At 36.7% G+C, this 101376-nt stretch overlaps 20 protein-coding genes and 1 non-coding gene across 41 annotated transcripts in view; 10 read left to right on the plus strand and 11 right to left on the minus strand.

Moving 5' to 3' along the window:
- LOC105160343 (ABC transporter B family member 19-like) overlaps positions 1-2900 on the plus strand; it is a 5552-nt gene extending 2652 nt beyond the window's left edge. Inside the window, exons 7-10 of the mRNA XM_020693209.1 lie at positions 1-28; positions 483-826; positions 907-1343; positions 1448-2900. The exon at positions 1-28 is cut by the window's left edge and continues 256 nt beyond it. Coding sequence (XP_020548868.1) covers positions 1-28; positions 483-826; positions 907-1343; positions 1448-2898 — 2260 coding nt within the window. The 3' untranslated portion in view covers positions 2899-2900. The remainder of the gene's footprint in view (positions 29-482; positions 827-906; positions 1344-1447) is intronic.
- Positions 3839-7529, minus strand: LOC105160244 (autophagy-related protein 13a). Its single transcript, XM_011077535.2, has 4 exons — positions 7373-7529; positions 5323-6871; positions 5042-5223; positions 3839-4424 (listed from the first exon to the last, which is right to left on the minus strand). Exons 2-4 carry the CDS (start codon positions 6649-6651, stop codon positions 4106-4108), a joined length of 1830 nt encoding a protein of 609 aa, XP_011075837.1. The 5' UTR covers positions 6652-6871; positions 7373-7529; the 3' UTR covers positions 3839-4105.
- On the plus strand, positions 8365-8977 carry LOC105160246 (protein RESPONSE TO LOW SULFUR 3-like). The gene has a single exon (XM_011077536.2). The coding sequence runs from the start codon at positions 8439-8441 to the stop codon at positions 8742-8744; it is 306 nt and encodes a 101-aa protein (XP_011075838.1). The 5' UTR covers positions 8365-8438; the 3' UTR covers positions 8745-8977.
- Positions 9157-12071, minus strand: LOC105160247 (mitochondrial import inner membrane translocase subunit TIM22). The gene is made up of 6 exons (XM_011077537.1): positions 11601-12071; positions 10968-11083; positions 10165-10291; positions 9661-9809; positions 9497-9559; positions 9157-9414 (listed from the first exon to the last, which is right to left on the minus strand). The coding sequence occupies exons 1-6, from the start codon at positions 11916-11918 to the stop codon at positions 9375-9377; spliced, it is 813 nt and encodes a 270-aa protein (XP_011075839.1). The 5' UTR covers positions 11919-12071; the 3' UTR covers positions 9157-9374.
- On the plus strand, positions 12393-16408 carry LOC105160248 (DNA-binding protein BIN4). 2 transcript variants are annotated; one of them, XM_011077540.2, is made up of 12 exons: positions 12393-12581; positions 13111-13405; positions 13543-13607; positions 13896-14148; positions 14285-14331; positions 14408-14461; positions 14913-15030; positions 15358-15404; positions 15521-15547; positions 15690-15765; positions 15888-16015; positions 16091-16408. In XM_011077540.2, exons 1-12 carry the CDS (start codon positions 12534-12536, stop codon positions 16187-16189), a joined length of 1257 nt encoding a protein of 418 aa, XP_011075842.1. In that variant the 5' UTR covers positions 12393-12533; the 3' UTR covers positions 16190-16408. The 2 variants fall into 2 exon arrangements, with proteins under 2 accessions (XP_011075842.1, XP_011075840.1); XM_011077538.2 differs by having other exon boundaries at positions 12394-12581; positions 13890-14148; positions 16091-16406.
- Positions 16317-18922, minus strand: LOC105160249 (thaumatin-like protein 1). Of its 2 annotated transcripts, XM_020693102.1 has the most exons (5): positions 18675-18922; positions 18526-18575; positions 17460-18225; positions 17098-17362; positions 16317-16972 (listed from the first exon to the last, which is right to left on the minus strand). In XM_020693102.1, the coding sequence occupies exons 3-5, from the start codon at positions 17932-17934 to the stop codon at positions 16819-16821; spliced, it is 894 nt and encodes a 297-aa protein (XP_020548761.1). In that variant the 5' UTR covers positions 17935-18225; positions 18526-18575; positions 18675-18922; the 3' UTR covers positions 16317-16818. The 2 variants fall into 2 exon arrangements, with proteins under 2 accessions (XP_020548761.1, XP_011075843.1); XM_011077541.2 differs by having other exon boundaries at positions 18526-18922.
- On the minus strand, positions 19742-21040 carry LOC105160250. Its single transcript, XM_020693103.1, has one exon. It carries the CDS (start codon positions 21000-21002, stop codon positions 20565-20567), a length of 438 nt encoding a protein of 145 aa, XP_020548762.1. The 5' UTR covers positions 21003-21040; the 3' UTR covers positions 19742-20564.
- LOC105160252 (probable ribonuclease P/MRP protein subunit POP5) lies at positions 22830-26611 on the plus strand. The gene is made up of 4 exons (XM_011077547.2): positions 22830-22957; positions 23322-23509; positions 23640-23777; positions 24367-26611. The coding sequence occupies exons 2-4, from the start codon at positions 23332-23334 to the stop codon at positions 24513-24515; spliced, it is 465 nt and encodes a 154-aa protein (XP_011075849.1). The 5' UTR covers positions 22830-22957; positions 23322-23331; the 3' UTR covers positions 24516-26611.
- On the minus strand, positions 25980-28137 carry LOC105160251 (F-box protein At5g07610-like). Of its 2 annotated transcripts, none has more exons than XM_011077546.2 (2): positions 28093-28137; positions 25980-27348 (listed from the first exon to the last, which is right to left on the minus strand). In XM_011077546.2, exon 2 carries the CDS (start codon positions 27297-27299, stop codon positions 26193-26195), a length of 1107 nt encoding a protein of 368 aa, XP_011075848.1. In that variant the 5' UTR covers positions 27300-27348; positions 28093-28137; the 3' UTR covers positions 25980-26192. The 2 variants fall into 2 exon arrangements, with proteins under 2 accessions (XP_011075848.1, XP_011075847.1); XM_011077545.2 differs by having other exon boundaries at positions 27993-28122.
- On the minus strand, positions 28587-34833 carry LOC105160253 (transcription factor TGA2.2). Of its 10 annotated transcripts, none has more exons than XM_020693590.1 (10): positions 34358-34477; positions 33785-33988; positions 33509-33703; positions 33218-33283; positions 33082-33141; positions 31864-31941; positions 31723-31774; positions 30211-30482; positions 29241-29486; positions 28587-29148 (listed from the first exon to the last, which is right to left on the minus strand). In XM_020693590.1, the coding sequence occupies exons 3-10, from the start codon at positions 33572-33574 to the stop codon at positions 29002-29004; spliced, it is 987 nt and encodes a 328-aa protein (XP_020549249.1). In that variant the 5' UTR covers positions 33575-33703; positions 33785-33988; positions 34358-34477; the 3' UTR covers positions 28587-29001. The 10 variants fall into 10 exon arrangements, with proteins under 10 accessions (XP_020549249.1, XP_020549248.1, XP_011075852.1 ...); XM_020693589.1 differs by lacking the exon at positions 34358-34477 and adding an exon at positions 34152-34349; XM_011077550.2 differs by lacking the exons at positions 33785-33988; positions 34358-34477 and adding an exon at positions 34643-34833 and having other exon boundaries at positions 33509-33698.
- On the minus strand, positions 35879-39573 carry LOC105160254 (putative pentatricopeptide repeat-containing protein At4g17915). 8 transcript variants are annotated; one of them, XR_002286975.1, is made up of 4 exons: positions 39262-39573; positions 36918-38897; positions 36706-36758; positions 35879-36391 (listed from the first exon to the last, which is right to left on the minus strand). XR_002286975.1 is itself a non-coding variant. In XM_020693398.1 (2 exons), exon 2 carries the CDS (start codon positions 38861-38863, stop codon positions 37493-37495), a length of 1371 nt encoding a protein of 456 aa, XP_020549057.1. In that variant the 5' UTR covers positions 38864-38897; positions 39262-39573; the 3' UTR covers positions 35879-37492. The 8 variants fall into 8 exon arrangements, 1 of the variants encoding a protein (XP_020549057.1); XR_002286974.1 differs by having other exon boundaries at positions 36706-36780; XR_002286976.1 differs by lacking the exon at positions 36706-36758 and having other exon boundaries at positions 37059-38897.
- Positions 40563-41910, plus strand: LOC105160255. The gene is made up of 2 exons (XM_011077564.2): positions 40563-40837; positions 41083-41910. Exons 1-2 carry the CDS (start codon positions 40676-40678, stop codon positions 41698-41700), a joined length of 780 nt encoding a protein of 259 aa, XP_011075866.1. The 5' UTR covers positions 40563-40675; the 3' UTR covers positions 41701-41910.
- Positions 43636-45153, plus strand: LOC105160257 (translation initiation factor IF-2). The gene is made up of 2 exons (XM_011077565.2): positions 43636-44615; positions 44714-45153. Exons 1-2 carry the CDS (start codon positions 44481-44483, stop codon positions 44909-44911), a joined length of 333 nt encoding a protein of 110 aa, XP_011075867.1. The 5' UTR covers positions 43636-44480; the 3' UTR covers positions 44912-45153.
- LOC105160259 (stomatin-like protein 2, mitochondrial) lies at positions 45387-50771 on the minus strand. 2 transcript variants are annotated; one of them, XM_011077568.2, is made up of 11 exons: positions 50486-50771; positions 49842-50054; positions 49033-49276; positions 48789-48938; positions 48147-48204; positions 47951-48043; positions 47058-47156; positions 46703-46794; positions 46366-46425; positions 45992-46274; positions 45387-45916 (listed from the first exon to the last, which is right to left on the minus strand). In XM_011077568.2, the coding sequence occupies exons 2-10, from the start codon at positions 50048-50050 to the stop codon at positions 46008-46010; spliced, it is 1272 nt and encodes a 423-aa protein (XP_011075870.1). In that variant the 5' UTR covers positions 50051-50054; positions 50486-50771; the 3' UTR covers positions 45387-45916; positions 45992-46007. The 2 variants fall into 2 exon arrangements, with proteins under 2 accessions (XP_011075870.1, XP_011075869.1); XM_011077567.2 differs by having other exon boundaries at positions 45387-46274.
- On the minus strand, positions 52792-55134 carry LOC105160260 (L-type lectin-domain containing receptor kinase VIII.2). Its single transcript, XM_011077569.2, has one exon. The coding sequence runs from the start codon at positions 54991-54993 to the stop codon at positions 53029-53031; it is 1965 nt and encodes a 654-aa protein (XP_011075871.1). The 5' UTR covers positions 54994-55134; the 3' UTR covers positions 52792-53028.
- On the minus strand, positions 56901-58925 carry LOC105160261 (60S ribosomal protein L9-1). The gene is made up of 3 exons (XM_011077570.2): positions 58482-58925; positions 57331-57453; positions 56901-57187 (listed from the first exon to the last, which is right to left on the minus strand). Exons 1-3 carry the CDS (start codon positions 58854-58856, stop codon positions 57101-57103), a joined length of 585 nt encoding a protein of 194 aa, XP_011075872.1. The 5' UTR covers positions 58857-58925; the 3' UTR covers positions 56901-57100.
- LOC105160263 (uncharacterized calcium-binding protein At1g02270) lies at positions 86197-90152 on the plus strand. The gene is made up of 10 exons (XM_011077573.2): positions 86197-86661; positions 86915-87019; positions 87113-87218; positions 87819-88039; positions 88127-88203; positions 88300-88408; positions 88490-88615; positions 88927-89037; positions 89128-89235; positions 89417-90152. Exons 1-10 carry the CDS (start codon positions 86515-86517, stop codon positions 89651-89653), a joined length of 1347 nt encoding a protein of 448 aa, XP_011075875.1. The 5' UTR covers positions 86197-86514; the 3' UTR covers positions 89654-90152.
- LOC105160262 (NAC domain-containing protein 62) lies at positions 91103-94959 on the plus strand. Its single transcript, XM_011077572.2, has 6 exons — positions 91103-91494; positions 92102-92382; positions 92982-93305; positions 93396-93764; positions 93890-94354; positions 94441-94959. Exons 1-6 carry the CDS (start codon positions 91329-91331, stop codon positions 94705-94707), a joined length of 1872 nt encoding a protein of 623 aa, XP_011075874.1. The 5' UTR covers positions 91103-91328; the 3' UTR covers positions 94708-94959.
- On the minus strand, positions 95606-95692 carry TRNAM-CAU. The gene is given in 2 exon segments: positions 95606-95641; positions 95655-95692. It is a non-coding gene; the product is annotated as a tRNA-Met (tRNA).
- LOC105160264 (IAA-amino acid hydrolase ILR1-like 5) lies at positions 95809-98642 on the plus strand. The gene is made up of 5 exons (XM_011077574.2): positions 95809-96260; positions 96477-96602; positions 97283-97597; positions 97858-97986; positions 98148-98642. Exons 1-5 carry the CDS (start codon positions 95913-95915, stop codon positions 98535-98537), a joined length of 1308 nt encoding a protein of 435 aa, XP_011075876.1. The 5' UTR covers positions 95809-95912; the 3' UTR covers positions 98538-98642.
- LOC105160344 (heavy metal-associated isoprenylated plant protein 9) overlaps positions 101112-101376 on the plus strand; it is a 1781-nt gene continuing 1516 nt past the window's right edge. Inside the window, exon 1 of the mRNA XM_020693154.1 lies at positions 101112-101243. The gene's annotated coding sequence lies outside the window, so the exon portion shown is untranslated. The remainder of the gene's footprint in view (positions 101244-101376) is intronic.

A 101376-nucleotide genomic window follows, 5' to 3' on the forward strand; every position in this document is an offset into this window, starting at 1 on the left:
CCAATTTCCAGAGCAATATTTGACTGAGGTCAGATAACAAACTTAAAATCTTTAAATGCCACTCTTTACATGATGAATCATTCCTCAACCTAGATCATGGAGAATAAAAAAACTAGAGACCCATCCACTATTGAATCAGATGAATAAAAAGAAATGATCTGAGTAAACCCCAGGAGGTGAAGATAACAGTGGCCAACAGCAAAATGATGCACTGATGACAAAGAATAGGAGACTGGAATGAGCTGATAGATAACTAAGCAAACGAATTTCAGGTATCATTAACAAAGGCAACTAAATCGATATTGTTCAACAAGGTCAAAGGGCCAAAAGCTTGCAGCACGTCATTTCCCCTTCCTAATATCTGCCACCATAGCATAGACATGCGAAGTTACTTGTTTATGTGTAGATAAATGTAATAATACACCATTAATTTCAAATTTGAAAATCTCATGTACGCTGAAGCAGCTTATTTATTGCATTAGGTAGGACAAAGGGGCGTCCAATTATCAGGTGGACAGAAACAGCGAATAGCAATAGCCCGCGCAATCCTAAAAAATCCTCCAATTCTTTTACTAGATGAAGCCACTAGTGCCCTCGATACAGAATCTGAAAAGGTAGTTCAAGCAGCCCTGGAGACAGCTATGCAAGAGCGGACAGTCATATTGATTGCACACAGATTATCCACCATTGTCAATGCAGATATGATTGCTGTTGTAGAAAATGGAATAGTTGCTGAGACAGGAACACACCAAGACTTGCTAACTAACAATAAATTTTACCATAACTTGTTTGAATTGCAGAATATCAGCCAAGAAAGCTATACAAGGTTCCTGCCAAACGAAAGTTACTTATAATTGTGTAATAATGATAGACTGGGAATAACATTTTTAACTGTACACATTGCAGAGTAGAGGATTCAATAGAAGAAGTAGCAAGTATACAGACAGAAATTTCATCTCAGTTCCTGGATCAACCTGATGAACCAAGAGAAGCAAGCAAAACTCCGCAAACAACTCTCGAGAAAGGGGAAATGAAAGAAAGCAATGAAGGATCTATATTCTTAAGAATCTGGTTTGGATTAAAAAAGAGAGAGGTTATAAAGATTGCCATTGGCTCTTCTGCAGCTGCTTTTGCAGGCATCTCTAAACCTTTTTTTGGCTTCTTTATCATAACAATAGGAGTGGCGTACTACAAAAATAATGCAAAGCACATAGTAGGAATGTACTCAATTATTTTTTCGTCAATAGGATTTCTGTCATTGTTCGCGCACACTTTGCAGCATTACTTCTTCGGAGTGGTTGGAGAGAACGCCATGACAAACCTCAGGCGAGCTTTATATGCTGGTATCATTTCTTTCCAATACTAGATCTCGTGTATCTACTCCCATGAGCATGAAAAACTTTCACACCTATCATCTACATTCTTACGGACCAATTTCATCTTGCAGCTATACTAAGAAACGAATTGGCTTGGTTCGAGAAGCCTGAAAACAGTGTGGGATCAATTACATCACGGGTTATCAATGAAACATCCACAGTCAAGACCATTATTTCTGACCGTATGTCTGTCATTGTTCAATGCATCTCCTCCATAGTGATTGCAACCATAGTCAGCATAAAAGTTAACTGGAGAATGGGGTTAGTTGCTTGGGCTGTGATGCCATGCCACTTCATCGGTGGGTTAATTCAAGCAAAGTCAGCAAAAGGATTTTCAAGTGGCAGTAGTGCTGCTTATTCAGAATTGGTTGCCCTTGCTTCTGAATCAACATCCAACATAAAAACAATTGCCTCATTCTGCCAGGAAGATCATGTCATTATGAAGGCAAAGGTTACTCTGAAGAAGCCACTGATGCAAAGCAGGAAACAAAGTGTAAAATACGGGATCATTCAAGGTGTATCCCTTTGCTTATGGAATATTGCTCATGCTGTTGCACTATGGTATACAACTATCCTTGTGGAGAGAGGACAGGCCAGCTTTGAGGATGGAATAAGGTCATACCAGATTTTCTCTCTGACAGTACCATCGATCACAGAACTATGGACACTAATACCTACCGTTTTCTCCGCCATCAGCATATTAACACCGGTGTTCCAAACTCTTGACAGGCAGACTGAGATTGAGCCAGACTCACCAAAGCAATCACCACATAAAAGCATTAAAGGTGAAATTGAATTTCGAAATGTGAATTTTTTTTTCCCCTCAAGACCAGAAGTGAGGGTACTTGACGACTTCAGCTTGAAAATTGAAGCTGGATCAAAGGTGGCTCTAGTTGGACCAAGTGGAGCAGGGAAGTCTAGTGTTTTAGCACTTTTACTCAGATTTTATGATGTGAATGAAGGAGAAGTAGTAATTGATGGGAAGGATATAAAAAGATACAATCTGAGAAAGCTGAGAACACAAATTGGGTTGGTGCAGCAGGAGCCCCTTCTATTCAGTTGCTCAATAAGAGATAATATATGCTATGGGAATGAAGGGGCTTCTGAAGCTGAAATCATACAGGCAGCAATGGATGCAAACATCCACCAAGTGATTAGCAATCTGCCTGGAGGATATGAGACCGCGGTAGGGGAAAAGGGATGCCAACTTTCAGGTGGACAGAAGCAAAGAATAGCAATTGCGAGGGTTCTACTTAAAAAGCCATCCATAATGCTTCTTGATGAAGCTACAAGTGCACTTGACGCTGAGTCTGAAAGAGCTATAATCTATGCTCTGGAATCACTCAAACTAAGAGCAACGCATGTCACAGTTGCGCACAGGATGTCAACAGTAATCAACTCAGACACCATATTTGTTATGGACAAGGGCAAGGTTGTGGAGATGGGTAGCCATGCAGCCCTATTAGCAGCTGATGGAGTTTACTCCCGACTTTCCAGGCTTCAGACTGTCTTAGAGAATTGATACATCTACATGTATAGTCAGCGTAAAGCCTCTTTTTCCTGTCTTCTGTCCTAGTTTAAATTACTTTCCCAGCGTAAAGCAACCACAAAATTCACACCAAAATTCATCACAATATTTTTCTTTTAATGTTAGCAAATCTCATAAATTTTGACTATTTTATATGAAGGAAACAAACATTATCATTATTAAATATAATTACATAAAATTTACATATAATTTCATCGAATCTCATGAAAATCTTTAGTCCTTTCCTTTTTTATTCTCCCCTCAGCCCTATTCACACGGGTATAATTTGTCTAATACGTCCTCTTTATTTTCAAATCAATGGGATTTCGTACATGTTTGTGGTATATATGAAGATATGCAAATAATCATGTAACAGTAATTCACTCATACAATCAATACATACCAAATATTTAGAGATAGTTATATTTACACTCCATGATTTATAATCTATTATATATCCCACTTATGTTTTTTTGTGTAATTATAAAAATTACTTATAGTAACCAAAAATCAAGATAGTCTGTATAATAATATCAATATTTTCTAGAAGGTGTATGAGTAATTTTTCATGAAATAGAAATAGTTTGTATAAATAATATTTTCGTTTTTTATAAGTATATGTATAATTTTCAAGTAATTTGTATAAATAGATCATAAATCATACTTTAATGTGTTATTATCCCAAATGTTTATTATATATTTGTGACAAAATAAAGTTTCTGTTTTTCCATTATGACAATAGATGTAAAATAATAAAAAATTTAAACAGTTCATGCAACCCCAATCAAAATACAAGACAAGCTTGAACAACAATTCATTCAACACTTATCTCAGGTAGCTGTGATGATCCTAAGAATTTTGTGACAGGAAATTACAGACCATCTCAAACACAACTAACATATGAAACAAGCCAAATTAAATGGTTAGAAAAAACTTTTGAAGACTGGTTAAACCAGGTATACCTTTGCTGATTGTCAATAACTATATGTACAAAAGTCCCACTGGTTCTGTCTCCTGCATGAAGCTGTCTATAAAGACACAACACACACTGTCTTGGAAACAATCAACCTCAACCACAAACCCGAACTTGTAATCACATTACTGATGATGCTAATGGAAATTGATCTATAAACGACAACTATCGACAACAAGCCTAACAAAGTTAACTTATCTAAAGAACAGATGTTACACTACAATGCAGTCAGGTCCATCCTTTTTCCTTGCCGACCAAACGAGCTGCACTCTTAGAGAGTAGTAGATCTTTCATTTCTTTGTAAACCTTGAGTTCTTCGAGGGCATCTGATGTTTTGCGAGGTTTAAAGAATTCGGAAGCTGCTCCAACTTCTCCCTCGAATTCGATCTTAGACGACTGAGACGTATAATAACCAGAATCTTGACGCAGACGAGGAGCCGTTTTTAGCATGTGAACGAGGATTCCGACAGCCGCATCCTGAGATTTCTTGGCTGTTGAGGATGCTTGTGAAGAAACTTCTGAACTCTTTGTTCCATCGGGGTTCAGACTGTATGGAAAACGGAAAGTGAATGCCACTGGAGAATTGGAATAAACATGAAATAAATATGCATATTCTATTACACTCACACATCACATGAGGTCAGTTCAGGCTTATGTGATCTCATGTTCGTTTAAAGAACTGGGAACTCCACTATGGAAAAATCAATAGAAAAGAAGATAGACATCGAAAAACTATTGCAGTGTCCGACAAAGAGAAAATCTTGAAGGCCTTGGTGAGATTGATGCTAAAAGCAACCAAGAAAAGGAGGAAATCCTAGAGACATCTTGTTTTAATGGTAAAAAATAGGACGAATTATTCTTTTAATATCTCAATAATAGTTGTCACTATTTTAGCATAAAATGAAACGAAATGATCATTTGGCTCTGAAGAATTCTGATAGCAGGATTAATCAAGCTTTAAAATAAAAGTATTACGAACATAATAGGTACATCATTCGTTTAACAGAAACTATACCAATGAGGATCCCTAAAAGTCAAAAACGATACTGGACTTCCCCTGTAAGAGAAATGTGAACTACAGAACAAGATGCCACATTTTCCAACAGCGTGTTAAATTTCTTTTCGAGCAATTCTTGGCACATTCGACAAGGTCAGCGGAATTACCTTGCTTGGCTATCAGGAGGATCCACATCATCCACAATAAATGGACAGGAGAAATCACAATCGCCAAAGTCATCCTGGAAAGACAATCTGCTGGAGCTCCTCGAGAATCCAACACGTGGCGAACTACTTGAGGACAGCAGACTTGAAAACCGCCCGGAATCCTCTTTTGCATCTCGAGCCACCTAAGGAATATAAACAGATGGAAATCAGAGAAGCAGTTACGAGCAGACCAATAAACAACAAGGAGTAGTGACTATGATATCAACTCTGAGAAAACCTACCTTTGAACTGACGTTTATTGGCCCAGAACTTGATTCTCCAGCTCTGAGAGAATCCAATCTCCTCATTGACCTAATCCCAGATGAGGATTCATGGGATGAAGGATCATACCTTGTGTTTCGAGGAGATAGAGGCGGAAGAGAATGCCTACTTGGATCAGACAAATTAGGAGAAAGGAACCTTGGACTTCTGCCCATCATTGGATGGGGAATACTCACGGGAGCAGTTTCTGAACGCAGACGGCTCTGAACAGTATTTCCACCAGAAAGGTATGTAGGGGGAGATGGAGAAGGAGAAGATGAGAACGGAGGGGAAAGTAAGTCATCAGACGTCGTCTTATGATGAGTTGGGAACCTTTGGTTTTGATTCCTATGGATGTATGTCTCAGTAGGTGAAGGTGAATACTCATATGGGGAACGATGTAAAGGTGGAGATACACTAAAGGGTTGGCTCTGTGGTGAAGAAACATCCTCATGCAGACCACCTGTCCAGCTGTGTGGTCGTTGAAATGGGGAGGAAGAATTTGATTGCCTTGCTCTTACTGGGACAGATGTCGGACGACTCTTCTCAGATGGCGTAGATGGAAATGCCCTCATAGGTTCAGTAAGAGGGCTACCGACGTAATCAGTAATTATCTGCGGAGGACACGATACAAGAACATCCAGATTAAAATCAGATAGATCTTCACGATAAATCACAGATACAGAAAGACGGCCTGGTTGGATGTCAATGGGAACAAAACTATATTTCTTCATTGATTCTTCCTCCGCTCTCGAGAATGGGGAACTAAATGAGCAGACTTTGTAGTTGATAACGAAATCACAGTTTTGCTTCAAGGAATATAGTTTACGGAATGCTTTATATGCTGGAAGGAGCCTCAACATTGCATGAACTGAGCGTAACAGTATGATCGATTTCCTATACATCTTCTTGTAAGTGGCTTCACCAATTTGAGGGGCCATTAACCTTTGACCCTCATACTGAACCATCCACCTCTCTACGACAGTCTCAGTAGATGCCTCCGTTCCCGACGCAGCAGGTGAAGTAAGCTCTGATGAAGGGTTTGGCGATTCTTGAACCAGTATAATATCAATTATCATCGGTTCCATCAAAGTTCTATTCCAAAAACTCAAGCTATCCATGGCAGAGGGCCGATCCCCTAGTACTAAATTAAACCATTTGTCAGTCTTCTTTATTTCCCCACCTCGACTAGATGGCCGGTTGGCTGGAACCCTTGAGTCCAGTATAATGTGCAAACTTTTCAGAAGAAACTGATTGAGTATTTGCTCAAACTTTCCATGTTCAGCCTGAGGATAACTGTGCAAATCCATATCTGTCTTTATTTGGACCAAATCTCAGCACCAGGATCCCACAGTTAATTATAGAATGCAAATTACAAAGCCAGCTATTTTCAAGATCAATAAATCAATCAACCGAAATTTCCAATGAAAAAAATTCCGGGATTGTCTTCAGTGTTTTTTCTTTCTTTTGCCTATAATTTTCCCATAATCAAACTCCCTAATGCATGCCTCCATATTTGTATATATACACCTGAAAATTGATCCCAGATAAATAAATAAATAAATAACATACGATTAAACAGGAGAAAATAAAACCCTTTGCTGGGCTAATCATTATTAGTGCTGCAGTGGAAATCTTGCATGATATAATTTTCCACTCATGCAGCAGAAAATACAACAGTCCACCAAAAAAGATTTAAAAAAAAAGAAAAAAGAAATCACCAAAATCAACAACTTTTTTCTTCTTCTTTTCCAGATTCAAGATTCAAAAAATGTGGCGTGTCAAGCAATTAACAAACCAAAAACATGAATAAATATAACCAGAACCGATCAAGAATCTTGATTCCGAAGAGCCCATTACTGTTTACAATCACAATTCCAAGTTGAAGAAATTGATTACACAGAAAAAAAAAAACAAAAAGAATAACAAAACTCCAATCAGTAAAAGTGACAGTATTTCAAGATTCAGCAATCAAAATGGTGTTTCTGGAATGAAGAACTGAAGTGATTTATTCGAATAAACACCACTTACTTGATAGAACATGATTCCTCGAAGAAACGGAGGCTTGAGATCAAATTGACAGAGAATTTAGAGAGAGAGAGAGAGAGAGAGAGAGATTGCGTAGACTGCTGGCAGTGAGAGAGAGAGAGAGAGAGACAAAAGGCTGTTTTTATGGTTTATAGTTTTAAACATTAAAGTATGGTTAATTAATCGAAAACAAATAATGAACATTTGTTTTTCCTTATTATGTGAATTGTGATGATGGGTTGTTTTTTAGTCTTGTTAACTACAGTTGCATTTTTCTTCTTCATTCTATAAATAATCATTTCACTTTCTACCAATATTAATAAATATTTAATAAAATTGAAAATTAATATAATCATACAAATTATGTTAATTACTTCACTAATCACATGCCGTGTACTAGTTTTGTGGACAGGTGTAGTAGTGTTTGCAAAATTGAGGAGTTGTTGCAAATTGGTACTCTCCGCTCCCTCTACTATTTTTAAAAGCTCAATCAACCGAAATTAAGACGTAGAAGCAAAATAAGGATGAATGTGTTATACTAATAATGATATATAGATAGACATGAAACACAAAAGTAAAACATACGTCATTAACCACTTTCCTCACTAAGGGATTGGGCTGGGCTTTGGTTCGATTATTTTATTCTCTTTTCTATTGAAGTGGGCTTTTTGTTCAATTATTTACTTTTGAATTATGGGCCACCTTCACAATGGGCCTTTTTGTAGAGGCCAGGACCAAAATTATTGTTATATTGTCTTGTTTTTAATGAAATTGTGCACTAACAAAGAAAGTGGTCCCTAACTCTTTGATTGGATATTAGAGTCCACATGCTAAAACTGGGACTACTCCTTCATTATTGTGTTTTATTGTTTGTTTGTGTGTGTGTGTTTTTCCTTTTGTATAATGAAAGATAGGGGGGGAATAAATGAAAACCTCACAAATAAAAAGAGAGCTGAGGCGGAGATACATTGAACCTGGACACATCCAATTTTTGGCCCTATAAAAACCCATGCATGCAATATTTTATGTCCATAGTTAAGACTGTGTGGCTAGTTGGGGTAGTTTTATAATGGCTCCCAGCATCACCATCCTGGCTCAAGGGAAAGTGAAGGGCGAGGAGGCGCTGCGCCGGAGGAACGAGGAGTTGGAGAGGGAGCTGAAGAAGAGCTTGGAGAGAGAGGAGAGAATGAGGGAGGAGTTAATGAGGGCGTCGCAGCGGCTGAGGGTGGCGGAGGAGGCGGAGGAGCGGCTTTGCTGCCAGCTTGGCGAGCTCGAGGCGGAGGCGCTGGCCCATGCCCGGGAATCCAGAGCTCGAATCCTGGAATTGATGGAACAACTCTCTGGTGTCAAAACCACTCCTCCAACCAACTTCTGATCTTTAACCATTTAGAATGTTGTGCCACTACCTCTTTTTCTTTTTTGTATCTTTTTGGAGAGGATTTCTGGAAGAGAGAAGGACACCCCAAATCAGTATTTTTCAAGTTTGGTGTCCCTACTATTATTTTTCTCAATTTGGCTTTAGACATAGGGAACAATGTGTAGAAAAGTTGTAATAGATTGAGAGGAATTTTACTCTAAATCAATCTCTTACAAATTTCCATGAAAAAAGTTGCTTCTCTTTTGAAGATGGCATCTAATTAACGAGGAAAGAGACAAAGGTATGCAAATCAATATCACTCGATTCCGGAGTCTCATGGATCATGTGGCCACTAATGCGCCAACCTGGAAATGCAACACCATCAGAAAGTTTCCTCATCAGACCACTTGCAAAAAATAAGACAATGTAATTCCCAAAATGGGCAGCTCCCAATAATTCTGCATTTAGTTATTCTGACTATCAAGATGGAAATAATTAAGAAACATCATAATATTTATCAAATCTTGAATCTAGTTGTAACATTCTACCACACAACAAAGCAATGAAACAAAATTGTCATCGTCTCTTTATGTCGAACATGTAAAGTATTTCCCATCGTCTTCCCAATACTGATTGCAGCGTAGTACTTCAACGGGAACCTCTCTGGTCATCTTTCAGCTCTGGGTCCCTGCTGACATTACAGAGAATCTGAAGTTTGAGATGTTCAAGAAATGAGCAACTTGGTTCGTAAGATTAAGAATGGGATTTACCTCTCTATGTGATCGAGAATGAGCAACCTCGGTCCAGGAGGAATTTTCACATCTCTGAGAGCACTGAAAATTGTGACAGAGAGGGAAGGAACAATTGGTAAGCAAAGGGCTTAACTTCATATTTATAGGCATTTTTAGTGATACCTCCATCATAGTACACTTACCTATCAGTTAGCAAAGGTAAAGTGCTGTCTGTCAACAAGCCTTTCTTAAAATTCCTCTCATAATTCTGCAGGCCAAGCTTGCTTAACATTGATCTTGTCTTGACATAATACACGTCCTCAGCTGGTGGTTTTGCAAACTTCTGTCCCAGCTGCATTGACCAATAACAAATGCTCTCAGGATAAGGGTACTAGAACTTCTAATACAGAAATCCATTATTAACGAGTCAAAATATCAAAGAAGAGTAGGATGAAAATTTTGTTCCGTCAATTTGCAATATATCTATCATGGATTGAAAATTCCAAGTCAACAAATGGGATTAATACCGTGGCAAACGCTACACTTTCAAACCAAGTGGTAGATTTAAAACAACCAAAAAGTAATCCATGCAGAAAAAGAAAATTGTCCATAGATTTAGGATCTTTGTGTCATAGTAGCTGTATGGAGGTTTCAGTAGGCTTTGTGAATGTATACGGGCAAATTTCCTGGAATCTAGGTCACATCACCTGGAAAATTCCACCTTGAACAAGCGCAAAGAAAAGGCCAGAGGTAACTGCATTTGCTGCCTGATTCGGCCCTCCCATACCACTTACTAATGAAAACATGGCCCCAGAACCGAAAGCTGCAACCATACTGAAGCACCAAAATCAAGCAATTAGCATTAACCGCAACAAATTTTTTCAATAATAGCTCCAGAAAAAATGGTAAAGTAGATTGCCATTTGCATTCCTTCTCTCTTCTGATGATGAAAGTGACTATCATTGATAGACAGTTAAAGGAATTATCACTGCTTTATAACATCATTGTTCATGCTAAAGAGTTCATTTAGTGAAATTTCAAAAGCTTCCATCAATCTCTATGAACAAAGTTCAAAGAAGGAAAATTTGTACCAAGACACCCTCTGCCATTTGTCAGGATAAATGTGCACAACAACTTAGGAATTGCTGAAGGCGATCGACAGGCATTCTAGAAGTGGTGAGAGGGGGCTAAAACACACAATAACAGGCTAACTATGAGTTGTTAATATAAATGTGCAGGTTAATGTCAAACAAAAACATAACTGACTAAGATCCTCCAGTGGGCAACATTTCTAATTTCAGGAAGAGAAGACTGTGAAAAGAAAACATGTTACTCAGCTGAAACATCTACTTTTTCAATTGACCAAACAGGGTCTAGAATTAGTGAAGTTAAACTGATTTAGAATGGCTCTAACCCAAAATCTCCATTAAATTTTGTCTCTCTTTTCCTGTTTCAGCCCCTATATGAACAGAGATGTAAAGATGGGCAACAAGTTTTGGCAAAGCCATACCTAGATTGAACGTCCTCCTTGCCTCTCAATCTTTTCATTACACAAGAAATACCAGCATTCACTCCCGTCATGACAGCGAAATTGCGTGCTTGTACCATGGGACCTCCTGCAAGAGCCTGTAATAAAGTCCGCAAATATTAAGCCTTCATTCCCTCATAAAAAATCCATCACCTATCAAGCAAAATACAAGAAGTTGAATTACTTGAATTCTCTAAAACGTGATCATTGTCATTATCTTTGGCTCAAACTCGTTTAATTGCTTCAGTTTTCCATCCATCCTCAACCAAGCATAATTAGCAAACTGCTCAACGTCAGATCTTTCTCAGATTTCAAAACACTAAGTAATTTATACATTCAGCCATGGGTGGGAAAAGTCAGTGTTCGAGTAATTCAATCCAGCCAAAGGACAAACCTGCCTCAAGGAACAACGGGATAAGCTAAATCCAGAAATTTAGTGTCAACAGGAGAAAGTGAAACAAGTAGCCTTGTAACATAGGCAGAAATCGCCAACACCGCCCACCACCAGAGCAAAAAAATCTCCAATCAATTAAAAGCACATATACAATCAAATACATCAACAGAGTACTAACCAAAGATAAAGAGTCCAGAAAATAGAAACAAAGTAGACCTGACCTGAGCTTGTTTCAGCGATGCCATAGCTTCCGGGTTGATGTTTGCCGCGCTCGGGGGCGGCGTGAGCAACGATGAAGCATCACCAGTAAGCGTCCCCATGAAAGCGCCAATAGCGGCGCCTTGGGCGGCGCTGGTGGTGGTAACGACGGCCGCCTCCACCGGCAACGACTGTTTGGCCAGCCACCCCCTGAACCTAATCTCCACCTCCTTCAACTTGGCCTGCACCAGCGCAACTGGGTTCTGCTGGGATTGGCCCATAAAACCGCCGGCCTCCTTGGGAATTTCCACCACCATTACTCCCTGTTTAGTTTCGCCCATGGTCTGCGATTAATTTGCTGATAGATCTCCCTCTACTCTTTGGTGGAATTAATGGGGAACGGAATTTGGTATGAGGAGGGGCTGGGTGTGGAGGTTTAGAGAGGAAGGAATTGGATAACAGTGTACAGTATAATATTATTCACAATTTTCATTTTCACCCCTAAAACCCATGAAAATCAGCTCCCACTATCCATTTTTAATACTTAAATATAATTTTTGTAATTAAAATAATTTCTATAAAATTCTAATTTTTTAATAAATGTAAATATTTATACATTAAAAGGTTATTTTCTAAATTTCAATTTTATGCATAATTTTGTATTAGAAAATGTGTATATATGATTGATGTTCTTAGTTGTTGTTGACATTTTTCTTTGTATTAGAAATATTTAAAAGTTGGCAATTTCAAAGTTTACAGGGATAGATATGTAAAAGTGCCAATTTTATTTAATTTCGTTTGCCTCCCCCATACTTTTCCCCTTTTACTTCTCCCGTCAAAAAGTGTGTTTCTCCTTTCTTTGCTCGTTGTTGTTAAACCCAGCAACTCCACTGGAGCAAGGTGCTATCCTTTTTCAGCATTAGGGTTTTCGTTTTTCTTACTCAGCTAGAGCTCAAATGAGCGATTCCAGAGAAGAATCTCCAGATTGGTTGCGCTCTTTCCATGTATTTTTCCCTCCTATTTACTGCAAGATATACCAGAATCAAGCAATTTAGTATTTTGAACTTGCAGTTAAATGCAATAGTTGGATCTTCTGTTCCTAATTTTATCAATCTACGCGGTCTCGTTTTTGTGCTGCATTAATTAGATTATTCAGCCATGCTAAACCGGATGATTGCATGTTTCCTCTTCTTATAATAATGTGTATGTGTGTATACGCGTGGCTAAGTTTTTCAATGATTACGAGAAACGTAACCCAGGTTATAAGCGTTCAACTAGAGTTGGGTGGTTTCATATTATGTTCTTCATTTATCAAATTAAGAAGCTCTTATGTTGAAACTTGAGCTTCCTCGGTATTGAATAATCTAATTAAACCGTGTTTTCTGAATGCCATGGATGTTTTCACAATGCTGAAGCTGCCTTTGCTTTTTGTCTGTACTGAGGTGTTAACATGTCCAGTTTCGATGGAATTTACATATCCTTATATATTTCTTGATTAATTTTTGGTGCTGATGGTAAGTATTGGTTTACTAGCCGCCAACTTTATCTGCCATAGAACTGTCATCTGGATCCGAATCACCATTGGATGGCAGTCCAGCAATTAGTGATGATGAGGATGACATCAACCTCAGTAAGTTGTTTAAGAAAGAAGCAAAGCAGGACTCAGATATTAACGATAAAGATTATATGACAGAAGCTGTGGTTAATAAGCCTGTCAAAGGGAAGTCGCCCAAGAAAAATGGCAAAGGGAAGTCGCCCAAGAAAAATGATAAAGTAAAGCCGACACCAGAGAGGAAGAGGCAAAGCAAGGATGAGAGTGAAAGAGAAGGTATCTTTTTAATTTACAGTTACATCTGTGTATTGATATCCTCTAAGATTATCATGTTTATCCCTGAAATCCAAGAATAGAACAATTGAGTCCAGAGGAATTCTTGAAAGGAATTATTCACCTTAATAATTATGCAGGAAAGAGGGCCAAAGGAAAAGACACCAATATGATAAGTGGAACTCAGAAGCTTGGAAAGTCTCATGTAAGAAGCTTTTTCTTTACATCTTTTTGTGCATTAATAGAAGTTGCTTAATTGTTCTGTAACTATGCTTAAGCTTGATCCTCATTACAACTTGAGAATTGGACATGTTATTGGGTTCATCTTCTTAAGTTGGTCATGATACATGATTCATTGTGATTGAGATAAACTTGATATTTGTACTTTGAAGTGTCATCATGTCTTATAAGTGGTTAAATATTTTATTTCCTCTCATTATGTCACGGGAATGTCATTGCTCATTGCTAATATGTGTTTCTTGGATAGGAACAGAGCCATTCCATTTGGTCATTGTCCTCGGATTCTGAGTCTTCACCGGATACACAGCCTGTCAACAATGATAAAGCGTCAAAGGGAGAGTTATCTGCAAATGAAGAAGATATTGCCATAAAAAACATAAGAGAAGTTGATAATATTCTCCTTGACCATGATGGAGAACCTCCAATGAACCGAGTCTTGAAAAAGCTGGAAAAAGAAGATGAGAAAACCTCAAAGAACAAGAATACTAACATCAGTATAAATGGAGGTAAGAAGCTTAAATTGTTGGGTCCTGATATTTCTGCAAACATCTGGAAAGGAAGATAGAACTTTCCTATGCATCTTCTGAGTCTTAAAAATATGTTGATCCTCTATTTAAATTCTTTTTCATCTTCATAATCCAGAGAATGATGTGAAGGAAGACAGCTCTAGGAAGCATCCTGGGCTACAGGTCAGAAGCTGTAATAGCCAAGTAAAGTTTATGAGAAGTCATGGTTAGGTAAAATACTGTTAATCTACTAATGCAGGGATCCTCTTCAAGGTTGCCATTGTTGCTTTCGGAGAAAGTTCAGCGTTCAAAGGTTAGCTAACTGTGATTTACTAACATGCTAATTTATGTGGGAATTGCCTTAATTTCCAGATTGCATTGTAATGCCTCCAGTTTTAAAATAAGATGGCCATGAATCATTCGAATGATTTTCCATCTGTGCCCATTTACTAGTTTCTGTCATAAATCAATATCATCTGTATAGGTTTGGATTACACGCGGAACACTATAATCTTTGCTGATATCTCAATCAATTGAGTACCATTGAGGACTAATGTTAGTATTGGTTCTAGTATTCAGAAGTTTGTGTACTGCTGCTTCATGTTTTCCTTTGTTTTTCCGAACTTCACAGTGTAACATGATCAATGAGAAATTAGAGTTCACATGTGTTGTAAGGTGTTTGTTAAGTGCCGTACTTCCAGTTCCTGCTTTAGTATTTTCCTGAGCAATAGATTGATGCTATGTGTGCCTCTATTGTTTTGCAGGCACTTGTCGAGTGTGAAGGTGATTCCATTGATTTGAGTGGTGATGTGGGTTCTGTTGGACGGATAGTAGTTTCAGATGATCCCTCCAAAAATCATGAGATGTTCTTGGATTTGAAAGGCATGTGCACTCTTCCCAATTCTTTCTGCTGTTTTTTTTTTTGTTATCTGTTTTATTTGCAATCTTAGTCAATTGACTCTTGATTGACAGGGACGTATACCTCTTAGGTAGACAATCTCAGTTTGGATTTTATCTTTGAATCAGCTTTCTCTGCAAAGAAACAAAAGCACAATTCTTGTCCAGCACTCTAATATATAAATTTAGCCTCACTAGTTTCCCATTTCAGAATCACAGAGCTTTTTTGTTAGGATATATTACCCTATTGGCTGGTTTGACAGGTTTTATTCAACTGTTTATCTGATCTGATCAATGCAATTTTTATTCCAGGAACCATATACAAAACTACCATAATTCCATCAAGGACATTCTGTGTGGTATTGCATCCATCATTGACTGCTTCCCACCACCTATCCCTCTTAAACTTTTCTTTGTGTATTAATGTTCCCATTCTTTTCCACTCTGACTCTTTTAACATATCTCTTGTCTTCAGGTAAGCTTTGGTCAATCAGAAGCAAAGGTTTGTACATGCCCCAAGAAATTAAAATCTGTTTGTTGTTACTTGTCTTCCTACCACGGATGGCTCAAATAAAATAAAAGTGTGGTTGAGTTGGTTCTGTTATATGTATAGTTAATTTGTCATTTTTATGATCCCTGATCAGATAGAGGCGATTATGAATGACTACATTCAGTTGAAACCACAATCTAATGTTTTTGAGGCTGAAACTATGGTTGAAGGTAAGGAATCAACTCAAGTCTCATTATAGTGCATATGCTGTTATTATATGATCTTCAGTTTAAGCTTTATTGCTGGAAAGATGCGTGCGCCATTCTTTAATTAATGTGTTCTGCATGACCAGGAACGTTGGATGGATTTCCATTTGATTCAGAAGATGAAAACGAAAAGTCGATTGCTCAAGCCGATCAACATGAGGCTGCTGAGGAGCAACCTGATGGAAAATCCAAAAGAAAACCTGACAAAACATTGGTATGTGTATCTTCCTTTATTACTCTATTGTGAACTTTTTGTTGTGGGTCTCTTGTGATTGAAGTCTTGACACAGGGTGCGGCAAGGAAAAAGGGAAAGTCTGCAAGTGGAAAGCCGCCCAAGAAAGTGAAAAAGAAGCCTCAAGTTTCTAAAAAAAGCAAAACCAAGAAATGAGAAACAAATTATCTACAACACTGATACTTCCGTTCTAGTTTCTGTTATTTTATTAATTTCCCTCGCTGCACCTATTTGTGCTGCTTACACAATGGTGACTTGCAACAGGAATATCAGTAGAGGCTGCTTAATTTGTATTTCTTGTAAAATTTAGCTTTAGGGAAACAGAAAAGTTTTGTGCTATTGACTCCTTTATGGAAATAAAAGTATAATTGCTACACCTTTTATATTGAAATGTTAGTTACATGAGAGCTTGACTAGTTTCTTTCATTATGCAACTATTCTGAGAATGAAATTTTTACGCAATTCCCTTGGGAAATTCATATTCTTATTGCTATGGGGATGCTTTCATATGTTACATCCTAGCTTTCAGATGTCTAGCAGAAGAATGACATGTTAAAGAATTCAATTATATTATTATATGAAGTTTTGAAAATACAGGTGATATATTCTTTCAATAGTTTCAATCACCCTTGCACTCCTTGCCCATACATTCTTATTGTGCAGCATGTTCTTGGGAGTAACGACAATTTTCCTTTCTCTTGTCTTGATAAATAGATTCCTCTGGTTGATTGCATTGTGATCTCTCTTGCTGTACCACTTTGCAAGAACAAGGGTGTTAAAATGTATCAGGTATGCCACAAATACAGAGTAAAGAGGAGAACAAAGATTGACACTGGAAAGGGTAATAGGATGGTTGAAGATGAAGCAGTTGCCGCTGTCTTCCCACTTCGGCTTTCTCCGACTTCTGGAGCCTGTAATCCACCATCTATTCTCCTCATCCTGCATAATGTAATTGATTTCATTAACTTCATAATTGTCATGAATTGGAATGCAGGAACTGTGATGACCTTGCACCATATTACCACAAGAAGAGAGAAGCAAGAGATTGAGATCTGAGACATTACCCACTATTGGGGCAAAATATTATATCATACTCAGAGGCCTTGCAAGTGAAAGTGCTGGTTCCATCATCAAATGCATAGCTATAAGCTCTTGGGCAGGCATTCTTGAAGATTCCTGAATAGAAAGATGGCCTACATGTTGTCGGGTTAGCAAACTCCCCACTGCAGCAATACTGATCTAGTCCGAACGCTTCACATGCACTCTTGCACGCCACAACTCCCCCTTCCCTTTCATCACTGCCTATCACCTGGAGCTCCTTAGGGCAACCTGTTTGTTTTCGGCACATATTATTATATATAACCACAAAAAAAAACTAACCAAGTTTCATTTTATAGTGCTAGAACCTAGATAATTTGTTTATTACCCATGTTGATATCTGCTACACAGCCAGTGGCGTTGCATTCACCGTAAACTCCTCTTGGTGCAGCAACTAGTGGCAGATTGTAGCCATCAACGATGCTAACATCGTAGAAATCTTTCTGGTCTCCAGTTCCAAGAGTTATCTCAAAGAGTGATGCTGGTGGTGTTGCACCAATGCCATCACATTGCAGCTTCCCACCACAGTCTCCAGTTACACATGAGCCAACGCCCATTGTGTTGAATGTGCATCCGGTCCTAGCCCAGATCCGACCAGACCATCCAGGAACCGTGGGAATTGTGATACTTTGGCCAGAATCCAATTGGAACCCTGTTGCTGGAAGTTGTGGTGTACCTGCACCAGCTAACGTTCCGGGCCATATTGCGAAAGGACAATTGTTGGTAATGATGAATGTGGAAGCAATGGAGTTGGTAGAGAAGGAAATGACAATCAAAGAAATGAAAAGCCTCCAAGATGCCATGGGTAGAGGGCAACAAGGCTGGCTTCATATTTGTACATTGCGGCGGAATTCAATTGGGGATGGAATTTCGACAACTCCAAAGTGCCAAGTTGCTTTGCAGAATTCATCAGCCGCAAGATCATGGATTAGGGTTTAGCATTTCTTTCATCTGGGATGGCCTCAATGAGAAGCAATTCCTTTCTTTGGCGGCTGCGTATACCGGTTGTCGATCAAAAGTGGGATTTGAGAGATTAAAATAACCCTTATTGCAGAATCGATGGCAACCCTTATCATCATCGTTCATCTCGAACTCTAGGGATTGAATCAATGACGTGAGGTGCATAAAGAATAATACCTAATGAAAAAGCCCACTTAAGATTCCTAGTAAAAGATTTATTGGAAACCGTTTTTTAAGGCAATGCAAATTTCAAAGAACTCAGGACACCTATCTTCTGCTTGTTTGCTATGTCTACATCTTGTGTGATTTTGGAGCCACGTATTTGTCTAAATAATATCTTGATTCATTCTGTTTGTTGGGTTCTACTTTTTTTGGGAAACAAATTTTTGTCTGTGGCCTTGTTAGTTAATTTAAACCTCAAGATGGGGAACAACCTGTGTGTAGTGTTTCGAAACAGGACGCTTCCAAGCCAACCCTCTCTCTCCTGGGAATTGAAACTAATTAATCTTTTAGATAGTGTAGAGGTTGGTTTCCACCAACTCCATCACCTTCAACGAACAAATTTTCTGTCCTGTTGACGCACCTTATTATCTTCAACAATTCAATAACATCGAACCATGAGGAAGACATTACAAATCACTCTCTGCATTAAATTCAGCCCATCCGCCAGTTGAAAAAGTAATAATGACCGTGGAAAGCCAGTCCACACTAAAAGCAATACAAAGAGAGCTACTAGAGAAAAGAATAAACATTTAATCAGTTACAGATAAAGATAGCGAGAACCAACAACTTCCCTAGTAGTTTTAATACTGCCAACAACCTGCAAGATTAAACAATGCTGCTTGCTTTAAAACTCATGTGAGGCCATAACGGTCAATGCAAAAATGCGCAAGTTGGAAGGAAACATTAATTCCAGCACATGCAGGGTAGAGTATAGAGTACAAGTCACAAACTTGAATGGGTTGTCAGAGTCAAACATGATACTGGATATCTACAATGTAATGGCACTTCATCAACAAAATAAGTACAAGTTGCAAACTGGTCTTGTCGCAGTTGTTCCGCTATGGACAATTAGGCTGTGAGTACAATCAACATCATCATTACTCAGTTCCAGAAGCTACACAACAATCTCTTACTTTAAATTGTCTGAATCAAAGAAACATCACAACAGATGACTTCAGAGAAAACATGAAGATCAGACACGGACAGCACCTATGTTCAAGCTCCCATTCACAGAAATATTAGAGCTAATGGGTGAGATTTAGGCAAACATATGCATAAGATCCCATTCATGGCTAAGCAAAGAGCAAAGCTGAAATGGAGAAAAAATCATTACGACTATGGAGAGCTGAAGGGTGTCTTAGCCATCAGGCAGAGATACACACTCAACCAGGAGAGATCCAGCAATACTTGTCACCAAAAACCTGGAATGTCAGAAGTCAGGCCTGGGGAGTGACTCAACTCTTACTGTCTGTTAAAGTCTCCAATGAACCAAAAACACTGGAAATATCAAGTCAATGGCATTGTGTGGCGCATGCCAGAGCTGCAACTGCTGGATGAGCTACTTTTTCCCTGCATGTAAAAAGACATGCTTTTAGAAGCTACCCCAAGATCCAGAACAAATTACCACTATTGAATTATCCATTAGTACAAGCAAATTATATTTGAAACTCTCCTGAATGGAATATGCTTCAGCTCCTGCAAAAATGAATAACTTTAGGAACACAGGTTAAAGAAATCTGAAAAGAACATAAAACTGAAAAGACATAAAGCAAAAATCAAACATAAAATTAAGTTCTTCCTCCTCAACCTGCAGGACAATAGAAAATCAAGCAAAGGTAAATCAGGATAGGCTGTCACGAAATAACAAGGTCATTGTTCCTCTGGAACCGATGAATGAAACATTCTTCTATCAAGTGAAAGTAAGCCTCTCAAAGAAAGAGTGATAATTTTATAGCTAAGATGTACATACAAATCAGAACAAGCCACTGAATGACATTTCATACACTTCCTTCAAATGAACCTGCAGGATGCCTTAGCTTTCATTAAGGTAATAAGGTTATAAAGAATAAATAACACTCAAGAGATTAGAAAGAAAAGAAACAAAAGCGAATAAAGTAGTCAAGGAGGAATCACAGTTAGCAGTACACTATCAAATTGAAAACCTCAGTGTCCTAATATAACGTTGTCTAGTCATACTTCAAGCTACGAAATGCAGCCAAATGCAACTTGAGCTTCACAATAAGTTCACAGGATATTCCATCATAAACTTCCTAGGAGTTATGAGTCTTATGACATTGCCAGAGCTACAACTCAAAGAAAGGAAAGTTAAACATAAAGTTGCCTACACAAGGGCTAGACACTCAGGTCCGCCACTGAGGTACTCAATGAGTTCTTCAGTCCTGAACATAGCCTAGGAAAAAGCAAAATCAAGGGAAAAAGGACAAAGACGTGTGAAATTAGAAGTTATAATCTAGCTCATATCCATGCCATCGCCAATCGGGCTGCAGATGGGACCAACAGCTGTAAATGACCTCTCAAATGGTGAAGGGTGATACTGAGCATCCCTTCTGCGCTTAAAAGCACAGCTCTCAGTTGGGCAATTCTCAGCGTCGAGCTTCCTCCGGACACCTTTCACAGCCTGTTGCTCAACTGGTGTTAGAGGGAAAATCTGTTCGCTCACTCTGCAGAGAGAGCTATGGTTATCATATAGAATTCTCTGGTTACAGTTTTTGTCACAAATGTGGGTAAGTCCAGTTAGCTTGCAGCGATACATGTTCCCACACACATGTTCGTTTTCACATTTCCAATCACACTTGTGAACAGGGTTAGGCCCATCTTGTCCAAGTATACTTGACAAATAAATAATATTGGTAGAGACAGCTACCACAGATTTACCAAATACCTCCATTCCTTCTGTATAACAAATGTTAACCCTTCAAAGAATCCCACACTCCCGACTTGTGGACTAGATGTTCTGCAGACCCAAAACAAGAGGAGTATTATTAAGTTTGAAGGGAGAAGCTCAGAGACTACTGTTCATTTTAGATGCGGAAGGAGTTGTCTTTGATGAAATGACGCAGCAATAGCTTACCAATATGAAGGTCGGATGGCAAATATATGATTTGAGTTTGAAAAATGAAAGTTTAAGCAGTGAGACAAGGGGCATTTTTTTCACGCTTCACCCCATTCATCATCCCCCTGGTTTCCACTTTGACAAGATCCTCTCTAAATGTCATGACTTATAAAGTACTAAAACATGGAACTTTGACGATGCTAAGTAAGATGCTTGAAGGCAGACCAGGCAGATTCCCATACGTGGGATCTCAGTATCAGCATGTGCAGACTACAAAACTGTCTTGGACCATTATCTCAAAGCAATACTGAATTTTGCTTACAAAATCAATAAATTAAAAATAAAGGAAATTATAGAACCATGTGAAGATAGCCCCCATGAAAAGTAACCATACATTTATAAAATTGGAGGGTGACACAAGGTACGAGCTTGAAGAATTTTCTATCTTATGTAGATGCATGAAAAGATATAAAAAGAAAATTTTATCAGTACATTTCTATAAATTTATTTAAGAAATCTTGATATAGCGACTAGTCATTCACAACAGATCTTCTGGTTTTATTCATGAATACTGCTCCACATGAAAAATAAAACCTATACAGATTTTGCTTGACATAAAAAAGAGAACTTTAATACAATAATTGAAAAATCCCGGCTGTGGCCTTCTCATATTACATACATGAACTTATATATATATAATGTGTGCGTGTAAAAGAAACCAATAACCTCGCTCTCACTCAATTACACTAATTTTCGGGTAAACTTCAATTTTCACTATTCACCCATAATACCCAAAAAAAAAAAAAAAAACGATAATCAGATCACCCATAAAAATCAAAGCTTTACAAAATAACAGCTACAAAGGTTCCGCGCAACAAACGGGAAACACTAACACATAACAGAAACATCCGTCTCTCCGGCAGCAACAGACAAACTAAAATTAATTACAGATACTCCAACAAATTGAAAGAAAAACAGAGTATTCAAATAAACAGAACTTACACAGTGGAAAAAGGAGAAAAACAGCAACCAACAGCTGCACCTTTCCCTCTCTCGCGCGCGCTCGCTCTAACGTACAAGCAAACTATGCAGTGAATAACAAAAGGGGCGAAAATTGAGAGAGAGGTGGGGGTATTTATAGAGGAAAGAGGCGATCCTATTCTTATGTGCTAGTCTGCTAGACCTCACAAACACTTAAAATAGCGACAAAATTGCACTTTCACCCCCCTCAACTGACACGTATTTTCATATTTTGCCCCTATAATATCACAGTTTACCTCTAATTTGTATCTGAATTGAAAGTCTTTCAAATTATTCTAATGCCTCAATTAACATACAATTTTTAATCATCTCTTATCTTTTATTATAGGCAATAAAATGAAAAATTGAACAAACCCAAGGGGCAAATTGCAATTTTTCATAATAGTAGCATGAATGACAATGAGCATTATAGTCCAAATAGAAGTGAAATTGGAGCATTACTGCATATAATAATTTCTTAGTTGAAAATTAATGTTGACTAAAAAGCTTCAGACATGAGCATGACAATTGTTTGTTCTGGTTCACCTAAAATGTTGTTATTGGGCCTATCTCCTCTACTATGGGCCAGTCTGAAACGGCCCAATTATTTCATGGGTGTTTTTGTCATTATATCTATCAGGACTTTTAGAGTCTAGACACACACAAATATTTGGTTAAACCCTCTGTGAAACAAACAAACGAGCTGCACCAGCGTTATCCATTCGCCTTCTCCGTCGCCGCTGTTTCTCTACGCCAGTCAGGATTCTTGGGTACCCTTCCTTAATCCTTGTCCCTTATATATTTTTTTGGGATTTTTCAGCTAAATTGATGATTTCGTTCTCAGCTCATTTAAGTTATGAATTCTATACGTTTTTTGGTTTCATTGTGTGGATTGTTCGGATACTTTTACGAAATCCGAGGATGAATGCCCATAAATGCAAGTGCCGTATGACAACTCGTTGAAGTAACGAGGTGTTTGATTTGATTTTTTGCTCGGGTTTCTGAGGATTTACGATGATGCAGTAACATTAAGATTTTGGTTGGTTGGGTCAATGTATCAGTTTCTGAATCATGTGTAGAATGAGATTTCTGTTGCTTCTTATGTGAAGTTAACATTCGGCCTAATGCATGAAGGTGAAACACCATGGTAGGCTTTAAGAATAGATACCTGGTGATGGAGGTTTTTGTGGATCCTAATAAAGATTTTTCGCTGGATGAACCCATTATAATCACCCAATTCAATTTATCTAAAGCCATCAAAGATAGCATTCTCACAAACTTTGGGGAATGTGGTCTAGCCTCATCTACAAATTCGTTTCAAGGTGAGATGGTTACATTATGAGCTTCTATCACGTTATCTGTCAGTTGTTGTTGCAATAATATATTGGCATGCAGCTTCATCATTCATCATCTCTATCCTTGATTTTTTTTTTTTTTTTTTTGGTTTTGCAGTAAAGTATGTGAACCCAATAACAAAAGTCTGCATATTTAGAACTTCAAGAGAGGAGTATCAAAAAGTATGGGCTGCAATTACCATGGTTAGGAGTATAGGAAACTGTCCTGTGGTTTTCAACCTTCTTGACCTTAGTGGTAAGTCATATAACTCCATTGGTTCTTTTTCTATGGTATACTGATCGGTTTGTTATAAGAGCTTTGAATCTAGGTTGTCCTTGTGCCGTAATTAAATTGCAAGTTCCACATACTATGATTATTGTGATAGCAACATGGTGTTCATGAGATATTAGGCCTCAGTCTTTTCTCATGTTTAATATGATGGTTAACCTGGCTAATAAAGTGGGGAAAAAGAACTTGCTGCATATCATATATCTCCTGTTAATTTCACGATCGGAGAGTTCAGACGTAACCACTTATCCTGAGTGTCAGAGGAGTAACTTCCTCAGACTTTTCTTTGAATGTTCATATGATTCAGATGGTCTTTGTAGCTAAAGAAGTTACTGGCTGAGACAAGATTTTAACTCCTAAAGTTGACAGGGAAAATACTTTTACTCATAAATCTTATAATTGGATTTCAAATAAACTGATTAGTATGTGATCCTGAAAATTAGATGACCAGCAACATGGTCTGAGAGGTACGTCCTAGGTGCATTCTGCTACATTTACCTGCATTATACGTTTTGGAAGAGAAGAATCTTATCTCATCTGATTTAATCTCTGTTAGGAAGTATCAAGGCCTGCAAACAAGCTGCTCTGAAGTGTGATGAGTCAAAGTTTGAACAGCACAAACTATTGGCTGGGGAACGCCTCCCAGCCGATGCCCACCAGCGCATGCAAAATTGCATCGAGAAGATCAAAGCGTTGGAGCACTAATACTAAGTGTACAGTTTGATGAATGGGAGGTTTAGCAATAGTACTTTTGCATTACATTATTTACTTTTCTTTGAACATTTTCTGGCCACATTTCTTTGGTATTACTCTATGTAGTGTTAATGTCCACCCTTTCGGTTGTGGTAATTGGGATTGATTTTGTACCCAAGAGGAAAGAGGCAAGGAATTTTTCGCTGCATATTGTTGCAGATGGAAAACATATATACTCGTGATATCCCTTAATGGATAATGATAAAACATGCTGTTATGCAATTACATTAATCAAACGGGAGCCAGACTTTCACCAAACTGATAAACATCTCGAGAATCAAATTGCAGGGCATCTACCTGGTAAAACGTTTGGCTTGTCAAATCAACAAGCTGCTCAAAACTCCTATCGAGAAACTTGTAAGCCGTTATTTTTCCGGGGACGTGGAAGACCAAATCTATAAGAAACTCAATATATGAAACATACCTCGGAACCATCAAAATCCGTCGTGGTACTTCAACAACCACTGCAAAGAATCCACTGAGAGTTTCCGCTGTTGATTTGTCTCCAAGTTCCAACATTATCATAAAATGGTGCCAATGTCCATTTGGCTCTTGGAGGTGGATATGACAAGCTGTGCCTTCACCACGCTCGGGGCAGGAAGTTTGGACATAAGGTAACCTTCCGATGATATTTTTATCAAGATCGAAGTACATATGGGTAAAAAGAAGGTTTTCCAAGTGAATCGCATTGTTCCAGTTTACTCCATGAGAGAACTGCGTTGTTATATAAGCTATAAATGCCTCTAAACAGAGTTTCCAAGATTGAGTCTTTGAGTTGTAAACCTCGATCTGACAATATTGTAAAGCACTTGAAGGACACCTCTCAGCACCCCCAACACAAACAATCTTGTAATGAGGTGATTTGAAGGATCAAACGCTAAGTTGAGCCCCAGAACATTGGTGTACTTTTGGTCATTATTAGTAAGATTGAATTTTTTGGATTGCTTAGTGGTGGAGTTGTAAACATAGTAATCCTTCTGGGGTTAATCAGATTGCAGCGACAGCAACCCATTGCAAGAACTCAAGATTTTGGGATTAGGTATAGTGAAATGACAAGGGATCATCTTTGCACCATCGAGGAGTGGATGAAAGTAAAAGAACTGTGAGGCACGCATGTGGAGAATGAGAGAGGGTTGGAGTTTGAGGTGGCATAGAGTGTGGAGACGAGAGAACTGAGGAGCGGAGATAAGGGAGAGCCAGTGTTTGCTTACCGATTTGAATGTCATCCTGCCTCTCACTGAGGAAGAGCGAGAACTCATTTTGCAAAGAATATCGTCCTAATTACCTAATGGAGTTTCACGAGAAGGTTATACAAACAAAGAAGGGGTGGCATCATTGCCACCAATGTGTTCCAAATAAATCAAAACAAGGTATATAAATATATTAAAGCTTACGCAACTGTCATGGAACACAACAAATAAGAAGTCTTACTGACCTTGGATTAGGTACAGCCAAAGAGTTGTCATTCCACAAGCTATTGTCATAATAAGAACAAGGATACAATATACTGCAAACAGCTTAGATGCTGATTATGGATTCCACTCAAGATTCATTCAGATAAGATAATGGTCTCCACCCAATTGAAATTTTGAGACAATCTCAAGAAGAATCAACCACCGAGAATAACAATCAAGCAGTAGCTAGAGTCCCAATGAATTGAAAAGTTGACTGAGACGCAAATTGAATACCACTCTCCTGGTAAAAGGGCTCCCCTTTGAAATTGATAAGCTCCTTGACACTCCTGTCTTGAAACTTGTAAGCCATAATCTTGCTCGGCTCATGAAGAACTAACGTGCTATCTTCTTCACTGTCTCTCCTAATGATACTCAGTACGGAAACTGGCCCAGTAGCTCTTTCAAGATGAATATGATACCTTAATGACCACTGAGAGTAACCATTTTGCAGTTCGAAGACCATTACCGATTTCTCTTCCCGAAAATGGGCAATATAATGCAGATAGCCATTGGATTCTACATAGTGGTCGATGAAATTCTCTCTTCTGGTGTCCTCTGGAAGCATAACCCCCGGATGTTCTCTAATAGTACTCTCATGAAGATCAAAAAAGATCCCACGCCAATGAATCCCGCCTTCCCAATATATCCCGTGATCAAAATGCACATATGGTGGAGCCAAAAATGGTTCTCCACAAAGCTTCCAAGTGCTAGTTTCCGACTCATAGACCTCAACCTGACAACGACGCCACCGACTCCGCCACAAACTAGATGATCTCCTCGTGGTAGCCCAAATGCAAATGATCTTGTAATGAAGTGATTTTAAAGGATCAAATGCCAAGTTGAGCCCCAAAACACATCTGTACTTGTTGTCCTGGCGGAGTAAAATCCTTCTGGAAAGCTTAGTTGTGGGATTATAAATATGGCAATCTTCCAGGGGATTCTTGTCATTACGGCATTGGAGCAAGAACAAACCATTTGAAAAGCTCCGGATTGTCGGCTCAAAAAGAGTAGGACAGAAATGATACGGTACCCATTTTTCAGGGTGGAAGTTGCATTGCAGGTAAAGATAGTCTGATGTCTCTGCAAGGCAGAGGAGGAGGGATGGTTCTGGTGTAGAATGTTGGTAGCGCCGGCAGTGGTGCAGAGTGTGTTGACGAGAAAAATGATGACTGGAGATTAAAGAAAGCCACCTTTTGCATACCAGTTTGAATCTGACCAGGGATTTTGCTGGCAGCCAGAGGAGGATCTCAGTCAACAAATCTTCACTGTCGGCGATCATCATCTGCAGAATTGTGGGATTATACTGCAGTGCAATCCTACACAGAAGATACCTGTAATTGATGATTTTAACACAAAGGGATCAGATTTAGAAAATCGATATACAGAGAACTTTTTAAAGCAATTGGCGATGACGAATATTCAACAAACAAAATGAACCAACAGAGAAAGAGAACATGGATATCAGTCAATATGGGCATATGGTCCACAAGAATTCACTTCACAGGCAGCCAGTCATGGTACTTAAATATAATTTCCTGAATATAACTGTATTAACTAAATGAATCAAGAAAAACGAGGAAATAAATTATGGAAAAATTTCTGCTTTGATATAGAAGTTGACAACAGAAACCCATAGATACGTTTGGTAATCCAGCTAATCAAGAATTGAAGTACAAGCATTCCCAAGTCAAAATATGTAGATTTCACATTTTAAGTTGTAGCTAAGGCCGTCGGTGAGTGAAATATTCTGATCATCAACAATAAAAGTCAGATGGATGCATAAGTAAAACTTGAAAGAATTAATGAAACATTGTAATCAACAACTGAAAATGCAAAAAAAGAAAAGAAGAAAGGCTCTATGTATCTGAATCAAAACTTAGAAACCACAAAAATGAACAAGTGCAGACACCAGAAAAAAGTCGCACACAGTAATAGATCTGAAACAGCAGAATTACGCATAAAGGATTGCACACACCCCAATTATGCGATAACATATGTCTAATAGCGAGCTGTATGAGATAACACAAGATAGCGATACAGATGAGGTGTAGGATGAATAAGTGTAGGCAGCATACAGGCGTCAGCGGCGAGAATCGACTCGGTAGATGCCGGTAGATGGGGCGCCCGCCAATAGCTAACAATTCAAAGACAAAAACAAAGAGAAAGAAAATGCAGCAGAGGTTGAATTGTAGTGAAATGAAGATGAATGGGTTGAAATGTATTGATTGATGATTGATATATGATTAGGAAGGGGCCGTCGGCGCCCATAGTTTGAGATATTCTGAAGAACAGCCGTCTCTTTTTCACTCTCTAACAATACAAAGTAGTTGTAATCAAAATGTAGTGTAAAGGTGAATTCCTCCTCAATAATTATCACGTTTCAATAAAAATCTATTTCTATCTTTTTTCTAAATTCACAGGAAATGAAATATGTCTGGATCTTGTGCTATATATAGTCGTCATATCTGGCGTTTGAATTCCATCTAAATCATAATTGTAATATGATCATTTATCTCATCATCATACAAACAAAATCCACTTAAAAATACGTAGATGGCATCAAAGCTGATTTAGACTGCAACAAAGTAGCAATTTTTTCTTCCTTTCTTTTGTCGGGAGTACAGTCAACCACTTGTTGTATTTTATATATAAATAATAAAAAAAAAAAAGAGTAAAACACTAGACTGTCAAACAATCACTTACAAAGTTACAATCTAAACTCAGAGCTATAAATTACACCAAACATGGGGGAACATTAATTATACAAGCAGTCAAGAGGAGAGGCGTATGTATATCTGCATTTGGATTGTTGGAACATATACTGCACTCAGATGCTACCATGAGTAGTTCCAGCCGCCAGTGTCTTAACTTTGCCGCCTCCATACTTTAATGCTAAACAACACAAACTCAGTTGAATATCTCATCATCGCTAAGACAAGATCCCACATACTAGAATTAAGAGAGAGAGAGAGAGAGAGATTATGTTATTCACGAGGGCGCGCAAGCCACAGCGAGCTAAGGGCTCGAAGACGAGAGAAGTAGTCGCTGATGGCAAGCAGAGCACGCGCTGATTGTCGGGTTGTTAGTATGCGGTGCATCTGTTGGAGAGTCTGCTGTCGCAAATTGTCAGCCTGAAAATCGACAAGTATTGTTGGGAAATTATCTTCACACATACAACAATCTATCCTATATCTTATGCATATCAAATCAAGCACTAGATTACCTGACGAATGAAGCCCTCAAGAGTTCCCAACTTTCCCATTGCCATTGCCATTTGACCCATATAGTTGGCCACATTTCCAGATGAACTCGATGGGCCAAGAGAACCAGCTAATGTCTCAGCCAAGGACTGTTGCAAAGCTTCCATTCCCTGCGACAACGCATCTTCTGCCTGTTGAGATGACTGTTGCAAGTTGTTGATGGCCAACAACTGCTGCTCCGTCAGTGGCTCTAACTGATTTATAAGGAGCTGCAACCAGTAATGTCCAAACATTAACCGAACATGACCCTCAGATAATGGCCAAAATAACAAGAAAGTACTCGAGCTTTATGGACTCGGAACATAGGAATGGCATTTCGTATGAAGCCATACAGGCAATTTATATCTGCCTGCATGAGAAGTTGTTTTCTTCCTTCGGGGTGGAAGGAAGGGTAAAAGAGAGAATTGTATGGAGTAACACATGGCAGAAAGGTAAAGAGGAAGAGTTTTGATCTTTAAGTGGGCCAGAACCCTTTATCTGGCTCACTTTGCTACCATAATACACTAACAAGAAAAGAATATAAACCGACTAGCTAATTTGCAATTCTTCTAGATTAAGATTAGTTTACTGTTTTTACCAAATGATATCTCTTGTTATTATCCTCTAACAACTCAGGCGTTGAAGGACAGAAGGAGTAAGGTATATTTCTTTGTTTGCTCTTCTATGACTTCCTCTTAGATCAAGTATGAGAAAAGATTCACACAGAAAGTTTTTGTCTCTCTATGAATAAGGAATACAGAAATCCCAAGAAAAAGTTATGGATGGGTAAAAACAAAAACACTGAAAAAATAATGGCTGCAGATCTGAACCAAAACAATAATACGCCTTGGCACTTAGAAAGGAACAAATCAACATGAATTCCTGTTTAATGAGGATCCTGGGAACGATGGAGTATAAATGTGGAGGAAAGTTCAAGTAATAGATGTGACTTACCTTAAGAAGTTCAGATGAGCGAAACCCACCAAGCCAGAGGAAGCATCTTTCGGCAGGCGTTTTCCACATGCCTGACAAAATGTGAAAGACGTCAGCCTTTGCAGCATCTCCTTTTATCCTAAATATGTCATCGTAATGTGCCACAATGCCCTCCACAATAATGCGAAGTTCACCATCGCCAGCATGTGAATTGACAGCACCTCTGAGCTCATTAATCCGCCGGTTGTGCTCCTCGAGCCACCGTGCATATTCAACATCAAAGGCCAAGGCACCTAGAAATATGGGATTTACCAGGGGATATTTTCATGGAAGTCAAGGCGCTGAAACAGAATTTTTGGTCAAAAGTACACTAAAGTCCAAGTTGCCCAAAAACGATCTTTTTAACTAATGGAAAAAAGCACCCTAATCGGCATATAAGGCACCACGTCTGCACTGGGAGCCACAGGCCAAGAACCAAACAAACGAAATCCAAAACCATTTAAAAGAGGGAAATGGTGCGTCAAACCAAGACAATTTTATTGAATACTTGCCTCCATATTCTTGTCAGTTTAATTCTCACCACGCAGTACAAATGCGCTCATATTACAGTGGGTGAGTCGAGCATAATTAACCATGACACTTCTTTTCATTTTTCCCCATTCAAATGCATTTCTTCAAAACCTCCTTGTAGCTGAGCTCTTCATGGAAAAGATAAAGTAGGGTAGAAGTAAGATCACCAGCATGCAAACCTCCGCTAGTGATTTTGGCTCACCAAGAAATGGCTGGAGGCTTCACAATCCACACCCTTCCATACTATAAAGTATGGAAGCTTGGATGTCATTTTTGCATTAAATTTCTTGTTAAAAAGCCACAGGTTTAGTTTCTTTCATGTCATTTAAATTGTATCTCCACCTCAATGGCTTATGTTTTACTTATTAAAACTAGTAGAACAATACTATGACGAACTGGTTGCTGGGGGTTCAGAGCACTTTGCCCCACTCACTATTTTAACCCATGAAATACTACAATCTCATCACATATTCTCAACCTTCCACTCCAATGAGAATCATGGATGCAGGATGAAGTCAGGTCATGTTCAAACATACAGCTAAGTAGAAGCAAATCCATAGAGCTTTTGTAGTCCACCAAAATTTTGGCATTCCATTACATTAAGCTAAAAAAAGAGGAGCAGAAACTTGAAATGTGCTGTTTGCAAATTCAATTTAGAGTCCAACCAGCACCCTTCAGTTTTGGCATTTGAATTACTTCACCTCCTCAAAGCCAGTAGCCTTTCCACATCCTAAGATCTAGCAATCTTAACCTTCCAACTCCAATCTCAATTCATTTTCTGCTTTTCTTTAATTATTACAGCAGATGTGTAGTCCCAACCATTTAAAATATAAATAGTTATGAATATATCTTCTTCAGCAATAAAAACCAATAACTGATGGTAAAAAGCACAAATCTACCACTATGGATAAAAAACTTACTATATGAGAACCAGAATCAGGTAGTTAAAGTAAGATATCATACCATTTCCTCCAATTGATTGAGATTGATCTCCTGAACTTGAAATAAATATTCCCTTCAGAAAAGAAAAATGCAGTCACTAAACAGACTTTAACAGGAAGTGCATATTTGTAAAATAGTGTTGATAAGAACACGGAGTAGAACCTGCTGTCTAGCTCGTTGGAGCTCTTGCTCAAGTTGTGTCAATTTCATTCTGCTGCTTTCTAGCTGTTGAACATAGGCCTAGACTCCAAATATAGGAGGAAAAAGTAAGATAACTATATTGTTGGTGCATGGAATACAACAATATATTAGAATGAGACTCCCGAGAATCATACTGGAACAAACAAATGTAACTAGAACTCATTCATGCACAAAGATCAACATAGGAAAATATAGACTTATGCATGCAGTAAAGGAGCACGTGTAACAAAGCAGTGGTAAAATCTAACATGTTGGCCTTTGTCCTTTATGATAAGAAGATTTTTTGCTATGCTCCCACCAATCTGCCAAATAAGGGCTCTGCCTTAATAAGTTTGTTGCTCAAACGAAACCGAGTTCTGTAATTAAGTTACATGGGCATGGGTTTTCCTCATGGTAAAGCTTATTGTTTTGGAAGCATTGAACCAATTAACAACTCATTTTGATAGTGCAAACCCACTCTGCCCCTAGAGTACAACCCATACATACTTTCCGATGTTCTTTCTCTAGCAAATCAGTATTGTAAACAATAATTATTTTTGGCCTGTGGCAGTACCAGCGGTAACAGTGGCAATGAGAGATGGGTTGTGGGTGCAACCCATGTTAGGGCTGAGGTGGTGGCAGTTGGGTTGGGAAATTTGGAGGTTGGCTTCACAGTCCTAGGCAGTCAAAAGAAAAAAAGTTCCGCTAAAGGCCGGTTGGTAGGTTGTAGAATCTTTTATGACGTAAAATAGTCATCTCATTTATGTTTTTGGATCTTATCCAATCAGTTAAATATGCAATACATTAACCCATATCTCCCAGTCCATCCTTCAGTCACTAACATATAAAACCAACAAATACCATGTGCTAGAAAAACAAACATCTACAGCTACACACCTTACAAACCAAAAGAGCAGTTCTCTTAGCTTCATATTACATATGAGACAACTAAAGATTTCTATAGATATTACTATAGAACTTAAGCAGGATAATTGGACCAACATTCATTATCAAAACTTAAATTATTATAGGAGTGAAAATCATCTCTATTTGGATAGAATATCCACTATTCTAATGCATATTAATTCAAATTGTGAAAACTACCTAGAGGTGCAACTAAATATCGGTGCACATCAACTAATTGTGAATATCACTTGACACACAAATGCTGATAACTAGTACATACAACGAGAAACATACTTTTTTTCTCAAGCGGCTTTTTCTGGCAGCTTCACGATTTTGAGCAAGCCTACGGAGAGTCTGCAGGAGGTTGTTTAAATCATACACCAGTATTAAAACAAAAAGTTCATTCATATGCAATTGAGAGTTAAATAACCTTTTGATCTCTGGACTTATCACTACCATCAGAAGCAACTATAGCCTGTAATTGATTGTTCTGAAACTGCAAATTGAACAGACGCCATCATTAAGTTAATCACCACATACAGGATTTTTATCTGCTTGAACAAAGTTAGCACTCGGCAAAATTGTGCAGAAAATAAAAAAGCAGGCATCTTGTGTCAAATCAAAATATGTGACCATGTGTACTGCATATTGTATCATATACATACACCCAAAAAATGAAAATAGAAAAGATTTCAGCATATTGCATCATTTTGATCCTTACCCTCAAATTCTTATCTTCCGTGTCTGCATCAGTAGAAGTATCTGTCCTTGGGCTGGCATCTGCCATTTTGGACGCTCCGGAATCTCCAAGGCTAATGCTTCAAACTATAACAATTACATGCATTTACTCTTCTAATAAAGGTGGCAATCATATTCCAGTGTCACCGAAAAAGGATCCAAACTGCGGAAAACTACTCTGCCAAAAAAGAAAAAAGGCATCCGATGACTGAATAAGCAATCTTTTCCAGAATGAACAGTTCTAGAGAAAATTACAGACATCATGGCGCAAGTGTGAGATGATGAAGCATTCTCCAAAAGCTTAAACTGAGTTCAAGTACAGCCCTCGTTGGCATCTAGTATTTGTTGATTGCTTTTGACGATGAACATTTATCCTTTATCAAGGCAAAATCAACTTTGAATACTTCAGCTGCTAAACCATACAATCCACCATCTTGTCAACCAAGAACCACCGAAACAAGTACTGGCAACCCGAAATTTCAACTTAGTCTCAAGTTAATTAAAAATTTTCTTGCATCTTTATATTATTCCACCACCGGCGGATGGAAACTTAAAAGATAACACTTGAAAGAATGAACACATACACACAGACACGTAAGAAACACGCCAAAAAAGAGAAGAATTACTAGATCTCACTCGACATTCACATTTCCATCACACAACTATCTTCTTCAAAACACATAACAAACGAGCTCAATCAATATTCACTTCTTTTCTTCACTTGCAAATCATTTCCGTTGATCCCACCAGAAAACAGAACACATTAATCGAATCCCAGCAGCAAACTCCGAAAAACACCCATGTCCAGAACGTTGAAAAATTCAAACTTTACCTCTCTTTCTCATATGGGTCCCCGAAATTCGAAGATTTTTTTGACAAATATCACGTATTTCCTCCCTCGGGAAAAAGAAAGAGGAAGAATGAGATGAAGAGAAGTAGAAGTGTAGTTGAGAGAGAAATTTACCACCCGCTTTTGACTTTGCGTCTATTTTCCTTTGTCGACTTCTCTTTTTATTTGAGGTTGGAAGTTTCCATGAGGCTTCCCATGGGTTTTACGCTAAAAAAGGCAAGAAAGAAAGAAAGGAAGTAGCGCAAGAGAGAGAGAGAGAGAGAGTACCTGGGTAGTGTGAAAGCTCGAGCGCAGAGAGAGTGAGAAATAGTTCAATTTGTTCTTCAATGTAGGATTAAATTTTTGGCCTTTTTCCCCTTTTCTTCTTTTGTTTTTTTCCGTTTCAAAAGATTCAAAGAAACTATATCTCATAATTTCTACAACATAAATTCAAAACACTTTATGTTGTGTTGGTCTTGGGGTAATATTTCTACCACACAAATTCAAATCGATTTGCTTCCAATAGGGAAAGCTTTATGGAAGTGCACAAGCACAATGAATACCGGAGGCTGAGTTTAATTACATTCGGACATATGATTGTAACATTGGAGTAAATGACTCTACAAACTCATTCATCCATCCCAATCCCAATGGCAAATCTATTTCTTCAAACTTGAAAGAAAAAATTGCAAAATCATATAAGATTTTTATTCTCAAAATCTTGAAAGTCAAGCTTTTTGATGGCCGAGCAGTCTCAAATCAGTGAGTCAAGATTAGGCATACTTAATCCAACATGGATGGTCTTGTGATTCCTTATTAGGAAAAGAAAATACAGAAAAACAACAACATTATTCCATTAGCGTACAATTGTCATCAGAATGATCTTTTTCTTTTTTTTGGAGAAGAAATTGTCATCAGAATGATGATATCAAACAATTTGCACTTTGTACTTATCCATTTTCCTTTCCTTTTTAGGGAATTCCAGAGTGGTGCCAGTTATTACATTACCTATACTTGCATTATCATCGACCAAGATTTGGTACAAGGTTGGTTGAGGATTTTAAGACATGGCATCATAATAATAATAGTCCGTCATTATAATCTTAGTCACATCCGTTACGAGGTTGTTTGATGCTATTCATTTGGGCACACTGCATAATGTCAGACTACTATAAATTGGAAGACTCCTGCCGAAAGAAACAGCCGCCATAGGCGGAACGAAAAGGGGAAACTGATGGATTTAGAACTTCATTTTCACCTGCTAAAATCTTGTAACACAAAAGATAAATACAGCTATTGATAAAGATCACAGAAACATGACAAAGAACAGCATTGTAGAGTCTCTCCTTAGGCAGCAAAGCAACTGCATGGAAAACAAATGACAAGATGTCCCTGTCGCACAATAACACCAAATCAAGTGGCATTGCTAATCTCATTAAGTGAGTTATACAGTGTCTCTCTCTGTGCTTGCCTGGGGGCGGCTCTGTGCTCTTTGATTACTGAAAGGGCTTATAAACAAGATACTAAAGAAACATGGCAAACCTATGAGATCTTACTGTAGAAGTTACGACAATCATAAATCTTTACAAGCTACACCTGACCATACTGTCTGATGCTAGCACACTCCACTATAGCAAACTTGTCATCAGAAACATGTATCGCCAGTTTCAGTGATGCAAAATAGAAAACTACAGTAATTCTCTTGATCTAATGCTTAGAAAGACAGTCATTACTCGCTACATATTTTCATTATTACTCCCTGAAATCATATTGAAGGGAATGCAGGTATCTACAGGTGTTTTATTTTCCCGGCTTTTGGCAGTTCTTTGCTGAGCTCTGACGTTTCTTTCAAGCGGCACACTCAGGCAAACTCCTCAATTTCGAAAATCTGATTTTTCATGTACTGAAACAAATCTTCATCTCACAAACTCATTGCAGCATATCGTCTTCAATCTTGCCTTCACTTGCCGCTTGATGAATTTGGCCCCATTTGCTTTTAGCCATTGGATGAACTCTTGAAAATTGGAATAGGTGCATCTGATATGATAAAAATGAAAAAGGTGGAGAGAAACTGCATTGATTTTGAAATTCTCAAATAATTAAATAGTAACTGCTAACTCCTACTCCTGTTAGCGAAAACAAGCTTGTAATTGTAGGAAATCAGAGCTAATAAGATATGGGCATAGTCATTTCGATTCTACGGCAGTAAATAGATTTCACTACACGGAAATCAACAATTGTGCATTATGTGAATTGAAGTTTCCAAGGGCAGTTGGGACGTGTGTCATACATCATATGAGCAAATGCTATAGAGGTTAAACTTACTTCATAAATTAGATGCAGGAACTTACATTGCAGACACTAACTAGATTTACCAGATTTTGCAAGTATCATCCACATACGGCTGCAGTAAGTAGCAATTACAGCTATTATGAAAAAAGTACAAGGAAGAAGAATCAATGAGTCTAAACAAAAAGGAAAAGAAAAGAATTCCGAACTAATGAGATTTCGTATGCATGAACTCTATATCCTAGCTCAGAAGAATCCAGAAAAGAGTTGCTACCTGGTTCATCCATGAAAAATTTAACCCACATTCATGCTTGGTCGACTTTATACAATATCTAGCCTGTCTTACCAGGCTAGAAATAGAAGGGTTTCCGGAGACAGACAGTATAGAATTTCCACTTTTAGGAGGCATTTATACCTCTGTCAGATGCACGGTGTTTCACATGCCGCTACAGTACCTATATCTTGAGAATTTCACTTGAATGAGACTCCAGGACCGAAATTGAAAAATGGTCCAGGTAAGATCTAAAGTTTGAGTCATGTTACTGATCTGTGCTAAACTGGAGATCTATTGAGAAAAAGTTTGATCCAAAAAGCAAAGAAACCAGCCCGCTCTTCACCGGAGATACAGACAAACTCCATCACTGAGCAGAACTTTTCTGGAGTAATCTTCCAAACAATTAGACTCAGCATAAGGTGCACATGAGGAATGGCAACTTCAAATCGACTAGAATTCACAACAAGATGGATTTTGCAACAAAAGGTCCATTCTAATCATGGTAGTGAACCATGCTAATTCTTTCCATGCAGCGACACGTACAACATGTTACCATAAGTCATAGACAGCAATGATTAATAGTGCAACAACTTGGCTATCCGGATTTTTAGCTCAAATTTCTTGGCATCCCTCTTGGAGCCCGTAAGAGTAAGACCCTTAATAACAGCCTTTTGGTCTGACTTTAGAACTTTCATGCCAGCTTTAATGCAAGATAGCAAGAGTTCAGCAGCCAAACGGTACCTCCGCGCCTTGCAAAGGTTGTGTACCAAGGAAGAATAGGTAAAAGAATCCTTAACATCCACCGAGTGAAAAATTTTAAGTGCATAATCTAGATGACCGAGTTTACAGAGACCATCAATAAAGCAATTAAAAGCAACTAAGCAATTGAATCCCAACATTTTCATATGGTTTAGATGCCTCTGTGCAGCATCAATTTTGCCCGCCTTGCAGAGCCCATCAATCAAGATGGTATGAGTATACTTATCACAGTCCAGTCCCCTCTCTTCAGCCAAATTCAACAAGCTATAGGCACTCTCTAGTTTACCTTCCTTGCAATGCCAATTAATTAAAGTGTTATATGATGCCATGTCAAGCTCATACCCAATCTTAATCATGTGTGCTATGCAATTATTGGCATCTTGCCTCCTGCCTGACTTCAGCAAAGCACCAACAAGTGTACAGTAGGAGAACAGATCATAGGCATATCCTTTCCTCTTCATCTCCAAAAAAATTTCAAGTCCTTCTCTGAAGTGCTTACATCTGAAGCAGCACTTCATCACTGTGGTATAAGTAATCGCATTTGGGTCATGACCTGATTCCCTAAGCTCCTCAAAGAGCCTCATCATGTCCTTCCACATTCCTGATTTGCATAGACTATTGATAAGAATGTTATATGTCACTATCTCAGGAATATACCCATGCCGCTGCAAATTCCTAAATAACAATAGAGCCTTGTCAATGTAGCCATTCTTGCAAAGTCCACTAATCAAAATGTTAAATGTCGCTTGACAAGGAGAAATATTCTTTAGAAGAATGTCATGAAAAGTCCTGTATGCCTCATCAGGCTTTCCCAATTTGAAAAGGCAGTGCATCAATGTATTATAACTCCATACATCAGGAGTAATTCCCATTTCAAGCATCTCTTCAAGCATATCAAGACAGCTGGATAACGATTGCAGCCTCGTGGCCCCAGCCATCAAAGAATTATAGGTAACAACATCTGGATTTATCCCAGCTTCCTTCATTCTGTGAATAACACAGTAACCTGCATCGAACCCAACAAATTGACAATACCCAGTTATCAGAGTGTTGTAAGTCACAACATCTGGTAATACTCCCAATCTGATAGCATCAATTATAGCAGCTTCCGCTTTCTCCAATTGCTTGGCTCTACAAAGAGAAGCTATAGATATATTCAACAACTTAGTTGATAATCTAAGAAACATTCTTCACGTCACTTTCAGTATCAGAATCGCAAACCTGCCAAGAGGGCAAAAGTGAGGTTATATTTATGTTTTTTCTCGTATAATCTTAAAAAATTCTTCCATACCGGTGAAAACTGAAAGAAACACGTATCTAAACACTTTATATAGGGTGCAAAATTAGAGTCTTAAAATCAGTCCAACTCTATGTTGGTTTGGTGCAATTAGACGCAATAAATTGCATCCACACGAATTCAACAAACTGAAAACTTGTCCCAGGTTGCTTGCAGAAAGCTAATTCTGAGCAAGATTTGTTCAGTTATGTCAAAAACTAGAAACAAGCTCCGAAAAATGTCTCGGAACAAATGCAAAACATGAGAAGAAAATCAATGAAGTGGAAAGTCCAATAGAAAAACACTAACATTCTTTCACGCCCAGCTTCAGCTGCCTCAAAGGAGTGGTGCTTCTCGAGAGCCCAGTTGGATGCAACTGATGATAAATACGCCCAGAGAAAAATGAGTCGGCCGCCCCTCCACTTCATTGTTCCTCCATCGGAAAACTTGTATCGATTTCCTCTATTGAGTAACATAAGGTTATCCAAATCGAGAGCACAAGTGGAGAGGATATGAATGGAACATGGCAGAATTGAAGAGAGAGAGAGAGAGAGAGAGAGAAACGAAGAGGAGACAATCGGAGATAGGTTTAGATGGAGAAACTTCAACGAGCAAAATGGGACTTGGTCCAGAAACTCCAAGGAGGGTGTTCTCGTCAATTTCGTAAAAATTAAGGGTGCTAATAGTAATTTTCAATCAGAAATCTATCTTAAAGTTTGAAATTGCAGTTTTAGGAAACTTGGGCCCTCAAATGGGCCTCATTGTAATAAATTCAGCCCATTCCATATACAAAATATAAGCCCGGTCCAATCATCTTAAGAAAAACAAAAGGAGAATTACCTATCTTTGAATTTAAAATTAATTAATTTTAAATAAATTAAGAAATGAGAGAATACGTAGTAGTTGTCAAACATTTTGGAGATGCATTCTTAAAGACGCAGGCAGTAATAATTAAATAATGGCATCATTAATTAATGTAATTAATATAAAATCAGATGCTTAATTCATCTCATGCCAAAACATACATACACTACTTGCATTTTAATAATTCTGATTCAGAAAACAAATCATTTATATTTTTACAGTTACATTTCTATTAAATGTGATGTTTCCAAATTCATTTTTATGGGAAATGATTTATTTTGTTGGAAAGTCAGCAGTTGCTGAAATGTAGAGCACAAGAAAGTCAAATTTCAGAATTAATATCATAGGTATGTGTAATCAACTTGTACCTATCCTTATACACTCATAGGTATGTGTTAATAAATAAATGTATTTTATTCAGATAATCGCATTTTCTATTTTTACTTTCTTATAACAGATATATGATGAAGAAGCACCACCATAATTATCGTATATATATACACACATACGTACATTCATTTCTAAGAGACGACGTACAGTATACCTAAAATAAATTGCAAAATCTTAATTGTGTAATTCCTTTTTTTTTTTTTTTCTTTTAGAGGAAATAGAAAATAGATAGGCATTACATGTATAAGAGTGTACATACGCATAATTAATGTATGTATTTTCATTAATCCGTGTGGTACTTGGATTCTCTGAATCTCTCACGCACACGCACACCCACACCCACACCCCCAAAAACTGTATTTAAAACGCATGCACACTATTATTTCAGAGAGAAAGCGAGAGCCTTTTCTTCATTTGCATAATGATCGTATTTCCAGATTTTCTCTTTCCATTCATTTATTAGAAACATATGGAGGAACGAATTCTTGATTATGTATTGGTGCCGCTTGGGCTTCTGATGATGCTGGCTTACCACATCTGCCTGCTCCGCCAGATCGTCCGACATCCCGCCACCACCGTTGTCGGTCTCAACGCCATCAACCGCCGTCTCTGGGTTCGCTCCATGATGGAGGTTCTATATACTCATTTCATTCATTTAATTATTACTAGCTAATTTTGTTTAATTATCATATGGATGAATGACGAATTCAATGCTAACTCTTTCTTTTTCAAATTACTGATGCATTCTTTTTAGGGTTCAGATTTTGGGGGAGTTTGTTAGACAAACAGAGATAAATCAGTTTTAGTAATTTCTCAACTAAAAATTTAATAATTGTAATAATTTGAATAAATTAATATTGTTGAGAATACATGCAGGACACATCCAAGAACGGAGTTCTAGCAGTACAAACACTTCGAAACAACATAATGGCGTCGACCCTTTTGGCGTCGACAGCCATCATGCTGAGCTCCGTCATCGCCGTCCTGATGTCCGGCGGGAACCACCGGCCAGTGGGGGCGGTTTTCGGGGACAACAGCAGGCTGGGATCCTCCATAAAGTTCTTCTCAATAATGGTATGCTTCTTAGTTGCATTCTTGCTGAATGTGCAATCAATAAGGTACTACAGCCATGCAAGCATACTCATCAACGTCCCAAGCAAGAGGAAAATGGGAATGAATCTTGATAGTTACTATAAAGACTGTGTGACGGCAGAGTACGTGGGGAGAACAGTGAACAGGGGGAGTTACTTCTGGTCGTTGGGGCTGAGGGCGTTTTACTTCTCCTTCCCTCTGTTTCTGTGGATATTCGGACCCATACCCATGTTTGTTTGCAGTGTTGTGATGGTTTTTATGTTGTATTGGTTGGATTTCACATTTGGGTCTGGAACTGTGTTTTCTGCTCCACAAGCAGAGGGAATCAGCTACTCAAGGGATAGGGATAATATTGAGGAAGAAGAAGAAGAGGAGGAGGAGGAGGGGGAGGTTAGTGTTTAATTCATTAGTAGCTAGCAGACGAGTGTTTTTATTGTTGTTGTGAAGAAACACTAAGCAATAATCAACTAGCTAGGGTAGAGAGCAACTGAGATTCAATTCAAGTTGGGATAAACTGATCATTAATATCTACTTTGTACTTTGAGAATTTGATGTTTGCGGTCATAATAGGATCATAGCGATGGGCAGCAGAATCCTCTGTTTTTGGTTAAATTATCTGCATAAGTAGTTCATTTGCAATTTACAAACTATATTCTTTCTCCTTAGTCAATATCATGATGAATAGGGTAGGAGCATCTTTCTTGAGGCGTGTGTCAATGAATCTATGATAACGCATAAAAGGGTATGAAGAATGTGACAAATTCTAACTCAAGACAATGGTGAGGAAACAAAGGAAGAAAAAATGTGGTAGTAAAAGTGGGGAGTGGGAATGTAAAAGACATCATTTCCAACTTGTCTTCCTCCTCTCACTCTTAGTTACAAACTTGTAAATGGTGGTGATGAGGTGGGAATTGGAGAATACAACAATTGTCTTCACTTTCAGAAGATATCATGCCACCCCCACCCCAATATTCTCCATTTTTCAGGTTTAGGGTGGGGTGGGAAAACAGAAGATCCAGCAAAATTATCAAAAGATGAGAGCCTTCTACGTGGAGCTGGCCCATCAGTAGGCTGATGGTAAACCAGGCCCAAAATACACGCACTCATTGCACGTCCATTTCACTTCAACCACCACCTGAATATGCGCCCCGTCTCTTGCCCACCAAATACCAACACTACAGACCCCTCGCCCATAAGCAATTCATTGACAGCAACTTCTTTCCCAGTTCAGTTTGTGCACCAAACACAAATACAGAACCAAACAACACAAGAATAATGGAAAAGGGGAAAAGGAAGAAGGACAAAGTAAAAACATTTACAACCTATTTTTTCAGAAAAGAATAACAATATTATTTTTAAATATATATATATATATATGTTTAATTATACTATTAACTACATTTTTAAGATAACCCTCAACTGACTATTTAAAAACATAATATTGTCTTAACTAAAAAAAATAGAATAAATTACAACATATTTTCTAAAATTTATCATAATTACAAATATTGTTTCATTGTTTAAAAATTATAAATATGATTAATGATTGTCTAACAAATACCCTTTGTGACAACTCATTGTAACGGGTACTATTTAAAAGACTATTAATTTCAGGGGTTATTTATAATTTTTAAATAATAAAATGATATTTAAAATCAAAATAAACTTTAGAGGAGCTCTTTATAAATAACTCTAAAAATTAATATCCTTAATCTGCTCACAGATTTTCATTTATTTGCCACTCGTAAGATCTCATATATTAAACTAGTTCTCGAGGTTTATGCATATATTCATGAACCATTGATCCCCTCTAATTAAGAGAACATTTATGTTATGTAGATGTCAATGAAAAAATATATATATATATATATCTATATGTTGAAAAACTAATACAGTACATGAATTGAAATGATTATACAAATATTATGCTCCCTATAACTAAACAATCTGAATCTTACTTGCCTAACTAAAATAACATACAAAGTTACAATCTACTCATCCCCTTCTTTGAGGGGGTGGGGGTGGGGGAATAACATACAAAGTTACAATCTACTCATCCCCTTCTTTGAGGGGGTGGGGGTGGGGGTGGGGGTGGGGGTAGTACCGTAAACCCAAATCCACTAGAACCCCAAAAAAGAAAGAAAAAAGGAGGGCCTTCAATCAATCAAAGAAGCCCAGATAATACAAACACCCCAAGTAATATGAGCCAAACAATGTGAACCAACAAAAGAGCCTGACCCGCAGGGCGCCCCCCTCGCAGAACCCAGATTTCTTTACCCGGACCCCAGCGCACTGGGCGTCAGCGCACCCGCACCAGTAGGTGGTGCCATCATTCCCGCATACCGGGTCGGGCCGGAAGCAGTTGACGGGGCAGAGACTCGGTTCGGGACGCAATGGGCAGATGTCGTTCTCTAGATGCTGCTGTTCAGAGGGCAATAGGAGGATGTTGGGGTTTGATCGGATGGTGGGGAGGAACATGGTGGAGAAAATAACGGTGAGGATGAATATGGAGGATGGTTCGATGCAGAATATTTGCATCTCCGGCGAGCTTTAGAAAGAACTATGTATTACAGCTAAAGCTCGCCTTCTCAGAGATACCACACAACCTTCTTCTTATTGCATCAGCTGACTTCCTGAACTCATATCTCTTGGTACACTTCACTCGTACATCTATCACAACGGACCAATCAAAATTTTTAGGGAACCGAACTGCGACGCGACGTCATTCCTGTCTGAATTCTAGACGAGCCACCCTGTCCGTAGACTCCGCCTCAATGCTACGGTTTGTCTGTGTGTGTGTTTTTCTTGTTTCTTGGTTTCTTTTTTTTTTTATGCATAAAACCTATATCACAGCCCACGACCATCAATCTCCAAATATCAAAACGAACTTTCGAGTAAAAGGGCTCCTCCCAATTTCAGTCAAAGCTACGAAAACTATGCCGCGCCCATGAAAACGGCCTCAGCGAAAACTGTCCACAAACGAGTCTGAAATTGTTCAAAACTCATTGGTAAAGAAGCATTCTCCAATCCCTATATAAGCTCTTGCGTTCTCTCTTCTTCATCAGCCTCAGTAATAGACAAGAATAAAAAAGAGTGCATTGCAGAGAAGAGAAAAGCGTTCGGCGTCCCGAGTTACCTGCATTAATCCTTGCACAGCCTCTCAGCACGCTTAATTAAGAATCATGGGAGGTTGTGCAAGCAGACCAAAAGACTTGGACGCCGAGCTGAAGGCGCCCGCCCCTGTCGAAGCACCAGCTGCGGTTGATGCGCAGGCGGTGGAGGCTGATGAGAAGGCCAAGGCTGAGACTGCTCCAGAAGTAACTTTCCCTTGTGTTCAAATGCAATTTGTTATGGTATTTGTTTGATTTTCATCTAAGTTTACGAATGTTTCTATTTTGATGGATTATTCATTCAGGAGAATAAAGATGGAGATGAGGCTAAGAAGGAAGAACCCTTGGTAGATATATCTGAAGAGCCTCAGGCGGCGGCCCCGAAGGCGGAGGAAACCGAAGTAGCGGGCAAGTTAGAAGCTGTTCCGGCCGAAAGCAAGGCGCAGGAAGTGACGGAGGCCAAGGAGGAAAAGAAAGAGGAGACAACGGTTGCCGCGGCTTAGAAGCCTAGCAGCAGTGGGTGATGATGCTGCCCGGAAGGAGGACAGATTAACAGAAGTGGTGCAAGGCACGTGCTAGGTTTTTATTTTCTGTTGCATTATTCAGAATCGGGTAAAATGGAGTCCTTTTTCATGTTTATCACTATTTATTTATTATTGAGGCTCAAAAATAACATGTACTAATTCTGAAAAATAAATCAAAATTTCTGTTTTTGTAGTATTAAGCTCATTAATTTTATTTTATTTTTTGGATGGTACGTGCATGTTTTCAGTTTCATAGAAAGATTGGTTGGTTGGCGTCTTATTTTTCTGTGGGCGAGATGCGCACCGCATTGCTCATTCTGCAATGGTGATAAAAGGAAAGGGAGAAAGGAAAATGAAAATAATGCAATGATATAAGTTAAAGCATGTATGTATCACACTACAAAGCTCATTCTCTGTCTCTACTGCACGCCCACTCAACAGTAATTCTTAGCAATATTAAGAATACCTTCAATTGTCATTCATTTACGCATATTCTCCATCATACATATTACAAATTGGCAGCTACCAGAATTGTTTACCGAGCAAATATGCAGAAATGAAGTGCCTGACACAGCAAATTAAGAAAAAGAATGACAACATGACCTTTTATTTTAATTGTCAACAGCTCCACATGTTTCTAAGTTAAAGCAGAAGAAAAAACCTCACGCCTTGTATCACTTACTTCCAACAAAGCTTTCTAAGCGAACGAAATATAACAATTCTGAAAATAACAGCCGTGCACTTACAGAAATGATTGGTTTAGCAATCCAGACGTTCAACTGTAAGAAAGACAACACTATGTTCTATGGCCGTTCTTGACTTTGAGCATCAGCAATCCACATGCAAAATTCCCATTTTTTAGTGTCTCCTCAAAACCTCAATGAGCCGCTACATAGCAACTCTACTCGCAGAGGATAGGCTACCACGAATTTACTTTCTATCTCATCAATTGTCAGTTTCATATATGCTTTCCCCAGGAACAAACTGTTACCACATGTGTGTTTAAAGTTAGAATACCACAGAGAATTCCTTTTTCCACATTGATATGTAATCAATCACCTTTTCATCTTCTCTCTTATTTCAGATCCTTCTTTGGGCTTTGTAGGGAGAAAACAGGTTCACCCAGATGATCTTGACTAGCGGGTTGGGCAGTTGTGGAACTCTCATCACCAGATTCCCAAGATAGAGTATCAGTTTTTGTGTGATCTGCTGATCCGACTTCAGGACCCTCAGAAAGCCCCTTGCCAGAATTTTTGCCAATCATGTTCTTGTATATGGCAAGAGCTTGGGCCATCATATTGGCGGGGTTGGAAGCACTGGATGGGAGTAACACCGTTGTTCCCTTGATGAATGGAGAAAACAAAGTTCCATTTGAAATTCTTGCCTCAATAACAGTGATAAAACATGAAATTAAGCTAGGTCTGTGATTTTACCTCCTTCGCAATCATGCTGAAGGCTTGAATATATTGCTCAGCTATTCTTAAACTTGCTGCCTGCAAATCCATCGCATAATTGTCATCAATGCATATCGTATGCGTAACAAAGAACTAGCTTACAGTCCACATATTATATATTTTCCAAACTGAGCAATATCTTTCATCATATTTTCTGTATGCTGCAGAAACTTAGAAATAGCTTACATGTAAATGGGGTCCTTTTTTACTCTCTTTCCCAAAGAGTATATAAACAGGGAGACTAGTGTACTAAAAACTATAAATAAAAAGAAATCCTAGGTGTCTGAAAACAATATAAAGAGATGAGGAACCTCACCTCCACACCCCCAGTTTCTTTGAGGGCTTTAGACACCATAGCAATTCCTTTTGCAGTCGCTTGTGCTCTAGCAAGGATAGCTTCTGCTTCTCCTGTTATAACATAAATTCAATGGAAATGAACGATTAACGGATCCAAATATTCAACTTCAGAACAAAAACTAAAAGCAAAAAACCTAGACTTTCCTAGACAAACCATATGTTAATATTTATAGAATCTTGTAAAAATCATGGCAAAAATTAGTGGACAAACGTCCACTAACAAGTCTAGCTTACTCCCGTTCAACTTCTTGCGGACAAAACACCAAACCATGTAAGGTTATACCACTAACAACCATTCCAACAAGATAACCAACCTAGAGCTCTGTTGACCTGATCCTGCTTAGCAGCTTCTGATGCAAGGATCACTGCATTCTTCTTGCCATCAGCAATATTAATATTTGCCTGCCTTTCCCCTGTACAGCACATAAATCAAATGAATATAAGAGAGGCTGAACATGCACTGGTTTGGATCGTCTTCGATACATTCTAAACCATGCCATAGCATGCAAAGATTCATTCTGGGCCAGCTAAGGATACAGTAAATATTTTTACTCTTCAATGGAAATTCTTAACTCATCGCCACCACTATGAAAACTATAAGGCCATCAAAATATGGTGGGAAAATAATTGAAAGTGTCCATTTCCTTATTAAATGTCACAAGCTGGAGTCCTCTTTATGATGGTAAAGTTGTCTTTATTATTGTTCCCCAATAGCCTTATTTACACAATCATTCGCAGCTTCCAACTCAAAACTTAAAAATTCTATCCACATATTTATCTGCTGCATGCATCAAGAGAAAAACTGGAATATGTAAGCTCTTATGCCTCAATTCCTTATGCAAATAGATCCCATTGAGCTATGATAACTGTAAATGTCCTTGGATATTGTACCATTTCTCCTCACCAAAGCGTTTCCTGAATGCCTGGAGCTTGCCGCTCAGTAACATCATGTAGTGTGCACGTGTTACAGGAATCTTACTGGCATACAAATGCTAAGTGTGATATTAAGTGTTAACACGCAATTCACTTATTTGGGCTGCACACTCACTGTGTACTTACTCCAATACGTATATATAAAACCCGGGTAGGGGTCTCTCCGCTGATAAGATTGTCATTATACAATCAAAAAAGTAAATTGTGTTTAGTAGGGTCTGAGATTTAGCTGTCCGTAATGGTGACCAATTTAAACTAAATGATGCAGAATTACCTTCAGATTCTAAAACTTGAGCTCTCTTCTTACGCTCTGCTTCAGCCTGCATCTCCATCGCGGCCCTCACTCCTCTGGGAGGAGATATATCCCCTAATTTGGTGAACACAGTCTTAGAAATAAATAAGATGCAGCAGAAACCCCAAGGGGTTGTTAAACCAAACTAACAAATATTTTCATAATTGAATTTACCCACTTATTTCATAACGAAGGCATTGTAAGCCCCAATCTTTTGCAGCTTCATTGATGGCAATCTGCAGCAAACACATGTAAGATACTCAATCCAAAGTCTAAATAAAGCTGCAAACTACCTGAATGTCAGAGGATACGCAAATCACTTTCAATGCAAAATGAACTACCAAGGAAAAATAACACGAATCAAGTATAATGGCACATAATAAAAGGTGCCATCATCTGCCCAATTGCTACACATGTTCTATGGTGCTCAGCTACAGTATCTCTAAGTATTGAGTCCAAGGATCTTGAACACTGAAGAATATAAGAGAAATACTCAAGATCTCAACATACAAGTGTGAGTAATGAGTATATCTTTCAAATCCATTTAATGACCTCATTTTAGTTTTGGTTCAGAACTGCATCAACTATGAAAATGTGCTTGGTTATGAAAACAAGATAGCAACTTCAACAAAGTACGGTCAACATATATAATCCACAACCACCTGTTGTTATAGTTTCTTTAAAAAATAAAAGTATATTATGCAATGGAGAACTTAAATATAAACTAGTGTAAACAAGGCATACATAACAACCATAAACATTCCTAGTGAACGGTGAACACAAGAATAATCTAATTTATATACCAATGTAAAATACGCACCACTATCTTCTCATTTAGAGTGTCCCTTTCTTCAAAGGTCTTGTCAAGAGTTATCTTACCCAGCTCACTTCGCATGGTAGTCTGTGCAAGCTGAATCACAGCATACAATGGATTCTCAACTCCATATGATGCCAACTTTGGGTCCACTATCTGCAAATTCAAAAGAAATATATCAAAATTTCAAAAGTTTATTGATAGGTATTCACATTCATGTCAACCAACATCATATACTAAGCCTACGTGCCTTGACATAGAGGACTCCATCAATTAGAATGCTGACATTGTCCTTAGTAATTGCAGACTGGTCGGGAATGGGGATTGCCTCTTCTTTCAATGAATGCACGTAAGCAATTCTATCAACAAATGGAATCAACACGTGGATTCCAGGAGTCAATGTCTTCACATACCTCCCAAATCGCTCAACAACATATGCCTTCTTCTCAGGTACAATTCGGATCCCCCAATTCATTGGTGGCGGGATCTCATACCTTCACCAAAAGTTGCATCAATTTTATCAGATTATCTACAAATTACAAAGCAAGTTTTACATTATGAATCCATTACTTAAGGATTTAGTTACAGCTAATACTTCATAGCCATTTTATTTTATTAATTTATTTTTTATATTTTTAACCCTTTAAATGAATTTGTTTACATAGTTTTATTGATTTTGAAATTTTTGGCTCGTCTCTCTACTGGTTTTAGCATTTAGCAATAAGAACACATCACAAGTGAAAGGAGACACAAAGAAATTGTATAAAGTGGTAAATGACGAAAAAACTAAACGCATAATAGATTGTAATGAATTATGCAAGCAATAGCAATCCTATCTGTAAGAAGCAGCAAATCAACAATAAGCAAAAGGCAATAAACAACAAATAGATAAACACGACAAACAAATCAGTAACTTGAAGCAAAAAAATCTCACAGAAAACTCGATTGCTAATTCAGCAGCAACAATAAAAAAATAGATCAAAATGCACGCAAAATGAATAGATGCAGTAAAATCAGTCAATACACCGAGAAAAATGATAGAAATGCCGTACGAAATACCTAGTGCTAGGGTCCCGCAGGTGGCGTATGTGGCGAACGGTGTTAAAGAATGGGGAAGGGAGTTGGGCCGGCGCACCGCGACTGGAAGGTTGATGGAGAAGCGGCGGAGGAGCAGTGGAGATTGTGCGGGAGGTAGTCGCCGATTGGGCTGCGAGGAGATTTCTCAGGGTGCGAAGCTTGTTGAGAGAAATGGATTTGACGATATTCATTTTTCTGTTTCCACAAGAGAAGAAATTGAGGGGATTTAGAATAAAAATGGCTGAGCCCTAGTAAAACCCACAATACTTACATTAATGTCTAGGGCTCGCAACGAGTGGAGCTCGATACAGTATTTTCTAGTTCGAGCTCTCGAATTTGTTCCAGAAAATTTAAATAACATTGCAGCAGAATTCAGAAATCAGAAATTTTACTAATTGATAATGGTCTTCTTACAACATTACAACTCTTTTACAAACAACTCTCAAAGCAAACAAAAATGTAAGGAACTAAGGCTGGAAAGGAATATAACAACAAGAATTAAACAAATCATAGTTCCCTAAAAACTCACCCAAACCCAAAAAAAAGAATTAAAGAAGATGCTAAAACAACACCCAAACCCAAGAAAAAGAAGAACAAGTAAAATGCAACAGAGAAAGAAGGATTACCTTAAAGCCGTACTCGTCGCCGTCCTTGTTGCCGACTTACCGTCCTTGTTGCCGTGAGTTTGGGACTAGGGTTCTAAGAAATGGGTTTGGGGAAGAAATGAGAGGAGAAAGATGGAAGCCGTACTCGTTGCCGTACTTGTCGCCGGTCTCGTTGCCGACCTGCCGTCCTTGTTGCCGTGAGTTTGGGGTTAGGGATCTAAGAGATGGGTTTGGGGAAGAATTGAGCGAAAAAGAATGGAGAAGAAACAGAAAGAGAGAAAGAAAGAGGAAGAAGACGAGAACAAGAGAGAGAAAGTGATGTATTACTATTATTATTATTATCATTATTATTATTATTATTATTATTATTATTATTATTATTTTAAATCATGAGATCGAATAATAAAATTTTTATATAGATATAATTGAAATTAATATATATTCACAATTTGCAAAATTTATATACTTATAAATATTAGTATAACAGTAATGTAACTATCATTTTACATTGTTAAACAATATGGGTTAATCGAGCCATCAAAATTCAGATCAGACCGTTAGACATGATAAAACTTATAGAAAAATACATTTGGTAAAGTTTTAAACTTATTGGATATACGGATGTCGAGATATCGTACTCGAATCATAAGAGTAATCATTTAAGATGGTGTATCATTGAATCAGACCATGTGATTTTAAATCATACCGTCTGATATGATTTAATGAACACAATCTTGTATATATTTAAATTTCGTATGAATCAGGTGTCTAGATTTTAAAATATTGTAATTATTGATTAAACTTTTTAATCTCATTATATATAATAAAATAATAATTAGAAGTTCAACCATCATCATCATCATCATCATTATTATTATTATTATTGTTATTATTATTATTATTATTATTATTATTATTAGTTTAATTCATAGAAATTACTAAATTTTGACATAAATTTATAAATAATAAAAAATCATACGTGAATTACTTGTCAATTTAAAAAATGTATTACATAATACAAATATATATTAAAATATAACATAAAGATATTATAATAATTTTAATTATAAAAAATATTATAATTTACTAAGTTGTTGATTAAATTTATTTTTATATAAAAATCAAATGTATAAATAAAAGTACCATAATTTATTATTATCCAAAATAAAATGTATGATATTGATTAATAATTATAATATATGGTCAATTTAGATTATCAAACTGATTAAATATTAAATATAAAATTAATTATATAAAAGATTTAAAAATATAAATATATAAAAAAATAATAAATATCACCTAAAACTGAGCTAAATTTCGAATTGGAGTCGAGCTCAAAATCTCAAATTAAATATATAATATTATATACCAATTTAAAATAAAATATGTAATATTATATAACAACGTATCACAACTTGTAACATAGGTGCTTATCCAAGTTGGTACCCGCTTTCTACACGTCTATCGGTAGATAACGACACGAAATTTCTTATTATGTTGTATTACCATTCCCAATAACCTCGTTTTGTTTCCCTTCTATTGAAAATGGGTGGGCCTCTGTACAACATTATCATATCTTCTTTGTCATCTAGTGATATATTGTATGTGTTGCAGGTACCAATCTGCGTCCGTGTGATTTTTACAAGAGATCTGATGGAGGCTCATATCCCGGGTATCCGTCGCTTCTGGAATATTTTGCCTCATCCCGAATTGACGAAGAACTCATTCGGGACGATGCATTTCAACTATTGCGTAAAATATCAATGAACATGTTGATCTCCACAACTGGGGGTTCAATTCATTGGTGTAAGCCATAATTACATCTGAGTTCATGTCATATGGCTGCCAGATAAACTGTTCGGAATAAAAAGATGTAAATTAATACGCATATAACTCACGGTGCAAATATACGTATAATATTAAAAATAAATTACTTGATCTGCCTGCATCTCATCCACTATTAATGGATGGCAGCGCCAGCCCTTATTATATATATATATATATATATATATTTGTGTATTTGGTTTGAGTTGTAAGGTAGGGCGAGACTCAAATATATATGAAGATGAGGTCAACCCTAATCATTAATATACCTACATACCCAAACCCACTCCAATTTACCAAAATGATGTACAACCCTAACACCTTTTTATTGCCCAACTACAGCTGAGAAAAATGAAAAATAAATGCATCCTTCAAATTTCAATGTTTATTTATTAGTAAATAAGTAACAAACAATTATTGTATAATAAGTCTGAAAACTTTTAGTGCAACTCCTCTGTAATAAAAACTTTACAAGAATATACCTTTACTTTTTCTTTCTAAAATTAAGGAAATGTGCACATATATACATCATATCTATCAATAATTTTAATTAAGTATGAAATCTGGAATACATTTATTTTATAATTCCTACAGACCAATTACATAAGAATTGATTTGAGATGAACTCATGTCGCATCCAACTCCTTCTTATGGGCTCCAAAATAATTGAATGTGATTTTTGGTGTGGTCTACTTCATGTGGAAGCCTAACTCACCACGCAAACTCAACCACACCTGGCCTCACTTGAATGGAGTACAAGAGTACCCACTGCAGGGAAACAGAGAAACGGGTCGACTCTGCGGTAACTCGGGTATTGGTCTCTCCAGATTCAAGTACTCCACCACTTCCTCCATGCTTGGCCTCCCTTTGTTGTCATTCAACGTGCACAGCAACCCGATTTCCAACACCCGGATTGCTTGATCCGGGTTCACTACCGGACCCATTCTCCTATCCACCAGCTTTGCTTTCTCCTCACTCTCATGCATGCCCCATGCAAGATCCAATAAGTCGAGCTCCCCCGGGTTCATGGACCTCCGCCCCCGGCCCGACACGACTTCCAATACCAAAACCCCAAACTCGAAAACGTCTACTTTTTGACTCACCAATGACTCAAAACGGGTCGACTCCATTGATGACAAAACAAACCCGAAATCGCCCAAGAGTGCCCTAAAGCTAATATCAAGAAACACGCTACTGTCTTTCACATTCTTGTGAGCTAAACCCTTAGAATGCAGATAGCTCAAAGCCTCAGCCACATCCTTCACCACCTTAAACCGTCGAGTCCAAGGCAAAACTCCAAACCCGAAAAGCCACTTATCAAGACTCCCGTTGGGCACAAAATCATACACAACAATAGTTTCTTGACGATCAAAGCACCATCCCCTCATAGAGACTAAATTCGGATGCCGAATCTTGCCAATTGCCTTCACTTCTTTAATCAATATGCGCCTATCTGATGCAAGCGAGCTGAAGAACTTATTTGAGAAACGCTTCACCGCTACATTGCATCCGTTTAACAACGTGCCCTTATATGTTACACTTCTAGCATCACTCCCCAAAATTTGTAACTCGCCCAAGCCCCGTGTAGCAGAAGAGATTTCAGCTAAACTGAATTTCCTGGCTCTGTTTGGAGGGCTCAGCCGCTGTTTTTCCTTTGGTACCACCGTGATTTCATCGGAACCATTCTTCTCCTTTCTCTTGCCGTTGAAGTACAGATTAACCATGATTACCAGCAAAAGCACAACTACAGCTACAAAAATATAGAAACTGCTCGGCGTTTTGCTGGGAACAACATGATAACTTTCCAATGTAATCTTACTTTCGCAGCTTTCAGGCGAAGGAACCCGGAGAAAAGCCTTACTAACACAAGTGAAATTCCAGGAACATATACTGTGAACCTGTGTGTGATTGTGTCCTGTTGAACCCGAGAATCCAATAAACATGTATTCATTTAGATAAGGTGAAAGATCAAGATTACCAGAGTAAATAGCTCTAGTAGGAGGCACTGTTCCATCAGGCCCAAGATAAATCTCTAAGAACTTCCTGGACCCATCATAAGTTATCCAAGCCCGATGAACTGAGCCGTCATTGAGATGAACCCCAAAACCCGAAGCGTCGACAGCTGCGGCAGAGACTATGCTGCCTAAATTGATGCCTACATGATTATCATTCGGGTCGCCGAATTCCGGGTTCATGCGAGTATCGAATTCGACAGCAACTTCTTTGTATTCATCCTCGCAGGCGTCGTTCAGCATGCCGAGCCAGGGGCCGGCCCTGCCAACTGTGAACTCATCGGGAACGATGATGAAACTCAGCCCACCAGAAGTATAGCCGGAACTGTTTGACGGGTTCTTGATTTGGAAGGAGAAAGTGGTGGTGAAAGAGGCAGGGGTTCGGGTATTGGGGTCCAATATGCGGATCGGAGATGAGAAGATTGCTCTACCAGCAGAGTATTGGAGATTAGTTTCTGGGATATGGATGCAGCCATTTTCAGTTGAGACTGCTGCGCTGCCTAAGAGCGTGATATCTTGATTGATTATTCTTGGATTATTGGGGCTGAAATCGGGGAAGGAGATGCGCTTGGTGATGTTGATTTCGGGGCCGGAGGGGGATTTCTTGTCAGCTGATTCGGCTGAGTTTGTGGTAAGAATGAGTAATAAGAAAAGATGAGTAGGAGAATTGAAGAGAAATCTGTGAGAAAACATGATGGCTGGGAAGGAGAACAAGGGAAGAGAAGTGAGTAATGTTCTTGAGCTTGTATGGGTGCTTGAGTGAAGGAGCAGGGGCCAGGGAAACTACTGGTCCTGCAGATTCCATCCTCTAAATTGTAACATAAAAACAACACAGTTTGATAGATCAAAAAATTAAAAACAGTTTGGATATTACAGATTTTGGGTTAATTACATTTACACAATTTCTAGGAATACGAAATTATGTTTTTTTTAAAAAAAATTAAAATTATACTTACACTCCTTTTAATTTTTTTTATTTTTTTACAAATATCACTCTTCCATTAGGGTTTGAAGGGAAAAACAAAATGGTAACAGAAAAAAAAAAATTACATAGATTTTCTATTTTGCCCCTTATTTAATATTTTTATGTATATTTTTGTACTTATAAAGATATAAAAATAATATATATATGTGTGTGTGTGTGTGTGTGCACGTAAAGTGAGGTTAATATCACTACAATTTTTTTTTTAAGTAAAAAATTATTACATGAGAATGTTAAGTGAGGGATAAAATTAAAAATTTATGTAACTTTTTTATAGCGTATACATTTTTCGTCCAAATCCTATCAAAAGAGAATTGGGTATATTCAGTGCATTTGCAAAATGATGTAAGTATAATTTGAAACTTTTGAAAGAAAAGTATAATTTCATATTTTTAGAGGAAGTGTAAGTATAATTAACCCTATAAATTTTGTAGTTTATTATTTAATATGTACATACAAATTGCATAAAATAGATGTTATTTGCATATTTTTAGAAAAATATTTTCTATTTCCTTTTTAACAAAAAAGAAAAGAAAGATAATCTGGACATGAATGTGTGTGTGTGTGTGTATTTCCGGAGGTAGGTTTTCTTAAGTTTGATAATCCCTGTTTTTACCGGTATCTAGTTTTCTGGTATTCTTCTATAAAGTAATTGCATTATCAAAGAAGAACATGAGCAGTTTTACTTTTTGAAAATAAATACCCATTTCAGGAAATAAAAATAGAGATAATGGAGAGGCAAACAAATCAAACCAAACTAAACCAAATCGGAACTGTATAATCTGTGGCTAAGTATGAGTGGTTCATAAAGAGACGATTTTTGGCTGCTTCTGCAGTCCTGATAACATAGCAGACCATAGATAACAGACAAACCCAACACCAATCATGTTATTGTTTAGTCAATTAGGTATGGCCATGAGTACATTTCAGTATTTTGAGTTGAAAGTGATACTGCACCAAATCAACATCACGCTCACACATTAAATTCTCATTTTGCACCTCCCCATAATTATTATTTATACATACATCTATAAGAATTTTTGTATGATAGAAACGATTATGATTATTGCGGAAGCCTGATAAGATCAATTTTGAACTAACATAAATAAGGATAATATAATGTGAGAGCGGACTAATTGCAATTTTACTCACGTGGCATCATAATGTTTGTTCTATTTGTCTAAAAACACAATTATCGGGTCTGGTTCCCATTCCACACATACATCATTGTTAATTGTTATTATTTGATAATAAGGAAGGAAAGGGAGCACCCAGTAGGACACATCTGTCTGTTCGTTCGGTCATCAAGGTTGGGATTTGGATCAGAAGGGCATATGCATTACTGTTAGTGCGAGGGTCCATATTTATATAATTTCAAAAGCCAAATCAGGTTCAGCTTAATAACATACAAGTTTGACCCATCTACTAGACTACTAAGAAGATTGAATGAATTGGCATGGCACAGATTTCTCAGACAAAACACTAACTATGAATTGAGTTAAGACTCCTGGATCTAAAACTATATCATACGCTTTAGAGCGGATGATAAACAAAGTAAGGAGGATACTGCAACTTTCTAGAAATGCACAAACATATCATGACAAATAAAAAAACATTAGGACCTGCAAATATGTAAATTGATTCCGAACTTGAGGAAAAAGGCACAAGCCATCCAGGTCATTGAGCAGCTCTTGGATCACAAAATTGTAAATTCATCTTAAAAATGTCTATGAGAATTCAGCAAATAAACTTAATTAAGAGAAGAGAATCACAAGGAAATAAAGAAACCATGTATGGATAATCCTACAGCTTAACTACTCATTCATCCTCAGCCATGGATCCCTTCTCACTCACATAGATACCGTCGAGGAATTTCCTAATATCCTTCTTCTTTACATGGCATTTCTGTTGAAATAAAATAGACACCAGTCAGTGTAAGATGTGCAAGGTAAAACTGGGGATCAAACATCCAATCAGATATACAATATATGTACCAGCAAATAACAGCATTTCTAGAGAAAAGAAGAAATAAGGATTCCATGCAGTACCTGATTTATCAAGGCAGCAGATCGAGAAACAAGCTCAATGTCATTCCCTTCCAAAACTAATTCATCCTTAACCTTCTCAGATCGCACTACTGTAACCCCTTCAAGCATATCCACCTTCCTCACCTGGCGTGAAGAGCAAAAGGAAAATTGTCACTTCTGGCCCCAATTAAACATGGCTTAAGCAACAAGATCATGCTCAGGCAACTCTAATTGCCAAACATGAGAAACATCATGGGATCAAAACCCCAAAACAGCTATTTTGTACACAAAATGATTAGCATAATATGCAAACACATATAAAAACAGGTACTTCACTATTATGTCCTTGTTTCATACTTGTGTATATGAAATATATTACCAAAGACAGAGTTCTGATGTTTCAAGAGTAAGTTCCAGATAACATCAAGAGATTTGCACAAGTAAACCGATACACTAAATTTATTAACAAAAGCAATCAAAGCTTTTAAATATCACTTTTACACAGACCTCTAATTTTGTTGACATACAGATACCTAATTTAAGCAATTGTTGCACCTCAAAAAATGTATTAGGATTGCCAAAGAGGGCAAAGCAATTTTCAACTAAAAAGGTACATACATAAGCTAATGTCAAACCATGATCAATAACCTATATACTCAACTTTTGTTAAAGAACTTTCCTGAACATTTTAACAGCAGCCATCATCATTTTTAGTAAGAGAAGATACAAAGTGAACTGGTACATAGAAACTGTGGTTCCAAGTAAGCATTTGCACCAATGAAACTCCTACAACAAATGTTTCATTTAGTCTCCAGCAAAACCCAATCCTACTGAAAAATGTTCCATACAAGAGCTTAAACCAATAAAAGAGCTTCAGTCAAACCAGTCATCCAATGTTACGATTGAATATAATAATATCAAGTTCATGCACAACTAGTAACCTCAACGTGTACAATAGCGATTATGATTGGCACTAGGACTCAAAACAAATAAGAAAAAATAATTTTGTCTTTCAGGCCTTAACAGAACAGACCGTAGCAACAACTTAATTCAGCAAATTAGAACCAATCCACATACATAGAGCAAAAAAAGGAGGAAATTTCACAGTCAAACATCAAAACTAGGAAAAATGAAGAAAATGCAGCAGAAAAAAGCTAATAATTTTCTCTCACCCTCTTCTCGCCAAGGAAGTTACGGATCTCAATGGCGGTCCCGCTATTGGTGATAGACGCGTTAATCGGAAAGTGAGCGTAAACAAAGCGCATCTTGTAGCGGTAACCTTTAGTAACGCCATTAATGAGATTGGAAACGTGGCTGAGGGCGGTGCGAATGGCGGCGGTTGTCTTCCGGCTACCGAACCAAGCATCAACCTTGAGCTTCTTCTTTCCGGTAGCGTCGTCGGTAATGAGCTGGAAATCGAGGCTCAAATGCTTGAAATCACGCGAAAGCTTACCCCTGGGACCTTCGACTTGGATCAATTTGGCCTTGACAGTGATCTTGATGCCGTCGGGAATATCCATGGTGTCGGAGGAGAGAATTGTCTTCATGTTTTGTGTGGTGTTATGTCGTCTTCCCAACTGTGTGAAGTGTGTGCTGTTCGGGGCAAAGAGTAAGGCGAGCAACAATTTTATACGAAGCGGCAAAGCCCTAGTGGCATAAGAAGGCCTGATGCTACTGGGCTTAGAAATATGAGTAACAACCTGACAGTCATTGGACCCAAAACTAACTCCCTTTATATTTTATGATTTTGGGCCAAATTTGAATGGGGTAGCCCAAATAGACAGAAGCCTCCTTAAACGTAAGTAGGTTTTGAAATTACAGTTAAACCCTCGGTCTTTGAAAATATAAAATTATACTTAATCTCCAAACGAGTTTTATAATTATGCTTACGCGCCTATTTTAAAAAATCATTATTTACACTTGATCTACTTGCGTTAGCGATTGAATAAAAAATATTAACATCAACGTAACTTTATTACATTAACATTTTGATAATAATATTTTTATATTTATAGAAGGATGAATATGATAGATGATGGTGCGTAGTAGCTAAAAGTAAAAATAGTAAGACGATGGATGGGTTCATTTATTATTCTCCTACACAACACTGTTAATTACTAATCAAAATATGTAATTAATTTCTCATCACAACTACTATACAATAATTTATTGATGAATACAAATATTAATTATATATTGTTATAAACTTAGAGAAATTCTAAGTTTATTGGCCTATCACTCTTAATAGAATATAAAGTAAAATATATGTATTTCTCCAACAAACTTTCTTATTCACTCCAAAAATTCATTTATAAATAAAATACGTGGTGGTATTTATAGACCACAAAAAATGTGGTTACAAAATATACCATAGATCATTATAATTACAAATCATAATGGGGGATACAAAAGGGTATAACATAATGGGTATTAAAAAAGAATATGAAGAGGTGTATGCATTCATATGTACATGTTATATATAATACCCCCCTTGAATGCATACCTCTTTATCATATACATCCTGCCTCGTTAAAAACCTTGCCTGAAAAAATTCAATGGGATAAAAACTAAGGCTAAGGAAAAGAGTACAGTTGTATAATCTCCTCCTCAATTGAAACAGATATCTTTCAGGTGTCACATACCAATATTACGTATGAGTTGTTTGAACACCTTTGTTGGTAATGCCTTCGTAAACAAATCCGCTAAGTTCTGACTTGATGAAATTTGTTGAACATCAACTTTGCCTTCCACTTGAAGCTCGTGAGTGGAGAAAAATTTTGGTAATATGTGCTTGGTTCTGTCGCCTTTAATATAACCATCCTTGATTTGGGCGATGCACGCCGCATTGTCTTCATATATTACTGTGGGACTTTTCTCGATTAATTCCAGTCCACATGACTCATGCACATAATGTATTAGTGATCTAAGTCATACACATTCACGCCCAGCCTCGTATAATGCAATTAATTCTGCATGATTTGATGAGGTGGCTACCAAAGTCTGTTTGGTTGAATGCCATGAAATAAATGCCAATATTACGTATGAGTTGTTTGAACACCTTTGTTGGTAATGCCTTCGTAAACAAATCTGCTAAGTTCTGACTTGATGAAATTTATTTACCATCAACTTTGCCTTCCACTTGAAGCTCGTGAGTGGAGAAAAATTTTGGTAATATGTGTTTGGTTCTGTCGCCTTTAATATAACCATCCTTGATTTGGGCGATGCACGCCGCATTGTCTTCATATATTACTGTGGGACTTTTCTCGATTAATTCCAGTCCACATGACTCATGCACATAATGTATTAGTGATCTAAGTCATACACATTCACGCCCAGCCTCGTATAATGCAATTAATTCTGCATGATTTGATGAGGTGGCTACCAAAGTCTGTTTGGTTGAATGCCATGAAATAACAGTTCCACCATACATGAATACATATCTAGATTGAGATATATCTTTATATGGATCAGATAAATACCCCGCATTTGAATAAACAACTAATTTGGTTGTTTTGGCATCATCATACCTTTCAAAATATAGTCCCATGTCACTTGTTCCACGTAAATAACGTAGAACGTGTTTAACACCATTCCAGTGTCTCTTTGTTGGTGTTGAACTATATCTTGCTAGTAGATTAACTGAAAATGCTATATCTGGTCGGGTATTATTAACACATCAATGCAATGCACCAATTGCACTGAGATATGGTACTTCTGGACCCAAAATCTCATCGTTATGTGCTGGAGGACGGAAAGGATTTTTATTAACATCAAGCGATCGAACTACCATAGGTGTACTCAATGGATGAGCTTTGTCCATATGAAAACGCTTAAGGACTTTTTCTATATAGTTCGATTGATGAATGAAAATTCCACCCTTAGTATGTTCGAACTGCAGGCCGAGACAATACTTTGTAGTGCCTAAATCTTTCATCTCAAACTCACTTTTTAAGTAATCAGCTGCTTTTCGAATCTCTTTAGGAGATCCAATAATATTCAAATCATCAACATACACAGCTATGATAACAAATCCCGACTCTGTCCTCTTTATGAATAAATATGGACTTATTTGATTATGGCAAAATCATTTCTTTATTAAGTACTCACTAAGACGATTGTACTACATACGTCCTGATTGTTTAAGTCCGTACAAGGACCTTTTCAATTTGATGGAGTACATATGACGAGATTTTGACTGTAATGCTTCAGGCATTTTTAATCCTTCTGGGATTCTCATATAGATATCTGTATCCTATGACCCATACAGATATGTAGTTACCACATGAGCTGCATTTGCAGCTGTTCAATTACTAATAAACTGATAAAAAAAATCTAAGTGTGGTTGCATCCACTACAGGTGAATATGTTTCAGTATAATCAATTTCGGGCTTTTGAGTAAAGCCTTGGGCCACAAGTCTAGTTTTGTACCTTACAACTTCATTTCGTTCATTTCTCTTGCGTATAAACTCCCACTTATAGCCAACAGGTTTGACATCTTTTGGTATTGGAATTATTGGTCCAAATACTTCTCGCTTATTTAGCAAGTCTAGCTCATCTTGTATGACCTTTTTCTAACTTTTCCAATTATTTCGATGTCTACATTCCTCCATAGTTTGAGGATCATTTTCATCTTCATCCATGATTTGGACGGCTACAGAATAGGCAAAAATATCATTCATTTCAATTTCTTTTCGATACCAACCTAAACTGTTATGAGCATAATTAATAGACATCTCGTAACTATCCTCGAGATCTTGCTCATTACTTTTAGAGTCATCAGATAAAACCGCTTCAGGGATTTTATCCTTAGAGACACTAGTGGTCACATTACCATCGTGATTAATTGAGACGATATGTTCCTTTCTCTTTCGAGGATTTGCATCTTTAGAGCCAAGTAGTCTACCACGCTTCCGACGTATTTGTGACTCAGATGCATTTGATTTATTTAGAATCGCTTCAAGGACTTCTAAATGAGCTGGAATATTTTCAGCCGAAATATATGATTTTGTGACCTTTTTGGTGTCTATCAATGCTTCTGGTAGCCTATTTACAACACTTTGCAAATGTATGATCCGTTGAACTTCAAGTTCACTATCATTTGTCTGTGGATCCATAAAAGATATAGATGTTGCATTCCATGCAATATCTTTCCTTTTAATCTCCTTATCTACTCCCCCTAATGCCGGGAATACTGTCTCATTAAATTGACAATCCAAGTACCTAGCAGTGAATTGATCACCGGTCATTGGTTCAAGGTACTTAATAATTGAGGGAGACTCAAAACCAACATAGATTCTCAGTCTCCGTTGTGGCCCCATTTTAGTTCGTTGAGGAGGGGGTATCGGGACATACACCGCACAACCGAACAACTTTAAATGAGATATATTTGGTTCTCTTCCGAAAACCAATTGTAATGGAGAAAATTTATGATAAGCGGTAGGTCTAAGACGAATTAGAGCCGCTGCATGCAAAATTGCATGCCCCCATGCCGATGAAGGCAATTTTGACCTCATCAATAAGGGTCTAGCTATTAATTGTAACCGCTTAATTAACGACTCTGCTAGGCCGTTTTGAGTATGTACATGAGCAACTGGATGCTCCACAACTATCCCAATTGATTGACAATAATTATTGAAGGATTTAGAAGTAAATTCTTCCGCATTATCTAACCTTATCCTTTTAATAGGATAATCAGAAAAATGAGCTCTCAATTTAATAATTTGGGCTCCTTTTAATAGGATAATCAGAAAAATGAGCTCTCAATTTAATAATTTGGGCTAACAGTCTTGCAAAAGCAACATTTCGTGTTACAACAAGCTTACATGTGACCAACGTGTTGATGCGTCAATCAACACCATAAAGTATTTAAATGGTCCACATGACGGTGTTATTGGCCCGCATATGTCTCCTTGAATTCGTTCAAGAAACATAGGAGATTCTACATTCACTTTTGTCATAGATGGCTTTATAATTAATTTTTCAAGAGAACAAGCCGAACATATAAAATCACTTTTAACAAGGAACTTCAGGTCCTTTAGTAGGTGTCCATGTGAATTTTCAATTATCCTATGCATCATTGTTTTACCTGGGTGGCCAAGTCTATCATGCCACAAAGTAAAAATACTTTGATCAACTAACTACGGGTTAGTGATACTATGTGTTTCAACGGAGCTTATCAATGTGGCATATAAACCAGAAGTATATGTTCTCATTCTTTCTAAAATTTGCTTCTGGCCAGTTTTATATGTTGTAAGATACAAATATTCGATATCATTTTCATTCATGGTTTCAATATGAAAACTATTTTGTCGAATATCCTTGAAACTCAATAAGTTCCTTTGTGATTTACTAGAATATAAGGCATCATTGATATGTAATCTTGTTCCTTCAGGTAACAAGATTGTAGCTCTTCCGGAGCCTTCAATAAGATTGCTAACTCCTGAAATAGTACTCACATTTGTTCTTGTCATTAACAAACTTGAGAAAAATTTCTTGTTTCTCAAAATTGTATGCGTAGTTGCACTATCAACAAGACAATGTTCCTTGTCATTGAGATTTGTAATGGCTTGATCCATTCTATACAAATGAGATAGATATATAATAAGTAAAAGAAAAACTTCATTAATAAAATATAAAAGCATTACTAGGTAAAAAGAAATACCCTACAAATGAAAGTAAACATAACTAAATACTGGAAACATACTAATAACATTTGAGATAAATCTAATCAACAAACATGTCGAAATCCTCAGTAATGTCACTAAACTGTAAGGGCAGCTCTGGGAGATTTTTGTCATCATTTTCAAAGGATTGGAAAAAATCTGATGCATCCATGTGGGTATTGTCTAAAATTCCAACCTCAACAAGATTAGTCTCGACATCTTTACCCTTTGCTTTCACAGAAGCCTGATATAATTTGACCAAATGTTGTGCCGTACGACAGGTACGGGACCAATGTCCAGGCATCCCACATCTATAGCAAAGATCTGCATTTGTTGTTATCTCTTATTGATTCTTTGCCTTGTTCACACTGTTCTTCTGAATATTGGGATTAATCAATGTATTACCACGACTATTACCGCGACCGCGACCGCCACGACCACGACCATAAGAATGGCCCCGTGGTGAGCCATGGTAATGACCACGCGCCTTTCGTGAAGAAGTAGCAATTACTTCAGACAATGCCGCTGAAATTTCAGGAAGTGGCTTGGAACCAGTCGGTCGGGTGTGATGGTTATTCAACAAAAGCTAATTATTTTCTTCTGCAACAAGCATGCATGAAATTAACTCTGAATAGGTTTTGAACCCGCGTTCCCTGTACTGCTGCTGGAGTACAAGGTTGGATGCATGAAAAGTAAAAAATATTTTTTCCAACATTTGTTCATCCGTCACATCTTCTCCACATAACCTCAACTTTGATACAATTCGAAACATTTCAGTATTATATTCAGCAATCGTTTTGAAATCTTGCTGTCACAATTGTATCCACTCATATCTTGCACGTGGTAAGATTACAGTCTTTTGATGGTCAAATCGATCCTTTAAACTCTTCCAGAGTTGAAAAGGACTTTTGACTGTTAAATATTGAGACTTCAGGCTCTCATGAATATGATGACGAAGCAAAATTATTGCTTTAGCACAATCTTGCTAAGAAGAAATAGTATTTTTTTTTTATTGTTTCTCCCAATTTGCTACTTGCCAAATGTAGTTCGACATCAAAAACCCATGATAGGTAGTTTTTTCCAGAAACATCGAGAGCAACGAAATCCAATTTTATGAGATTGGTCATTAAGCTTGATCGACCGTAACGTAACGTCGTGCTGATAACGTGTTATAAACTTAGAGAAATTTTAAGTTTATTGGCCTATCACTCTTAATAGAATATAAAGTAAAATATATGTATTTCTCCAACAAACTTTCTATTCACTCCAAAAATTCATTTACAAATGAAATACATGGTGGTATTTATAGACCACAAAAAATATGGTTACAAAATACACCATAAATCATTATAATTATAAATCATAATGGGGAATACAAAAGGGTATAACATAATGAGTATTAAAAAAGAATATGAAGAGGTGTATGCATTCATATATACATATTATATATAATATATATTATATTCTACTACGTACAATTAGCAGCCTCTCATCATCTTCCAATAATTTATTATATATAATGAAATTAAAATGATTCTGTAGGTACGTACCACGTCACATTAGTATACATGCATGTTCCTTAATATATGTGAAAGCTGGATTTTAATTAGTTTGTAAAAACTAATTATGAAATATATATTGGTGAAGAATGAAGAACATGCATATGTATGCTTGGCTATGATATGGGGATTCATTTCTCAGTCTATTCTTTTGTGAGTTTTAATTGCATGCATAGATAGCTGCCAATTCATGAGTTTGATCATCAATTAATTAATATATATTAGTAAGTTATATAATTAAGTAGTGATTAGTGATTAATGATGCATGCGCAGGATATCAATGACCCTGGGACTATTTTATTATGGGCTCAAGGACACCACAGCTACATATGCTTCCAATTTCCTCAACCTTATTCCACTTATCACTTTTCTCTTCTCAACTATCCTAAGGTATATATATATATACACACACACATATATTATGACTTAAATCATGCTAAAAACAACTAAGAAATATTTAAATTCGGGATTAAATTGATATATACATATGTATATTACAACATTTTCTTTGTATTTTTTTTAATTAAGAATAGAAGCACTTGGATTCCACAGTCGGACTGACAAGCTGAAAACCTTAGGCGCAATGTCATGCCTAGCCGGAACATTGTCTATTGCCCTATATAAGGGCAATTCCTTCCATCTAACTCATTATCGTAACCACCAACACCAGATCATCATTAAAACCAATAAAAATAAAACTCGAGGAACCATGTTTTTAGTCGGGAGTTGTTTGTCTGCTGGTACCTGGTTCATTCTACAGGTAATTAATAATCACTTGTTTCGTTTATATATATATATATATATATTGTGTTGCAATAGATAGATGATATTCGTCTTAAATGTATGTATTTCATGTAACGTGCATGGACAGGTGAAGCTATTCAAAGTATTTCCACATAAATATTGGGCAACGCTTGTGACTTGCATCTTGGCATCATTTCAAGCTATCATAATTGGAGTATGCATAGACAGGAAGCCCAGTGCCTGGCGATTGGCTTCGAATCTTGAGCTTCTTACCATTTTTTACTCGGTAATATTTAATTCATCTATTTTCCGCCAACACGCTATCAATCATAGATATTTTTACTTAAATTAAATTTGATTATTTATCCTATAACACAAATCACACAACTAATATATTATATTTATCGTATAATTGGTTGTAATCTTGTAAAATCCAATTCGGATTAAAATTTCCATACAAAACTAAAAAATCTCATTTCATATATATTTGATTGTCCAATGACGGGGTGTTAGGGAATATTTGCAACGGCTGCAAGTTTTTGCCTGGTCTCATGGGCAATTACAGAAAAAGGGCCCACATATCCATCAATGTCCAATCCCTTATCCCTCATTTTAATTGCTATAGCAGAAGCTGTGTTCTGGGGTGAAGACATCTCCCTCGGAAGGTTCAAAATCATATATATTACTTATATTCCTAATAAAATTAATTTGAATTGGTATTTAATTTTTATATATATATATATATAGTTTAAAATTAATTTTGAGAAGATGGAGTGTGGTGTTAGTGCAGCTTGATAGGAATGGGTTTGACTATAGCGGGGCTGTACTCATTCTTGTGGGGAAAGAACAAAGACACAAAACCCACGCTGCTCCCCCTCAAAGAAAGCGGCGGCGCTGGTGGTGGAGATGCAACGCCGGAATCTGCGTCCTCAGCGACGATAGTTCCAGCTGCTTCTCCAAATTAATTATGATTAATATTTTACACATTTGAAAACCTTCATATCATTAATATTCATGAAAAGTTAAGTTCATGAAATTAATTGTAAATTAGGAGTAGATTTTCACAGTCATACTTTGATTGTGAGACTAGAGGATACCAGAATCAGTTTTGTCTTAATAGTGGTTACCAATGACCCAGTTGCAGGATTTTGATAATGCAACAATACTAGATCGAAGACGCGAAATTCTAATCTGACCAGGTATGATGGTGACCAATCGTATGTTAAGTGTATTACATTTGGTTGTTGTATGATTGATTTGGTTGGATGAAAATACAGTATACTTGAAACAACTAAAAGAAATGCAATATAGTAGAATGCAATATAAAAATACAAGTGACAAGAGAGATGATGATATAGGATGAGGTTGTTATAATGAGGAAGCACAGAAAGAGAGGCTGAGGAAAGCATCTTGAATGAAAGTATGGAGATGAGGGGAGTTGAGAGCAATGTAACAGTATATCAACTCCTCCATTTGGTCCCAGTCCCAGTCCCCAATTCCCCCTACATTCTCCAGCACTTCAATTATGGATTCTCTGATTTCGGAAAATGGATTGGTCGAGTACTTGACTGCGCAGATACAATCGTGGAATGCCCCACCAGCAACGTCATCCGGCAGCTTGGCTGAAAAGCTTACACCTGATGATCTCCTACCACCACCACCACCACCACCACCTTGGTATTTCAATGTCTTGGTCGTGGTTGATGATCTGCTGCACCTGCTTTCTTCTTCATTCTCAATCTTGCTCATTCTCTCGGTGTGTGTAGTGTGTTTTTGTGATGAAAGTATATTTATATGAGGATGGATGCATGTGGATGTGGGTGAATGAGGTCGTGGGATGTCTTTAAATAAGGACATGAGGTTATGGGGATCATGCGATGGAGGTGTGGGGGTTCATCATCTTCTTCTGACCATTCTCTTGTTTCTTTTGTGTATGTTTTTATTTTGTTTATTGAAAAATGAGTCCAAAGAGACAGAGATATTATAAACATAAACCTTAATATTTTAAATTTAAAACCACAAAGAAAGAATTGAGTGAATAGAGGGTACGTGAATTATTTTGTGTATCAATATTAAAAAAGAAAAAGTAAAAAAAAATAATAATAAAAGAATGAAAGCGTATATAGGTAGAGGGTTTTGTACGACACTAGGAAAAATTAGTATAATTAATGTTAATTATTCAAAAGCAGCTTCTGGCATCATTAAAACCTCCAGCACTAAAAATCTTATAGGATATGTCTGCGATATAAAAAGATGAAAAATTGTTAAAATTATGTGGCCCAAAAGACTTTAAGTGGGTATTGTTAAAAGATCATCAATTCCTAATGAAATGGATGTAGCAGTAGCTTGTTGAAACCCAGAGTCTTTACTTGATCCAGGATGTGTGATGTCTATGCCATTCCGAAGTGATCTATTAATCTACTTATAAGTCGTTTCATGGCAGTTCCGTCCATCACTTTATTGTGAAATACCAGATTGGCCCGTTCTGCCATAAGTACCTCCATATTCTGCTGAGTACGATTCGACAATGGGTTTGAGTCAGTGATTGGAAAACTTCCTTTTCTCGATTTTGATTCGCGTAGAAATTTCGGAACTATGGGCCTAGTTGAAGTGAAGAGATCTGAAGCCCACAAATTATTCGACCCACTTTTGGCAGCCCACTACCCGACTCGGTAATCGACCCACTTCTACCCACTTATATTGTTGCCCTAATCTGATTACTCTCTCATTCTCTACTTCTCCTCTCCACTCTCTGCGCCGACAGTTTCTCCCTTTTCCTCTCTATGAAATCTCCTCCCATTTTGTCACCGGATTTGATGGAGTTTTTCCTTTGCCAAGTCGATGGCGAAAGGAAAACTACTAGTGTTTTCCTTCTTCACCAGTTTTCTCGGCCCTATTTATAGGGAGTCCTATGTCCTCTTACATACCAGAAAACCGAGAGCTATTTCTTTGAGATTTATTCGTGATTCTAACGAGTCTAAGTGACTGGAGTGAAACAGTGATCTGAGTGATCGGAGTGTGGTCGGTATTCTGACTTTGTGGAGTTACCGTGGGTCGGTGATTTTGGGAACGGTACTATCTCTGTGACCGGTTTCCCCTTCTCTTGGATTTGGCAGATTCTGAGCCGAACTATCTAAACGGAGTTTGTTTTTTGTTATCTACATTCTTTGTGAAGTTCTGTAATCTTGGTTTTGTATATATTAAAGGGGTTCCGTACTCCAATCGTTTGTAATAGTTTGATTAGGATTTGTCTGATACCCACTTAACAAAAATAATTATAAATAGTACATGCAAGGGACCCACCACTGTTATGAAAGTAATTAGATCTTGACAACCTCAATTATACCCAAGCAAAATCATTTTCATAGAGGGAGCATTTGGGTGTGGTGTGTCTTTTCAAATGAATTAAAACCGGATGAAGCCGGCTTTTCTTTTCTATTTATTATTTAACCTTTTTAATTGAAATTAACTAATGTGTGTATATATATAATTAAAGAAGCAGAGGAGTGCAGCTGCTTAATTATGGGCACCGAGACGGTAATTTCATTTTGGAGTGGGACTCCTATGTTTCAGTCTTAACAGCACTTTTAATGTAAATTAGTGATACTTTAGTTATGGGGTTGGCTACACTACATCCTCATAACATGAATAAATAATTAACCTTAATCATATATATGTATGTTGTACTAGGCTTAAGTACAGTTGTGGGAATCAGGTAATTATTTAAGAGGTGGAGGAGATTTATGTTGCTGTCTAATCATTGGCAACTTCATTCCTCATCTCTCTCTCTCTCTCTCCACTCCACCCTTATTAAGTTATTTTTATAATTAAACTATATTGGGGAAAAAAGCAGCCATTTTGATTTCTAGAAATGTTTATGAAAAACTCTAAAGAGGGTGTTTGATGGGTGTCGAGACCATAAAAAATAATTTTTATAACACTTGTGAAAGTGGGAGTAGGGTCTAATCCACAGAGACTGGCTTTAAGTTGATTTCTTTAAGAGAAATAAAAAATAATGGGGGGAGATTTGATGATAAAAAGAAATAATTAAAAACTAAATAAGCTAGAAAATAATTGAAATTACCTGACGAAGATACAAGAGAGAGATTTTCTGATTAAGGCTAAGATCATGCTTGATTCTTGTGAGTTGATCATTGATACAAGAATAACACATGTATAAACGAATAAATCAGTTATAATGTTGGTACGACCTAACAACCTCACATTTCCTTACCTTTTCGTCAGCCAAGGTACGACCGTTGGCGAGATCCCTAATTAACAGACAACCCTGGGAACATCCACAAGATTTAATCTATTAACAATATTAAGAATTAGAAAGGCCTGATTCTAATCAACAAACTCCTACGAGGACAATTCGTTTAAACTAGATCATGCATTCCCCATAACAAAACTAATTACTATGACATAATTAATCATGCTACGTTGCCACTAAGCATTGAACTAAATAAACAATTACACGGATTTATAAAGTCCAATTAGCTAAGCAAACCTTCTTGATAGTGAACAACTGACCACATTATTCAAATATCAGACGTTTGTAATAAGAGCACAGAGAATAGCATGAATATTCATATAACAAGTATAAAGAGAACAAATTAGATCTCACAACATATTACGAATCAAGCAATCATCATACCTTAACCAGAAAATAAGGAATTTAGCCGGACATGTTAATGGAAGAACACACTAAAAAGTGGAATTCCATTAATTTCGGTTATAAAATAAAAATAAAAGAGAAAGGATGAACAAAGAATTCTATAGAGTTCTAATCAATAACTGACTCCTTCAAATGAAGAGACCCCCCTATTTATAAGAAAAGTCTCCTACGAATCTAGACATAGGGGGAAGATAAATACGTGAGTAACTCTAAAAAGGTAAATAAATCACAAGAGATAAGTATTAAAGAATCCTTTCTAACCTAAACACTTCATTCATTTATCTTTTGCGGAAATTACTCGTATTCCTCCTTATCCCGAGTTGACCACTCCACTAAGCGTGGGCACGCTTAGTCAATTTTGCAGAAATTTCCTTGTAATCTACTTTTTTTTCCTTTTTGATGCCTTCAATTTCGCTTTTAACTTGATTTTTGCCATCTTTGCTTCATATCTCCTTTTTTTGCTGAATATGCAATATAACCACATAATTAGGGATGTTTTGGCTTAAAAAGAGAAATTAAATTGCTATAAAATCGTGACAATTGCAGAGTTATCAAATACCCACACACTTAGTTATTTGCTTGTCCTCAAGCAAAATCAAGATGCATAGAAAGATACCTCCAAATCTTGTACTACTGAAGGCAATTTGTAATCATGTACAAAGTAAATGACATACTTTATGAAGGAGACAATTCAACATGTATCAAACAAGTTTTCACGTGATGACCATTATCAAAACCAATTACATAAAACTAGTGGACTATTTTCTCTCCACCTTCCATTCTCTCAAGTGTATATATGGCTCGAGTGTATCTCTCGACACTTACTGCGACAATGCTTCACCATAGGATTGCTTATACACCACATCTCCACCACTTTTGAAATATGCACATATATGGATCAAAAGGTCTTTAATTTTGGTTGTAATGGGGATTTGGTTTGGGGTAGGATAAAAGGACAATGAGGTTAAATTCCAAGAAACTAATTAGAGCACCAAAAATTTTGAGTGAGCAATAATTCGAAGCTCTCAAAGTTTACTCATCTACCTTCAAGCTTTTTCTTTCAAAAATTTCTTGAACTATGCCTTTCTTCTTTCTTTTGGAGAGTTCATACATTTTTTTTCTTCTTTTTTGGTAGCAAGAAAATTGCTTTCTTTTTTTTTTGCCACTTGGGTTTTCCCTTTTTCTTTTTCTCTTCTTCATTTTTTTTTGGTGATAGGCATAGAACAAGAAAATTGATGTCGGCTTCCACAAAGTAAAGAGGACCACAATTTTTGGAACCCCCCACACTCATCTCGAGATACATCTTTTAAGCATGTAAATCACAAAGGTTTTGAAAATCCCTTATTTTGAGAATTTGTTCTTTTGAATATAAACTCATTTTCGTTGATGCTCTAATAGTTCTTAGAGGGATCAAAATCAAAGTTTTAAACAAATGACGGGATATGTTCGTATATGACGGGTTATTCAACAAAATAGGTCAAAAGGCTCAAAGGAGTTCTCTAAAGTTAAAGTGTACTGGGTGGTTAAAGAAGGCCGAAAGTGGTTTCTAATGCCTTTATCATATCCAGATAAATGCACATTTGTGTGGCCTCGATGTGGTTCAAGGCAAGTTCTAGGAAGACAAAGCCATAGAAGTGTTATTTTCTCAAGAAAGAATGAAGATTTTTTTATGGTCATATCAAGCTCAAAATCTCACGAGGTATGTTTTAGTCCACTAATCCTACATCAGAAGATTTTAACTCAAGATATCAAGCTCAAAATCTCACGAGGTATGTTTTAGTCCACTAATCCTACATCAGAAGATTTTAACTCAAGTTATTTTGGTAAAAACAAGCTTTCAACTAGTGAATTATCCTCAAACATAAAACACGTATTCTTTTTACACATAACATCATCAAGTCAAGATTAGTCCAAATTTGAAAGGGTTTTATCATGCCAAAATTTTTCAAAAACCAAGCAAAAAAAATTTCCATAAGGCTAAAAAATTTCCACAAGACTCAATCTTTAAAAGTTTTGATCAAGCTAATTTTATCAACAATCAAGAAAATCAAGCACAAAAATATCTTTTCAAGCAGTTTCAACAATCAACAAGAGCAACAACCATTTTCAACACGCAACCAACAACACCCAATTCAAGAAACATGCTCAACAATAATACCCCCACACTTAAAATCTACATTGCCCTCAATGTGGACTATGACATGCATTTCAAGAAAAAATTAAAAGGAGAGAGTTTAAAAAAGCATCCCTGAGTGCATGTTCCGAATAGGTCATGGTGTGGGTGGTTGCCTTGGTGTCAGCCCGAAGTGTTCAAATAAGCCCATCAAATTGGCTTCAATGCGATCCTTCTCCGTACGAGTTATGAATTTGAGGATGCCGTTAATAGCTTCAGATGATGGCGGAAGTGTGTTTGCACAGTGCGTGCTACGGGCACGGGGTCCCGATCTGGAGGAGGTTCCTTCTTCACGGCTTCTTTTTCGGCTACTCATCGTCAATCAACTGAAGAGAAAACAAATTAGATAAAATGAAATAGAAGAATAAGAGAAAGGAAACAGATAGACCGTTCTCTGATGGTGTCGGGAGCATGATCTGGGTTTCCTTCGTCGGAGCAGCGGCGAAAGGTGAACGGCGAACGACGACTGAATGGAGATAGAAGACGGCAACTTGAGTTATCAGTTTTCGGTGTCGGAGGCGAACAACGGCTTCTTATTGTGGTGAACGGGTGTTTTGACAGCGGGAGGCGAAAGTCGACGGCGGGATTGAGCGACGATGAAACTGGGTTCTCTTCGATGGCAAAACAGCAACAGAACTTCGTGAGCGACGACGGAAAACGACGGCGGAGAGCTTTTTTCGGCGAGATGACTTTGTTGACAGAGATAGAGAGTTCTTGGCAGATTTGAAGTTGCTGTAGGTGAGTTGAGAGAGATGAAAAAACAATCGATCAAAGATTTTGAACTGATGGAAAGATTTGACTGATTTTCTTCTTTCTTTTGATTTTTTGATTTTTTTTTCGAAAATAAAATAAAAAAATAAAAAAAAGAATAAATGAAGTGAATAACAGCCTACGAGGTGCGACTAAGCGTGGGCACGCTTAGTGGAAAATCCAAATCTGTTTTGGTGAAGTACTTAACAGTTTCGAAAGATCGACTAAGCGTGGACATGCTTAGTGGAAACTTCAAATTTGTCCAATTTAGCCATCCAAACATATTTGGATGCTTCATTAAGCATGACACGCATCGCAAAACTTGAATAAAATTGCAAAAACTAAAATCAAATGAAAGAGGAAAGGAGAAGATAGAAATTTGATGGGTTGCCTCCCATGCAGCGCTTTTTTTTAATGTCTTTGGCTAGACATTGTTGTGCCTCAACTTAAATAAGTTGGGCACTTTAAATTCTCTTCTTCTTCATCTTCGTTCACCCAAAGATGGTGTGGATCAAGGAAAATTTTAAGGTTCATGAGAGAATTCTTCCTCGAACTTATTTTGTCGTGAAATGCTTTGTTCTTGTAAGTTCTCGGACAAGAGCTGAAGTCTTTATAACCATCGAATTTAGTTTTTTCTTGCACCAATGGATCTATAATCATGTTTTCTTTCAAAACTTTTGCTTTCTCTAACGTGAGGCTTTCTTCCAATGCGTACTTCACATGGTCCTCACCGTTAATTGTTGTGGAATCCTGCATGAGAGAGTAAAAAATATCTACATGAAAAGTGGTAGGTAAATCAGTCAGATACCTCATGGATTCATAGATGTTGAATCTTATGATTTTCCCATCGAATTCCATGGTGAGACTTCCACTGTGCACATCGATTTTTGTTCGAGCTGTCTTGAGGAACGGTCTTCCTAGTAGGATTGATGTGTAACTGGGGAAGTTGTCCTCCCTCATGTCCAATACGTAAAAATCGACGGGAAACACCAATTCATTTACCTGTACGAGAACATCTTCTAGGACTCATTCCGGATAGACTACAGAGCGATATGCAAGTTGGATGACTACCCCTGTTTCCTTTAAGGGACCAACATTTAAGGACTCAAAAATGGTGAGGGGCATAACATTTATAGACGCTCCAAGGTCACACAGAGCACTCTTTTTCCCAATCACACCAATTTTACAGGGTATAGAGAACGTACCTGGGTCCTTGCATTTTAGGGGTAGTTTTCATTGGAGAATTGCAGAAACATTCTCCCCCATACTTACCCGTTCATTTCCCTTAAGTTTTCCCTTACTAGTGCACAACTCTTTGAGGAAATTTCGCGTAGCGGGGTATTTGCTTGATTGCATCGAGTAAAGGGATGTTTACCTCTACTTTGCGGAACGTCTCAAAAATCTCTTTTTCTTCCTCTTTCTTCTTTGCTTTGGTGAATCTTTCTAGGAAGGGTGGTCTGGTTACCAAAGGCTTCGGATGGTCTTCTTCGGGTTTGGCTTGTTCTTATTGGACCTCAATTTCTTTTTTTGGCTTTTTTTTTCACACCGTGCCCACATTTAGTGCCATCTTCGTTCATATTTTCCTGCAATTCTTTTCCACTATGAAGCACAATAGCACTAACATTTTGTCTAGGGTTAATGACAGATTGAGAAGGTAGCTTACCTTGAGACTCTAGCTTACCAACAGACGATGCCAGTTGACTGATTTGAGATTCTAGGTTTTGAATGCTCGTTTGGGTTTGTTGCTGGAACTGTTGTGTGTTGGTCACTAGTGCTTTCATCATGTCTTCGAGAAAAGGGCTAGGTGTGGGATTAGGCTGCGGAGGTGGTTTGTATTGGGGTGTTTGAATGTTTTGGTGTTGGTTACCGTAACTCAAATTCGGATGATTCCTCTATCCGGGGTTGTATGTATTGGAGAAAGGATCATATCTTCTCTGTTGTTGTCCGGCGAATCCTCCTACGACGTCGGCATGCTCGGTGGTTGACTCTTGAAGAGTTGGGCACATATCGGTAGCGTGTCCTGTTAAAGTGAAAATACCACACGTTTTGACTTGTTGATGTTTATCTGCAACGACTTTTTCAACAATAGATGTGAGTTGATTTAAACGATCTTCAAGATTACTTACCTCGTTACTTCTCCTTGGTGGATCATCGTATCTAACCCCAAACTATTGCGTGTTGGACGCCATAATTGAGATCAGGTTACGTGCTTCGGTAGGGGTTTTATTAAACAGTGCTCCTCCACTTGCCGCGTCTATCAGTTTCCTATCCATGCTTGATAGACCTTCGTAGAAATACTGGATCAACAGGTGGTTTGGGATCTGATGATGGGGGCAACTTCCCACTAATTGGTTGAATCTTCCCCAATATTCGAAAAGACTCTCTCCTGCGAATTGACGAATCCCGCTGATCTCCTTCCGGATTGTTGTGGCTCTTGAGGCAGGGAAATATTTCTCAAGAAACTGCCTCTTGAGATCATTCCATCTTGTAATGGATCCTGAGGGTAGAAAATACAATCAATCTTTCGCTTGGTCGGCAAGAGAGAAGGGGAACGCTCTTAATTTGACTTGTTCCTCGCTTATGCCTTGTGGTCGCATTCCAGAGCATACCACATGGAATTCCTTCAGATGCTTGTGTGGATCTTCACCTGCGGGGCCACGGAAAGTGGGAAGTAAATGAATTAATCCAGATTTCAGTTCAAAATTTACCTCCAAATTTGGGTACTCAATGCACAGTGGCTGCTGGTCCAGATCGGGCGACGTCATGTCATTGATCGATCTTTCAGGAATCAAAGCCATTATCTCTTCTTCGGATTTGCTTGGGGATTCCTCAAACTCCAAATTTATGTCTTTTTCGTCTTCGTAGGGAGCGGATGTTCCTTTCGATTTTTGCTTAGTCTCCCGACGAAGTCTTCTTGCGGTCTTTTCGATTTCGGGGTCGTATACCAATTTACCTGTACAAGAAGACCTTGACATCAGTGGTGATAAAAATCAAGTAACTAAAAATAAAGAAATATACTTAAAAACGCCAATCCCCGACTACGGCGCCAAAATTTGGTGGGTGTCGAGACCACCAAAAATAATTACTACAACACTTGTGAAAGTGGGAGTAGGGTCGAATCTACAGAGACTGGCTTTAAGTTGATTTCTTTAAGAGAAATAGAAAATAATGGGGGGAGATTTGATGATAAAAAGAAATAATTAAAAACTAAATAAGCTAGAAAATAATTGAAATTACCTGACGAAGATACAAGAGAGAGATTTTCTGGTTAAGGCTAGGATCATGCTTGATTCTTGTGAGTTGATCATTGATGCAAGAATAACACATGTATAAACGAATAAATCAGTTATAGTGTTGGTACGACTTAACAATCTCACTTTTCTTACCTTTTCGTCAGCCAAGGTACGACCGTTGGCGAGATCCCTAATTAACAGACAACCCTGGGAACGTCCACAAGATTTAATGTGACGCCCCAAAAATTATAATACATAATTGTAGGACTAATCGCCTATCATTAAAGAAATTTAGTTGAGAATTAAATTATGAGTTGAAATATGAATATATTAAAGTCCTAGGGACTAAATTGAAACTTTATAAAATAAGCGAATTGGGATTGAATTGCATAATTTGAAAAGTTTGTGGTCAACTTATAAATAAATAAAATTATTAAAATCAAAAGAAAAATATAAATAAAATGGCAGCACGTGGGCTGCCACTAATCTTGTGGAAGGTAAGCCACCATTTTAAATAATACAACACATATATGTATATTATATATATATATTCAAATATGGAAAACGCACACACAGCCACTTTATTTCAGAGGATATATACGCACTATACTCAGTCAGGTCGGGCCAGTATGCTGTTTCTCCTTTTGTCAACTAGAGTACGAATCTTATTTTGTTTGTATAAAGAGAACGTAGGAATGGAGATTAACTATGGTGGACTACTCGAGGTGTTTGATTTGTATATATGATGTTGTGGGATGATTATGTTGTATGACGTTGGGGTTACGTATTCATATGGATTAAATTATTATGTGTATTTATATTTATAAACACAGGGATTGCTATAAGTATGACGTTTAGGGTAGATATAGCCCTTGTAGCGAAGGGGGTGCTACATTTAATCTATTAACAGCATTAAGAATTAGAAAGGCCTGATTCTAATCAACAAACTCCTACGAGGACAATTCGTTTAAACTAGATCATGCATTCCCCATAACATAACTAATTACTATGATATAATTAATCATGTTACGTTGCCACTAAGCATTGAACTAAATAAACAGTTACACGGATTTATAAAGTTCAATTAGCCAAGCAAACCTTCTTAATAGTGAACAACTGACCACATTATTCAAATATCAGACGTTTGTAATAAAAGCACAGAGAATAGTACGAATATTCATATAACATGTATAAAGAGAACAAATTAGATCTCGCAACATATTACGAATCAAGCAAGCACCATACCTTAACCAGAAAATAAGGAATTTAGCCGGACATGTTAATGGAAGAACACACTAAAAAGTGGAATTCCATTAATTCTGATTGTAAAATAAAAAGAAAAGAGAAAGGATGAACAAAGAATTCTATAGAGTTCTAATCAATAACTAACTCATTCAAATGAAGAGACCCCCCTATTTATAATAAAAGTCTCCTACGAATCTAGACATAGGGGGGAGATAAATACGTGATTAACTCTTAAAAAGTAAATAAATCACAAGAGATAAGTATTAAAGAATCCTTTCTAACCTAAACACTTCATTCATTTATCTTTTGCAGAAATTACTCGTATTCCTCCTTATCCCGAGTTGACCACTCCACTAAGCATGGGCACACTTAGTCAATTTTGCAGAAATTTTCTTGTAATCTCCTTTTTTTATCACTTTCATTTAATAATTTTGAACTTATAAGAGATGAAATATCATGATATTAACCTCACCCCATATGTATTATATTTATCTTTTTATAAGTAGAAAAATATATATTAGAATATTAAATGAAATGACAAAGTTAAAAATCTATATAATTATTTTTGCCAACATTAGCAATTTTCGTTAAAATCCTAATGGAAGGGATCAAATATAAAATAAAAATTTAGAAGGGGTATAATTGTAATATCAAAACTTTTTTATTTTTTTAAAGAAAATATAATATTTACACAATATATTGATAGTTACAATATTATCTATTATCCACGTGATAATAGCAAAATTTATAATAAGTCAATACACATATTTAATAATAATTTAATTATAAAGAAATACTGTATTTTTTCACAAGCATCTTACTGAAACTTGAAGAATCAAAATCCATGGGCGCCACATATACATAAAATTATGACTGAAAAACGCTACTACACCTGCCTGTCTCGTCAAAAGGTGAATAAACCGAAAGTAACGTTTTTGGTTCAATGGATTTCCTCATTATAGCACATTCAAAAGGTGAATAAACCGAAAGTAACGTTTTTGGTTCAATGGATTTCCTCATTATAGCCATGTGCGGAAGAGGAGCACAGTACCGACGGAGTTTGGTTTCACCCCTTCTCCACTTATTTCCTTTTATAAATTTCTTTGTCAAATTAAATTAAATTAATTATATAATAAATATAATATATAATATATTTATTTTATAATTAATTGTTTATATTAAAATTGTATATCAATCATAATATAAGTATATTATATTTATTGTATAATTGATTCAAATTTGATAAACCTATTCTGACATAATATTTTTCATTTCGTTCCTCTTTGTCTATGCCATTCTTAATCTACGCATGCACATATGTCCTAAATATTTGACGGTGAGAGAGATAATTTTAGATGATTTGTAGAACAATTTTAAAGTTTTTTCTTTGATCATTGATCATTTTTGAAAATATGGTTATTAAGAGCCCGCGACACTTAGTTTAATTGAAAATTTTGAGGCCCTATAATTATAAGGTTATGAATTCAATCTTATCAATTTGTGGGATGTTATTCTACTTTAATAATAGGTGTAGTTCTACTTTTATAGTTGATCCAGGTCGAATTGTTCGATCTTCTGTGACGATCTCACCGTAGATGGATTAACTCTTCCGAATCAGATTTTGGGTCCCCTGAGAATAAAACACGAACCGTGAGCTCGTCGGGCACGTCCCCGACAATGACCCTCCGACGCTCAAGTTAGGTTGATCGAGAGAAATAAGTGCGATCTAGAAGTTCGGTCTCAATTAATGCGTAACAGTTACCCCATTTATGGTGCATCGGGGTCTATTTATAGAACACAGTTGTACGTCAAGTGCTGGGCCACGTGGCCTTATCTTGTCGGTGCGTGTTCCGATCGAACGGTTGTCATCATCCGGGTCTTTGGTCAGTCTGTGCGATCCGGGTCGGGTCAACTGCGAACCGCCTGCTACAAAACACACGGATCATGATCGCGAAATGACTATAATGCCCTTAATGAAGGGCGTTTTGGTCCTTTTGCAGGGGTGGTATGTGTGTACTCATCATTAATAGTATTTATCGATTAAATATAATTATATAATATGGATACTGAGTTTATGAGTGTAATAGTTGTTAGATTCAAATATTTGATATTAAAAAAAATAATGATTTATTGCTTTCACTTCAAAAAAAATATATAATATTAAAATTTGTCGTTGTTAATTCTTATCTATATGAGATGATAATTCAAAAAAAAAAAAGGAGAAGAAAATTCAAAACAAAGTCTCATATTCTGAAATAATATCCTAAAATAAAGTCGTAAAGTTTATTTGCATTTATATAATTTATGATATTCATATTACGTGGCGTTCTTATCACCAAGTTCAAGTAATGCCTAACTATACAAGATATTTATTATTCGTGATAATTTGATATTGTAATTACACTTATGTGTAGCAACTCTTTTGCTAGAAGAGTTATATCTACCCTAAATGTCATAGTTATAGTAATCCCTATTTTTATATATATACATTTGCACATAATCATCTAATCAATTTGCATACGTAATCCCAACACGTCATAATAGGTATTATCAACCCACAACATTATATATATACATATCAAACACCACAAGTAATCTCCATGCTTACGTTCCCTCTATACAACAAAATATGATCTGTACTCTAACTGACAACGAGGAGAAAACAGCATACTGGCCCGACCTGCCTGAGTATAGTGCGTAGACTTAATTTTCAACAGTCAAACACCTCAAAGTCTACTCCTAAAAGAAAATATCGACAGAGGGATGAGCCTGCCGCTCAGTAAGTAAATAATCGACCCTATCTATATATGTATATCAAACACAGCCCAAACAGGACAAGTAGGCAACATGCATGGACTACGGTCAATTTAACTCCAACATAATCAATTGTAGTACACCACATAGCTATCTCACAATAAAATAATCAATTAAACTTCCTTTTTCCTAGTTTGCTTACCAGAAGGTGATATCGTGTTTTTCCCGTCAACTCAATCTCACCGTCATATAAATTTAAGTGAATCCCCTTGACAGCCGGCTCATCAATCTCATTTCGCATCATAGCTCTTTCAAATCGCATCATAGCTCTTTTATTTCGCATCATAGCTCTTTTCACATCATATTTTTTTTCATATCGCATCAAAGCTCTTTTCATTTCATTTCGCCTTATAGGCTTTTCAACACATCAATGGGTATTCACGCCACAATATATATTCAATTTCCACCACTCCCTTATTTTCACATATCACCATTCTTGTAAGCAACTAGTAACGTAAAACAGTATATCTATATATTCTCATTTTCGGACATCAACAACACATCAAACAACAAAAGATAATATTTCAACGTATTTTCTCATTCTACGTACACAATATCATCAATAAAATCAAATCATCCATCACTCATATACTTTCAAATAAATCCATATTAGCACGAACCACAAATTCAGATAACAGTAAAATCACAATTAAAGATACATATATAGACAATACTAATTATTTACTTACCTCGACCTTCCAACGCTTTTATCTATTCAATAGGTAGTGGTTCGGTCTTTTCACTTTACCCCCGTATCCTATAATGATTATACCACATACAGTTAATATATCGAGAATATCATAATTTCTTTTAAATACAATATTAAATATTATTCGTATAATTTCTACTAATGTTTTAATATTCCACTTCTATCGAAGTACAAATCTTCATTTTTCCTCTTTATTAACATACCATTTATTAAATATAATTTTCGGAATATTTCTACGGATTTCTTATCAATTTCTCGCTATTATATAATTTAATTAAATAACAATACGTAGAATTGTGTATTTAGTTAACAATTCCGATGGAATTATATAAATTGGGTATAGCAACATTCAAATCTAATAAATTTAATAATCTAATTAACCAACGATATCATTTTTATATTCAATTTGATACTTAACTTGACACTAAGTTTTCCCCTCTATCTAGTGAAAATGAATCGAACTTCAAGGAAGATTGATCACAGCTGAGTCTGAGCCCAGCACTTCTTCAATTTACTAAGATATCCAGTCTAAAATTCCAAGATGTGGACCAAGAAATGCTCCCTGAATCAAAAAAGAAGTTTGGGACCAATGTAGTGAATGGTGGTGGGGCGTGCCACAAATGACCTACGAAGAAGAAGAATTCTAAAACAAAATGAGAGGTAGCTAACCAACTTCTAGGAGAGACATAATTGACTGCATTAATCTCGGTAGCTACGCCACCCACAGAATTTAAAGAACCTAAAGGAGCATGAGTCATATATTCTGCGGAACGCCGTTCTTTAAGCCACGAACTTCTTATGCTAGCTCTTAAAAAAAAAAGTATCTGAGGGAAGAAGGACCGAAACGTCTCAGTTCGCATCCTTCACGCTCTTCGATTCAGCTAGCTCAGCCCTATCTCTCTTCCTGGTATTCATTCTACGGGCAATGTTTAAGCTTGAAAACAGCCATTATGGATGCCCTTCATACTCCATTTCTCAAATTAATCAACGATATCATTTTTATATTCAATTTGATATTTAACTTGACACTATTTTAAATAGCCAAATTCGTAAAATATTCCGGTTAATGGTACATCACTCAATATAAACAACATTTAATAAACAGACTACTTAAATAATATAATTATATAAATTAAATAAAATTATAATTTTATACCTTTGTTTTCTCGTTCGGCCGAAGGAAGAAATTGCAATTTAGAATTGTGTTGTGTGTGTAATTGTGCATGTGTGTGTGAATGTATGTGTACAATCAACAAAAGAAAGAAAAGAAAGAGAGAGTGAGGCGGTGGGGTGGTGGCACCCACCTCCCACTCTCAACTCTCTCTCTCCTGCTATATGTGTATATATATATACATATTATTTTTATATATATAATAATATTATTATTTTATTTATTTAATTAAACTTTTCTCAAAATGCCATTTATATCCTTCCTAATTTTCTTAATTAATATAAATTATCCCAAAATATTATAACGAACTCCAATTTAATTCATTCAAGTGTTATTATATTCCAATTATGATCCATAATTTATTTACTAATTAACTAAATTTCATAAAAGTTTATCAATTAATCTCCCAATTATATATTATAATTTTTGGGACGTCACATGATGTGTCATTTTATGATACATATTTCAAATTTTTATGTTGCATTGAATTATATCTCGTATTTATCTAATTTAAATGTACAAATTCACGTGGATTGCATAATTTTAATACAAAATAATGTGATTTTTATACATATATATACATATTAAATAAAATGTATAATGAGCACTGTTATCATACAATGAGAAGTTTGTACAGATTGTAAAATAATGTCGAATAAGCATAATTACGACATCAGAAATCTAAAGAGAGTAAAACCATAATAACTAAATTAACAACCCATCATTAAAGCTAAGGAAAGTAGGCTAGCAATGATTAAGTGAACATAGGTCGTGTGTGAAAAGAATAATTGGGGGGGGCTAAGTTGCAATTAACTAAAATAGAGGGGCTGAAATTGAATATGGATGGACACTTTTCCCGCATTTGGTTGCAATTGAGGATTCCAATTTCCGCCATGGCTGCACGCGTCATGACCATCTGTGCCCAGCTATGCCCTGTTTGGATGTGCATCTTCTTCATCAATATTGGCATCTACTTTTTTGATTTTTTTGGAAAGGGCTCCTCCTTCCACAAATCCACTCTTTGACACTAAAATTTCTAGAATATGTTCTATTATACACATTTCATATTATTCCATGAAATTAGGTCACAATTTTCTATTGACAGGATAATCTCCAAAATTACTATCAAAGATTTTGTATTCGCACATAAGTGTATGTATGAAAGTATTGGGTGCGGGTGCAAAAGAATAAATAAATAAAAATACTTTAATATAAGAAGCATTTAAAAAAAATCCCAAGTGATATGTCGTCTTTAATAATTTTTAACAAATTTCTTTTATTACAATGGTATTTTTTAATAATTTTTCATCTAAATCATTTTTCGTTGCGCATTATCACATAAAGTACATAAACTTTCAAGTGGAAAGCCAATTAAAGTGGTCGGTTGCCTAAATACATGCTATTTTTTAAAGATAAATATTATCAAAACATCGCTTTCCGCTAAAAATCTGATAAGACACACATGTAAAAGGTAAAATTTATCACAAAGAAAAAAGAAATAGCAAAAATTGACATTTCCCCCTTGAAAAATAACATGCGATCACTAAATTGGCAAAAAGTAAATATCGTAGCCAAATTTAATCACAAATAGAATAGATAGAAAATTGTTAAAAAATAAAAAGAACATCATAATTTAAATGAGAGAATATTTGTTTTTCTCCTAATAAACTAATATTTATGAGTTAATTAATTGCAGAGAGAGAGAGATTGAGAGAATATTATGTAAATCAAATTTGATGGTGCTTGGAGATTTAGATCAACTTTACTTTTGAATCTGATGCCTCGATTTTAGGTATTTGTATTTGTCAAGAAGTAGCATATGTTAAGGTCCAATTTTGTTCAAAAATTGATCAGAAAATTGAATATATAAGACTAAAAAGATAAAAATTTGTATTTTTTATTTTTATTTACTCTATTACCCATATACATATTTTTTCTTCGATTCTTTTTTCATTCATATTGATAACACAGATACATAATCTTTGAAGAAGGATAATTAAATCACCAACAAAAGTGTTGGTGTTTGAATTTAATTTCTCTATTTGAGGGTATTGATAGTAATTTTTATTTTATTTAAATTAAAAAGTTTAGAATAAATGAGCAATACTCATTTTTTACTAATAAAAAATATTCTTGTTCTTGTTTGATGAATATCTGTATTAATAAAATTTTGATATGTTAAAAATTATTTTAGTATAATATTACTTATTTATTTTCTAATACAAAATAAAGAGAAATAGTAAAATTATAAAAATTGGTACTTTCTTCTCGTACCAAGAAAGAAAAAAAGTATTTACCCTTTCTAATCAACTCGAAGAAAAACTATTATTCTCGCCTTTTCACTTTGCCTCCCTCTTTCACTTGAATTAAACGAGTACTAGAGTTTTTCTATCAAATTATTCTACGGATTTGATAATTCAATACATTAATAATCCCAAAGGATAAATATATTTAAGAAACACAAAAAGATAATATAATTTCTATGTTTTTTTTTTTAAAAAAAATTAACGTAGCCGTATATAATTTTGAGTAGAAAACAAATCAAGATTTTGTGCAGGAGATAACCTTCCTGTTGGTAATTGGCCTTATTCAATTGTTGGAAGATAATCCTCCACCAAATCTATGAATGATTCTATGCTTATGAGATAATTTTCACAGAATTTGTGTGGATTCGATTTTATCTAATCGCCATATAATTGCCTATAATTTGGGATCCCCCGCAAGAAAAAGCCAATTTTGACTAGAATTGCAAATTTAATTTATCACTTGAGAGAGAGAGAGAGAGTAATTACACTATGAATTTCAGGCATTTCTTACTTTTACTTGCTTTTAGATAAATTTTTGTTTAATTGTCCAAAAAAATCATAAATATTAATTATATTATTTGTAATATTAATTAATTAATTAATTAATAATATAGAAGAGAATGAAGAATCTGAAGGAGTGCTGCCGTCGTGTTGTTCCAAAAATTGGTGGCGCACTTGCAGCACTTTTATTTTATATGAATTTTTTCAATTATTATTATTATTATTATTTTGTGTTCTTAATTAACCGTCAAATGAAAAAAGAAAAATTAATATAGAGAAAAAAGGGTATATTACTCTTTGCAGACAAGTTGCAATAAATAATACCCACAAGACTAAGAATGATAAACACACAAAATCACACACACGCGACGATTTTCTCTCTCTCTCGATTCTCTTTCCTTCCCTGCTTCATTCTCTCTCTCTCTTCTCCTCGAATATATACTCCAGACATCCTGACTTAACCACAGCAACTTTGCGTTAATCCTCGCCATACAATATATACGAACCCATTGCCACTCCCAAAAGAGTCAACAGGTTTTCCCTCCAAGGAGAAGCCTCCATTCTGTTTTGGCGTTTTCTCTTGACTTCTCTCCTCTCTTCATCCTTCACCTCTCAATAATACCACCTGCTGGGGGAATCGACTACGCGTTTTGCCTGTCAATGGGGAGGAAGAACCGGAGATTAAACAAAGGGAGGGTGTCAAGAATTGGCAGTTATGCAATAGCCTCATCGATTAAAGATCCCACTTGTATTTCTTGCACAACGTTCAATATTCTTGCGCCTATTTACAAAAGACTCGATCATGAGGTAACTATTTGGAACTGCATGAATAGTTGTTGGTTTACTCGTTTTTGTTTCAAATATATCTCGATTTAGGTTCAAAAAACCTTGCTTTATTGTTTTCTGGACGGTTTGTTTGCAAAGGTCCTTGTTTTTTTGGTGAAGTTGTAGATTTTGGCATAATTTGATTCACTGCCATGTATCTTTTGGGTTGCATCGTTTGCAAAATCTTGATTTTTTTATGGGCTTCTCGTAATGTGCATTGCGGGGGTGGTGGCAGGATCCCAGTTACAGGGAAAGTGATGTTAAAGATTATTGGCTGGATAGGAACAAGAGGATTTTGGATTGGTTATTGTGTGAAAGATCTTCCATCATCTGTCTTCAGGTTTTGGCCTACTTCCTTGTTTGATTTAATTGTAGGCTGTTTTTCTGAATAAAGATGTGAACTTTGATGTTATTGTTTTGTGGGCTATTGCAGGAATTCTGGGTTGGGAATGAAGAGATGGTGAGTATTTATGATAAGAGACTTGGTGATGCTGGTTACACCAATTTCAAGCTTGCCAGGACGAATAATCGTGGTGATGGTATGCTATACTGTTCTCTTTACAGGATTACCAACATTTACATGCAGCAATTTTAGTTTATGCTGTTACACATCTTGTTTAATTCAAATAGAAGCACCAATTTGTATTTTAGGATATCCCTTTCTTGTGTTATATTCGGATATGTCAAATTTGACCATTGAATTTTCTTTGGTATACTTTTCTTGTTCCCTCGAGAATCACCTTTCGGTGCTCTCTATCGGGCTAATACTTCCAATTGCATTGCAGATGTGGTTGGAATTTTTGGTATGGGGTAGATCAGGATGAGATGGGGATCACAAGGTAGTGGATGTAATTAGGGATTTTGTTGGAATAAATTCTTTTTAGAAGGATCATCTAGAAAGTAATATGGGAAGAAGTATATTTCGTCATTGTCAAACTGAAGTTGGATCTTCTTTGAGGAAAAAACAATGGGTAAATTATATATTCCTGTTCGAACTATGCCTGCTTTTACACTTTGCCATCGAATTTTTTTTTTGTGTCAACTTACTATCTTAACTTTGCGAAATTTGCACTTTCTCATATATGACCGTTTTTTGTTAATATTTCTGCCGAAAAAACATAAGATGTTATACATTACAGGTCTGCTGACTGCTCTGCACAAGGACTATTTTAGGGTCATCAACCACCGTGGCTTGCTTTTCAATGATTTTGGAGACCGTGTTGCTCAGCTATTGCATGTTGAGCTGATTGCACCCTTTTCACAATGCCGGAACAGTAATGTTCGCCAAGAACTTCTTATAGTGAATACACACCTATTGTTTCCGCATAATTCAAGTTTGTGCTTGGAGCGGCTGCGTCAGGTATGCTAAATTCTATACCAAGCATCTGATCGCTGAATCATTGATGTTATTAGGTAACATAACTTGCTGGATATTTTAACACGATAGGTCTACAAAATATTGCACTATGTGGAATCGTATCAAAAGGAAAACAAACTGAATCCCTTGCCAATCTTACTTTGCGGGTATGTTTCTTACTTTTTCTTTTGGCATTTGAAAGGTCTCCTTGCTAATATAACTGGAAACTCAAGTAATTTGTTGTGTTTCTCTGACTTTTCCAGTGACTGGAATGGGAGCAAGAGGGGTCATGTTTACAAATTTCTAAGATCTCAGGGATTTGTGTCATCGTATGACACTGCTCATCAGTATACTGATGCAGATGCTCATAAAGTAATGACTTCTTGCTTATAATTTGTTTTAGATATTCATTTTTGCCATAAATTTGTTCTGATGCCATGGGCTTTTATGTAGTGGGTGAGCCACCGCAACCATCGTGGCAATATCTGTGGCGTTGATTTTATCTGGCTTCTCAATCCGAATAGATACAGGAAATTACTTAAAACTAGTTGGAGTGAAGCAGTCTTTGGGATGTTCAAGGTGAGATATTTGAATTAATTTTTCGTGATTCTTAAAGAAGAAGGGTATGGATGTTTTCTCTTGATACCTTGACAATCACCCTCCAGTTGCAATACAGCCTTAGATAACTTGGATTATCCTATTTTTGTTCAGAAATTATTTTTGGTGTTAAAATTGATGACACCTTCAGTAGGGAAGGTTGTTGCGTATTGTGCTCTCATGAACTTATAGAATAACATATTAGCAGAATTCATGATGATATTGCACTGATTGTGATTGTTTTACATATTACCTGTTCATTCAATATAAAGTGTGTGTATTTGTCTTTACAGTATCAGCTTAGGCGAGCCTCACTGACTGAGGATGATGCCTTTGTTTTTCTAAAGACTGATAGCCAAGGTGATTACATCACCTACTCGGGCTTCTGTGAAGCATTGCGACAGGTAGGCAGCATTTTCTATTTTTTCTAATGTCTTAGTTTGTATATTTTCCGGGAGATGGTAATCACACACATTTTCTTGGAATTCCTACAGCTTAATTTGATTGGTCATTGTAATGGACTGAGTGCTGAAGAGCTACAAGAACTATGGGTGCAGGCGGACATTGATGGAAATGGTGTAGTTGACTACAAAGAATTTAAGGTATGAGATGCTACTCTCGTTTTATCTTTTGAGTTATTCCGTTTTTATTTTTGTTTTCGCTAGTTGGTATATGGTAAAGTAGTGAGGCGAAATATCACTAGAAAGGCTTTATCTAATTTATGAAGACGTAATACTTGAGAAGAAATGGTTTTATATTTCTATTATCATAATGCCATTGCAGCAACAAATATGGAACGCCTCATGGTTTGAGGAAAGAGATGAAGTGGGTGACGAGGTTTGGGATGATGTCATGAACGAAACGGAGCAAACTATTGGATTCAGTGTCAAGAATGCAGTTCTCTTCCCGACAGAAGTGGAGAAAGGGATGTGGCCTGAAAATTACTCTCTTTCTGACCATGCTCGACTCACCGTGGTCTTTTCACCGCTGCGTATGCCTTGCTCTCGACTAACCTGTTGATACTTGGTGATTGCTGCTGGAATCAATCATGAGGTAGGAGAGGAAAACTCTGGGGCTGAGGAACTTTGCATATCTGCATTGTAGCAGTCAGAAAGCAGAAGATGTGTGACGAGGTGATCCGCTGCAAGCTAGGAAGCCAAATAGAAATATAACTCCTGGGAACAGTTCACCTCTGACATCTGTGGTGGCTGCTAATGCAACGGGGGAGCCGTATACGCCAATGCTTGTGATTTTGGGCTGGTGGTGTACATAATAGAATGGAAAAGAAGAAGCATGAGAAAGATACAAGTTGTGGAAATGTGGATAGGAATGAAGATTTTGTAGTGTAGTGGGGTTGCTCCTTTGTTTGCAAAGCATGGGCATATAATTGAATTTCAAGAAGTGGTGTGCAAAATGTGGAAATGCATATAGTCTTGATTATTTTACATTTGTTTTGGGGGTGGCCATGACTATGATGTATTCATACTAGTAGTAAATTTTTTAACACAAACATGACCAATGCCATATATGATTTTTGAGAAGCTCAAAGTAATAATTAAAACAGAATGTTAGACACACATTGTTTGCAGAACCTTTAGAAAAGTGAGTGGGATATATTAGTATTAGTATACAAATTAGCCATTAAAAAGCCATTGTAAAAGGTGTAATATTCTCTTTTAAACATTTACTTACACTTTGATGCAAAAAAGTTTCTTATGTTATAAAGTTGAGGACAGAATTGTGTGTGAGAGAGAGAGAGAGATGGTGACATCTCCCAGAATGCAAGGGCAAGGGGGGGTGGTGGTGGTGGGGTTTACCAATCTCTTCAACTTAATAAATCACAAATTAGGGAGACATAAAAGAAAAGAAAAAGATTCCTTGTGCCCTAAATTTATTTTTGATTACCGCTTTAGATTTGGCTTTTTTGTTGTGAGAGAGTTAATATACAAAATTGTATTTGTATATGATGAATTTGTTTATTTTTATTATTATTCTTAAAGTCAAAGGTAAAAAATTAATAACAAAAATGATGATGGAGCCCAAAAAGAAAAAAATAAAGCAATACATCAGATGCAAACGTGTCTAAATATGATTGGGTCTGTGACTAAGAGTCCCACTGCTCCAAGCTTCCTCCTTACGACTCTCTTCTACCCTTCTCCACTTTCCCTTCATTCCCCACACCTCTCAAAATATAAAATTAAATATGAATTTTAATTGTTTTTTTTTCTTTTATACTTTCAACATTAGACCCTTATCTTCTTTTATCATTATTTTTTCAAAAAATAAAAATTATGTAATATTTTTTGTTATATATATTATTTTATTTTGTATATCCAATTTTTTCTATTAATAATTAAAATGAAAGAAAATGGCAACTACATTGAAGGGCAAAATGGACATTTCGGTCTGACACGGTATATACACTGAATTTGAACGCGTCCGCTCCGGTCTTGTACAATCTTCAACACTTTCTCAGAAATTCCACTCTCTGTTTCTCTCTCTCTCTCTCTCTCAAATTCTCCATATCTTGAAACCCCACTGAATTTCCCTGAATCTAACCCCTCTTTAGCTCTAGGGTTTCTTTGTCTTATAAATTAAATATATTTGCTTTTTACCATCACTCTCCATCTTTCACTTTTTCTCAACTCTCTCTTTTTTGTTTCTTTTTTTTTTTGTGGAAAAAAAAGTCTGGTCAATGGCTGTGCTTCCGGTGAAAGCCTTACCGGTGGGCTATAGATTTCGCCCCACGGACGAGGAGCTGATCGATCACTATTTGAGGCTCAAAATCAATGGCCGTCACAAAGAAGTCAGTGTTATTCGTGAAATTGATGTTTGTAAATGGGAGCCCTGGGATTTGCCTGGTATGTTCTAATTTTTTCTTTGGAGTTCTCATTTAAGAGTTTATTATTATTATTATTATGTTCTTTTTTTGGGATTAAGTTTTCTTTTTGGTTTTTTGGAGAAAAAGAAATCACTTTTTACTGGAGTTTCTCTGAGTAAGGTGCAATTAATTTTAGCTAGGTTGTAGGAATAGGGTTATTGGTTGTTAAGATTGGGTTGAACTGATCTCCCTTAGGGTTTTTGTCTGAAGCGTCTTTAAATAGTCATTGGTTGCTTTCGAGTTAAAAGTTTTGAGAGATGTGTTCTTGTGCTCGGTATTTTCATAATGCAGCACGAATTTGATAGGTAAGGTTATGATAGTTTCTAATTTCCGAATTTGTCATCTGATAACAAGTAATTTTTTTTAGTACGGTGAATAGGTTTCTGATTAATAGCTTAATTAAGCGATTTTTGGATATCTGTGGATTTGATGGTTTACCTGTTAGCATCTTTGAGTTCATAATCACATAGTATTTTTCTCATTATAAATTATCTAAAGGTGTTACTTCCAGTTAGTGGTATTTACAAGCTAACATTGGCTATAAATTTGCAGATGCTTATGAATTTTTATTTATCTATGTTTTGCAGATTTGTCTGTGATAGAGTCTACTGACAATGAGTGGTTCTTCTTCTGCCCTAAGGATCGGAAATATCAGAATGGTCAAAGATTGAACCGGGCAACAGAAAAAGGTTACTGGAAAGCAACTGGTAAGGATAGAAACATAACTTCCCGGAAGGGAGCAAAGATTGGGATGAAAAAGACTTTAGTTTTCTACACTGGTCGTGCACCTGATGGCAAGAGGACTAACTGGGTGATACATGAATATCGTGCTACCGATAAGTCACTGGATGGTACCCATCCTGGTCAGGTTGGTCATAAATATATGCCTCTAATTTTCAAATTAGGGTGTTGGCAATTCTTGTAGGCCTTGTATTTTTAGTTTGTGCATAGTTATAGTAAATATTTTCCTGTTCTTGGTAAAATTGTTTGGCAATGTATAGCCTTTGAAGCTGAGCAATTCACTGCTACATGTTAGTAAACAAATATGCAATTTTACTTCGTTTATGGTGATTAATTGGAAGTTAGCAGCTACAGTAACATTTCTGTATAATATACTAGCAGAAATTTTAAGAAACAGGCCCTTTAATTTGTAGTCTGCCTCGTATTAATATCGTTAATTGTATTGTGATTTCGATCAACTTGATGCTTAACAGATCCAGAAATTTTTAAATGGTCAATGGTCCTTTTGTTCTTTTCCTCATGAATCTGTATAGTTAATGGTATTACGAAAGGAACTGCCTTTGTTCTCGGATGCATTGACAGTTAATCTTGAACCTTCGAAGAACACTATTATATTTTGTTGATTGCGTTAGTAAGGTAGATTACAACTAGTTAATTCAATGGTGTCTGTAGTATGCTTTGGGTTTCTCCTTTCCTAATTACTAACATGACTATTTCTTTTTCTAGGGTGCCTTTGTGCTGTGCCGCCTGTTTAAAAAGACTGATCTGAAACAAGATGAGATTGCTGAAAGTTCAAACTGCAATGAAGTTGAAGAGATTGTCTCTTCTCCTACCATAGTTAAACCTTCTGCTGACGAAGAACAATCTGAATCAGTTACTCCCACTTTTGGTGGCCTGGCTGAAATGCAACCATCGAGTGTCGAAAGCTGTCCAAATTTAAATTCCGAGCAAGCTATGGTTGAGGGGGCTCCTGTACCTATTGATTGGCAGAGCAATAGCTGCATTGCTGATGAGGTGGAAGACAACATATTAGACACAACATCTATTCCAGTGAGTGAACCCTAACTTTCTGCCATACATTCAGGTCACTAATATTTTACTAACTGCAAACCTTTTCTTTTGGCTGCTATTTTTATTCAGCCAAATCCAGAGCTTGAAAAATTATTGGGAGAATTTTGTCCACCCCTGCAAGAGACATCAGATTGGAAAATTTTCTCTCCATTGCATTCACAGATGCAATCGGAGCTAGGAAATCAATACTTGTATAGCAGCTTTACTGGTGACATCAACAACAGTCAACACAATATCCCTTTTCAATATGGAACAAATGCTTCTGATATTAATGAGTTCTTGGACTCGGTTCTTATTGATCCAGATGAGCAGAGCTTTGGTGGGATATATTCTATATCATCCATTGATAGTGCCAAGCACATTAACATGCATCAGTTGGTAAATGATGGTAACTCAAATAGTGAATCAGAGGGTGAGGTGTCGCAGAGAAATGTAAATGTAAGTCATTTAATTGCTTGCTGGGCAATTATTAGCCATTTAATTGCTAGCAATATATTTTTGAGGGATGTATATTTACTTGCATGCTCAAACTTGACCGTGTGTTAATCTTATGTTTATTTTAGGTTGAACCAAGTATTTTACAATGTGAGTTGATTGAGGAAAATATCAAGCAAGAGTCTCCATTCCAGAGTGAAGTTACTTCTGATATGGCTGCTGTACAACAAAGTGTCAACAATTCTCATTTTGGCAATAATTATGGCCATAGAAGCCTGGATTTTGCAAATAACAGTTTCAAAGTACCAAATGATTTCACAACTGTTTCTGCTAGCAATCAGATCCCGTACCTGTCAAATATTGAAGAAGCTGGTGCTTATAGACCTGCATTGGGAGACGCCACTTCTGGACCTGGAATTAAGATAAGAACTCGTCAGATTCCAAATCAATCTAGCATCCAAAACTCTGTAGCACAAGGAACTGCTCCTAGAAGAATTCGCCTGCAGAAGAAATTTCAAATTGGACCTGTTGAGTGCCGCCTCCCTAATGAGTCGACTGACAGTAAAATAATCCATGAAGGAGAGCCGATTCAGGTGTGATATCTTCGTGGTTTCAGGTGTATCAACCAATATGAATACGTGTTTTGAGGATTCTAATTTTGTAGTGTTGGTTTCTGCAGGATGACAAAGCAACTACTGTGCATGCTCTTGATAAATTGAAGGAATCAACTTCTGATGAAGCAAATAAAGATGGACAATCAAATGATATAAGCCCAAGCTTTAAAGCTGAAAGTGATTTTCTAGATAAAGAACCTAAAGACGTTCCTTTGTTGAGATCTGGATGGACATCAAGACTTTCAGTTTCATCGTCTTGTTACATGCCAAAGCTACTTGTGGCGACCAGTCTCACCATCATGCTTGTTGCTGTGTGGTATTCTATATTTTGAATAAAACTAACTAGAAAGGAACCGTGCTCTTTTTGTATAGGACTCGAGTGTTTATGGTCTTTAGCTGGGTAGGTTAACACCCGCGTTAGTTGCTTTTTCTGAATTTGCTTGATGCTATGGATATATATATATATGTATGTATGTATTCAGAGCAGAATCATCTGTACATGTTATGTAATGTTATTGAAATCGGGAGGAACTGACTATGTAGTCTATATATAATACATATTTAGTGACTTTATAGAGACTTAATTGTAGTCTTCCTTTTTTTTTTTATTGTAAATAATTATCTGGATGGTAGAAGTAACATTGCGTGGGTTCTCTCTTCTTATGAATATTAAGGGAAGAAATTAACTGGAGAGAGAATCATTTGCAGCAATTTCTTAAGACGTTAGTTTGATGAGGATTAGTTTTGCTGGAGAGTGCAGGGCAAAATCGAGGACTAGAATGAGCTGATTGTTATTGGCTTTCTGCAAAGACAATTTCATCATATCTTTAATTTATTGATTAGATAATCCCATCTAAAAGAAAAGAAAAATGTAAAGAGCGTTTTCAAAATCCATTCTTCTTCTTTTGTCAATGCCATGATGTTTCTTCAGACATATATTTTCTATTTCTTCTCTCCAACCTTATTCTACGAACCATATTTGTTATATAATTAATTAATTTTAATAATAATATAAAAGTATTTTATCATATTATTTTAAATATTTAATAGAGTGTGTCAGTTTGCTAGTTGTAAGAAAATGGGATGGTTAGGATGTAGCTAGAAATTGTTTTTGTATGCTAATTATTGAATCGGGTTTTAAGTGTAAGCAAGCAGAAGATCCTTCTGCAATTTAGAGAGGCCAATGGACATGGAGTCAGTTCAATTGCAAAAGAAAACCCATCATCATTTTGGGGTGAGAGAGGCTCGAACTCTCGACCTCAGGATAACTCTATAAAGCTATGAGACCTACGCGCTAGCCAACTGCGCCACCACCCCGGTTATCACGGATAGGCACTTTATTCAATATGACATTTGTGTTGAACTCGATTCTAAAAAAACACTGTGGATTATTATTAGCTCATTTCGCATAATAAATAATCAGATATTTGGCAAGTTCAGTGACAAGATTGTTCACTCTGTCGTACATTTGAATAGTCGATTGCACACGGTACTTAATTGTAGTGTACTCACCAGAACAAGAAACGAGCAAAGAAAAATGTTCCCAGAGACCAACTTCATATCCTGTTTGCTGATACTAATCGCTACTTGTATAACATATACTCCGACACAAGGGACAAGTTACGAACAAGAATATGCAAAGCAGATTCTTAGCTCAGCCCATAAAGAAAAAGATTGGTTGGTTTCAATAAGAAGGAAAATCCACGAAAACCCAGAACTTAGATTCCAAGAATTCAACACTAGTGCCCTGATTCGCAGTCAACTCGAGGAACTTGGTATTTTTTACGATTACCCTTTTGCTAAAACGGGTTTGGTCGCTCAAATCGGGTCGGGTCTCCCACCCGTTGTTGCTCTACGAGCTGATATGGATGCTCTTCCGTTGCAGGTCAGACTCTCTACAACGGGGTTTTCTTGCTTTGGATAAAACTTGAATTCTTTTCTTTATACCATCATGTCGGATGAAAGTTTGATTTTTTCTGGATTATGTGTTCTTGTTTGATATCGAAGATTGAAGCTTTTTCTTTCTATTTGGCATGACAGATAATCGACATTTTAGTATGATGATTTTCGTGAGCATATGTGTTGTTTGATTGTATAATAGGAGCTAGTGGAGTGGGAGCACAAGAGCAAAGTGGATGGTGTAATGCATGGATGCGGGCATGATGCTCATACTACAATGCTTCTTGGTGCTGCTAAGTTGCTCAATCAAAGGAAGAACAAGTTTAAGGTTGGTTTAATTTGGATAAAATGGTGTGGAGATAAGTTGATTTTATCCTGTGAAGTTCATTCAAAGTGATTGGTGTTTGATGCTTTTGTCATTTATTCCCTCTGTTTGTGTTGCTATTGTTTATTTTCTTACTCTGGGAGTTGTAAGGTGTCTATATAATGTTGATTAGATGTGTATACAGTATCTTGTATGAGATTGATTTGAGAGAATTGTGTGCTTAGAGAGCTGAACGTTACAAGGAGAATTGAGTTTTTATAAATGGGGGATATATATGCAATACTGGCTTCATTGTCTGCATTGACTTGAGGCGTGAAACTATAATTTACAGAAAAAGTTGATCAAAGATGGCTGTCAAATTTCTAACTCACAATCTTGCGGATCCTTCTACGTCCTGGTGAGGCAGCAAAAATTAGATGAAGGATTTGTAGTAGAAAATAAAAAGCTCTTATTATGCAGCATCAGCAGAATGTCTTATCATTCCTCTATGATTAATCTTCTTTCCCCTAAAAACTATTTTCGCCCACAATCTCAGGATTTGAGGTTGTTAGAGATACAACAAAAATTAGTGAAGCAAGTTGTACGCATGAAAGGAGGAAAGGGGTAAAAGATTTCACCTTGCAGAAACGATCAAACATTAACTGGTTTGTTGTTTGTTTGATGTATTCCTTTGGATGGTGAAGGGAACTGTGAGACTTCTTTTTCAACCTGCCGAGGAGGGAGGTGCTGGCGCATCCTATATGATAAAGGAAGGTGCTCTTGGTGATGCAGAAGCAATATTTGGGATGCATATTGATTATGAAAATCCAACGGGAAGTATAGCAAGTATTCCTGGACCAGTGCTTGCTGCAGTATCCTTTTTTGAAGCCAAAATAGTAGGAAAAGGTGGGCATGCTGCAGAACCCCACAGTAGCATCGATCCAATACTCGCTGCATCTTTTGCAATCTTGGCACTGCAACAACTCGTGTCAAGAGAAGTAGATCCCCTTCATAGTCAAGTATGCCATAATCAGCCATTTTCAGCTTTCTGTGCCTTGAATTTCCTTTCCTTGAGAAATCATCTCAACTAGAAAAATACCTTTTCATATGTACTATATATTTGCGGAAAAGCATAAAATACAAAACTTCTCCTCATTTTTCTGTAAATCTGGTCTGTGCCTCTTAATAATTTCTTCCTAAAATGCTGCTTCTGTTCCTTGCAAAATCTTGTTTGTGAATAGAAAGTGCAAAAAGTGAACAGTGAGAGTTATGATTGCAGGTGCTTTCTGTTACATATGTCCGAGGTGGAACGGCATCAAATGTAATTCCACACTATGTCGAACTAGGGGGCACGCTCAGGAGTCTTACAACTGAAGGGTTGCTTCGACTGCAGCAGAGGGTGAAAGAGGTAGCTCTAGTTCTACCTTTCATACTGAGCTTTGATTTATATTCTGCAGAATATGAATATGCCACGAACATCAGCTTTTTTCTGAGATCTATAATTGATAATTTTGATGTAGAGGATTTTAGTACGAAATAGTCAAAACTTATATATGCTTGAGTTCATAGGTTTTCGAAGGACAGGCAGCTGTGCACAAATGTAAAGCATATGTTAATATGAAAGAAGAGGAATTCCCTCCATATCCAGCTTGTGTGAATGACGAGAGATTACATCGACATGTGAAGAGGGTTGGCAGCCTTCTGCTTGATCCCGAGAATGTCAAGGAGGCCGCAAAGGTGATGGCTGGCGAGGACTTTGCCTTCTACCAAGAAGTGATTCCAGGAGCAATGTTCAGCATTGGGATCAGGAATGAGAAAGTAGGTTCCATTCACTCTCCTCACTCCCCGCATTTCTTTCTTGATGAGAATGTCCTTCCAATCGGAGCAGCCTTACACACTGCTGTTGCAGAATTTTACCTCAAAGGTCTTGATCATTCTGATTTTACTGTAGAGATTTAGTCGGTTGCTTCATGTTTTAACTATTACAAGTGTAAAAACTGTGTACGTGCAATTCTATCTCACACACACTTCATTATCATAGGCCTGCAATTATCTTCTGTCCCATTGGTATGTCCAGAAAGAATCCCATCCGCATTTGATCAGCGGACAAAAGATGGAAAGAAATTTGCGTGTATGTTAGTCTTCAAGTGGGACAAGCCAATAATTCGAACACAAGACGTCTTATGTTTGAACATTGAATGTGTGCGTATGTACAGGGGAAAAACAAAAAAAAAAGAAAGAAAGAAATTTGCGTGTATGTTTCTTTCAAAATAGTGTTTCAAGTTCGACTTCTTTTTGAATTACATCTCTAACAGAACGTACTTGTGCATAGTTATGGTTGAGAAATGCATGGATGCAGATAGACAGGGCAGTACGACAATATTTCTATGTCCGTTTTGCGTACGTGTGATGTGAAATATAAGATGAGAATGAAAATTTACAATAGACGATCAGATTTCAGATGATTTATTAAGTTGGGATTTTCATCTTTTTTCCTCTATAAATTCATTCATAGGTTATAAAATAAATTAGATTGGGTGACCTTTTCTTGAGAAACACTCATAAGGACAGGAAAATACATGGAGATCCATGCTTCCCTCTCTCCATACTCCATACATTCAATGCACTCAAATATTCATAGAACTTGGTTTAGAAGAAATCTCCCAGAAACATATATATATACATATTAAATAGAGCATTATTTGACTAAAAAGATTCAAGAAAAGACCACCTTGTACTACATTTGACTCCAAAAGCCACAAGATCCATAGCCATGCCCATGCATGTTCTCTCCTCTTTCTCTCTCTCTCCAGGATTTTCACAGGAACACTTTTCACTTTTGAAGACACATTCATGTACCCTGTCCAACTAAATCCCAGATTCCAGCTGGAAAGCAATGCACTAATAAGCCTGATGCTCGAATTTCACCTAGGGATTGATTATATATGAAAATTCTTACGGTGGTTGAGATTTGTTGAATTTAAATTAATTATATAATAAGTGTAATATATTTATTGTATAATTGATATACATATAATTTAAAAAAAATGATCATTTACATTACAAGTATAATACATTTATCTTATTAGTTTGATTCTACCGAACTTGATTTGAATAAAAAAACATTTCTTAGTTACTTACACTCATATATTAACAACAGTACTGGAGTAATTAATAGTTGAAATCATGTAAACCCTGTTCTTGAAGGAAAACCAATGATGAAAAATGGGTGGTTGAGCTTTTGACTGCTTTTTCAGCCACAGACAGAAAGCAATATTATGCAACCAACTTTCTCATAATGACAGTTGGCCCCTTACCAACAGGAACCTCTTAATCAATTCTTAAGTACATGATAATTCTTGATTAATGAAGACAACCCTGTTATGATTAAGTACTTAAGCATATATATATATAGGGGCAAGCTATAAATGAAAACCTCTTTTTGGCAGAATTGCATGCTGATGTTGTCTTTTGGTAGACATCAATTTCATCAGATAAATAAATTAGTGTAACCTTTGTAGGTGGAAATATCTGCTGAGTCATTCCCACGCAAGAAGTGGGCTAATCCTGTCAGCATTATTACAATATGGGAAAGGCTTTACTAACGATGACAAAGTGACAAATTGGGGTATGAAATTCAGCTTTCAATTTTACCATCAAAGTTGTAGTTTGATTTGGATGTGTGATGGAAATTGAGAAAGGGGGCACCCACATAATATATCAATCCCTACACCCCCTTTGTTATTGTTTGGTAAATTAGGTGATGGAAATATCACATGTAGGGAACCCACAATCTTTACTCCACTTAGGTATCAAACAACTTTTCATTTTGATCCAATCGGTAGGTAAGGATGACCCATCATTATACATTATTAGGGAGAATAATGAAAAAATATTTACAAATCTTATAAAAAGGAGGCATGTGCAGTCTTGTAGATGCAATTGAAATAAACCCTTTATTTCATTAAAAAAAACACAAGTGGTAAGATGTGAGATGAAACAGGGCATGTGAGTCCAACTAGATGGTTACACGCAAATTACCAGCACTTTTGGAATTCCCAAGTTTTCAAGTTCCCAGGAGTAGTCAACATAAAATTAAAACTATTCTTCTGCTGTGGAAATCCATGAAAAACGTGTTATTAAAAAGGTTCCAAATCAATGCAAGATTAAATGAGATTGGTTGATCAGTTTCATTCCAAGAATGTTCAAGACACTCTAGTATTTGCTAGATCACCCCTACCCCTGTATTCATATTCTGATCAAACCCTCAAATTAAGAAACCCCCCGTTAATTACTGTTACATAGTCGTGTAGTTGTTACATCAATCATAATTTTAGTTACATATAATGTAATTATTAGGTCCCAAGAGCGACATAAACCAAACCTTAATTCTTGAAATCTAGGCCACTAATTTGTTGAACTAAAACACAATACACGCATAAATTCGGTTATCATGTAAAGTTGGCCAAAAATTCCCATTCCCCAACTAATTATGATTAGGTTAATATATATACACACACTAAAAACAAAAAAAGATTAAGGAAATAATGAAGAGGGTATCCTCCTCCTCCTCCCTGCATGTGCTCTGCCATCACATACTCCTGCTTTAAGCATAAAAATCCACACCGTCCATTCCTTGACAATCTCAAATACTAGTTTGTGGAGGTATATATAAATGCTGCTGATTCTCTCCAATAGACCTCCCCTCCCTCCTCCTCTTCTTTTAGTACTCAATCTTTTTCATTTCTTGTCAGAATTATTTCTGCTCATCTTTTTTACAACTAAATACACTTGATCA

The sequence above is a fragment of the Sesamum indicum genome, linkage group LG4, assembly GCF_000512975.1.
Source record: "Sesamum indicum cultivar Zhongzhi No. 13 linkage group LG4, S_indicum_v1.0, whole genome shotgun sequence".
NCBI classification, from domain to species: Eukaryota; Viridiplantae; Streptophyta; class Magnoliopsida; order Lamiales; family Pedaliaceae; genus Sesamum; species Sesamum indicum.

Bases quoted from the DNA above. Each gene is read 5' to 3' on its own strand.
- LOC105160248 (XM_011077538.2), top strand. From the start codon at position 12,534: ATGAGCGATTCCAGAGAAGAATCTCCAGATTGGTTGCGCTCTTTCCAT. The intron at 14,149-14,284 runs GTAAGAAGCTTA...TTCATAATCCAG, and splicing joins TAACATCAGTATAAATGGAG to AGAATGATGTGAAGGAAGAC. The intron at 15,548-15,689 runs GTTTGTACATGC...ATCCCTGATCAG, and splicing joins TTGGTCAATCAGAAGCAAAG to ATAGAGGCGATTATGAATGA.
- LOC105160259 (XM_011077568.2), bottom strand. From the start codon at position 50,050: ATGAATATCGTCAAATCCATTTCTCTCAACAAGCTTCGCACCCTGAGA. The intron at 49,277-49,841 runs GTATTTCGTACG...CTTTTGGTGAAG, and splicing joins CTGCGGGACCCTAGCACTAG to GTATGAGATCCCGCCACCAA. The intron at 46,275-46,365 runs GTAAAATCACAG...CCATTCATCAAG, and splicing joins TCAGCATGATTGCGAAGGAG to GGAACAACGGTGTTACTCCC.
- LOC105160264 (XM_011077574.2), top strand. From the start codon at position 95,913: ATGTTCCCAGAGACCAACTTCATATCCTGTTTGCTGATACTAATCGCT. The intron at 97,598-97,857 runs GTATGCCATAAT...TTATGATTGCAG, and splicing joins TAGATCCCCTTCATAGTCAA to GTGCTTTCTGTTACATATGT. The intron at 97,987-98,147 runs GTAGCTCTAGTT...TTGAGTTCATAG, and splicing joins TGCAGCAGAGGGTGAAAGAG to GTTTTCGAAGGACAGGCAGC.
- LOC105160262 (XM_011077572.2), top strand. From the start codon at position 91,329: ATGGCTGTGCTTCCGGTGAAAGCCTTACCGGTGGGCTATAGATTTCGC. The intron at 91,495-92,101 runs GTATGTTCTAAT...TATGTTTTGCAG, and splicing joins GGAGCCCTGGGATTTGCCTG to ATTTGTCTGTGATAGAGTCT. The intron at 93,306-93,395 runs GTGAGTGAACCC...ATTTTTATTCAG, and splicing joins TAGACACAACATCTATTCCA to CCAAATCCAGAGCTTGAAAA.
- LOC105160252 (XM_011077547.2), top strand. From the start codon at position 23,332: ATGGTAGGCTTTAAGAATAGATACCTGGTGATGGAGGTTTTTGTGGAT. The intron at 23,510-23,639 runs GTGAGATGGTTA...TTGGTTTTGCAG, and splicing joins ATCTACAAATTCGTTTCAAG to TAAAGTATGTGAACCCAATA. The intron at 23,778-24,366 runs GTAAGTCATATA...AATCTCTGTTAG, and splicing joins CAACCTTCTTGACCTTAGTG to GAAGTATCAAGGCCTGCAAA.
- LOC105160244 (XM_011077535.2), bottom strand. From the start codon at position 6,651: ATGGATTTGCACAGTTATCCTCAGGCTGAACATGGAAAGTTTGAGCAA. The intron at 5,224-5,322 runs GTAGGTTTTCTC...TATATTCCTTAG, and splicing joins CAATAAACGTCAGTTCAAAG to GTGGCTCGAGATGCAAAAGA. The intron at 4,425-5,041 runs GTAATTCCGCTG...TTTTCCATACAG, and splicing joins CCTCCTGATAGCCAAGCAAG to TCTGAACCCCGATGGAACAA.
- LOC105160250 (XM_020693103.1), bottom strand. From the start codon at position 21,002: ATGGAGGTATTTGGTAAATCTGTGGTAGCTGTCTCTACCAATATTATT.
- LOC105160261 (XM_011077570.2), bottom strand. From the start codon at position 58,856: ATGAAGACAATTCTCTCCTCCGACACCATGGATATTCCCGACGGCATC. The intron at 57,454-58,481 runs GTGAGAGAAAAT...TCTTCACGCCAG, and splicing joins ACTTCCTTGGCGAGAAGAGG to GTGAGGAAGGTGGATATGCT. The intron at 57,188-57,330 runs GTACTGCATGGA...TTATTTCAACAG, and splicing joins CTGCTGCCTTGATAAATCAG to AAATGCCATGTAAAGAAGAA.
- LOC105160251 (XM_011077546.2), bottom strand. From the start codon at position 27,299: ATGATGATCGCCGACAGTGAAGATTTGTTGACTGAGATCCTCCTCTGG.
- LOC105160255 (XM_011077564.2), top strand. From the start codon at position 40,676: ATGGAGGAACGAATTCTTGATTATGTATTGGTGCCGCTTGGGCTTCTG. The intron at 40,838-41,082 runs GTTCTATATACT...GAATACATGCAG, and splicing joins GGGTTCGCTCCATGATGGAG to GACACATCCAAGAACGGAGT.
- LOC105160249 (XM_020693102.1), bottom strand. From the start codon at position 17,934: ATGGCATCTTGGAGGCTTTTCATTTCTTTGATTGTCATTTCCTTCTCT. The intron at 17,363-17,459 runs GTAATAAACAAA...GAAAACAAACAG, and splicing joins TGTAGCAGATATCAACATGG to GTTGCCCTAAGGAGCTCCAG. The intron at 16,973-17,097 runs GTAATGTCTCAG...TACATTATGCAG, and splicing joins ATATTTTGCCCCAATAGTGG to GATGAGGAGAATAGATGGTG.
- LOC105160260 (XM_011077569.2), bottom strand. From the start codon at position 54,993: ATGTTTTCTCACAGATTTCTCTTCAATTCTCCTACTCATCTTTTCTTA.
- LOC105160263 (XM_011077573.2), top strand. From the start codon at position 86,515: ATGGGGAGGAAGAACCGGAGATTAAACAAAGGGAGGGTGTCAAGAATT. The intron at 86,662-86,914 runs GTAACTATTTGG...GGGTGGTGGCAG, and splicing joins ACAAAAGACTCGATCATGAG to GATCCCAGTTACAGGGAAAG. The intron at 87,219-87,818 runs GTATGCTATACT...TATACATTACAG, and splicing joins GACGAATAATCGTGGTGATG to GTCTGCTGACTGCTCTGCAC.
- LOC105160253 (XM_011077550.2), bottom strand. From the start codon at position 33,574: ATGGCAGATGCCAGCCCAAGGACAGATACTTCTACTGATGCAGACACG. The intron at 33,284-33,508 runs GTAAGGATCAAA...TTCAATTTGCAG, and splicing joins CGGAAGATAAGAATTTGAGG to TTTCAGAACAATCAATTACA. The intron at 31,942-33,081 runs GTATGTTTCTCG...TTTGGAGTCTAG, and splicing joins AAAGCCGCTTGAGAAAAAAA to GCCTATGTTCAACAGCTAGA.
- LOC105160254 (XM_020693398.1), bottom strand. From the start codon at position 38,863: ATGTTTCTTAGATTATCAACTAAGTTGTTGAATATATCTATAGCTTCT.
- LOC105160257 (XM_011077565.2), top strand. From the start codon at position 44,481: ATGGGAGGTTGTGCAAGCAGACCAAAAGACTTGGACGCCGAGCTGAAG. The intron at 44,616-44,713 runs GTAACTTTCCCT...TTATTCATTCAG, and splicing joins AGGCTGAGACTGCTCCAGAA to GAGAATAAAGATGGAGATGA.
- LOC105160246 (XM_011077536.2), top strand. From the start codon at position 8,439: ATGGCTCCCAGCATCACCATCCTGGCTCAAGGGAAAGTGAAGGGCGAG.
- LOC105160247 (XM_011077537.1), bottom strand. From the start codon at position 11,918: ATGGGCGAAACTAAACAGGGAGTAATGGTGGTGGAAATTCCCAAGGAG. The intron at 9,810-10,164 runs GTGATGTGACCT...TGGTCAATGCAG, and splicing joins TTCAAGGTGGAATTTTCCAG to CTGGGACAGAAGTTTGCAAA. The intron at 9,560-9,660 runs GTAAGTGTACTA...CACAATTTTCAG, and splicing joins TTACCTTTGCTAACTGATAG to TGCTCTCAGAGATGTGAAAA.